We start from the raw sequence: 136367 nt of genomic DNA on the forward strand, positions 1-136367 counted from the left end.
TCCAAGCTATTATTACCATCTACGGATGCGGTCCGGCAAGGGAGTGTCCCCGCTCAAAGGACTCAAAGGAACCTCAGTTATAGGCCCCCCTTGTGTCCTGGCGAAACAGCAAATGCCCAAATCACTTTGATTCACTTCACCGTTGGCAGCAGTATGTGGAAGAAAAAGCTCTGCATGCAACATTTGTAGGGACGCATGATCGAAATTGTGGATTTAACCCTCCCCGTAAAAGGGAAAAAGCGGGGCTAGACCCTTTTTTCTTCGTGTGTGTGTGTGCACTCGTAGCCTCCAACGACAGACCCCCAGACTACCATATCTCACCTTGAGGCTTATTACCTGTAATAGCTACGGTACCACTTTTTCCAACTCTGCAGTTATCCTGACTGTGTTATCCCCTCCTTCTCAAAACGACGCTGCCGGCTTCGTCAATGCCGGCTTCAGCATCGTGACCGCCGAATATAGTTGTACCGGGTTTCCTCTCTTTGGCCATGGTGTCGCCTCCTAAACTCTCACTCGCCGCCATGCCCTTTTTTCTACCTCCAAACTCTCTCTTTTCCCCTATTAATTCTATTTATCTGGCTGCTTCTAGTGAATGGCGTGCTTGGATATAGCATCTCCATCATGCTTGCGAGTTGCCACCTGGGAGCCGATTTCTCAGGCTCCCCGCGTCAAGGCGCTCCATAATAATAGTTTCTTTCTATCCGCATTCTCCCCTGGTTTCTAGCACTGACTGACCAACCCATCGATTGTCCTCCCCGCACTTTGGCATTTCCCGTTTATTTATTTCTTTACTCCTTTCCTCTTTTGTTCCCTCTGGTCTTGCTGCCTAATTGGTCTTCCTCCGTCGTAGGAGTCGTCGTACTCTCCTTCCTTCCCCTCCTTCCCTCACACACCCAGTTGGTTTTCCCTCTCCCCTCACTCTTTGTAGTCACTCGTCACACACGCACATACACACCATTATCTATTTAGAATTCATGGACTTGGTCGAGACCAGATTTACCACCATGAAGCCAATATTGCATTCGAATGTTTACTCAATTGGTCACTAGTCAAGATGCTACTTCCCCTCCACTTTGTTGCTTCTCGTCATGTTACGGAACATAATATTATCATCATATTGATAATGAGAGCATCCGCCAACGGACAACCGTCAACTTTCGTATATAAAAAAAGCTACCATACCCATGGCTCCACACATCTAAAACATTGATCTACTAGCCTGACTCTGGTTTGTTCACACTGATACTGATCTGGCCCTCTATTAAACAGGTATACTATACAATTGTCCCCATAGTTATGTATGGTATTATAGTAAGGTATTGCAGGCCGGAAACTCCAATTTTGTCTCTCAATTTGTCAGCTCTTGGATAATGTTTTGAGTTTTCTTGATCTGACCTGGAACTATTAATATTTCAGTTGCTACCATCCGGCATAATACACTCGATAATAAACAATTGGCGTTGAATCATAGATACACACGTTCCGTCTCTTTCAAGCTGAACAAAAACTAAACGTTGACTAGTATTCATCACCTTGGTTATAGCATAATAACGTACCCTTAAGCACATAGACAATAAAATAGAATAACAACTACTGAATCGAAATAACAAAATCGAAATAAGAACGATAGTTGTTGGCACATCGATGTCAAGGAAGTCTAGGCCATTACTGTCACAAAATTTATCAGAAAGTCAATAGGCATAAATAAGGTGCAGGGTAGGCAAGCATGTTCACTTATAAGCTATATTTCACTTGCTGGGCTGAGGTGATGATTTTTGAAGGGTGGAGAGAAAAAGGAGCGTGTGAAGTATCTAATAGAGGAAAATATGAAGATACAGTAATCAAGACTTTTATTTTTCTTGCCGATTTTAGCAATCCTCGAAAGGTGGATTCGCGATTACGCAAAACAACCAGATAAGCTCACGTATAGTAGTCCGTCGTGTTGATATTGTCGTTATCCCTGCTGGAGGATTATGTCTAATGCTGCGGTTCCGAAGTAAGAAAACCGGTCACCCAAGAATTCCGCCATGCCTCTACCCATTAATCCACTGGAATATGGCCATGCCTGTTGTGTAGACCATGGCGATGATGCCAACCACCATGAGAATGAGGTCTAAAACCTTTATGGCACTGGTCTCCGCCACTCCCTTGTAGTGTAGATATGCAGGATAGATGTACACCAAGGGAACGCATGCAAAGCTTCCAATCAAAGATACAAACTTGTCGAGGTCCGTAGCACCGAGAATGCTGATTCCAATACAGGCGATCATGAGCAATGTCCTGAGGGCATTTTTCTTCCATTTGACGGCCGGATTCTTCGCGCCAGACATGCGTTCCTCAAACAGACTGGTCTCCATGATTCGAACGGCGGGAAAGAGCTGCACAGGCTCGCCTGCTAAGACTGCCATCGAATAGAGGAACTGCACCGCATTGACAACGGGAGAATCCTGTGGGAAATTGGAAATCACTTGGATCTTGGTCTTTTCTCCAAATGTTCCATAACAGAGCGCACCGACCGACGTGAAGATGATAGTAATGAGGAACATGACAAAGTAAAGAAGAGGCCCAAAATGGTGAGGCTTCTTCATACTCGACTGAATCGGAAGAATCAGACCAATTCCCTCAAAGGTGAAGATGGCTGACCCAATAGTCAAGGTCCAAGAAGAAGAATTGAACAGCTGAACACTGGGCTCGAGGCCTCGGGTGGCAAGAGTGGCAACATCATAATACCAGATATAGACAAGCCCAACGAGGATGAAGACGTCTGCAACAAGTGCTACAGGCCCCAACTTCGAGATGTGCCTGATTAAGGCAAGCGGAATGAGAGGCAGAAGCTGGAGAGCAATAAGGGCGGGGATTCCAAGCGCGACGTTATTGCGCCCTCCGGTGACGGCGTCTAGGACAGCAAAAAGATTCTCAGCAGTGAAGACAAGCCCTGCACAAACGAAACCAATTTGCGAAATAGCAATGGACGTGAGGATCAAACTACGAAAGCGAGGGCCAACGATAGAAGCACCAAGCTCTCCATAACCACCGCCGTACCTTTGCCGGCAGTCAAGAAGTAGCCGAAAACAGAGGCAGTTGACCAGGGACACGAAAATAAGCGTCAGCGAGGAGAAGAGAATTCCGCCATTGCGGAAGGCTTTGGGTAGAAACATGATTCCCGTGCCGATAAACGCTTTGAGCAGGGTGAAAAAGGTCTTAACCGTGCTTGCATCACCCTCCCTTGCGGTTCGACGGGTACTACGACGCCGAAGAATATGGCTGGGGCGCGTGATCAACGGTTGTGTTTCGTCGGACTCGTCTCTGTCATCAATGGCAGATTCATCTTCAGAGAGGTCGCTATCCTCCAAATCTTCACCAGCAAAGCTCCCGTAGAGGTCAAGGAAATCGACAAAGCTCTTGGCAATGATCAAGGGGCCACTGTTATGGCGCCCGCGGGCTTGACGTTGTATATAGTTACGCCTAAACCCCCCCGGCTCGGTTTGTTCTGGGTATGTGAGCCCGTCGTCCGGGTGGAGTGGAGCTGAAGGCTGGTGTGAAAAGGTGTTGGCTCGACGCAACGAGTTGGCTCGGGCCTTTATTCTGAACATGTCGCGATGTATATCGCCGCCCTGAAGCTTGAGTGATGACTCGACATTCTCCGGGATAGAGGCTTCGTCTGTTGTACCTCCATTGGTTCCATTGGCAACACTGTCCCTTGTTGGTGACGGCGAATATTTGTTTGTTGCATGCCGAACATTTGACACAGAATTGGACGATGAGGCTTCCGGTAGATTGGCATGAGGTAAAGCAATGAGCCGAGGAGAAAGCATAGGCGATTGGCGTGGAGAGCCGCCAGTAATTCCGGGTGACGTTGTAGATGCCGTTGTGCCTTGGATTCCGAGACTGACGTCAGGCTCAGCGGAATACCCTTCAGGCAGATGTCGCTCGAGAATAGCAGCTTGCCGCTTGCTCGAGTCGCTTTCTGTATTGTCTGAGAGGTCTGACATGACTGGTTCTTTTAAGGCAGCTCAATGACAACAAGAGGCGATGTCGAGTAGCATGATCGAACAGCTTGTTGATCGCGGTGTCGAGCTAGTACCTAAAAATGCCCGAAGGACGTCCACCAGATCAATGTGAATGGGCCGGCGTATCTATGATCCGAAAGCTGCTCATACTCATACATATTAACGTTACGCAAACAGTGTACAGTCTAACGCGATCGCTATGGCAATAAATGTGTGTACTCATAGAATACAAGTGGAAAAACATGACCTAGGTGCTGGTGGCTGATAGTCCTTGCGCGATCTAAGTTGGTACTGCAGTGCGAGCACGAAGTATAGATATCAATCATACGGCCACAACTATCGATGCCCGCGACATATACTCGTACAAGCAGCTGGCGCCTAGGACTCACAACACATGTTGAGCCTTGATGATACCCTCGAAAGCCATACCTCGTGCTGTATCATCCAAAAAGTCATAATAGACCAAACAAGAATTGTCACACAATCGGTTGACCTTGGCACATGAATATACACGAACATGTTGGTAGACAAAAGGGGACTTTTACGAGAATGCTTTAGATAGTATTGAAAACAGCAAGGGGGAGTAAATATCATTAATTGCGAGCCTCTTATTTGATTTTTCTTGTAAACGATAGTAAAAAGCATTATAAATCATACACGAATTAGCGTTAATGTGCCGAAAAGAGTACCAATAATATATTTTTACAAAAAAAAGGCATAAGAGCATCTGCAATAAATTCCAAATTCAATATATTTTGGCGGTTAGTACTCTTATAATGTACATTGACACTTGAAAGTGTTTGATTATGATCATGTTTTTCTTTTTGAATGTGAGTGATATCAACGTAGTCCTAATATTTCAAAAGAGCAGCGGAGTGTAGAGTAGTAACGAAGTATTCTCGATAAAAGGACTTGGTAATATAATTATTTCATAAAGTTTTCTTCAGAATAGAATACTGGAACAACACAGATAACGGTTTTAATGAACATTGTGCACCATCATTGTTTCAATTATTTATATCAAATCGCTTTGAATCACTATCCTGATATTTCGAATTTAACGCCAAAATTAAAAAATCATTCGAAGCATATAAGGCCATACGTGACTTTGAAATATCTTATCTCACTTGAAATAGAAAATTCATACGCGACATACATAGATGGAGGAATATTCTAAGCAGAAAATTCAATTTCTTGAGGAAAATTCGTCTAAGCGATAGAGAAAAAAGCGAAAATGACATCCTTTCCTTTAGGAAAACCAGCTATCTTTGGTAAGTATTGATTGTCTTTTACTATACATACATAATAATTCGTCAATATTTTTGTAACAATAACTCGTTCGTGGACTTTTATAATATTGATTAGAGAAAACCACCCTGTTTATAGCAATTATGCAACACCAACATTGGTTTTTGATATAAGAAACATATGTGTTGTTGCAACGTTGTTTAATTTCATTTCTTTTAATAAAAAAGCGTAATAAATGCTTGCTCAAGATAACTAGTTTTCTGTGAAACCTATTGTGGACAATTCAAATAAAATATCTTGGCAGGTACAGAACTTAGTTCCAGACGTAAATGATTGTGCATATTAGGGAATGAGTCATGAAGATTTTACCAGTAGTATGCAGACTCGGAATGATAAAATAAAGCTTGAATGAATGGCAAGCTAATGTACGACAAAAAGTGGACAGGGTATAGCAATACGTCCGAAGTAAGTTTTGGGGCTCTGAATAGCAAATACAACCATTGTAGAAGATAGAAATATATTGATTATAGTTGGTTCGACCTATACTTCGATATAATTTGATACTACCCAGCAGAATAAACGCTTATTTCTGCGGCCTAATAAACCACTTATAATGCAATATGCTACCTACCCCCCAAAAAAATGTTTTTAGGTCTCTTATATTTCGGATGTAGGGCACTTGAGGAATATTTACAATATGATATATGTTGTTCAATGATGCGGTCAGTGATGCTCTTGACTTAGAAGGTGATTTGTGTGTCAACGCGCCTTGACGGTTATATGGTGGGAAAGTAGCCCTTGTATCTACTTCTATTGGTTTTTTTATTATTAAAAAAACCAAGCTCTTAGGAAATATGTGGCATGCTGAGCATGAAAAGATGGTGTGATGCCGTGGGAAGCAATGAAGTAATCATTAAGAGGATGTTCGTATGTATCCGGCGACGAAGAAATGGTATCTACGCCGATAATTGCGACGAGTCTATGTTATAATATTGTATACATCTAGAGTCCATTACGGGATCGGGGGGGCTAGAGGGGATAGCTTCATAAAACCTTTGGTGGCCGGCACAATGACTATGAAAATAGAAGATGGCGTGAGCTAGTAGTGCTGAATAAAACGGTAGTGTTGGGTCCGACCTTAGGTCATAATGTACTCGTAGAAATACAAAGTGAACCAGCCAATTGATCCATGACATAGTGCGTGCTCTTGTTGGGACAAGAGAGCTCTTATGGCTTATGGACTTGTTGAACGTATAGGAGCCCGTAATCGCCACGCACCATTCAACATGAAGAGTTTAGTGACCAGCTGTAGTGGTAACGTGTACTGGCCAGATTTGCGCTCTGTTGGGTTTGTAATCTCTTCAACAAGAATGGGAAATCCCTAGGTCAAGTCAGTATTGCCAGAACTGATACTGAAGTTTATAGATCTTGATGTGTCGTTTCTTTTGCACCAAAGCACTCACATACAACAGGCACTAGGAGAAAGCAGAAGGTGGGCCCCATCACGTGCTAACACGGCAGTAGCCAGCTGTCCACTTTCAGTCATAGCTCAAGCACCGCTATTTGGGACTGGACGACTGGTTAACGTCTCCTAATATCTACCACGAATCCTTCCCCGAGACTTCCTACAGCTCGATTCAACTGGCTGTGATGCTAGCGAGGCTTCCTGACTACACATCACGTTGAATCCAATCCGAAAACACAGCACATCTCCGGCTTTCGCGCCTACTCATATCGACACCATGGACTACGAAGTTCTCAAGGAACAATGGAGCGAAGTGGAAGATCGCGATGGCGTGCGCTTGAGCTGGAATGTCTTTCCTAGCTCCCGGATGGTTTGTAAAGTACGAAGGCTTTCTCGGGGTATGGCTATTGACACCTTGGCTAGGAAGCATCGAGACTGGTAGCACCGATTGGCGCGCTTTACACACCACTGAAGGAGAAGCCAGATACTCCTCTGCTGCAATTCGAGCCAGTGACATGTAAACAGCCTTGTCGCTCTGTTCTGAACCCCTTCTGGTAAGCTTGACAAATACTAGAAATTGAATACTCTGGCTAACCTAGTTAATAGTCAGGTTGATGTTCGCGCGCGCGTGTGGATCTGCCCGTTCTGTCTATCGAGGAACCCGCTGCCTCCTCATTACAAGGACATCACCGCCAATGCCATCCCCCCGGAGCTTCACCCCACGAATACGACGATCGAATACCGCTTGTCCCGTCCCGCCCCCGCACCGCCTATCTTTTTCTATGTGGTCGACATGTGTCAAGAGGAGGATAGTTTGTCCTCGTTGAAGGACTCGCTAGTGATGAGTCTCAGCCTTTTGCCCGAAAATGCCCTGGTGGGCCTGATCACATATGGAACGATGGTAAGACTACATCCCTTCAGCCACCTAGGGCATTGCTAACCTTGAGACAGGCTCACGTTCACGAAATCGGCTATGAGGAATGCGCGAAGTCCTATGTTTTCCGGGGAAGCAAAGATTATTCTTCTAAGCAGGTTCAGGAGATGTTAGGCTTGACTTCCTCTGGGGCGCGACCTGGCATGCAGCCGCAGCCGGGGCGCCCTATGCCCATGGGCCCGGCTTCTCGCTTCCTTCTTCCTGTGCAGCAGGCTGAGTTTCAGCTCACCAAGGCTTTGGAGGCTCTGCAGAAGGACCCCTGGCCAGTAGCCAATGACAGGAGGAATCTTCGCTGCACTGGTGTCGCACTTAGCGTCGCGGTAGGGCTGCTTGAATCCTCCTTCCAGAACTCTGGAGCTCGAATCATGCTCTTTGCCGGTGGCCCGGCTACCGAAGGACCTGGAATGGTTGTTGGCCCTGAGTTGCGTGAACCCATTCGGTCTCACCATGATATCGACCGTGATAACATCAAGTACTTCAAGAAGGCCCTGAAGGTATGGATGCGCGATATTTTTCTCTCCTTAGTAAACTTATATTGACTTTTGTTTCTAGTTCTACGACAATCTGGCTAAGCGTACGGCCCACAATGGCCACGTCATCGATATCTTTGCAGGGTGTCTGGACCAAGTCGGTCTTCTCGAGATGAAGGGTCTCTGCAATTCTACCGGGGGGCACATGATTCTGACGGACAGCTTCACGTCGTCCATGTTCAAGCAATCCTTTGTGCGCATCTTCGAGAAGGATGGCGACGACAACCTTCTCATGGGTTTCAATGGTGTCCTGGAGGTTCTAACGACAAAAGAACTCAAGGTAACAGGCCTTATTGGGCATGCCGTTTCCCTAAACAAGAAGTCAGTCTCCGTTGGAGAAACAGAGTGTGGTATCGGCAACACCTGTTCCTGGAAGATGTGTGGAGTCGACCCGAAGGCCAGCTACGGTATCTACTTCGAAATTGCAAGCCAAGGGGCGCCTGCCCATCAGCAAGCCCCGCAAAAAGGCATGATGCAGTTTTTGACATACTATCAGCACTCGTCTGGCCAGTTTCACCTTCGGGTGACCACAATCGCACGAAACTTGAGTGGGCCTGCTGGTGATCCAGCGATTGCACAATCGTTCGACCAGGAGGCTGCTGCTGTTCTCATGTCGCGCATTGCGGTCTTCAAGGCGGAAGTCGACGACGGACCTGATGTTCTTCGATGGGTCGACCGTATGCTGATCCGACTCTGCTCGAGATTTGCGGATTACCGTAAGGATGACCCGTCATCTTTCAGGCTGGAGAAGAACTTTACGCTATACCCGCAGTTCATGTTCCATTTGCGCAGAAGCCAGTTCTTACAAGTATTCAACAACTCCCCCGACGAGACTGCTTTCTATCGGCATGTCCTCCTCCACGAAGATGTCAGCAACTCTTTGGTTATGATTCAACCGACGTTAGATTCTTACACCTTTGACCAAGACGGCGGACAGCCTGTTCTCCTGGATTCAGCCTCCATTCAGCCAACCCACATCCTGCTCCTAGACACCTTCTTCCACATTCTAATCTTCCATGGCGAGACCATTGCAGAGTGGCGGAAAGCAGGCTACCAGGACCAGGAAGGCTATGAGAATTTTGCCGCTCTGCTTGAGCAACCGAAAGAGGATGCCAGAGTAATACTCCCAGCATGATTTGATTTACGAGACATAAGACTGATTGACGTTTAGGATCTCATCACTGATCGTTTCCCCCTGCCTCGTTTCATTGTTTGCGATGCCGGAGGCTCTCAAGCTCGTTTCTTGCTGTCCAAGCTGAATCCCTCAACAACCCATACTACTGGTGCCTATGGTGGTGTTGGTGCTACGACAGCTCAGACAATTTTTACCGATGACGTCTCGTTACATACCTTTATGGAACACTTGATGAAGTACGTACTTTTTTTACGTAAAAATGGAAATGGCGACTAACTGGAGACCAGGCTGGCCGTGAGTGGGACTACATAAATGGAGCAACCCTGCCATTGTTGAAATACATCAAATCATCCACTGCAAAAGATACGACAACGAGGGCACGCTGTGTCGGGGCGTACGGTCTTGGTCGATCAAAGAGAGGCCTTAGTTGGAGTTTAGGTATGAACAAATCGATAATAGAACGAGCTCCTGTTTGTCTTTGGTGATCACGTGCTTAAAATGGGAAGACAGACGCAGAATACCTGGAAAGATGCCTATGTCATACTCTAATGACTGATGTATGCCACCCTCGATTAGATACCAATATGATATTACTAAGAGAAAAGCATATGAGTCAATGATTGAAACCAGCGAGGTTATAGTAATACGCATGGCTACTGGTATTAGTATTCATCGTCTGGAGAACATTCGGTGTTATGTGGCGCGCCAAACGTGGCGTCGACCCTTAGCCGCTTTTATTATATAAGCTTGGGTATCCACTCGATGTCGCACTGGCTTAGGGCAGGTTGGTGGGGCGCACACATTGTATTTCCACGCTACGGTCAGCTTTTTTTTTCTCTCCTTCAAGTTTTCTCTTCCGTTCCCACGACCAACTCTTAACTTCCGGCACGCAAACCACGAGCCTCTGCCGTTCCCTCACGACCGCCAAGATGCGTAGGTTTTTGATCGGCTACCTGTTCGCATAAAATCACTGACTTCTAGCAGCTCCCAAGCTCGACCCTAACGAGATCAAGATCATCCACCTCCGGGCCACCGGTGGTGAGGTCGGTGCCTCGTCTGCCCTGGCTCCCAAGATTGGTCCTCTCGGTCTGTCCCCCAAAAAGATTGGTGAAGACATTGCCAAGGCGACTGGTGACTGGGTATGTTCAATGCATTCAAGCTGGCGTGTGAACTTTGCTTACAATTACAACAGAAAGGTTTGAGGGTCACTGTCAAGCTCACGATCCAGAACCGTCAGGCCGCCGTCTCTGTTGTCCCGACTGCCTCCTCTCTCATCATCAGGGCCCTGAAGGAGCCTCCGCGTGACCGCAAGAAGGAGAAGAACATCAAGCACAACAAGTCGGTCAGCCTCGACGAGATCATTGAGATCGCCCGCACTATGCGCTACAAGTCCTTCTCCAAGGACCTCAAGGGTGGAGTCAAGGAGATCCTTGGTACTGCCAGCAGTGTCGGCTGCCAGGTTGACGGCAAGTCACCTAGGGTTATCACGGAGGCCATCGACAACGGCGAGATTGACAGTCAGTTTACCCACTAAGTGCAAATCGCAGTTGGACAGCAAAACTAACAACTAGCAGTTCCTGAGGAATAAATGCATCTTTAATCGAAATGATTCAGAGGTGAATAGATGCCTGTTAACGGGTTTATGGCACATGAATTGAATGGTATCTCCCACTTGTAGGCCGGCGTGACGTGAGAATGATGATCCAACACAGCACCTTGACTTCACTCTGAAATCTACCTCTCTGCTCAATGGTTTATTTCAATTTTTGTACAAGGAAGATTGAACCCTGTCCACATACTCACCGCCACCTCTAGGCTTTCGTGGCCGTATGGGGGTGATGGTCCATTGATTTGGCCTACATGCTTTCTTGGTCGTGATCCATATACAGATACTATCCCATTCGTAGGTTATGTTATATTGGTTGGTAGTTTTTTTATCTACTTCTTCTCAGCCATGAAATACAGTTACTTTCAGAATATACTCATTCTGTCTCGATGTTGTTACTCTTTGAAGCTGCTTCAGTAGTATTGTCTCGTGATGTATCAACTGTTCGGTTTGTTTGAAGCATAGAAGGATTTGTAGCAATTGCGATGAAATTTGTCAAAGCTGCATACGAAGGCAACGTCGCTAATTACACAGGGCACCGTCATTAGCATGTCATCAATGGCAAGAAAGCTGTTAATAATAATACGTCAAGTACTACTATTAGTGTTAGGTGATTTCATTTTAGGAGGTTCCATACTCTCTTGTCCATAACCCTACCTCGACATTTTTTTATGATTTCTCGTTCTTTTCGCATAACATCACAGCGCTGTCGTTACCAGACTGTGAGTAGTATCGCGGTCTCCTTTTCCCTGAACGCGTCCGCCACCATGCATTACGCCGACATGATTTAGTACTGGTAAGCAGTCGACCCTGGAGATATATGAGTTCACTGAAGTATCGCAATACATGAAGAGTAGACCCCTTACGTCTTGATATACAGAAACCACGCTGGACATCGCCCATTTGGGGTGAGAGTTCATCCTGGTGGAACAACAATCAGTGCCGAGGTACAGCCGGTGTCAACAATCACTTCGAGGCGTCACTGTACAAATAATACTAGCAGTACGTACCTCGCTTTGTCTTGGCAGCGGTGGTGTGTCACTGTTGTGTCCACGTCCTCCTCCACCCTAACCAAGGGCTCTGAGATGTTGAAGCCTGTCTTATCGCATCACTCCTCAGCTCTGGTCCTCTTCTTCAGCTATATAACTAGCTGTCTACATATCACATAACATTGACGCCGTCTCCGAATAAATAATTGCAAACAACCACCACCTAGTGTCTGAAATAGCTGGGCGAGTTTGCCTTTGTTGATACCACTTCGTTGGCCATATGGTTGCCGACGCCCTCAGCCCCAAATGCATCGCAGCGATTCTGCCGGCCTTGCTTTGAGGGGCAAGGTGTGAATTTTTGTTGATAGTGTCTTGATTGTTTCTTCGATATTTACCGGCTGACCGGGCACCTACGAGCTACACAAACTACGCGCAAAGCCATGTTGCCGTTGCTCGGAACGCAGCCTCGCGGCATGCCGCAATCCACCAACGCCAGCCCTTACGCACCATCACGCTACCATCCCAGGGCCTTGGACCATCATCAACAGCACCACGGGCCCGCTTCTCAGTTTCCGCGGGCATTCCCAATCAGAACATCTCAATCACACCGGCGAGCCACCCAGTACCCGAGCTCTCCGTACCCCACCCGTTCCGAGCATCGTCGTCGAAAACTCCTTAGCGAATATACCAATGCGCACTACTATGGGTCATCTGTCCGTCCAGTTGTAGGCCCACAGGCCCCGAGAATTCTTATAAACTCTGGCGTCTCAGACTCCGGCTACTATGTTCCTTTCGAGCCGCATTTCAATCCATCGCGAGGAAGCTGGGATTCCGGAACTGGAGGCTCGGCTCATCAAGCGCAGCCAAACTACAATCCTGGCCCGTGGATCTCTGACGATGAGTCCTCAGGAGGCTATGGGCTTCATCAAAGCATTTTCTCCGGAATGCCTTCGTACCAAGCTTCACAACTCGGGCACTTCAATTCGATTACAAACATCTATCAGCCCTTTCTTCGAGCCAACGAATACAATGTCCGTGCCTTCTGCCCACCACCAATACCAACATCCGAGAGTTTGCTATTCGGGTCAAATGGCTGGCAACCAACTCCATTACCTTGGCATCAAGAACCAACCGGCTTGCAGAGTAATCCCCCAAATATGTCGGCCCCTGGAAGGCCACTGGTGGGGTTTGATCACAACCTCCGGTCTACGGATTACACTGGAATCCCAGAATATGCATATGGACCCAGCAACTCCACGTACCCCAATATGGAACGCTTAACTCTAGATCCCGGGTCAGGTTTTAACGGGATCCCACAGCAAGTAGTGACTCATGTTCCGATGGGTTTCAAGGAGAAAGCGATTGCTCAGGCCCATAGATCGTATATGGGCTTGTTGGCATATATGCAAAGCTCCCGGAGACCACCTCAAGGAAAATTTGGTGACCATTCCCAAGGTCCAACACGACGATTCGTGTATCCGAAACCACCCAACCCTATATCGTCTGCAGGTCTAAATGGTAGTTCAGACCAACGCTACTACCCAGAAAGTAAGCCGTTCCGTAAGGACAGTCAAGCGCATCTCGCCCACACGGAATGGCTCAGACGATATCCAGCCGGATACCCTGCACAGCAGACTGACACATCCAACTTCGCCTCACACCCTTCCGACATGCCTGGAGCCCATAACAATCATGACCTGGAGTCTGGGTCACATTTTGGTCCGTTGAATTCAAACAACGTCAGGGACATACATTCTTTTGGCCCTTTGTCGCCTATTGACAGCGCTAAGTCAAGCCTCGAAGTGCTCGGTGCCCTATGTGAACAAAGTGGGTGGCAATGGATAGACGGGATATTGCTTGGCGGCTGCCTCCATTACGCTCTCGAAGACTATCAATCAGCTTTGCACTGGTTTACGAGAATAACGGCCATAAACCCGAGGTAAGTGTGCCACGAGGTAATCAGCCACGGACTGCCGAAACCAATATGCATCTCTAATATTTTATTCAGCCATGTCGTTGCCATCACGGATATCGCCGCAACATTATACTGCCTAGGAAGACAGGATGAGGCCGAGAGGAACTGGCTTAAGGCAGTTAAACTCCAACCCGGGTATTTAGAAGCCGTTGAAAACCTTGTGGGCCTTTTGTATCGCAAACGTAGCCAAGAAGCCGTCGAGATTATTACGTTTGTACAACAATCTCTACGGCTGTTAGCAGATGAATCATCGCACTCTAAACCGGCAAAGGAACGATTGAACCAAAATTCTACTCAAATTTCGGTAAGAGCTCTTGCACCGGCTGAAATAATAATTCACTAATAGGTCTCAGGGCTCTCAAGAGACATTTGGTGCCTTGCCTCCGGCTGGTTTCGGAGCTAATGGCTTTGGCTCGAGTGGTTATGCCCTCCCTGGTAGCGAGAATGGAAGAATTCTTGCTCTATCACATGCTAAGGGGACAATGCTCTATGGGTTGAAGGATATTGACCGCGCTTCAGAAGCTTTCGAGGAAGCTGTGCTTATCAGTATTGGCCGTCGTGCAGATGGGATCCGCCATTTAGTTCGCCGCGTTCAGACAGTTCTCTCGCCACCAATGCAATCGAATAACACGCCACAATCACTGCAGCCCCTTTTACTGGAACCTGAAAGGGCTCGACAAACTGCTCGCCTCGTGTTTCCGGATACTGGAGAGCTACCTGGGTTGGCCTTCGTGGCAGATGGTGCTCCAAAGCGAGCCGCCAGGCAGACGACAAGCAACTCACTCTTGTCCTTGGCCAAAATTTTCCAAGATGCAATGTCGAGCGGCTCATCTGGACTCAGCGTGTTGCAACGTCCGTCGGGTGTGGGTGACATCCTGGCCCTATACTATCTTTCCCTTTCCTTACAGGAAAGCCCGTCCACGGCAAACAATGTTGGGATTCTTCTAGCAGGAGTTCCCCAAACCGCCTCTCACCCAGTATCTATGGGTGGAAATATGGGATTGCATCCCGAAATCTTAGGAGTACCACGCGGAAGTGGCCTTGCTCTGGCTCTAGCATACTACCAATATGGGCTGCGCCTCGATCCCAAGCACGTTCATCTTTATACTAACCTTGGCAGCCTCCTTAAGGATATTGGACAGCTGGATTTTGCAATACAGATGTATGAGCAAGCAGTCTCATGCGATGGAACGTTTGACATTGCTTTGACGAATCTAGCAAATGCCGTCAAAGACAGGGGTCGTGTGAAGGATGCCATCATGTACTACAGGCGTGCTGTGAAATCAAACCCGGACTTTGCCGAGGCCGTCTGTGGATTGTTGACGGCTCTGAACTCCGTCTGCGACTGGAGAGGGCGAGGTGGAGTGATTCTGGATTCTGGACGGCTCGACAGGTGGCATGTTGATGATGATGGAGCATTGGTCGATGCCCAAGGTTCGCGTACCGGGCGCGGCCTAACGCAGCGCGTTGTCAACATTGTTCACCACCAGCTACAAGAAGCTTCGCGCTGGGGTTTCAATATCCTGCAGGAGGATTTCATCTACGCCGTGGCTCAACAACTCTCGGAATCCTGCGACGTTTCTGCCGACAACATTGCTGAGCAGTTACGTCGCTGGAAAGGGAAACCCTGGGAAGGGTCACGCTTCGTCCGTCTAGCAGAACGGGCTACACGAGTGATGTTATGGAAGTGGTATCGCTGCACTCGTTCGGATAGTGCACATTCCCAGTATCGCCGGTTACAGCTGCCAGCAAGTCTTACGATGCCTTCAGCCCCGACGGTCCTCCCGTTTCATACATTCACTTGCCCCTTGGGCCCTAAGGATATCCGGGCCATCTCACAGCGAAACGCGCTCAGAATCACATGCTCGACATTAAGGTCACCTTGGGTTCCGGCAACGTTGTACCGACCGCCCAGGCCTCCTAGGCCTCAGTTAAATGTTGGTTATGTGTCATCGGACTTTAACAACCACCCTTTAGCCCATCTGTAAGTTGCCGCACAGGCCTTGTTGATGGCAATTCCTGCAAAGTTTGACATGCTCACAACCTTATAGCATGCAGTCTGTGTTTGGGCTACACGACCCTGCGCGTGTACATGCTATTTGTTATGCTACGGCCGCCAGCGACAACTCCATCTACCGGCAAAAGATCGAAAGAGAGGCTCCAGTATTTCGTGATGTGAGCACCTGGTCTCCGGACAGATTGGTTCAGCAGATTGTAGAAGATGATATTCACATACTTGTGAATCTCAACGGCTACACTCGAGGGGCTCGGAATGAAATATTTGCTGCTAGGCCTTCACCGCTTCAAGTATCTTTCATGGGGTTTGCTGGGAGTTTGGGCGCCGAATGGTGTGACTATATCCTGGCAGATACGACTGCCATACCGCCAGACACATTACGCCCTTGGCGAAAAAACGTTGGCATCGACGATGTCTTTCGTGATGAGGATGACACTGACGGTGATAGATGGGTGTATTCTGAGAACATAATATTCTGCAGAGATACATTTTTCTGTTGTGATCATGCTCAGTCTGCTGATCCCGACGAACGCGGTATCACCTGGGCTGAGGAACAGAGGCGACGATGGAAGATGCGCAAAGAGCTGTTCCCCCATCTGTCAGACGATACAGTCATCATGGGGAATTTCAATCAACTTTACAAGGTGAGAGGCTCCATTCAGGTACAACATTAGTCGTTGCATTACAATCGAAGCTAACCGCTAGAATGCTCGGGCTAGATTGAACCCACAACGTTTCGGTCGTGGCTGCGTATATTAGCCCAGGTGCCCCAGGCAGTTCTGTGGCTCTTACGGTTCCCTGAACTAGGAGAGACAAACCTTCGCGAAACAGCGAAACTGTGGGCTGGACCAGAAGTCGCTGGTCGACTCATCTTCACCGATGTAGCCCCAAAAAGTCAGCACATCTCGAGAGCGCGAGTGTGCGACCTGTTTCTGGATACACCAGAATGCAATGCCCATACGACTGCAGCCGACGTTTTGTGGTCAAGTACTCCTCTTCTTACGTACCCTAGGTACTCTTACAAGATGTGCTCGCGTATGGCTTCATCCATCCTCAAAGGAGCATTGCCAAAAACGGATGAAGGGAGAGCTGCTGCCTCGGAGCTCATTGGAGACAGTGACTCCGAGTACGAGAGGAAGGCCATTACCCTGGCCGGTGGCTTGGCCTACTCAATTACTCAGTCTGGTTACGGGGAGGGGCGGGGACGGTTGGCGGACATCAGGAAGCTACTGTGGGAGAGCAAGTGGCAATGCGCTTTGTTTGACACTCGGCGTTGGGTACGTGATGTTGAGACAGCGTATGAGGAAATATGGAGGAGATGGGTCGCAGCAGAAGGCGGAGACGTCTATCTATGATTGATCGGGGTAGATTCATGATCTCAGACCGTATGCTACCAAGGGCTGGGCCGACGCGGCGTTTGGATATGGTACTGCATGACGTTACCGCGAACTTGAAATGATGCTAATAACTGCACACATGCCTCCTTATTCACTTTTTTCAAATCTTTTGCTTTCTTATCTCTTATTCCATACGGAAACACAATACCCATCTCACATGCCATAATATATTTATTTTCATTACGTCTTACTTGATCCAAAGTGAGAGCAACATTATTGTTGTAATGGTCGGTGTGTCGCATTGCTGGTGAGCATCCCAAAAGTATTTTTGCATACCCTACACCAATTGTGCTGGTCAACAACGGTCACTCTTCAACTTTTTTTTTTACCCGTGCTTGAGTTGAGGCCTTTTTTGCTGATTGAAGGTTTTGTTTGATGCCCCTGATGGTCGTTCGATGGATCAAGAGGTTTTTCCCACAACGTTGATGGAAACAAGGGTGATTGGTAGCCATGAAGACTTTGTTCATATATAAGAATAGTCATTTCCCTAGATTGAACGAGTAGACTGAGAGCAGTTGCAACAATGATACATCGAGATGCCTATACCTATCTTGACAATTTGCTTCCATCTACCCTCTGTGACCCAGACTGAGTAGTATTGCTTGGGAACGGCAGTGCAACTGATGATATCGCATGCCTAAGGCCCGCCGATTTATTATCTGACCCCCGCGCTCTCTCTTTCTAAAAGCATACAGAATCGCTATGGAATCTCTCCTAGCAGCGTTAGGAATCTGACCGGTACAAAATACAAAGGAGAGGTCTCCCAGGGCGCAGGCTGCCTTTGAAAACGCCATTCGGCGTCTATGACCTGCCCCCATTGCCAGCCGTGTCTCAGTTGAGATGCAGTGATGTAGATCAGAGCACTGAGAGCTGCTAAGGGATGGAAGAAGCAATCTCCTCAATCCTACAGAAGGGCGGGGGCGGGACCCACAAGATGTTGAGGCTGTCACACTCGCAGCCGGTGATGGATTTTAGAAACATGAATACTGAGTTACCGTAAGGTCAGTGGCAAGTGTGGATGTTCTCTGGCGCGTACGTGGGCGTAGTGAGCTAGTTTGTGAACCAGCGTGCATTACATCCTCGCCTTCACCGTCAAAATTTCTCAGATGATTTGCGAGGTTTCCTGTTATCCCGATATCGGGCTCGCCTGCCACATATAGCCCAAACATTGGACTGAAGGAAGCGATGAGAGTTGACGGCGTTCGTTTCTATGGCAGGAAACAATCAATTTGCCAGAGAACAACGAGAGCTCTACGACGGAAACTGGGTTCGGCTAGAAGCCTAAACGTCTGACATGATCGGTGGCTGTCGTAAGCTTCAGCAAGAGCGGGATCTCGGCTAATTAACCGAATAGACTCTGGATCCTTAAAACTCGGAGCACTCTATGGCAAGCCACCGGGGAAAGGACTTGGCTTATCCGGAAGACTTGGGATTCCTGCTATAGCTCGAAGTTTGTAATATACACTAGAGGCTGTTACGCTTGAAGCGCTCACCGTATGTGTCGTTCTTGAGGATAGTGCTACCGCTGCCGTTGCAACTGATGTGTGCTCGTACGACCAAGTTCTCCTTAACCCAACGTAGATGTGCGCACATACTCGTCGAGTAAGACAGCAACATACGCACAAGAGCAAACCGCCAAGACTTGGGACATGAGATGAACTTGGCCCTGTCTTTTGCTACTTACTTGGCTCGAGTTGGGCGGCAGTGTGCGGGAGTGTGCGCGAACCTTGCCACATCGTCACCTCTTCTCTTCCCTCCCTTTCCGAGTACCTCAAGGTACTCTTTGTTCTACCGGGGAACGCCAGCTTTCTTCTAGGTTCCATTGATATATATATATTGTTAGGAAAAAGTAAACGCAATCAATAGGTAAGCGGCACATCCCATGATCGCTACCTGCAGTCAGGAGAAGAGGCATAAGTCGCGCGAGAGTCGCAACCGCTGCAGGTAGCCACATGTATGTTGTCGACGTGGCTCGTGAGGCTGTTCCAATAACAAGGTGGAGATGAATCATCTGGCCTTGGGCATGCTCTCAACTATGTTCTATCTTGTACCCTCTCAGCTGTAGACGGGACAAAGGAGGATGGGGCTACCGCAAGAGTGAGCCCATCTCATGTACCTCGAGCTGGGCTCAAAACCTACGAGTATATGTACCTGAGAGCACTACTTCATATTCGAATCTTCGAGTACGCTGTACTTCCGCTAGTACAAGTACAGTAGTATGCTAGTAGTAAGTCGCGCTACCAAGGGCGATGACTCCGGTCGGCACTAGATGGCGCCGAGACGAGGTGGACAGACGCATCAATACACACCCCTCTACCCCTGTATCCGTAGCGCGGATCAGATCAGATCTCTGCGACGCAGTGAACGACCCAGGTCTCGCCGCCCGCGAAAGGACCCAGGTCGACCATCCCATATTTGTTCAAGTCCTACAGGGATAGTGCGGAGAATCAATGTCCTCGCTGCCCAACGGCCATACCGATTCTGCGCCGGCGCGTTGAACGGATTCAAATCGGCGTCCTACTAGAAAAAAAAAGTATAAGTACATGTAGTGTCTCGGGAGTAGGGACGTTTGAACAGAATGCCATACAATCTCAGCGTCTGTAACCAACCCTCTCCCAAGGAAACAAAAGCATACGTCGCCCTAGCTGGGCCAAGAGCATATTGGAATCAAGAAGCAATAGAAACAGGGGAACCACAAGGTGATGGGAACAGACGCCCGTTTTCATAAAGCGAATTGTCTGCACAATGCTAACTGTAAGTACAACGCCGAGTTCAATTGGACGACAGATTAGTAGACATATGTCAATAGAAAATCCATGCCTTTTGGCTTAGACGCATGACGGAGAAAAAGGGAGAAGGGCGTCAAGGCTAAGAATACAAGCATCCTATATAGGATGATTTGTGTGGGAGCAATACGCTGTAACTTACGAAGAGCCAGACACTCAGAGTTATCTCACCAAGCATGCTGGGGTTGGGTGCGTTGACAGCGACACTACGGCGTCACCGTCCAAGCTAGGTTGGCTGAGATACATAGCAGTACTAATCATTAGTACGGGTACTTAGATACAGCGAGTACGTCGTAGATGTACTCGCACATATGCAGCAGTAAGGAATATATGCAGTCGTCGGTACGTGTCATGGCATGCGACTACTTTTGGCAACGAGGGGGGATGCATCTGGGAGGTTCCCGGATCCAGCAAGGTTGGTGGGAAGCTAAACTCACCGCAGCCATGAGAGAGCGCTCATATTACTGAGACTAAGACGTGTTAATAGAACCTGAACGTACCTACCGAGTCACTACTAGTAATACTACTGAGTAGTAGTATCCCTAGTAGTGCTCTATAAAAGATTAGACACCCCCCCTGCCCTATACGCAGCCGTACGTAGACTGTATACAAGCACACACCCTACTCTCCCCATACACGCCCCCCTCGCACACCTGGTAATATCCCACGAACATAAGTACAGAGGTATAACCTACTCACTTGGAGATCGCTGCACCCCTGTCCTGGTCACGCATTCTCCTCATCATTCGTCTTGCACGTAAACTTTTTTTTTATTAATTTTTTTATTAATTTTTTATTTATTTGCCCTCTCTACCCTCGGCCTTTTCAGGACACATTCATCCCGTTACTTCTTTTGGTTTTCCCTAACCCTTTACCCTCCTGCCGTATTCTAGAGTCCACAGTTCTTTGGGGCTAGACAATCATCCAGCGACCTCTCTTGTCTCGACCTCCCATACTACCGACATTATTTCTTCAAACCATGGCGGCAGTTCACAAACGAGGACCATGGGGTCACCAAGAGGACACGGCTTTGCTCAACCTCGTTAACGAACACGGAGCTTTCAACTGGGTTCAGGTCTCGGCGTCGCTGGGCACACGGACACCGAAACAGTGCAGAGAGCGCTACCACCAGAACCTGAAGAGTTCACTCAGACACGAGCCTATTACCCCGGCCGAAGGTGAAATGATCGAAGAACTCGTCAAGACAATCGGAAAGCGTTGGGCAGAGATTGCACGACGGTTGTCGAATCGAAGTGACAATGCTGTCAAGAACTGGTGGAATGGGAATCAGAATCGCCGGAGGAAACGCAGGGAGGGACAGCGTTCTATGAATGATGGCCGTTGGCATCCTGGTGCATCAACGGGTGACATTATTACCCCTTCGCCAAGGAGTCAGATCGCGACCATGCCTCCCCCATTCTATCATTCTGCTTATACCCACGAGGAACCTCGCCGCAGCTCGTGGGTTGGTCACTCGATGCCATCGCCATCGTCAATTGTGTCGACGGATTCCGAGTTACCTCCCAACTACATTGCTACCCCGGCCCAGTTCCCTTTTGGGGAACTCAGGGAGTCCCTTGAGCTTCCACCGCTGCGATATACCCATAATTCCGAAAAAATCCGGCTTCCTAGTCTCAACGAGTTCCAAGGACAACACCAACTGCAGCCGATCCACGAGTTTCGATCTGCACCACCAATGAATCCCATCCCTCGGGCCGCGTTCTACACACAAGATAGGCCAGTTTCGCACGGATCTATCACCATGGGAGATCTACCAACTGCGCCAACTACCCCGGAGAATCAGCAGCAATGGCAGCAGCCAGCTCAGGCAAACCAGCCAGCGAGCTTTTCCTATTACGCCCCGACAACCCGAAAGCCAACTGAGCCAGCAAAGAGAGACTCCAGATTGAGCTTGTCCTCACTGGTTCACTGATGGGGAAAAGTGTCTTATGCGACACACTTCAGGAAACTTATCATTAATGGGCTTGGGACCCACGAGCGATAGACTTGGTATTAACAGCGATAGTCAGCGATGGTCTCTCTCTTTTTTCTTTTTCTTTTCTCTTTTCTCCTATTTTCTCTTCATCTCTTTCAAGCGATAGGTGTACAAAACTTGCACTGGGAGGTTTATGCCCCGTTAAGGGGCTGGTATTCGGCGTTTGGCGAAATGGACGGAAGTCGACGAATTCGACATGGGATCACTTCTTAGCCACGGGGAAACTACAATTCGATAATTTGAATAAGATGCCACTGTGGTATTGCAACGATTCATGATATTGAGGCGACGTGATGTTGTCTGTTAGCTCAAGTTGCCTGGTGCCAGGTAATGTGGGCTGATGCGCCGAAACTACGCGTAGGTACGTACAACACATGCTCGTAGATGGCACAGCCCAGCGAGAACAGTAATAGTATTACAGAAACTACTACCCCGACGAGGGCCAAGAAAATGAACAAGCTACCGGCTTATAGAGCCAACTAACAATGCTAGCCGGGGTTCGACAAACTACACAGTACACTTACAGTCTACCGCTGCTGTCGCAGCACTGATCTACAGGCTATCATTGCTCGGTACTAAGGTATAGGACAGACAAGACCCCTTGGAAGAAAAAGAAAAGGAAAAGCAATAACAAGACAACATCGGCTGAGGAGATCCTGCAGTGTCCAGCAGACTCTCCAGCTCCGTGGGTCGGTAATGTGTTGAAAAATCAGCGCAACCTGCCGGAAGCGGTAGGGGGCTGAGCTTTACTCGCGTACTGCCCTCCTACGAAGTCGCACAGCGTACAACGAGATAGAACTTGTACGACTAATTCTCTCTAGTAGGCAAGAGGAACTGCGTTACTTTATTTCTTTTATTTCTTTCATTTTCTTCCCTTCCTTATCATCTTCGGTGCGCCAGCTTGTGGGATGCTGTTGCAGCTGCGATCGCCGGCGATCTGCACCACCGTTTTCATGCAATAGTATCACATTTCTCATGTCGTACCCCTACTAATACGAGTAGCGACCACGGAGTATATCCACCATTTGCTCTGCTTGTGGGACAAACCCAATCACAGATAGGGGTGACACAACTCCAAAGGACCGGATGGGGCGGTATTCAGTTGGATTGAAGACATCATGTATTGCCTGTTGAACCAGACAAGAATGGATTAAAATACTCGGTCAAGACAAAACTAAAAAGGACAAGGGAAGAGGGAGAGGGAGTGCAAGTATTGCGGAGTATTACTCGTTACGTTGTATTACTACGGGATAGGGGGCCGTTGCTTGTCAGTTAGGTGGCAAAGACATTGCCCGAGAGGAGGGGCCTACACTCTGCAGGTGCTATAACCTACGAATCTCTCCCAGAAGGCCAGTAAATATCCGTGGCAGGTAATATTGTACAGGCACTACTGTACAGGTAGGTGTGTGATGAAAAGAAAGAAAGAAAAGAAGAAAAGCACATATAGTTCTGTGCTGGCCTTCAATGTATTGCGTCGCACCCATACCCTGGTCCAACCAAACTGGTGGTAATGAGCCCCACCCAGGACCTGGCCAGCTGGAAGCAGGGTTGGAGCAAATAGCCCAGATGATTGGTAAAGGACGGCGTTAGTGGAGGCGGTCGAGCCGGGTTTGATGGGCTGCGGGCTACCCGGCGCTAGCGAAATTTTTGTCGATGGGTAGAGTTCCAACGGTCCGTCTTCTTTTGGACCTTGGCTGAGCCGTCCTGATCTCGGGCCAAGGACGCTCCCAATATTATTACTAGGGTGCGATTGTCTTTCCTGGCGGAGCAGGCTACTGACGGACGGGGTACATGAACAGTACTAGAATGTTAGTGTCGTTGGCAGCTGAGACAATTAGTCCGATGAGCAGCCCCCGACCCCTGCACCGCTGCCGCATCTAGTAAATTTGTTCGCCTCAACTCTTCTCAGCAGACGGTGAGCCTTTCCAAATCCATCAAAGGACCCAAGAGGGGAGGGGGCATCGATCCAGGCGGTGCGTCATGGTAGTGGATGGCTTTAGGATCTTGATGTGATTCTTACGGAAATGGGTGCAATCCAAAGTTGCCTAGTCTAGAAGATCTTATAATGTGGTCCGGTATGTTAGTTACGTTCTGGGAAATAACGAAATAATTATTATATCGTACGTCGTCATCACTGGTGTGCCAGGCCCTGGGCCATCCCGCGTCGGGATTTTTTCCAACCCTCCAAGGGTTACAGGGAGGTACGTGTACCCTCGTATGTTGGTCGTAATCGTGACCGCTTCCAGCTAGAGTACTAAGCCTACCGGGGAAAACCAGATGACACCCACCTGGAAAAAGGAAAGAGGGCAAGAAAAAGAAAGGAAAGAAAGACCAGAGAGAATGTGAGAGGGAGGGGTGAGACAAGACAATGAAAAAGAAAAGAGCAGCTCTAATGGTCGTAGCGGGCAGCACTGGAACAGAACAGGGTTCGGTATTATCTTACCAAATAGCCACTGTGACTGTAGTTTTCTGGAGTATTACTCGTAGTGATAGTGTGTGGTGCGAAAAGTGCACGAAAAAAAGGATCATATTTCACAGCGTTGCAAAAGTACGCGGCCATATGTATATGTACGACGTAGGAGCAGCACAAGCGTTACGTCGGTCGCCCGCGATCTCCAACGGCTGACGATGTTTGCGGTAATCAGAGCTAAGCTAGCGCGAGAGAGTGCTGATCGCTGTATGCACACTCCCCCCCTCCCCCTTCTCCACAGGGAATGGGATTGCATCCTTACCTACGGACCCCCTGTCGACAGCTGGACATGACCACGACCCCTGCTAGTGTGACCGTTGAGATTACTCAACCCCGTGCTCGGATAGAGTACAAGGCACTCACAGGGAACACATTCTCCGTTCTCGAGTTATTGCACCGTACGAGACTACGAGTAATACAACGCATAGCCTTGCTTCAGCCGCTGCGAGGCCAGGGCCACAGGGGGAGAAGCGGGTGATCGGATGAAGGGGGGCTGTAGTTCACCATCATCGGACGAGTTCGAGATACCCACCACCAGCAGTAATACTGAAGTAATGGCAATGAACACCATGATGGATTGTTGGTACATACACTGCCACTAGTTTGGAAGGCATGGTTTGTACAAGAGCCGCACGCTCGACAACGCTGCAGGCTGCATGAGTAATACCACCTCAATACCACGTCATCCTACTGCGACGTAGCCTAGCCATACTCTGTATTCTGTAAATAATTTCAAGACGTGCTTCTTCGACCTCGAAAGAGGAGAAGGGGGGGGGGGGGGCGGCAGGTCCAAAGAAATATCAAAAGTTAATGGAGAATGATGGAGGATATCGTGGCTGATCGTCGTCATCTCCTTTTGTCGGCAGAAATGCGGTAGGGCAAGTAGGTTTTAGCGCAACATGACGAATCCGGACCCATTACAACGGTATTATACGAGATTATAGCCGTGTCGGCTCACAATGACGGGGGGATACTCTATAACACGTCGGTCGTATCGACTTGGATCGGTGGTTGTGGGGGCGTCATGTCTGTCGGTTCTAGGTATACTCATACGGCAAAATCTTTTACTAGGTGGTACCTGCTCCCTGTTCCGCTTGACTCTGCACTTTGCCTGACTGGCACTTGACCCAGGGCGTCGACCGTTGCGACCGTATGTACGAGTACAACCAGCCAAAGATCCTCTCCGCCCTAAAGCCCTTAGCAGGGAGGGTGCAAGGGGGGGGGGTGTGAACTGGTGGAAGTGACTGATCCCCAGTAATGCCAACCGTTCCAGCCTCTGCATATTATTGTCATTATTACAACGTATTGCCAGCAACACCCCCGTCGCATCGCCATTCTCAAATACTATAACGACTAATCTGTAGTATTTACAGAGTACGTCGTAGATACTAGTACGACGTAAAGTCCATACGTCGCAGTATGATATGTGCACACCACTAGAGAAGCTAGGCTGTCTAGGTACTAGTAGCTGGCCACTAGGTGATGAGCCTGTTCAGGAGTCTCTATTCGCACTGGTGATTTCAAATTCCACTAAAACGTCACGGAATGTAACGCTGACGCTTGTGGTAGGTGAAAGAAGTCACAGCTTCGAGTATGCCTCAAATCCGCGCCCACCTACATCTTGACGCTGTTTCCCTCCTTTTTCCGGGACACTACTTACTGGTACATGCCACGGTCAAGTAGGGATATGTGGCGTTTGGGAAAGCGTTGGCGTGCGGTGCTTTTGAACAACGATCGGCCACCCCTGATGGCGTCCTCTCTTCCGTCTTCTACTCTGCGTCATACATGTTACTGATGTTCGTCGGACCTGTCAGAGCTCAAGGCCCCCCCTTCCCCCCTCCGCAGAAGTGCGAACCCAAATACTCGTCAGCAGTGTGTTTGTGGCATTCCTAAGAAAGAAGAGAAATAAACGAAAGGAAGGAAGGCCGCCGTCATTGTGTCGCAAGGGTGTCTACGTACCGGTCAGCGGCGGCAAGAAACCCCAGGGATAGGCAGTATTGCGGGGCTTGCTGGTCAATACTGATTATTGACCATGCTGTGGAGCACTCCACGAAGTCAGTCGGCTTGGACTACGGGAGTCCTAGGCTGAATACGGCCAGTGTGGGCGAAACGTCGAAACCGTGCATGGTGTATCATATCACTAGGACGAAACTTGTCCCGCTCCGTTATGTCGATTTGAACCTACAGAGCACGACGTAATGTAGGTCCTACATACTCAGAAAACGATATTGGCCTTGAGCAATCGCCTCGAGATTGGCACAGTCGAACGTACTCGAAGACTATCCTCAGTCACACACTCCGTTGGCGGCTTCTTTGTTTGCGTTGTTGACTGGCTCTATGCATCTCAGCCCATGTTGATATTGCTGCATACATATCCTCGCAGGATTACTACTCCCTGGTAGTAGCACAGCGTAGTACTCGTAGTACCTACGTACTTGTGCAATAATACGTACTCGTTCCTGCTCGAGGGGCCGCTGCCGCTGTCTCGCCAAGGGTTCAGGTCGCCGAAGTGACCTGCATGCTGCACTGAACTTCACTCCGTGGTCACTTTCTTTTTTGCTTGGACTAATTGGGCCAGATAGTGAATGCATTCTATACGCATCGAGCAGTCTTTTGGCCTGTATCCCGGCCCGCTAGCCGGTCCTAGATACCTGTGTTCATGGTGAATCATGTCTTGCCTGTAACTTGTCGCTGTAATCGCCTGCCTGGCATAGATTAATAACATGGACACCCGTACTAACAACATTGCTTTTTTTTGGGTGATTAGCTGGGATACTTCGGTCGATCTTGGGCTGGCTGTCATAATCCCCCCCCCCCTCTTGTTGGGACTGGACTACATCTGGCTGGTATTGTCGAGTCTTTTCGGTATTCCGGCTTTGCGGTTGAGAAGAGTTAAGCCCAACAGGTGTACGCACGGATTACGGAGTAGTCGTGGCATGCAGCTGGACCCTGTTACCCCCCTTCCTTTTTTCTCTTCTTTTCTTCTTTCTTTTTAGTAGAAAATATACTCCTATTACTAAACCGTATACTTCACACATTGTAAGCATTATACAGCTAAATCTTGTACATATATGCGCGTGTACGAAGCAATGTTGATGAATCTGTTGCATTGATTGCCTCACCTCATTGTTTTGTTTCCAACTCCAGGACTGACTACCAACCTTCTAAACCATTATTCTAGCAAATACTAACAGTACAAGTCTAAGAGAATATTTTTGTGTGGTCACTACAATGGCTCTTTCGACTCCTGTCAGCGTGCTGTCAATCGATATTATCCATATAACCCGGTGGCTAAAAAGAATGTCATATCATCCGGGCCGTGCACACCATCACCTAAGGCCTTTTCTTCATTTTTGCGACGGAAGCTTAATTCATAGAACACAATGTGACAGAAAACGACATACCCTTGACCAGGAAAGGGAACGCGAAGAGAAAATAGTGCTGCCGCGACTGGAAGACAAGAGTGGCCGGAGCTTTGTTCCCATCAAAACGCATACGAGTACAAGACGACAAGTAGTATCGGGCATCTTACACCGTGACGACATGGCTCATCGAGGAGAGTGAGGGCACGCACACAGACTAGGGTAGAACAGCGCAGGCCCTTAATTCGTCTCGTAATAATGCTTTTATCGTAGGTTTGCGAGTCAGTGGCTCAGAACCAGCACAAGCCAAAAAGATGCCTCTACCTGCTCCATAGGGCTATTGGTGGCGGCGCTGGAGACATTTCTTCATCTCTAGCGACTGCATTATTGGAGGTTATCTGATTCACATTCATGGCGGAAACCGAATAGATTCAACTGACCGTCAATATCAAACTCGTCCAAGTGGCCACCTCCGAATGCTGATGCTGATTTTCCCCCGGCAGATGACGAGCTCGGGGAAGGGTAAAAGGGGCTAGCGGACGTTGCCCCACGAGATACCTAAAGCTCAAGGCTCATCAAAACTAACCTGGGAGGACAATGTACATGTATGCCGTTGTAAATCATTATCTGCCTACTAGTGATTGTGGTCGTGTCCCCCCGATTTCCCATCAATCCAGGCAACTCCACGAGCCTATCCTCTGCTCCCGCCACTTTACACATATATTGATGTCGAATGGACCTGTTATGGCCCACAGTTAAGCTAAATGTATTCCCGCCTCTGAATGCCTTTGCCCCGGCCACCGCCGAGGAGGAGCCGGTCATCGAGAGTGCAGATTGTGGAAACTGGCTTGGTAACTTATTTTTTTCGAGTCACACCAACGTCGCAATGACGAGGAGGTCACACAGAGCTTTTGCAGTATACAAGTAATAGGGGGGCTATCAGATGGAATATAGAGAGGCTTAGCCAATCATTCAGGCCATTTGAAGCCAAGCGACCCATACCTTCTCGTACATGGATATATCTTGCTCATGTGAGTATACGCCTTTTGGACAGCTTTGCCAGTGTGGGTTAACCTTTGATAAAACAACGTTTCCGCAACAAATCCCTTGTGGTATTTCAACGAGGTTAACGACAACTTAACTCTTACACAGGTTCTTTTGCTAGAATCATCACGCCCTTTGACTTGACTGTACTTCATAGCTTTCGATAACGGGATCCCCCCTGGGATATGCTCGGGTACTTTTGTAGTCATAATTCAACCGAAAGGGAGGGGGTAGCGATGTCGCAAACAAGACGTTAGAAAAGTCTGAGAACCCTATATGACATCTGGCTGAATATATATGCAATGAGTCACCGTGTCTACATGTCTATGTGCGTCAAGCCATCAGTGAGTGGGCAAACTTCGAGTAATTGGAGCTGCCTACCCTGGCCCAAAGACTCAGTGTCTGAGGCAGACTTCAATACCCAGAAAGATCCCGGGTATGGGTTTTCTCCCCCAGGTTTCTTGTTGGAATTGGTACAGATTAAAGGTAAAAATCAGATCACGTTGCTGTTGAAAATCTGAAGACTGCCTTCTCCAAACGTTCATGGCCTACTTTCATTCCCTGTGTCCTGTCGCCCATCTGTCAAGGAATGTTGTTAATCATCATAGGAAGTAGCCTCGTATTGCATCAATGAATCCATTGAATAGACAGGGACGTATATTTCGGAGCCTCTCTGTGAAGATAGTAATATGTAGTAGACGGACAAGGAAGACGTGCAACCTGTCCGGTGACATTTGTGGTCTGGTTGCGGGACGATGGAGAGCAACAAAGGTGTGAGGTGTCTGGGAATAACTCTCTTGTATTTTTTTAATCTTCTTTCTCTTGTTCAGAGTACGTAGTCAAACAGATGACGGCGGCTTTCTTCCTTCCTCTTGCTTTTTTGTCCATTCGTGCGAACTGGTATCATGAGATGTTAACAAGCCTGTAGGGTGTGGCATGTGGACAGCTAGTGATCAGCCATATCCGACGACATCAAAGTACTCGGACGCTTGACTTATATCGAAGCTTATCCATGAATGATCTCGTGATGTTAATCCTCTCTAGAAACCGTGCACTATCTGGTGGCCATCTTTCTTATTTTAGAAATCAGCGATGGCCCCGGTGTAGAAACTGGGTCCGCGGAGAACGGTAATCGGCCCGTTTCTGGATACTTAGACTTCAAACGTGCGGGAATAGAAGTTATTGAGACCATGAGCTCATTTTGGGAATATTGAAGATAATACATGGGCTCTTCTGAATGCCCATGTGCAAACGCCAACTGTCTAACGGAAGAGAGTGAAGTGATGATTCATGTCGTGGCTGAAGGACTAATGTATCCGGTTATATACAGATACGCAATTATTTGCTGATCCAGCTCGTTCTTCTGGAGTCGCCCCTCTTCTGGTGACAGAGACACATCAAAGACTGCCAACTCCCGTAGACTTACATGAGTATATCTTGAGTATGGAGCGATGTTGGCGTAGATGGACACTCATGGTCTACATGGGGGCGACACTCGTAGATACATTCTTTCCTGTTCAAGGAAGAGCACGGGTATCTAGCAAGGACATGTCACTTCCTGGAAGGCAAAACACATGCAGTGTCTCCCTGCTGATTTTATTTCAATAGACAAAAGCAAGCCTTCAAAACATTTGTGCCACTTAGCAAATTGTTCGGGGATGCGCATCAGGCGTCCTTCATAAGAGATGCAATAATCACGCAGAGAACACATGGTAAGAACTGGTGTTCCGCTTGCATAGTCTCCGATATATAACAATAAAGCAACTGGTCGATATGACTGTGCCAGCTTAGGAGCTTCCAAGCACCTTTTTCGTGTCATCCTCCTTACCCAATAACCCCAGGTTTCGTATCTGGCTCACGCTCGGGGCATTTTCTTGTGCGGCCGTGTTGCCGCGATGGTTGTAGGCGGATTGAATTGCGACAGCTCGAGCATGCTATAGTTTCGATGTCAGCTTCCCGAAGGTCATGGTTTGGGGACTTGGAGCAGCGCGTCAACGACGCGAGATGGAGGAACGGACCTCCTTCTTGTGGTGCAAGCACTCATAGTAGTCCTCGAGGGCCAAAGAACACTTCTTTTTTCCGGAGTCGTCTTCGGCCGAGGTGTTTACGACGTAACACCCCAGAACCTCCTGCCAGAAGGGAAAGCAGCGGCCAACGCCTGGTGCCATCGTTAGTACGTCCCCATCCACGATCTGACTATTCTGCGACTAGTTCAGAGCCAATTGTTCGGTATAATGAAACTCACCGCCATTCATGCCATAACCAGACGCCATGATGCAACAGAAGATAATGCGTCCTGCAATGCTTCAGTTCGCTAAGTAGATGATGATGGGTCGCGAGCGGGTAGTCGTCGGCTATCATCAATCATGAGCTGGCAATTACTAACGATAAGCACACGGTCAAACTTCGGCTAATACTCGGCATACTACCAGTTATGGGGCAGCATGGTCCCATAATTGGGGCAGATTGAACCCCGCTTGTTTCATATCTCTGTTAAGCGATGGGACCACCATATGACGACCTGTGATGCTTGTTGTGCGGCGCGCAAGGTGGCGACGATAGCTTTGGGACAAATCCATGACAGCTGCAACTGCACGTTCCTTCGACCTTCGACAAACTGTACACCCTCCATGCTGATTTGCCCGCTCGTTGAAGCCGCGCTGGCTCCCTGCGCATACTTCTGGCATTGAATGCCAAAATAGTTCGTCTAACCCGTCATCTGGTGTTAATCAAGCCAACAGCAGCTAAGCAACGTGTCCAGCTATAAGTCGCAGGACAAGGGACCAGCCCAGTCCAACGCACGGCCTTTTGCCGTTTGATCCTCGACGGATTCGAAAACACTCTACAACAACAATGAGCTTGTCTCTTCCGCCTAGTAAGGCGGTGCTGCTTGCAGCGCACTATGCTTCGCGGGCCGACATCGCTGCACTACAACATCTCGTATCGCAGCACAGGTCTGTCCTCAGCACAGAGCTTGTGTTGCGTATCCTGCTCACTTATCTTCCTGAGACGACCCCGCCGCACTCCTACACCGATTTTTTACAACAATTGGCTAGCGGTAATGTCTCGGCGGACGAGCAACCAGAGTATTCTCTTGACACCTCCGCTGTTGAAGATATCACAGACGCCCAAGCATCCAAGAGGGCACGAAAGCTTCACCTTCTCAAACTCTCCCAATCTGTCTCTCTTACTAGCGATACAGAAGATCTTTTTGTGCTTTTCCTTCATTCTCGTGCTTTGCGGATGGACGAAGAGGCTGGTATGCTTAACCATGTTGCCGACCTACTTCTTCCTTTTGTCGACTACGCCCCCAGTATCAAAATATGGATGGCCTCTACGTTTCTTCCGCTTTCTAGGAGAAACTCCGAGTACTACACTCAGGGCTCCCATTCCCTGGCCTCGTTCGAGGGCCTTTCTGACCGCTCTGCTGTCCAATACCTCTTGTCACAGACAGGACTTTCAGAAGACAGATATGATTCTATTGGTAGAGATCTCAGAGGCCTCCTGAGCCCGTGGCTTTACAACAGCGCGAGATGGTTGGAAGAGGGTACTGGAGAACCTGGTTTTAAGTGTGCTGGATGGGAACAGGTCTTGGAATGGCTGACCCTCCAGGCTTCTCGGTCATGGCCTGTTGCAGTTCAGGCCATCATACAGTGGAATGGACCTCGAGACGTTGATTTCGAAGATGAAGCCAGGCTAGAGTTGGAGGAAGACAAACTACATTATCTCGACCAAACGTATACCAAGGCTGCTCTAGCTTCGGTATATTCCCTGTCGGAATCTACTATGGAATCGCTTGAAGGTGCTTACGCTATTGTGAGAAAGGCAAGGTTCATTCTGGGGTTGCCTTCGTCATCGTCAGCCCAAGAAGAAGCCGAAGACCTCCCCAACCTTTCTGAAGCGGGAATACGCAATCTCAAGGCAACACAACTGGCACCTTCGTTCCTGAGAAACAACCTCCTCCAACCAAATAACCCATTTACAGAACCGACACCGCAAGCTGTCGACTTCTTGACTGGCCTCGTTCTGAGCGCATTCATACTTACTAAACTCGGCATCCCTTGTTCGGTGAAGAAGGCTGGTGACTTAGCTCTTCTTGGTGACAAAAGAGACCAGAAATCCCAGCTCGTGAGGCTTGTTCGTTTCGCATGCAACCAGGCACTAAGCCAAGGAGATGACTACTGGATTCGCATTCGCCGCGATGTCCTTTGGCTTCATCACTGGGGCGTACATGCCGATAGCATCCAATCCCACTCTGCTGGGAAAGGGGTGTTCGGTGCCGTACCCGAACACGACATCGAAGTAGAACTTCTCAAGGCTATACTTTCTCAATCACGTATGTACCAATTACCTATAGCGAGGCCTACCAAAATTGACAAGGATCAGGTTATTTTTTGGCCCAGTCACTGTATGAGGATGTGACAGATCTGCCACTTCCGGACGAGAGTGTCCAGGATGCCGTCTACCACGCAGCCTTGGACGCATTTGACCATGCATCTAACCCGAACAGAACAAAGGGTGGCCTTCGAAAATGCAATGACATGTGAGATTGTCCGAACCCACGACTTTGAGCCTGACAGTAACTAACGCTAGACAGCATGCATGCTCTCCCGAGGATGGTGCCACGGACACTTCCGGCAGTCAAGCGAATTGAGTCTCTGATGAGCGCTGCGCATTCCCTCAGTGGTTACAGGCTAGTTCTGAAGAAGGGCGAACCATTCCGGCCCGTCGTTCTTCGGGTACATTCAGACCCAATCTCAATTATCGACAAAGTTCTCGAACAGAACGCCGGTGCCTACACTCGACTACAAGAGTTCCTAGAAATCGGCATGAACATGATCATCGCTGGGTTTTTCAACGACGATAAGAAGCAGTTGGGGGTCTCTCCTGATCCCCAAAAGCAAGATGCGGCAATGGAACAGGCAGAGAAGCGAATTGTGGCTGCGTGCATTTTTGCTGCATTAAGAGAAGACGACTTCGAGACCGCATACTCCTACGTGGCTAGTCGCCTAGGAGATTTGGACCAGACGGCAGATGAGTGGTCGTGGAAAGCCGCGCTTAAGGCTGGCGAGTATATTCGCACGTCGAATACAAGGCAGCCCACGCACCTGGGTACATCAAGCGCAAACCCCGAGATTCGTCATTTGGAGCAGCGCCTCGACTGTTTGGCGACAGCTCTACGCGTTGCCCCTGCATCCCAACTCCAACCCATTCTTGAGGTTTTCCGACGGTGCGAGGAGCAGCTCGACTCCGCCATTGCAGATGAAGCTGAGAGGGAAGCGGCATGGGATACAGCCGGTGACATGCAAAATTTACCCGGATCTTACGATATGCCCACTTCTACCAAGGCCTACCCGTCACGTAACAAGCCTGTATCAGCCGCCGCCCGTCAGGCAGAGGAAGCACCAATGTCGCTTTTCGACTTGTCGCGAGCCACGGCGAGGATAGCGCAGAGGAATTTGACATCGTTGTCTAGCCTTAAAGGGTTGGCTCATGGAAGCACACAAAGCAAGACCCTTGAGCCTTTGGGCCAAGAAAGGGAGGAGCGTGTGAGGAGGAGAGACCAGTTTCGAGAAGCGGCAACGGGAACACTGGTATCTGGGGTTGGGTGGCTGATTGGGGCCAACGTCAGCCGCAACGATGGGGCGGAGTCGGGTTGAAATGGACATATAAACAAGTGCAAGCGAGACAGTATAAGCGATTCTACGTAGGCCTCTATTGTCCACCTGATTAAACCCAGGTTCATGTTATGCTTGTGACATCCTGCAGAAAGTTAATAGAACGAGGGGACTAGACCACCAGGGAGATGAAGGGTGGATAAACACTCCTTTGAATGAAGCAAGTACCAAAACGTGAAACTGAAAGAAACCCAGGCTCAGGCTGGCGTTCCCTGCTCTCGAGGATCCCCTCGAACCCTCTGTCTCTTGATGAAGACAACAGCCACTTGTCGCCGCCGTTCTATATTAATACTATTGTCACGCCATAAGAGCTTACCGGGAAAGGGCCGAACGAATCACTCTTGCCGGGGCTGTATCTTGGACGACACTCTCCTTCCAAGATGGCCAATTTCGGAAAACTGAACATGAAGAGCACTGAAGAAAAAGATAGTCTCGTATGAACTCGGCTCTGTCGTGTCCAACCGTTCCGACAATACGCTTCGTAGACTTCCCAAGAAACCTAATAAGAGTCTAGAAAAGAAGGGTTAGGCTGTTCTGAGGTAGGCGTGACGTTCGGCAGTAGCGGGAAACGGTGTTTCAGAAGAGATGGTGCTACGGCGGCAGGAAGAGAAGGCGACAAATTTACTGGCGTGGTGGTGACGTATCAAGGCGGCTTGCAAGAGGAATGTTGAAGGCGTAACTAGTAAGGAGACAAGGACGTGCTTAAGTCGCAAAGTTGCGTGTCCAGCTGTAGGTGTTGCAAAGGCTGTCTGCTTTGTACGCCCAGACAATTGGTTGAAGCCGTGGGGTGTGCAGAGAAGGGGGGCGAGGAACGTCCGAGAAGGTCGTCCTCGTTTATAAGGGAAGGAAATGGAAATTCGAAAGGGGAGGCGTCACTCGGGTTAAAGGCGAAATTTTCTGGAGGGGTGTGTAGTGTGTGTGTGCTGAAGCGGGCTGATGATGATGGTAGCGGTTCCTCCATATACGGGGCTGTCGCAAAATTTGACGAGTTTGATGGATGTTGTTTTTTGATTCTGCAAAGACCCGAAAGGCTGTCATACTTGTGGTCCATATGAAACCCTTCGTTTCTTTTTTTCGTTGTCGTAAATGCCGACCTCCAAAACGATGCAAATCGGCGATGAAACGAAACCCTAGTTTTTTATCCTTTCCCTAAAAACTCAAGACAAATCGCAACTCAACTCCGGAAGTATTTCGACCCTAGATAGAATGGTTGCGAGGCCCGGAGAACCCTCCTTGAAAGACACGAGACATAAGAAACAGAAAAAAGGAGGGTTCTGATTTTAATACAGAACAAAGTCGGGGGGGCCTCTTTGACGCGAGTGCGAATGGGGGAGGTCATCGACTCATCCCATCGCCTGATCGGGAGCTCCTACAAAAATTAGCGGGAACGGTAGGCGGATCAATCAGTAGTAGCCCGAACCTCCGTATGACTCACGGGCCTGCGGAGCAGAGTCACCGTAGCCTGAGCCTCCGGCAGGAGGCTCACGAGACCGGGGGGCATCACGCTCGGGGGCACGGTCATAGCGGTCGCGGTCGTATCCACCTCGACCACCGCCAGCGTAGCGGTCACGGTCCTCGCGTCCAGCGTAGCGGTCACGGCCGCCGCCGCCACTGTAGCCATCATCGCGGTCCCTGCGGTCGTAGCCTCGATCGTAGTCGCGGCCGTAGCCACCACGGTCCTCGTAGCGCCTGTCGTCGCGGTATCCTCGGTCCATTCCACGTTCGTAGCCACCGCGCTCGTAGCTCCTGTCTTCGTAGCGGCGCTCGTGGCCACGGTCGTAGTTACGATCATAGCCGCGGTAGCGGTAGGAATCGTCACGACCGTACCCACTGCCGCCGCCGCGGCGGCGGTCATCAGAGCGAGGACGGGGGTCTTACCAACAATGTTAACGGAGTGCTTGTGGCATAGGCTGTGGTGGTTTGAAAGACTTACCTCGCTTGGGAGGGCCAAAGTACTTGCCAGGCGTAGGTGTACGCGGGCGAGCACGGCGGGCCTTCTCAATACTCAAAGTACGGCCCTCGAACTGCTCACCTTGAAGTCCCTCCTTGGCAGCCTCGGCCTGATCAGGAGTGACCATCTTGACAAAACCAAAGCCGCGGGATTCCTTGGAGTGAGGATCGCGCATTATCTGGCACTTCTCGACATCTCCGTACTTCTCGAACATCTTGATGATTTCCTCCTCAACCAGGCGCGGGTGAATGCCAGTCACGAACAGGTTCGACCCAGGGTTAATGGCTCCGTCATCATCTTCGTCCTTGGGGCCAGACTCCTTGGGAGCGCTATTGGGGAACAGTGTTTCAAACGTCAGTCATATCGAACTAAGTCGTATGCATTGTCCGGTAAACAAGTCGTGAACTTACCTGTCACCGCGGCCGTTGGGGGAAGCAGAGCGACGACGGGGGCCATCACCCTCGTCACGAGCGGGACGAGGAGACGCACTCCTGTTATCGCGCTCGTATCGGGGAGCGTCGTCTGCAAGGAAAAGGATGTTGTCAGTTTGATGGAAGGTCAAGGGAACGCGTCACGGTGCTCATAGCCCGTCGCCATTGTCGTGAAGAGTCAGGATGCTGGTGCAATGGCGTACCTTCGTAGCGATCGCCGTTAGCGTCTTCGTAGTCCATAGCCGTAGTCGCCATATTGGCAGCTTCGTTTCGTACTGTTGCGGTAGTCTCAGACGGTGATGAAAGATTCCAATGCCAAGCTGAGGTTGATGGGAAGAAGCTTTGAGAAGGGGTGAGAAAATCAAGGCGACGCAGCCTTGCAGAGTGCATTTGCGGCTAAAGGACATGAGTAATAAAGCCGAAGATTAGGCGGATTGCGTGAATCTTGACTGATCCACCTAACAGGACCTCGTGGAGCAATAACGGTACACGTATTATTGGAAATAAGCCTGCCTTTGTTGAGCTGAAACACAACATCTTTCTCCCGCAAGTGGTATTAATTAGCAAGGGTATCCAAGCGATTGCATCCAATCTCAATCACTGTAAAATGCGATTTCAATTACGACTTTGGATAAATTCCATTGCGTTAGCTGGGCGGAGAACTTTACACTTTACACTAAACATTGCATGCATTCTTGACAATCCAAATGTATGATAGTTATGTTCGCATGAGGTTTGCAGTGCAGTGGGTACGAAGACTTCATGCATCTATTCCCTGGGGACTGAATACATGTATAGAACCCAAGAGCATTGCAAGTAGTAGCACTGTTCTATACACGCTGTATCCCACCCCAATGTCCTTTTCCACATGTTATCTACTGGCCTTGTGAATGCCAACATCTTTCCAAGATGCTTTCTAATATTGCGCGCAGAAACAAAGAATTGAAGAAAAAGAAAAGCAGAGCTTGTGTTGAGTGATGGGCTCCACTACAAGTCAGCGTACTCAAAGCTCCCCAGATGCTGATTTCTCCCCCACGGGTTTTCCTTCGGTCGAGGTCTCCTCTATACGCTGTTCTACATCCAAGAAACGAAGTCCCTTCAGGGCCCTGCCATTGCACGCTCGCTGCAGGGATAGGGGGGCAAAGTGGCCACCTACAACGGGTCTGGCCTTGAACGGCACTGGGTCAAAGTTTCCCTCGCCTTCAGTGTCATACAAGTCGGTCAAAGGTCGATCTACAGCGGAATTAGTCCGTGCCTTTTTGGTTGCCTCTGGTGTTGTAAGTATGAAAACCGGCTTACCTGTAATTGTTTCGTTTATCCATAGACCAACCCTTTCAATGATCTCTTCCCTGGTTTTGGTGCTCGCGACGGAAGCGGCAAAGAGTTCCCAATCACTCTTGGCGTAGAGATGGCGGCTGTCTAGGGGCAGTCCATACTTTTGCATGACGTTGGGATACCACTGGCTGGACATGGAATAGATCTTGTCCGGGATGAAGTGCTCAGGTTGTGGTTTAGCTCCAATAGGCGACTGTGTAGTATCCTCTCCGTCCTCCAGATCATTGGCAGGGTTATGGAAACAGAGAAGAGTGTCGGCAAAGAGATTGTACAGAGTTGTCCAGGAGCCAAACCACTCGTAGCCCAATTTGGCATGTGTACCGTCACGCGAGATCCCGTACTCTTGCCACTTATTGATGTAAGACACGGATATGTTCTTATAGTGTTCCGCATCTTGTTCGTTTCCCACAATGGCTGCGATGTCACTCATTGCCCGAAGCCCGATAATACCCTTGAGTGCCAGATTCGTCTGATTCGGGAGCAGCCCGGCAAAATCGTCGGTGCACAGCTGGTTTTCGGGGATGAGAGTTTCTCGAACCAGGTAGTCGGCCCACAACTTCCACAGACTGTACGACTTCTTGGCCCACTTGCGCGCGAACCTGGGTCCCGATTGACCTGTTTATAGTCTTGTTAGCTATTCCTTGACCACAAACGCGGATATAGAAAACGCATACCCGCTAGAAGTGGCTGATGAAAGACTGCTTCTGAGCTAGCAGAAGGAGTAAGCTCCATGAGCACAGGTTCTTCCCCGATGGCATTAACAACCGCCAACGCCATGATAAGCATGTTTCCACACTCCTCGAGAGGCATGTATTCATCGTTTCCGTCTGAGTGTCCAGTTCCGTTGGGAAAGTGAGTTCCAATGTCATGAATGCTGTAATTTCTGGGGTATTGTCCACTCAGTTGGTACTCGAGAAGGGGCTCTAGTAAATACGTCAACCATGTCGGATTCGTATACAGGAAAAATGGGAAAGCTGGGTAGATGACGTCGACAGTTTGGAAGTTCCCATTTGAGGATATTTCCTTTAGAAACAGGATCGGGTCTTGTGGTGTTCCTGAGAAAGTAGTAGCCCCGAGGACCTGGCGTGCCGACAAGGCGACGAGATCAGGGTAGCTCTCGGATCCCACCAAGCGTGCGTCGAAATCTAGCCGAGCCGAGTAATTGGAAGCAAGAAACGAAGCTTTGCCAAAATCATGGTAGTGGAAGTTAATCATATCAGCTTCGTCAGGTATAAGCGACTTCCAGAACGGCCTCATCTCTGTAAGGCCGCGCGCTGCAGCGAATTGCGCTACAGGGTCCTGGACTAAGCCAACGGTAAACGTGACAGAGTTTTTCTCGCTGGCTTCGTAATATCCTGGCTCCAGGGATGTCGAGAAGGCAAAGACTGGTTCACGATCCATGATCTGGCGATAGTCCTCGTCGGTCGTGTTGCTCAACTGTTTAAGTCGAGCAAACGTTTGGCGAAGGAGATCTGAGGGTCCAGATTGATGAGCAGCAGTTTCTGGACCGCTGAAGTACAATGTTCCCCATTCGGCCCGGTCATTCGTTTCGGTGAATAACTGCTCTGTCTCTCGGGAGACCTTCCAGGATTTGATGGCCGAGGAGGCTTGAGATTGGCCTCGTTGATCGAAATTCCATATAATGGCACTGTCATCCTTTCCGCTGATCCATTTTCCATTGAGGTCTGCATACACATTAACTCTGGCCGGACCCTCGACATAGATGGTAACATATGCTGCGGGAAGAGACTGGCGGAAAACCGAAGTAGGCGTAACTGGCGATAAGAAGGACAAGGTGACATAGGCAAACGCGCTGGCGTCAAAACCCAGTTGCAGATGGTAAGTAATGTTCGTCGTGGATGCATCGAACGAGATGTCGTGATGTTTAGGTTCGGACAGCCTGAATTGTCATATCATGTTAGTCTTGCCGCAGCGATGATAGATATTGCAGCTGGAGGATACGTACGGCAGGTCGGACGGGAGCGAGTCTTGTGGTCTGCCGAGGAGTGGGAACACTTGGCCACTGTCGGGGATCGAGACCATCACAGACAATCCAACCTGGTGGTAAATAGAAGTAGTTAGCCTTGATGACCCGTAGACGACCCCACTGGAGGTTATAACTACTTACCTGTTCACCTGTCCAGAAAATAGGCCAAGATTCCCATGGAGGGCTGCGCGCATTCGGAAGCCATGTGCTGAGGTACGGGGTGCGAACGAGGAGCGGCAAGACTGGTGGGCGCAGGGTAGAAGCGCTCGTGCCCATTGCCATGACGGCGAGAAGCAAATATGTGATCCCCATTGAGGGCTATCCAACCTGTCCGACAGGAAAGCACCTAGTAAAAATATGAATGATATCGTTTTGATAGATTGTGTATGTGTATGGCGTCTTCGAGCGAAGGGGCGATGTAAACCACGTCAAGCTCGAAGGCATTAAGCTACGGAAAGACGGTCCAGAGCTATGATGTCAACCGAAGACAAGAATTACGTTCTCGCATTGGGGTTGTCCCCTTCCCACCACCTCGCATTACGTGACAAAACCAAGGGCAATTCGCTTGCACCCAGAGAGTGTACTCATACAAAAGTACGTCGTACCTGATAGGATTACCCCACACAGTCCTGAAACCTTAGAACTGATTCTGCTAATTCCACCCAAAAAAAGACAAGATGGTCGATGATAATGGTCGGGAGGCAGAGAGCCTTTTTCGTACCCCATGCCACCATGATCAATCAAACTAATCGAACGATACGGCCGTATAGGAATGTGAAAGGCATCGAGCTAAGGGAGAAAGTATTGCCAAATATCCACTAGAGCTCCAATATTTTGGGGAAAGCTAGCTTTTGCTGTCCGGGACAGTATACGGAGTATTTGGATGCGTCGGCCGTGAGAGGGAGCTAGTCAACGCGCTTCCATTGCATGATTATGCAGCGGTAGCTCCATATTGGTTGCAACAAAGCTTCATATTACCTGCCATCTAACATATGCCCGACTTTTGCCCAGCGCGTTGTGAGAGGTCGAGTGGGACGAAGCCGAATTAACCGGCACAGCATGCATGATTGAATAAGAGTCCACGACTTGTCAGTCCATTGAGGGACATGTGAATGTGACCCGCTGTTGTAGTTGTATTAATTGCTGGGCTCTTTACTCGCCGCTCGTTTGCCCCTTGCCTATCGCAGATTTCCAGTAATTCAGATACAGAAACATGCATATGGGGACATGACCTTTATTTTTATTATTTAACGCAGAGCAATGTCGCGCCGATATTGTCAGAAGCAGACCCCTCTCATCACTTCCGTGGCCTAGAGTGCGGGCTTCTTGCTCACCACACGTCCTCGGGGCTGACTTCGTGGTTCTCGCCGTCATCCCTGATATGCTGTAGCTTCTTGTCCCTTTTCATGGGCTTCCGCATGTCGAAGGCATCCTCGCCGCCTTTGCTCGGGTCCAGAGCATTATCACCGTAGTAATCTTTTACCACGCGAAAAACGCTGTAGCCCATGCTCTTGTAAAATGTAATCGCTCGTTCGTTGCTCCGTCGGACGAACAAGTCGACGAACCAGGAGTCGTTGGCATCGGCGGCGGTTTCGAGTTGTTCGCTAAGGATCTTTCCGATACCCAACCTCCGCGCTTCGGGAGCTACCGTCAGGGCGGTAATGTGTGTGTGCCATGGTAGGTAGTGCTCTGAGAATTTATACGCATCGGGGGATGACTCGACTTTGCCCATGACTGCAAGGGCAAACACATATAATTAGCCAAGAAACAAAACACACGCCGCGAGGGGGGGCGGCTGATCGCATGCCAAACACACTGTAACCGATGATGTTACCATCCTTGTCCTCGCAGACCTGGAACAGTGACGGCCATTTGGCATAGTACTGGAGGTAGAAACCCAACTCGTAAGTTTCCGTCAACGGGTCAAGATTGCATTTGGAGAACTTGTCGACATCGTGAGGGTGGAATCGTCTAAAGGTCGCCATGATTGCTCTTCCCTCCCCTAGAAGGGAAAGATAAAAGGAATCAAAGGCAAGGGAATCAGATAAACTTTTTCCCTTATATCCAAATGTCGCGGGGGAGGTTCTTGTGTGCGTTATGCATTTGTGCAACACAACAGTAATAGAAGGGGCACCATCGGGTTGCGCCAAGGAAATGCACACACATGATTTTCAACGACTCGGCAGATATGTGTAGGCCCACCCACTATTATTACGGAACTACGGAGACCGGACCAGACAGGCATGAATAACCTTGCAGAGCGACACGCCAGAAGGCTTCACCTCCAACTTTCATAATAAACACTTTGACTGACCCTGCAAAGCTTGGGGATCTGGAAAAGGCGTTTAATTCTGATTGCAGCCAATCCAGCACCCGACTTTCCTTTCTTCCAGGTCCATCCGACAACTGGTCACTAAACAAAGGACCGTTCCCCCCGCCGCCGGTTGCCCACCGACCAATCATCCCCTGACTCACTGCTACGTTCCACGACGATGTCCTCACCGCAAACCCCGCGAGGCTCGCGACACTCATCTACTGTCGACGCATATAATGACTCACCCCAAGAGAGGCGACCGTACAACGACGCCAGCATGGGCCACCGCAGCAGCAGCTTCAACCAGCAAGGCACTCTCGATATGAATGAGCTCGGGAGCGGTGGTGCAGAGGGAGGAAATGGCATGGGTAACCTGGCCGACGAGCTTGCTGATGCCTTTTCAGACTCTGGGGACGACGGTGCTGAGGACGATGAGGACAATGGGAACGTTTCTGAAGGATCCGATGGCCAGAACTCGGGACAAGATGGCGTCCCGTCACCTAACAAGATATCGAGAGACCGCGAGGACAGCTTGTCGGTCCCACCGACCCGGCGGAAAGGCCATCAGTATAAGAAGAGTGCATACGATGGCAGTGACTATGGCTCAGAGTCCGATCTGGACTCTTCCGGCATGGCACCCAGCTTTGTGGCCAAGGTGGATGCCATCGAGTCTCTAGCAAGGCGGGGCACAGAGAACTACGGCGGGGAGACAGATGATGTCGTCAAACGCGTTACGGAGGCACTCAGACACCTCGGGTCTCAGTCTACTGTCGAGGGCAGCGCCTCAAGGTATGCTTTCTTTTTTCTCTTTCTTTTCTTTTTCGTCCACCCCACAGCTGCATCTATTACTTGGCAATGACTGACACATACCTTTTTTTTTCTAGATTGATCACGGCGCACTCTGCCCTCACGACGCACCTCACTCACCAGACCAGGCAAATGCACGGTCTCACTTTCCCCATATTGTCGCATATGACGGCGGCGCCGGACCCAAAGGCTATTGAAGAGCTGGTTCCCCTGTTGGTCTCTTTGTCCGACGAAATGGCACGTCCATCAACAGCAGCGTTGGACTCACTGTCGGGCCTGCACGCAATTACCGCAGACCTGGTACAGACTCTGAATTACCTGTCCGACACGCTGCACATGTCTCGCCAGACTACCGCTACGGCGACGCGGCGTCTGAAGAGCGCTAAGGAACTGGTGGCAGAGGTGAGGAGAGATGACGAGCTGCGTGAAGAAGGTGAGCTGTGGCTCACCCGGGGCAACTGGGGAGAGCGTCTGCAGAAGAGGGAATGCGCTGGTGTTTGCGGAGAGGTGATCGGAGGCTTCGAGGAGGTCTGCAACAGTTGGCGGGAGCGCCTTCTTGCCCAAGCCGAGTCTCAGGCATAAGATAGGAAAAGGTGATATTACGAGTACCACCAAGGATTATTATCAAGGACCCCCGCACATCCCCCGCATGCATACGGTCTGAGCCGCAAAAACATGTATTTTTTTTTATACCGATGCCAGTGGGTCGGGAACCACGATGAGGGACCAATATCGCTTTTATGACAGCCCAAGCGTTATTCTTTTATGTATTATCTGTTTCTTTCCATATAATACCACGCGCGGCGAGAGATGACACAAATTGACGAGTTGACGACGACCTGATCCCTGATTACCAAACATGCTAAGTAAACAACATGTAACACGGATGGGAGATGAGGACTTGAGTAAGCCATCTAGGATGTACTCTAATATCGCAACATTGAAATAACACTGCCCGAGAGCAACTCCATCTCAAACCGGACTTTCCCCAAGCGCCAATACTCGCAACCGAACCTGCTCGGGGTTGAGAACGCCGATATTCAGGGAAAATCACCTGTAGGACTCCTTCCCAGATAATGTTTGGCTGCGATGTGCAGAATGCTGACGATCCAGCAAGTCAAGATTACCCCTGAGTGCCTGGAGCCTGGAGCCCCTCCCCCAGTCGAGTATTCCTGATGGACCTGCGAGAAAACTGGTAGTTCTCAGGCTTCTAAATGAGGAACTCGTCTACACAGCTGGTCTAACACTTGTCGTCGGCCTTCCGCGGGAGGTAGAGGCAGGCCTTAACATTATTGATTGCCAGGGACCAGGTGTCGTTCCCTACTTGTGGGTAGCTGGGTGACAACCCGTCAGCATCCTACCACTCCCCCTTGACACTGGTTTGTGGCGGCATGAATGTCGCTCTCCGACCCGGCCCGGGCGTTGGACTTGCATTGGACTATGAAGAAAGGAAAGTATAGGCCGTCGTTGGTGGTTAATCATATAGGCCTGGAGGGTACGCGCTCTAGAGCCATTGACTAGGGCATTCATCTCATCAGAATAGCCCAAGATCATGTCTGTGGCGGGGCTGCTGATTCTTATGGCCTGGTCTTTGGTTGGCACGTAGGCTCTCGAAAACTGGACACGATCGCTTTTGGTAACCATGTTGCGCTCCCCATGCCGGATATTTGAGGATGGATTAGTAGTGTCTAACGATGGAGTTGCATGGGATCCATTAGGCCAGGAGCCTATCTTCTAGGATGCTTCTGTACATCTGTCAGTGCTGCCACTCTTTCAGAAACTGGGTCCCTAGGGAGGAACCACCGCTATTGCTACAGGCTCGGCCAGATGGCCAAGCTCACGGTGTTGCATTGGCCCTTGCCGACGTGCGGTGGATGGTTGATGGTAATGAGACCAAGTGGCAGGGCCTGGTAGGAGCTGGGGGAGAATTTTTGTATAATACTTGTATGTTAGAATTTGCCGCAGCTTTTATATGAGTGTGAGGTTTCACGCTCTGGAAGTATTGTAGGACACGTAGACTCGAATCAAGCTCTCTCATCCCCAGACCCTAGGGAAAGTTTGCGGTGCGATTTCTTGACACCCATTGCCATCTTACACCATCACCTCCAGCAACACAAAATACGCCATCTTTCCCCAATCCATTCCCCGCGGTTCCACAGCGTATTTCACATACTCACAGCTTCCAGATGACGCCTGTGGATGTTGTCGTCAGTAGATCAGTCGATCAGTTCACATTGAAAGAATGAGTGCCGATGTACAATGGTTACACAGACGAGGCGTTGACTTCCTCTGGTCGGTCTATCATGAGGCGGAGCAACGCTTGTGAAGCGAATTAAAGTTGCAACAACTGGATGAGATCTAGGAAAAGGAGACTGGATAGTGACGGAGAGAGAAAGAGAGCAAGTAATAATAGATGAGTACTTTGATAGATATGCGTAGCGAGCTATGGGCCACCGCTACTTGTATTACCAAGAACATGAGCTAATGTTATGTATGCCGCGAAAAGCACAAGCGAGTAGCGCTGTGGATCCCGTGACCCACGGGTCCGGCGGAACAATCCGCCGGACACACACCTTCTCATAATAGCTAGATCATCGCAGGAAGCCTCACCTTCCAGCGACTACAGGACATCAAGTTATCCTTCCGCTTTCGGGTTGTACGAAGCCTCACACTGACAGGTGTGTTCTGCGTAGTGACCCTACTAGGAAGGTAACGCCGACGCACAGCGCAACTTTAGGCAGGCATATCAACTCCATGTCATAACATCCATTCGCATGCCTTCTATTACCTATTGCGTCAAGAGCCAACATGTCGAGTGGCCACAATCTGCACATTGCAATGATACTTCACAGGCTTTTAATAGCTGTTGTACGTGTTGATTGGTATGTTTTCTTTCACAGGGGGTTTGACAGTTTTACTAAAAGAACTGCTGTTGTACATAATAAGTACAGTTCATGTGTGTGTGTGCAATTGATGTTAGTACAGTAATACTACAGGTTGCATATTGTTACAACTCGCGGACCTGGGGTTAAAGCTGTCATATGTACCAGACATTTGGGTCGCTGGTTGCAAGACCATATCCGGTCGCCTGAATCGCAGCCCTGCGATTCTAGTACCGAGTAGCTGATGTCAGTCGTTGTGGTATTATAAGTAGATAATCGGGGAAGGGCTAAATGGGTCCTTGCTTTGCCCGTATAACATATCACGGTGCATTGCTAGATCACCATAATAAAGGGTGCATTGCCCCATTCGTAACTAGGGAGAGCATAGCGTGGCTTGCATGTAAGGAAGGCCTGGGGTTTTCGCCAATGAATTGTTGAGTCGGCTGGGCCCGAGCAAGGGTAGTTGAGTTGACGACGCCAGTCTGACGCGTCTGTTTCGCGCCATGAGGGGCTGGGAGTTCCGGAGGAGGTTTTACACACTGTGCGAATCTCACCAATATCAGGCAATGACTAATAAAACATGCAACTAATATTAATACTGTGCAAAGCATAGAATGACTAGGAGGTCATTTACGCGCTCCTGACAGCCAACCAATTCGGCCACTTCTCCAACACACGTCCCACAAAGGCGGCCTTGGTGGTTTGACCCTCTTGACATAACAAAAAAACAACAACAAAAAAGCAAGCAATCTTGCCGTAAGGGGGCAATAACATTATCGTGTTGTTTTCCATTCGCGAACGCGACAGGAAACCAACCCATGGGCCCAGAAAGGACGCGAGGGAAGAGAGGGATAATTCTTAGGATGTCTACTGGACAAGACTGGCTCCCATGGCGTAAACATAAGAAGAAGCTGGCGTAGCCTCTTTGCCGTTCGGCAGCTCAAGTCGACTCTATGGGAGCAAAGTAGAGAGATCAATGATACTGCACAATCGCTGGTAATATTACGTAGTGCCACTCTACACTCGGCATCTAGGTGGTAATATGCGGCAGTGTGCCAGTGTTAAACGGTCAAGGATCGGGGTACTGGGGACTCATAGTCGGTGGGAACTAGCAAGCATCATCCCATCTCCCAGCTGGCCAGTTGGCTACTATTTGCTGCGAGCTATCGACGTACGGGTATGTGTAGAGGACTACTATATGTAGTCTGTACATGCAGTGGTAAGACATGTAGCTTGTATTATAAGTAAACAGGCGCGGTACTCGTATTGATATCTTTGATAAACAAAACGGCTTTCCCGTCAAGATGCGCGGGTCTTGTAGTCGTACCGCGTTTATTGGTTCTCTGGGTTGGCGTCGTAGTGGGCCATCAGAGCCCAAAATGGTATGGACTGGGGGGTGAGTCGCCAGAGGTTCCCCAGGGCTCCTTGTCCCCTGTATTGGTGGGCACTTCGGTGGGTAGCCTGCTCAAGTAGAGTCCATGTGTGGGTATTATGCTCATCCCGGGTCGCCTCCAGCGCTGGGAGGTAGGTACCTCAGCCCCCCGGCCACCTGCACTCATGCTTTGCCTTCACCTCACCAACGTACTACTCGTACTATTATCCTCATACTGCTAATCTAGGAGTAAGGGCAACATCAACAATAACAACGCTAGCATCACTAACCGCCTCGCTTGTCCTCTTTGCCACCACGTCGCCCGAACCAATACGTCCTGTATTCTCCCGTAACCTTAATTATATCGACATCATTTCTGGGGTCGGACAGTTCAAAGCGAAGCATCTCGACGACCTGCGGATTCTGCCTTCGCCATCCTCGATCTCGATCTCGATCACCCTCCTCTTTTCCAGCGAGAGCCTGCGATAGACGACGTCGAGCACCCAAGCGCGGGCACAAGACTGCCATCCTTCCAGTTTCTGGAGAAAGCTTTCGTCTTCTCAATCGCCATCATTGTTACGTTTACAGCCATATTGGACCCTCCACTCTTTGTTCTCGGTTACCTTACTGCGAAACCCCCTCCTCTATTCCAGTTCAACCCCAACCACCCGACGCACTGTTCAAAAGTGTCATCTCGCCTGCGAAGCCGAGCGACCGAACCAGAGGCATCTTGTCTTTCCACTAAGGGCTGACGACTCTGCCCCCTCTCTGCTACCCTCAGAGCTGTGACCAGCCATGGATGAGGCAAAGCAGACTCCTCTCGGAGATACCCCTCGAGACTCAACTCCACCGCCCCGGTCCGACCGTGGGAGGCTTGAGGCCAAGAAAAACCCCGCTACCAACATGCACCGTCGAACAAGGAGCTCCGCAAGGATGAGTGAGGGCCCCACGCGACCGAGTCCCTTCGACCCTGAGGCTGTCGATAGTGCTTTGCTGCGAGAGTTTAGCCGCCCGCATCGTGAGAGCACGCCAAGCGCAAGCCCTCATAGGAAGCGTCAACGCATAAACGGCGATCGGTTAGTGCAACAAAGTCTTCGTACCATCCATCCTGCCTTCTCAAAACTGATCGAAGTACCTAGATTCATCCCCACGCGATCTGGCCAGGATCTGCAGGCTAGCTTCAGCTTGCTCCATGACGACGGCTCACCGGCCACACCATCAAAACAGAAGAAGCGAACTCCTCAAGGGGAGCTTCACTTTCAGAAGAGTGCGACTGTCCCATCTCCATGCCGCCCCGCGAGCTCCTAATACTGACCTTTGAATAGCGGAGGAAGCAAACCGTACATTCTCAACTCTGCTTCGTGCCGAGCTGTTCGAGGACTCAGTACCTCAAGTAACACCTCCTACGCTATCCCCCGACCACACACTCCACTCAGTCTCTCATTACGACGAACATGATGGGACGAGGTCAAGAACACCCCCGCCCCAGGGCTCCAACAACGCTGCTCGGTCTTCGTTGACACCTTCAACACCTCACAAGAATCTCTTCTCCTACCTCTCACCACGTCACCACAACCACATCGCTGGCCACCCTACACCAACAAAGACACCACAGAGCCGTCATGGTCCGAACCTGGACACGCGGGCAGAGATCTACAGCCTATCACCCGTAAGGCTGAATAGCCAACAAATACTTCTAAGCCCACGTCGTCAGCCTCGAGCAGTCAGCAAGGTCCCTTACAAGGTCCTCGATGCCCCAGAGCTGGCCGATGACTTTTACCTTAACCTGGTGGATTGGGGGAGCGCAAATGTACTTGGCGTCGGCCTCGGCTCTAGTGTTTATATGTGGAACGCTCAGACGAGTAAGGTTAACAAGCTCTGCACACTGGAAGACGATACCGTGACGAGTGTCTCTTGGATTCAGAAAGGAACACATCTGGCTATCGGTACAGGCAAGGGGCTTGTTCAGATCTGGGACGCGGAAAAGACGAGGAGGTTACGAACCATGACTGGCCACACGGCCCGTGTTGGGTCCCTCGCATGGAACACACACATTCTCACTTCTGGATCACGAGACCGACTCATTTATCACCGTGATGTGCGGGCACCGGACCAGTGGATGAGGAAGCTTGTCGGGCACAAGCAGGAAGTGTGTGGACTGAAATGGAACTGCGAAGACGGTCAGCTGGCGAGCGGTGGTAATGACAACAAGCTCATGGTCTGGGACAAGCTATCAGAGACGCCCCTGTGGAAGTTCTCCGACCACACTGCCGCCGTTAAGGCCATGGCCTGGTCGCCGCATCAGCGAGGCCTGTTGGCATCGGGCGGCGGCACGGCTGACAGACGCATCATCTTCCACGACACGGTCAAGGGAACTGTCATCAACGAGATCGACACTGGCAGCCAAGTTTGCAACCTCGCCTGGTCCAAGAACTCGAATGAGATTGTGTCGACACACGGATACAGCCAGAACCAAATTGTGGTTTGGAAGTACCCGTCTATGACTCAGGTTGCCAGCCTCACCGGACACACCTACCGTGTATTGTATCTGGCAATGAGCCCTGACGGCCGCGTCGTCGTCACAGGTGCTGGGGACGAAACACTGAGGTTCTGGTCGTTGTTTGGTCGTCGACCAGGTGCGCGAGAAGAAGGTGACGCGGGCGGTCGTTTCGGAAACTGGGGTGTGATCCGGTGATTTTCCCATATTGCACACGACGCGATGCAACAATACACGGCATACCGTTTCGCCTACGTCATCTCTTCCTCCTAATGATGCCCATCCTATTTCTGCTTTACTAGGTCTGCTGAATTTTCCATCGGATGCGGTGCAGGACCTATCAACAGACGAGAGCAAGGCATCCGGTCTAACCCACCACAATACTGAAGGCTTTTCTTTTTCTTTCTCTTTCCATGTTGGCAGCATAATGGCAAAGGGGGATGAGGCGGTTTCTTTCTTTATTTCTTTTTTTCAACGGATGGATTTTGTTTTCTAAAATATTTTCTCAGATATCTTCTTTCACACGGTTGCATTTGGGAGCTGGGAGGTTTGGCTTGGGAGGAATGGAAAACATAGGATGGCATAAGTGCCCTCTGTTTTTATTTTCTGGACTGGGACTCGGTATTATAATGTCTCTGGGGCACTCGAACTGAGAAAGGCGGGCAGGTTATGAGACAAAGCGTATCAAGCGTTGATTATTCTTCGGCTATTCAATGCACATATTACAACATAGCAACAATATAAGGTCTGCGAAAATACATCGTCTCACCATTGAGATGTATTCAACGTCGCTGCTCGCATCAATAACCATAGGGCACGTGCCGTCATAGCACGGGCAAAAGAAGGAAAAATATATATCACATTGTTGCAATTTGTACTATTTAGCCCCAAATAGGAGGGCAAGAAATAAGTAATAATAACCAACCTGACTGACTCCTTTCCATCCTAGTTGCTACCTGGATCGCTCTCGGTAAATAACGTATAGTAGTAGTAGTAATAGTAGTAGTAGTAGTAGTAGTAGTAGTAGTAGTAGTAGTAATAGTAGTAGTAGTAATAGTAGTAGTAGAAGAATTAACAACGAAATCCAACGAGAAAATGATCACTGACTAAAAAACAAAAAAACAAAAAACAAAGGGGCTTCAAATGTGGCAAACTGGTAACCATGTGTGAATGTGTGTTCTGTCTATAGGAGGCAAACAAAGGGGAGAACCGTGAACTATGTAGAGCCAATGCCAGTCTTACCGGCCTTCCTTTCCTCTAGGGTCTGAGTCCCCTGGGCTTCGATACTAGTAGATGTGCCTTTGACCTCCTCGTCAAGCATGGGTATAGAAGCCGAGTCGATGCTAGGTACCGAATTCCCATTGACTCTGGGATGGGACTCGTCTACAGCAGTAGCGGCAGCAGCAGCAGCCTGGCGTTCCTGGTTGAGAGTGGTGGCCGAGGCACCGACGGCCATTTCGTGGGAAGCTCCCGCGTCGTTGTGGATATCATCGGACTGGGGCCCCATGGTGGGGGACTGGGCGTCAATGTCTGTCTCAGCGAGGCTCTGCCACTTAGACACCTCTGCTTTCATGGCCTCGAGCTCCTTCTGGAAGCGTTTGCCAAAGACATCAATATAATAGGTCGAGCCGTTGTAGATGCTCCAGGTGAAGACGACGACCATGAAGGCGGTCGAAGCCCAGCGGTACTTGAGCCACAGTGGGCAGGGCAGCATGGTTAGGCAGGCATACAGGTACTGGATGACCATGTAGGCGGGCTCCTGGAGGGCGTCGGGTAGGGCCAGGACGATGCGGCCGATCCACGACTTGGCATAGGACCGGCGCAGCCAGGTGAAGGAGGTGGGACGACCGGCCGCAATCTTCTCCCTGCGGCGGACGGTGATCAAGAGGTAGTAGGCCATCTGCCAAAAGGCATAGGGGAGGGAACTCCACAGAACCATGGCAAGGGAGGAGGTGTAGGAGGTGTATGAGCCGGATTCGGGGTTGCGGATGTGCCAGATGGCGGGGAACCTGGCCTTCTGCTCATCCGCATCGATGAGGTGAACGATGCAGTGCAGTGTCGCGCAGGGCATTATGTGGATAAAGAGGGAGACGACCTTATCGAAGCTGTGGAAGACGAGAGAATTACGCCACAGTATGATGGCGACAGCGTTGTTGCCAAATGCAAGGCAGTAGGCGGCGGTGAAGATCTTCTTGGAGCTGGGGAAGACCCACAAACTGAGCATGACGAGGAAGTTGGTGAAGTAGCAGAGGTCGGCGAGGAAGTAGTGGTAGCCGCGCTTGTGGTAGGTGTACAGGCGAGCAGGCATGAAGACGAGAAGCTGCGACGTGTACCACAGATGGAAGTGCTGGGGGTAGCCGCCGATAAGGTAGCCGCTGATAAAGAGGTTCATGACGCCAAATATGAAGGAGATCTTCTCGCGCAGCGTAATGACTTTTGTGTCGTTCCACCGGCCCGCCAGCTTGTCGACACGGCGGCGCATACGAGTCTTGTACCGTTCCAGCTGTTCGTCGGCGTCGGGTAGGCGGCGCTTCCACTCCTCGACGACGCGCTCCCGGGCCCCCTGCGTCCTAGTCTTGAAGGCATCCCGGGACCGCCGAACCTTTTCTGTCTGTGCCGACAGGCCCCTCTGCAGCTTCTCCAACTGTTGCGGCAGCGCAAAGTTGTCCAGTATGTCCAGCACCGTCAGCCTGTCCAGCGGCGGGAAGGCATCCCAGTTGTCATGGCTGCTGCCGGAGAAGGATGGGTTTCTTGAGAGCCCCGGAGTCGTCGGCCCTAGGGAGGGCGTGTCGGGAAGAGCCTCGTCTGGCGGCGACGCGCTCAGCAGCGGCGAGGCTTCGAGTCCGGGTGTCGTGGCTAAGAGGTCGGGGCTCACCGCATCAAGGGAGCCGCCGTCGCCTGGCGTAGGCATGGAGGAATCGTCGTCTTGTACCATGATCGGTAGAGTCGAGAGTATTGCCAGATTTCCCGCGCGGGCTGCTGAAGTTGAGGGGTCCAACGGTACACGTGGAATGCCAGAGAGGGAAGGAAACAGAGGAGGGAAACACAGAAAGAGGGCTTTAGGCGCGAAACCCTGATAACGGCCAGCTGGTCATCCACCACCCGAGACACACACGTTGTGATCAGGTTGCGTCTGGGCTGCAAGTCGACTTGCACTTTATTGTGGGTACATGACGTGAAGGACTGGCACTGTGTATAATTCGAAGATGCAGTGTTGAGTACTAAGGTTACTAGCCGCTACTGATACCTTCCAGAGGGCACTACAGTACGAGCAAGTTGGTACAGTGGTAAAAATAGTATCTCTTTTGTTGCCATAAGGCGGCCCCAGGTTGTAGTGCCCATTCTTCAGGTCCAAGCCGAGTAACATTCAAATACATTACAAGTAGGGATATCCACACCATGAAGTAGGTGGCGATGTAGTAATGTGTACTTAGCTAGATTTTGGTACCTCTATACCGACTAAATCTGCAGTACTAGTAGTATAGGACTCACCTCTATGGATTATTGGCTCAACCATAGAAAAGTTACCTAGGAGTCGCTTTATGGGCGATCAAAGGGACATGCGTGTATGAAGTCCTTCATTGACCTGAGTTGGTATTGCCCTTCACGGCATTAGATATAAGAATTGCTCAACTAATATGGCAGTGGATCCCTCGCGTTTGAGCTGAACTGTGCCTCCTTTTGTGCAGAGTTAGCAGGTCAGGCGCGCAGTCACTATAATACTACCCCTTGGCATTCGCCATCTCTTGCCGTTGAATCAGATGCCATCATCAGGCCATGTGGGCGCGCCAAAGCCATCAGATACGATGCACCAGGTGATGGGGTAGATGGTTGGTACTGCCCATTGCTCTAGTATGATCGACACATCCTGAGCTCACTTACGGACCCCTTGAGCTACGCTGCACATGTAATACTCGTACTTTACAGGCTCGGGGTGCTACGGTATCCATATATGGAGTGCTCTAGCCACAGCTGTGGCTTGGAGGGCCACTGCGAGGTGGAGCCTCCCATGGAAACACAGGTTCGGATCTGAAGGTACATTGCTCACTGAGGCAGCCTGACACGGGGTAGCTCCCCTCCTCCACAAGGTACTTCATGGAGCACACTCAGTCTCCACTCCTCAGTGCCACTCAATGTACCTGTGCTTCCATAGGTACATATTGCACATCTCCCTCTCCGTTATCGAGACCACCGCCGTTTTAGACGGTACTGCACTGGGTACACAATTGTAGTACCGAGCCATTCGCGCGTCGCGTTCTCCCACTCCCCAGGCACGCGAGGACCGCTACTTGTACTTACCAGTGCACGCCCATCATCACCATCCACCTCAAGTTCGACCCTGGTACGCTGTGGTAGCCACGACCCCCCCGAGCGTACATCCCGCATCCAACCTCGTGTGCTCGTCCGAGTCGATCACTGCCTCACACACGTGGGCATTCGATGCTCTACTGGCTGTGCGACCGCATCGCTCTCTCAACAGCGATTTGTTGAATTGCAAGAACCGCACCCGTTATGCCCCGCCATCCACGCGACTACATTTGACCACCATATGCGACCGCACCCACCGGGCACCTTGAATAACACGCGGCGCTGAATCTATTCGCATACCCAATATCAGATTTGTCTCCCCTCCTCTGAGCTTCGGAGGAGCAGACACACGTTTCCTTTGTCGCACAGCTGGCACAGGGACCACCGCCCTTAAAACAACCAGGCTCGCGTCTAGGCGCCCGATCAGCGCATAGCGCTCAGGACAACCGTCACCATGGGAAAGCTCATACGCCTCGAGCTCTTTAGTAGGAATCTACCCTTCCTCCGACGTGAAAGGAAGAGAGGATGCTAACGATGTTCAAAGACTTCAAGTCTTACAAGGGCCACCACACACTCTTGTTTGGCGATTCTTACTTTACCTCAATCATTGGACCCAATGGATCGGGAAAGTCCAACTCGTAAGTCGCCCATTCTGCGTCACTGTGTCGCAGCCGGATTTCTGACCAGGCATTCCTCGCAGTATGGATGCCATCTCCTTCGTCCTCGGTATCAAGTCCTCACACCTCCGCTCTGCTCACCTGAAAGACCTTGTGTACCGCGGCCGCGTCTTGAAGACGTCCAAGATAAACGACGATGGTTCAGTCGACCCTTCCGAACATGCAAATGACGGCGGCGATGGCGAAGAAAAAGCTTCTCGGGGTGACCCCAAGACCGCCTGGGTCATGGCCGTCTACGAGGACGATGCCGGAGATGAGCAGCGCTGGAAGCGCTCTATCACGAACCAGGGCGCCAGCGAGTACCGCATCAATGACCGCATTGTCACTGCCCAGCAGTACAACGAAGCTCTCGAGGCCGAGAATATCCTCATGAAGGCCAGAAACTTCCTCGTGTTCCAGGGTGATGTCGAGGCTATCGCGTCGCAATCTCCACAAGACTTGACCCGTCTCGTGGAGCAGATCTCTGGCAGTCTGGACTATAAGGCTGAATATGAAAAGTTGCAGTCTCTAGCCGAACAGGCTGTGGAGAATCAAAACTTCCAGCTCCACCGTCGCCGCGGAATCAACTCTGAGATCAAGCAGTACCGCGAGCAGAAGAAGGAAGCGGACAATTTCCAGAAGAAGATGGAAGAGAGAGACGCCGCCATTGTCACCCAGACTATGTGGAAGCTATACCACTCTCAAAAGGCCATTGACGAATCCAAGGCCGCTATTCAGAACCATCAGGAGGACTTGAAGGATATGAAACGTGATATCGAAACCTTTGAGAAGCGCCTGGAAGCTGCCCGCAAAGAACAGAGCACTACATTACGACAGGTCTCGCAGATTGAACGGGAAATCAAGAACAAGGAGAGGAGCATCGAGGACAAGGAAAACTCCATCATCCCCCTGGACGAGAAGATCAACGAGACAACACGCCGTAAGGAGCAGCTCAATTCACAAATCGAGAGGATAACTCGGGAGCGAGATGAGCAAGTTTCTGTCATCGAAAAAGTCAACAAGGACATTGAGAGTGTTGACAAGGCTGAGAAGGTGTTTGAAAAGGATATCAAGGAGCAGATGAAGCAGCAGGGCCGTGAGATCAGTGATTCCGACCGAAAGGAGTACAACTCGCTCCATGCCCAAGTCATGGCTGAGGCCTCCTCCAACCAGGCCGAGCTGGAGCATCTCGAGCGCTCCAGGAAGGCCGACGAGGTTACGGTCAACAACCTCAGGGGAAAGGTGGAGAGCGTTTCTGCTGCCATTGAGAAGAGCGAGGCCGAGCTTTCAACTATCAACGAGAGGAAAGAAACGGCACAGTCCGTTGCCTCCGAGCTGTCTAGCAGTATCGCCTCTAAGAAGAAGGAATTCAACCGCCTGCAGTCTGAGCGCGTGGAGGCTAACCAGAAGCGTACCGAGCTGGAGGAAAAGCTTGAGGATGTTGCCCGAAAGCTACGTGAGGCTGATGACGGCCGTCGCCAGAACGACAAGGAGACAAGGATCAAGGAGATGGTGACTTCGCTAAAACGCATCTTCCCCGGTATCCACGGTCGCGTCGGAGACCTCTGTAAGCCGAAACAGAAAAAGTACGAGGAAGCCGTTCTCGTGGCCCTGGGCAGGAACTTTGACTCGGTTGTTGTCGATACGGAAAAGGTTGGCAGCGATTGTATTGCCTACCTCAGGGAGCAGAGGTTCCCGACTATGAGCTTCATTCCCCTGGACAACATCAAGGTCCCTACGGTCAATACAGTCATCAAGAGCTTCAGCGGCGCGAGACTGACGATTGACACCATTAACTTCGACTCCTCCGTTGAGCGTGCCATCGCCTACGCTTGCGGAAACTCCGTGGTCTGCGACTCTCTGGACGTTGCCAAGCACATCTGCTACGACAAGAAGACTCCTGTCGAGGCCGTGACCCTGGATGGATTTGTCATTCACGAAAGTGGAACAATGACTGGAGGTCGTGGCCCGGAGAACAAGAATGGCAAGAGGAGATTCGAGGAAGCAGACGTTCAGAATCTCCAGCGTATCGCCAACAAGCTCACTGAAGACATCGATCGTCTCCCCCGCGCTGACAGGCGCGGAGCCGTTGAAGAAGGGCTGCAAACCGAATTAAGCGGTCTCGAACGACGCCTAGTCATCGTCAAAGATGAGCTGGTAGCCCTGAATAAGAACTACGCTAGCAAGAAGCGTGAGCTCGACAGTCAGAAAAAGGAGCTCAAGGAGCTGCGTCCTAAGTACGACAAGAGCGCCTCGGCGCTGGAGAAGCTGGTAAAGAATGTTCAGAAGCACAAGGACGCCATTGCGCGCGTCGAGGATGCCGTCTTTGCTGGCTTCTGCTCCAGGCTAGGCTACAGCGACATTCGAGCGTACGAGGCGTCCCAAGGCGAATTTGAGCAGGAGGTATCGGAGAAGCGCAGCCAGTACTCGGTTCAGAAGCAGAGACTTGAGAGCCGACTGAACTGGGAGATGACGCGGCACAAGGAGACGGAAGCCCGTATTAAGAAGGTCCAAAACCTGATTCGCAGTCTGAGCCGTGACATCAAGTCGTTCGCCCAGCAGAAGACTGAGATCGAGGAAGAGCTCAACCAGGTGCAGGCTGAGCTGGAGGCACTCCGCGAAACTCTGGAGGAGTATAAGGAGGAGCTCACAGAGCGCGCCCAAAGGGTGACCGAGGCCAAAGCTGAGCTGCAACGGAGGAGCAAAGGCATCGATAGTCGCCTGCGGGAGATTACGCAGCTGGAGTCAGAAGTCCAGAAGAGTAATTCGGCCAAGCTAGGTCTCCTGCGAAGGTGTCGGCTCGAGCAGATCCAGATCCCTCTGCTCAACGGCAACCTCGACAACTTGCCTGTGGAAGACGACATGCTGCGGCCAGATGTTGACGCCATGGATGTCGATGGCGAGGACGATGATGAGGCCATGATGGATTTCACACCGGACGACCATGGCATTGAAATCGACTACTCGGGGCTCGACGACGAGCTTAAAGAGGTAAGGATGGATGGTGCATACGTCAATTGCCAACTCGCGCTAATGTTTCATCGATGCAGTCAAACGGAAACGAGGTAGAGGAGACGCTCTCGGAGAAGATTATGGCCTTGGGCATAGAGCTGGAGAAGCTGAACCCCAACATGCGTGCCATGGAGCGCCTGGAAGGTGTGGAGACGCGCCTTCGACAGACAGACCAGGAGTACGAGGACTCGAAGAAGGCGGCCTTTGACGCCAAGGAGAGCTTCCGTGAGATAAAGGAGAAGCGGTACGAGCTGTTCAGCAAGGCTTTCTCACACATCCAAGAGCAGATCACGCACGTGTACCGAGACCTTACGCGGTCTGAGGCGTACCCACTCGGTGGGCAGGCGTACCTCGACATCGAAGAGGATACGGACATGCCGTACCTGTCGGGCATAAAGTACCACGCCATGCCGCCGCTCAAGCGCTTCCGCGACATGGAGCATCTGTCCGGTGGAGAGAAGACCATGGCCGCCCTGGCTCTCCTCTTCGCCATCCACAGCTACCAGCCCAGCCCCTTCTTCGTTCTCGACGAGGTCGACGCCGCCCTGGACAACGCCAACGTCGACAAGATCAAGAAGTATATCCGAGAGCATGCGGGGCCAGGCATGCAGTTTGTCGTCATCAGTCTCAAGGCTGGTCTGTTCCAGGACAGTGAGAGCTTGGTCGGCGTGTACCGTGACCAGGAGGTCAATAGCTCGAGGACTTTGACACTGGATGTAAGATGACCACCCCCCTTTGCCTCCTCCCCTCCCATTGAACACTTTTGCGGAATGCTGACAGTCTTCTAGCTGAGGAAATATGCGTAGTTTGAAATGCTTGAGATGAGAAACGGAGGGAAAAAAAAGGATAGATGAGTAGCAGGGTTTGCTCTTCTTTTTTTTCATCAGTGTGGAAAGTTCTTTCTGTTTGACGCTACTAGTTAGCATCATTGTACCCTTTTTTCTTTCTTTTTTTACGAGGGTGATATTGTTCTTCCTTCTTTTCCTTCGAGTGCCTGAAGTGGAAGGAGTATGGGATTTGAATTTAATACCTTTATTATTCACTTGGTGGCTTACTCGTAGCTTTCATTGAGTTCGGGATTAGCATACGGCGTCGGAGCTCCTCAAGGGAGGAAGGCAAAGACGCTATTCAATAATACGTGGAATCAATTAACATTATGGCCACAACCAAAATCGTGGTTTTATTCCAAAGAGCATTTCGGGCCGCGCCTGGAACTCATCCCTCATGGTGGACAACGTTAAAGATGCTTCGAGCTAGCGATTATCCAGAGAGACTACCAGCTAGAGCAGATAGCAGTCCCGGGAGAATACTGGACGCTTGTGTTGTATGAATAGAAATTTAAACAACGTCAAAGATGAACTCGTGATATTTGTAGCGAGAAAGAGGCGTTGAAAGCAAGAGCGTGTGGGGCTTGGAAGTGCTAATACTCGTAGATACTGCGAGCCTTACGCGCAAGGAAGCCTCAGGCACGATATTCACAACGTGAGAAAAAGCGGAGGTGAACAGAAGGGTAGTCCCTCTCAAGGTCCTGATATATCGCCACTATACGATACTTCTTTATCCCTCTGGACAATACTCTATAAGATACGATGCCCTGTTATATATATTCGTAGGTGTCTACTACTACTACTACTAATAACTCTTGCAGAGTATTATGGGTACCTACAAGTAGTCAGTCTAGTGACCAGCACGGGCCCACCGAACTGTGGCTAACGTCCCATCAGCCTCAGCTCAAGGCAAAAGAAGCTTTCAGCCTTGCGCGCATCACTACCAACGAGAAACTTGCCGCCTTCAACCCAGCGTCCACATCTCTCGAGGGCTGACAAGAAATTGCGAACCAGAGACGGAGTGACATCTTCCGGTAGGGCCGGTTGCCGGTTCTTTTTTCTTCTTTTTCATTATCAAGGTTGCCTGCACCTCTCCCGGCTTATGATCCCCTGGAGTGATGAAGGCATCCTAACCTACCAACGAACGATGCTCGACTACCTTCGTCTTCGATCACCGACTCTCGTTTCGTCCTCGCTGTGACAGCCTCTAGTCTTCGAATCCCGAAGCGCGCCTTGCACAAGATCCCTTTCGAATACAACTCCCGTGCGCGAGCAAGGAGTGTCTACGTGCAGGCTCCCCAGATCTACGAAGCGCGAACACATCATCTCGAGCGACTTGTCGACTCCTCCAGACACGAGCCTCTAGATTCTTCCTACCCCTTGCATAATTTTTCAAGAGGCCAACAACAATATGGATCTTGCAGTGACTCTGGTCAAGTCTGTGATGCGCGCATTCTACCAGACGCGCGAGATCCTGGTCATCGATGCCCTGATACTGCACGAGACGTAAGTTTCAACTGCCAAGAGTGTCGCAACCGCATGGGGAGACACGTATACTCACAAATACAATAGCCTCAGAGATGATGATCTGGCATACCTGATGGCTATCAACACCAAGGATCTACACAAGATCTGCGGCAAGCTCAGAGAGGACCGCTTCCTCACAGTGTGCGTTTCTACACCGGGATCTTGAGGGGAGGAGGCAGCAGCGCATGCTAACCTGAAGGGAAGACACACGAGGCCAGAATATCGAGAAGGGAATCCTCGGCCCAGTAACAGAACATGGTACTATATCAACTACCGACACACCATTGATGCGATCAAGTGGAGGGTGTATACTATAGACAAGGAGGTGCAGGGAACTACCGTGCAGACGGACGAGAAGAAGGAGTACTTCTGCTCTCACTGCGAGGCCGAATGGACGATGATGGAGGTGCTGGATCACTCCGACGATGGGGGCTTCAGATGCCACCGCTGTAACCACCATCTCACATTCGAGGCGAACCGGAACCCTACGGGGCACGAGCAGTCCACGCGTCTCAACGACCAGTTCAAGTTTATCACGGAGCTGTTGCCCAAGATCGACGCCGTCTTCATACCCGAATGCGACTTTGACAAGGCCCTCGCCAAGGCCCGTCCCGTGGTGCGTGATGCCACACACCAGCGCGCCGCCACGATTGCTGTCGACCCGAACGCAAACCGCCCCATGGCAGTCAAGGGTTTGACCAACACAGGACCACAGTCAATTGCGGTCAATATATCAACATCAGAGGGGCCATCCGAGGCGGAGAAGGAGGCAGAGCGTGCTCGCAAAGAACAAATCGCGAAGCAAAACGCCCTGCCATCTTGGATGTCTAACAGCACAGTCACGGGAGAGTCGTTCGCTGGTGCCGCACCAGGCAAGACAGAAGCAGTTTCGACTGTTAAGAAGGAACCCGGTGCCAAAGAGACGTCTCAGCCCAAGACAGCGAACGGTAATTCGAGCACGCAGATTGACGATATTTTCGAGAAACTCAAGGCCGAGCAAGCCGCCGAGAGAGCCCGTGAAGCAATGGGCGACGATTCTGGGTCCGAGGAAGAAGAGGAGGAGGAGGAGGAGGAGGATGAGTTCGAGGATGTCCCGGCAACGGGCGGTGGTGGCTCCGGCGCGGGCACGACGGGAACCCCGAGTATAAAGCGAGAGGCTTCGGGCGACCCATCGAGGGACGGCGATAGCTCAGACGACAGGTCAGCCAAGAGGGTCAAGATTGAATCCGAGGTGAAGACTGAGCCAGGTGTGAAAGAAGAACCTTCAAAAACTTCTGGCGATGCCAGCGAGGAGGATGAAGATGATGAAGAACTCGAATTTGAGGATGTCTGAGGGCCTGTTAACAATGGCTTCAGAGTAATATTGTACTAGATACATCGAAAAACTACTCGCATCATTACAACAGTAGATAAACGCATGCATATGCATACACATACACACCACCTCGCAACGGTGCAATAGGAGTTGATTGGTGCAGCGATATACACAGCATACGTACATATTTACGCCCGCGTACGGCTGAATTCATTGACGGTGGCCGTGGGGTTCACAGGAAGAACGGAGAAGGCAGTAAAGACTACTAATTAAAGAAGCAGCTGTCGGCTGTCGGTTCTGTCTAGTAGTAGCACATAACTTATTTTCCACTTTACATCTAGTATTTGTATGTATTGGAAGCAAGAGGGCGGGGAAACGCCTTGGAACCCTCGGAACTTGTCAAGAACTCATACTTTTCAATGGCTCTCGGCGTATCGCGTGACAACAACCATCGATGACGACTCACCACCACCACCACTACCCTCCTCATCACTGATACACCATAGTCCCTCTCTCTCCCCTCACTGTGCTGGCCATGAGCCTCAACCTCCCACATATATACTTGCTCCCTACCAACCTCAAACCCGAGGAGCTCCACTCTCTGGAGAGCAAAGTCCCATCTCTCACATCGGACACGCACGAGGCAGAAGTGATTGTGGGGAGGATCACGCGCCGAGAGCGTGCACTGTTCGAGCTTCGACGGCTGAAGCTGTCGACTAAAGAGAAGACTTCAGCTGCTACACCGAAGCAACAAGAACAGAGCAATGATGGCACACCTCCGACTAAGCGCCGAAGAGTCTCGGCATCGGGGGCGGCATCGGGGAGTGATGATGATGCCACGGTCAAGGTCGTCAAGCTGCAGTGGCTGACGGACTCTCTCGAGCAAGGTGTCGTCCTCCCTGTGGCTGAATATCTCCTCTTTGAAGGGAAGAGGCAGAAGAAACCACAGCCCCAGGCCCTTGCCGTTTCCTTGGCATCGGATCACCCTGCAAGCCCCAGCAGCCCCGTGACTGGACGTCGAGAAACGGAGTTGGCGCCCTCGTCATCCGAGGCATGCCCATCGTCCCATCCCCGTGTATCTGGACACCAGGAAAGAGCTCTGGTGGTCTCATCATCTCCCCGGACAAGCCGTCCACCGCCGTCTCTTGTCCATGAGACAACATCAGAGCATGACACTCCGCTCCCGCCGGTGCCAGACTACCTGCATACGACTTACTCGTGTCAGCGGCCAACGCCGGTCGACACGCCTAATGCGGCCTTCATAGAGCAAATGAAGAAGCTGCGGACGATTCGCGTCCTGGAGGGTGATGGGATTGGGGTGAGGGCGTACTCCACGTCGATTGCCACGGTTGCAGCGTACCCTCACCACGTGCGTAGTTCTTTTGGTATTGCTACCGCCTTACACCGTTCGGATTCTGGAAGCTCAAGTACTGACACAGTGGACAGAGATCTTGAGGCTGCCGGGGTGCGGTCCCAAGATTGCCGATCTCTTCCAGCAGTGGAAAGAGACGGGAAGGCTCAGGGAGGTCGCAGAGGCTGAAGCCGACGCGAGGATGTCGACACTGAAGCTGTTCTATGGAATATGGGGCGTCGGAGATACGACAGCCCGCGACTTTTACAACAAAGGTAGAGAACATCCATTCTGGGAAGGCTGGAAGATTGATGTGCTGACATGGGGATGGCACTGCAGGGTGGCGGGACTTGGACGATCTCGTCGTAAACGCCTGGCGGACACTCAGCCGCGTGCAGCAGATTGGGGTCAAATACTACGACGAGCTGCAGCTCAAGATACCGCGGAGCGAGGTGGAGCGCATCGGCAACACCATACTATCCGAGGCGCACAAACTGGACAGCGGTTACCAGGCAACCATTGTCGGGAGTTATCGACGGGGCAAGGCACAAAGTGGTGACGTCGACATCATCATCAGCCACCAGGACGAGAGGCGGACATGGAGACTTGTCGAGAAGCTGGTTGCCGGCCTCGAGAAGTCAAAGCACATAACGCACACGCTGACGCTCAGCACGGCCAATAGCGAGAGAGGGCAGGTCCCCCTGCCGTGGAAGGGCGGCGGCGGTGGCGGAGCTTACGCTGGTACCACTGCTGATGGCACATCACCGTCCGGCCCAGGATTCGACACGCTCGACAAGGCGCTGGTGGTTTGGCAAGACCCAGACAGCTCCGACGACGCGCCAGCGCCGCACCGCAGGGTCGACATCATTGTCAGCCCGTGGAAGACGGTCGGGTGCACGGTGCTGGGTTGGACGGGAGGAACTACGTTTCAGAGGGATTTGAGACGGTACTGCAAGCGAAGGGGACTCAAGTTTGACAGCAGTGGGGTGCGGCGTCGCTCCAGTGGAGCGTGGGTAGATCTAGAAAAGGCACGACAGGATGCTTCTTCTGTTGCGCCGGACATGGAGTCAGCAGAGAAGCGTGTATTCCACGGTCTTGGACTCGCTTGGAGGGATCCACATGATCGCTGTACAGGCTGAAAAGAAGGGGAGGGAAGGATTGGAACGGGCGTCGTTGATGCGAACAGAGTCTGGTCCCCCCCAAATTGGTTAGATAGACGATCTGTGCCGCGGTTTGCGGACATTCTCTCTTCTTACATGTTCTTCACTGTCTGAGGTGCGGACTTTGTAGATGGTGATCTAGCGGTTTTTTTCAAGGGCTTCTCTGACCAATTACAGCATTTTGAGAGTCTATGGTCATCCGAGAATGACGGTAGGTCGATTTCCACTCTCTGGGTTGATGAGCAAGCATTGCGGGACAGGATAGTGAGGTTCAAATATTGACATGGTTTACAGGTACAAGAAACGAAGAAGAAAAAAGAGCACGGAGCAAGAGGAGTACATATCGTACTATGAGCGCCGCAGGTGTGTTTCGGATATTTATTTCCATGACTATTACATGGGAACCACAGGTATAAAACTTGCGTGGGAATCGAGAGTCAAGAATAAAGAAAAGAAGAGAAGGGAAAAGAGCTGAGGAGGTGGGATACGATGAGAGAGCAGAGGCCACACGTGGAGCTAAACTCTCTCTGACCTGGGGGCGGATCAAAAGAGAGAGGGAAGGAAGGACCCGCCACTCGCGCACCCTCGCCCTGTCTGTTCCGGATATAAAAAGGGAAAACCACATGGCTGCCAACACCGACTCCTTTTTTCTCGCCCTCTGTTATTTCCAGGCTCGCTCTCCCGTCACCACTCTAACTCTTCTATCAGCTCTCAGTTTCCTCACTACTTCTACACAAATCACACAATATATCTTACTTTCAAATCCTGATCCTTCCTTCACGATGGCCCTCACTATTGTAGTCCCCGACGAGTACGGGTAAGTATTATACGATGGGATACATGCATGTAGTCCGAGTCCCTCCATGATGTGTGGCAGCGCGCGCGCACAGCACCACATGGGAAGGCAGGGAGACAAGAGACAAGAAATGGAAAGGAGGCTGACCCTTTAGCAGCCACGTCCTTGTCGCTATTGCCTGTACCTTCTTCGTCAACATCTACCACGGTTTCGTCACCGGCCACCACCGCAAGGCCAGTGGTGTCCTGTACCCAAACGCCTATGCTAGCGATGAACTGGCCAAGAAGGACCCCAAGGTCTACAAGTTCAACTGCGGTAGGTTTTCTCTTCCTCCCTCCTTCGCCCTCTCTCTCTCTCCCTCGCTCTATCTACCTATTTATATCTTATCTCAAGCTGTTGCCATGACTCGATTGGCGCAAAGAGAGAAGGCAGTTCACATGCCACTATTCCAAAGACTGACACACGACTTCCTCCATCAAGCCCAGAGGTGTCACAGCAATTTCCTCGAGAACTACGTCAGCGTTCTCCCTGCTCTCCTCATCTCCGGACTCCGCTTCCCCATCACCTCGGCCATCCTCGGAGTCATCTGGTGTGTGGGACGTGTCATATACACCATGGGCTATACCAGCGACTCCGGTCCCAAGGGGAGGCTCACGTAAGTTTCTCAACACACTTCGCAAGACAACCGTTCCCAAACCTTCTTGGCTGACCTGGGACACGTTTATACAGCGGGGGCGGCATCTCTCACATCGGAGATGTTGGTTTGTACGTCCTCTGCACATACACTGCCGTCATGACCGCTCTGAGGATGTAGAAGAGACATCAATATGCTACCAGGAGTTGTCAGAGTGTGCGTATATGCAATATATTATGATAGTTCATCTCATCCAAAATTTCGTAAACCCTTTGAGAGGAAAACAGAGGCCAGCTCCTTTTTTTTGGTCCTAACAATAGTACTGTTAAACCATTGTCATTATGTCTCGTGAAAACCCGAATACTCCCCGATTCATAAAAGAAAGTCCCCTCCCTCTTGAATTGTCGTGTGTGGTTGTGCGTTGTCGTTCTTACCGACGGACCCTCCGTCGCCTGAGCTCCATGCTATCCAACAGCTCCGTCTCATCGTCGTTGCTGAACGGTGAAGAGTCGTCCTTGGCTGTCACATGTTCGTCCTCGTCCTCGTCTGAGAAGCGCTCGATGCCATTGTTTCCCAGGAGGTAATCGCCAAAGTACTTCATGGCGTCGAAGATCTCCTCGCCAGTGGGCACGATGTGTTCCTTGGGAAGGAGGAAGCCGTAGCTGCCCGTGTCGCGGAGCTTGATCTGGTAGCTGTAGTGGGCCTGGAGCTCATGGTAGAACCAGTCGATGGCGGAGCCGCCGCCGGTCTCGAGGTGCTGCCGGGAGTCGGTCGGCGACTCGGCGCTGTCGGCACCCGTGGCGGAGCCCCTGCAGGCCGAGGTGACGGAGTAGGTCTCACCGTTGGAAAGGCGGATCGTCTTGGCGAGTCCGGCGGCCAACTCCTCGAGGTTCTCGAGGTTAGGAGGGTCGACATCGCACGAGTAGGCAAAGGGAAAGAGGACCTGCTGGGAGTAGGAGTGAAGGTCGACGAGGGCGACGAACTTGGCGTGGGCCTGAGCCGAGTGGTTCCTGGCCCACTGGGCGAGGCGCATGGCCTCGACGGCCTGGAAGGGCCGCTCGCCGCCGTAGCGTTCTGAGCAAGGGTCGTCGTGGACATGGGCACTCTCCCACTCGTACGAGAAGGTGTGGTCGAGGTCCATGCCCGGGCAGTATCGGAGGCCCGTCAGCTGCCTCGTCTTGCGCCAGAGGCGGTCGACCTGCCAGGTGTACTCGACGCCATCCGGGTTAGTGGCGGGAATGAAGATGATGTCGAGCTGCTCCAGCAGCTTGGTGATGAGGGGCTCCTTGCCAAACGATGTGATGAACGACCAGGCCAGGTAGTTGACGGTGCTGGTCGAGATCCACTCGCGGCCGTGGAAGCCCCCCGTGATGACGATAGTCTTGCGGGGGTGCAGCGGGTCGGGCGCACCGGGGACGCCCACGCGCAGCGCGGGGATCTCGCGGCCCTGGAAGGACTGGCCGATGTCGAGGTACCTGACGTACGACGGGAACATGGCCTCGAGGAGGCGCATCCACCGGACCACGACGGGCAGCGGTTGGTAGTCCTGGAAGAAGAGGTTGTCCCCCCCGTTGTTGAGGTGGGCCGACAGGTCGGCGTGCACGCTCTCGGCCGTGCTGGCCTGCTGCTGATCGCGCACCCGGTCCGATGGCAGAGATTGGTACACGGCGGCCGCCAGGTCAGCGATCAAGGTCGACTGGGACCGGCGCAGCGACTCGGGCACCAGGCTGAGCAGCGGGCCGACCTCGTCCTTGTGCATGCGGATGTCAACGAAGTCGCTCGACACGGCCCACACGTCCAGAAACAGCTGGTCCGCCGCCCGGGACAGAGCCAGCTCCTCCTGCGCCGTTGTCAAGTTGAACCGCAGCACCACCTCATCTGCGTAACGTGACCGGATGCTGTCTGGTATCGGTAGTGGGCCACCAGAAGCGCTGTCATCGTCACCGGCACCCTCCCCATCTCCAGACGAGTGTCGTCCGAAGATGAATTCAACAACGTCGTCGCGCACCTTTGTTAAAAATGGGAAGAGACTGCTGCTGCCGCCGCCGCGGCGGTCGGACACGGCAGAACCCGCGTAGTGATGGTCATGCACAGGAGGCGGATGGGGACCGATGCCAACTCCGTTAACGACCGACACCAGCAGCGTCGAGACGATGACGAGGTTAGCCTTCATGTCAGGGCGCACGCCGTGCTGCTGCTGCTGCTGCTGTCGTTGTCGCTGTGCCGAGGTCGTAACTTAGGGGGGGGGTTGGGGTTTGGGGTTTGCCGGGCAGTAGCGGGGATACGCAATGCGTTACAAGGATTGAAAACACGTATTTGTGTTGCAGGAAAGCTGGGTTTGTAGAAGCTGTCGTCACACTCTCGAGCTGACGATTGGGGGGGATAATATCATGCCCTTGGGCGTTTTGAGAAGCTGGTGGGGAGACGACGGTGACTGGTGACGACGGGCTGTGCCTATAGCACAAGCATATTATAGGTTATCCTTAGGCTCTTCATATCTATAGTAACACCTCTTAGTGCAGCCATCCGGGTCTATTCAGGCTCCATGTTTCTCTTATCGATAAGCAGGTGATAAGAAAAGTCAGGAGGCGCACGTGCTGGTATTACTTTAGCACGTGGTAATGCTACTATTGTATGTGCGAATAAACTTCACGTTTGCGGAGATAGTACTATTACGATCAACACGAGTTTCGTGTTATGATAATATGTAGCATGCTCGCATTCTGCCGAATTACTCGCATTATTTTGAGTTGCGGCAGAGATTCCTCGTGTGATGATTGCTCAGCACCGCGTCCTACTCTTATTACGGCTACTAATACCAGTCGCAATACAGGGGGGTTAGTTATTTTTACAACGAAAATGCAGCAGGTTTCCCAGTGGATGCCAGCGTTTGACACGCACCGCGGCACTGGTCCTGCAGCACTGAGCTTGCTGTAGAAAACAGCTCGGACTTTCATGGCGGGATATAACAATTCCCCCTCATCGATGTCCCTTTTTCATGTGCTTCCAACCTTCCAAGTCCGTACTCGTACAGTGTTCATCAACGGTCGCTAATAGCACACGTATGACGACGTGATAATACCAGTATCAACCCCGTAAAAGTCGTAATTTATTTTAAAATGCGGTCTGGGATGGCGGGGGCCAGCTGTGAGGGCGGCTGTTTTAAAGACCCTGTTATTATTGCCCTTTTTTTTCCTGCTTCCTTACTACTGTCCAATCTGTAATACAGATAATAGTCTGCCTACAGCAGGCCCACTTGGGGGGGAGAGAAAGAATGGGGGGAGAAAGAAGAGTCCGAAGAGCCCCCCGCCCCACCAGCCACTTCTTTGCATGTACAGATTAATCTGTACGGAGTACGGAGTTACTCGTAGTAATAATACTTCTAAAATTGACCCTGACAAGCCCAGACTCCTTGAGAAGTGCTCCTAGTTCCAAGTATTGCTCCTACTTCTTGGGAAGTACCCGGCCGTAACCTCAATCCAACCCCTTGGTCGGGACTGGGACCAGCGCCCAGGCAGCCCAGCAATAAGCACTGGGATCCACTGACTAGTAGCACTACATGTACGAGTAGCTGCTGCTTCTGCTTTTGGTCCTGCTTCTGGTTCTGCCACTTCTGCTGCTGCTACTGCTAAGGCTACTAGTATTATACAGTAGTACCACCGTTCACTCACGCTCCCGTACTACAACTGGTCCAGAAGTTTAGTAACGACTCGCAGCCCATTCTGCAACGCCAACGTCTCAACCGACTCAACCAGCCACCCGCACCCCCCCACGGAAGAAGAAAAACGGCGTGACGACGAGCTGTGTACTCAATGTGTCCCGGAGATCCTGACATGCTTCGCTAGGCTGCATGCCCAGCGTCTGCAGCTCTATACCCCCCCCTCCTCTCTCTCATCTCAAATTCTCATCGTCATCCTGCACACGCACGCACACACGCCGGACCCCCCGGCGTAGCCTTCATCACCGAGGGTCCGCGTACGTGTATCATGCTCGGCTGTCACCATGCCACTCCTACGACGTCGCGGCAACACGCCCAGCGAGCCCAACATCCAAGAGTACGAAGACAGCGCCCAAGATCCTGTCGGATGCGAGGATGTCGGGTCCCCGCCACCACAAAGCGAGACTTCCGTCGACAATGATGATGCCGCTGCCGCTACCTCCACCGATCCCCAGAGCCGCGCGTCTACCGTCAACCTCCCCGAGACCCCGCCGGCTCAGGAAGATACCAACAGACACAAGCGCTTCTCCCTACTGAGGTTCCGTAATGCATCTGATCCCCAGCTTTCCCTGAGGGCCAAGCAACAGGCTGAGAAACCACCGCCTATTCCGCGTCGTAAGTACAGCAACTTCAAGGGAAAGGGGGGGTGGCAAGGAGGGGCTCCCGAGATACCCATCGTAACCCCCCCCCCCCCCCCCTCTCCCCTGCCCCTCGATTAGGGGATGGGCTCCAATGCTAATCAAATCTAAATCATGTTTAGCTCCGGAAATCATAACTACAGCCCCGACCGGCGAGCTTCAGGGCCCCAAGAAGAAGTCGTCGCGGATGAGCCTCGTCGCCGCCAGGCTGCGCGTCTCCAGCGAATTCTCACGCGAGCACATCGAGTCGCCCGACCTGTCTAACTCCCACAGGCAACCGAGAAAGTCGCTCGCAGAGCAGAGAGCCCGGCCGACCCTCGCCACCCTCGAGGAACCACTTCCCCTACCCTCGCTACAACCTACCGCTGGAACCAATGCCAATCCCTCGACGACCCCTGCGACACTGACGAATAGGCAGTCGGAGTCTTCCCGGTCCGATGCCAGCTCCAACGACCGTCTCTCTCATCAGAGTCCTGCCACAACTCCCAGGAAGTCCCCTAGCAGCAACCCATTCTTCAAGATGCGGAGGGCCAAAAAGTCTCCCGAACCCATGTTTCCCCTTTCGCACCTACCTCAAAAGGACAAGACTCCTTTCGCCTCCCAGGCGTCTCTGCCAGGAACATCGAACCAAACTACGACCCCACGACCGTCGTCTGTCCGCAGCAGCAACGTCTCGCGGACTCCTACAGATCGTGCCGGCCCCTCTCCGGCGGCTGCCCTGTTTAGCCATGGCGGTGGAGGGTCGCGATCTGGGCAATCGTCGCCCACGCGGCCGAGCTTCCTCAGGGGCCGGTCGTCTACTATGAGTTCGTTGGGCGGCGGCCGTGATTCCGCCGACGAGCATCATCTAGCACCCACCACCCGGACATCATCCTCGACGGGACGTAAGAGTTTTGGCGACCTCCTAGGCCTGACACGCTTGCGCCAAAATTCGGAGCTGAGCCGTCAAGGCACCATGACCCCCACAACCCCTGCCTCTGCCGCATCCCAGAGCAACTCGTTCCAAATCGCTAGGGATTCGATATCCCTTCCTGAGAAACGTGAGGACGAATCCGCCGCCAAGTATCTGAGTCGCGTCGAAGAGATCTTTAAAAGGGGCGTCATCGCGGCGGCCCTCTCCAAACATTCCGACCCCTTCTCTGCCGCTGTGCTGAGGAGTTACATGCGAAGCTTCAGCTTCTTCGAAGACCCTATGGACATGGCCATCCGCAAGCTCCTGATGGAGGCTGAGCTTCCCAAGGAGACACAGCAGATCGACAGGTATCTGCAGGCTTTTGCCAATCGATATCACGAGTGCAACCCGGGAATCTACACCAGTCCTGATCAGGCCTACTTCATTGCCTTCTCCCTCCTCATTCTCCACACCGATGTCTTCAACAAGAACAACAAATACAAGATGCAGAAGCCCGATTACCTAAAGAATACCCAGGGAGAGGGTGTATTTGACGATGTCCTGGAATGTTTTTACGATAATATTAGCTACACACCCTTCATACATGTTGAGGACGAGCTCGACGCTGCTGGTGAACGGGCCAGCATCAAGAACAAACGGAAGAACATACTGGCGGGAGCCAATGATCCCGCCAAAAGGGCCGTCAAGGAACCAATCGACCCATACACCCTGATCATCGACGGCAACCTCGATGCCCTCAGACCCAACCTCAAGGAAATATTGCCCCTCGAGGATCATTACAACTACCTAGGAACTGCCACCAGCCTTGACTTGAGGAACTTGCAGGAGACCTTCTTCAGGACGGGTGTCCTCCAGATTGTGTCGGCTCGCTCGCGCCCCGATGCCTTCATGACGGAAAAGACGGCTACCAATCCTGAAGATGCCGGACCCGGAATTGTTGATATAAAGATCACAAAGGTCGGCCTCTTGTGGAGGAAGGATCCAAAGAAGCGCAGAACGCGCTCGCCCTGGCAAGAGTGGGGCGCAATCCTCACCGGAGCGCAGCTCTACTTCTTCAGGAACACGGGCTGGGTCAAGAGCCTGATGCACCAACGTGAGAACCATGTCAAAGCTGGCAATGACGGCGTGCCCATCATCTTCAAACCACCCTTGGAACATTTCAAGCCAGACGCCCTCATGTCGACACACGGAGCGGTGGCACTGCATGACACATCGTACAAGAAGCACAAGAATGCTTTTGTTTACGTGCGACAGGGCGGACTTGACGAGGTCTTGCTCGCCGACGACGAGGACGAGCTCAACGACTGGCTGGCCAAACTCAATTACGCAGCGGCATTTAGAACGTCCGGTGTTCGAATGCGAGGTGTCTTAGGCGCAAACTACGACGGTCAGGGTCGGCGGGGGATGCGCCGTCTCGACGGTGCCGAGGCCGAGGCCCTCATCGACACGCCCTCGGGCCAGGTGTCAGTCGTCCGAGGTCGCATCAACCACCAGGAAGCCGAGGACATCCAGACGGCGAGGCGAGCTTTTATGTGCCAAAAGATTGAGGAGACGGAAGAGAATATCAAGGTGTCGCAGAAGAAGCTGGATGATCAGCTCCGGAATGCACGTCATCTTATGATTCTGGCTCCCATCCAGCCAAGGACGCGGGAGCAAGTCTTGGCATCGGCAGTCAACTTGTCTGCTCGGATCAAGTGGTCGCGGGTGGAGATTTGGAGAGAAAAGTGTCACCGTGATATCCTCAGCAAGGACCTGGATGAGGACAACCCCAGTCCTCTGTCCAGGGCGAGCCCGCTCATATCGGATCTGAATATGTCGTCTCGCGAGAGGCCATCGTCTCCGACAAGGTCTACCTCGCGGCACACCTCCAAGCTGGCAGCATCACGCAGCAGCGAGAAAGCGCCGGAGGTTCCCGGAGGGCTGCACATTGCTGTTCCCTCGGAACACGATGAGGCCTCTGCCGAGTCCCCCGGGGATGCCAAGTTTGAGACGCCACCGCAGAGTGCAGTTGAACCCAACGGCGATCGTCGCGAGTCCCGTGATGGATCGACCACGGAGGGAGATGGCTCAACGACGGCCGACACAACCACAGCCAGCGCGCCGGGCTCACCGCTGCCACTCCGTCGGGGATCGGTCGTGGCCGATGCTGGCCGACGCGCGTCCAAGTCCAGCGAGAACCAAGATGACGTAGATGCTGACGAACGCGAATTCCTGCAGCAGGCCGGCCTCGTCGAACACAGAGCCGACCTGGATTCCGAGAAGGGCACCGTGTCGACGTCGGTCGACGGCGGTGATTTCGGATCCCCGGTCGACAGGACCAAGATCCGGCGGAGTCTGCAGCGCACCCTTAGGGAAGGCGCTGGCCACCTGTCCCACCACCGCAGCAGCAGACGCGGCAGGGAAGGGCAGTCGATCGGGCCCACTGAGGATACTGTCAGCGAGAGCAGCGTCCTGCCCCGCAGCACGGGCAGCTTTGTCGTACACGGAAAGAAGGCCTCGGTCATCAACTTTGGCTCGGAGCTGCACTACGTACCCACGGAGGAGAAGATGCGCGGCCGCAAGTCGATGCCGTCGACAGAGCTCCACCAGCCCCTGTCGCCCGCTCTCAGTGCCGGCGACGACGACGACTTCTACTCGGCCACCGGCGACCCAGAGGAGGAAGAGCACTCACGACGTGAGTCTGCGGCGAGCGCCAGCACGGCCACGGCCCGCAGCTTCCGCGAGCTGCACAGGAAGTTCTCGGCCAACAATGCTAGGCGAAGCGTATCCAACAACGGCGCCGGGCGGCTGACCATCCCCTCTGACGGGGAGAGCGAAGCAGCCGTCAGCTTTTCCGAAGGACGCAGGTCGCCCCTACCTCCCATGCAGACGGAAGAAGATGAGGGTGGCGACGGAAACGAGGCGGCGGTGGGGGACGATGGCGAGACGAGCAGTACGACCCCACCGTCCAAGAAGGAGGTGAAGAAGAAGACGTCACTCCTGGCGGAGGGGGAGTCATCGGTGGAAGAGCTGCAGGTCCAACATTCGACGGATAGGCCACCATCTCAAGACACGGCGACGCTTGAAAGTCGTTCTCTACAACCAGTTAATGCATGAAGAGAAATAGGGGAGGGGAGGTCTTTCACCCTTTTTTTGATAAGCAAAAAAAAAGGGCGGATACGTCACTTACACACATATATATACTCCGACGAAGGCGTTCGTTTTGTTCATGAGAAAGGAAGGAAGGGGGAAGAGGAAAGGGGTTGCTTCATTTTTTTTATATAACTTACATGTCGTTACAATATTAGCGGTGGTTGCTGTATGTTTTTACTTTTTTCTCTACTTGATACATTAGTGGGAGGGCATAAAAAAAAGCTGGGATTTTTTTTTTCTTTTTTTCTTTGTCTGTGTATGGATCAGTACCTTTTTTCAGACATTCTTTTTCGCTGGTTTTTTGTTTTGTCTTGTTTCATATGTATACATATTTGGATTGTGGTGCCTACGCACAGGAACATTCACATTCACTCAGAGTCCATGGATAAACCAGCACAGCTTTTGTTTTTCAAATATTCGTGTTCAAGTGTAGTCCAGATGAATGAGGGGAAAAAATAAAACAGTCACAGCTCATTTCTTTCCCTTCTTCTTCTTCTTGTTGCTGTTGTTGTTGCCAGGGCCAGAACCGCCAGCCTTCTCAACCTTGACACCGCCGCCGCCTACCAGACCGAGCGTCTCCTCGTCCTTGACCGGGCCGCCCTGTGTGGATTCGGCAGCCTTCTTCCTGCCCTTCTTCCCCTTGGGACGGTACGACGAGCGGTCGCGCAGGGGCAGCCAGCGCTCCGGGTCGAGCTTCTTGCCCTCCTCGTAGTTCTTGGGTAGCTTGTTGGGCCTGCGCCTCTTGGCAGAGGGGGTGGCCCTGTTCCTGCCGTCCTGTTCGGCGGAGCGCTTGGTCCCGGCGGCGGTGGTGGTGGGGTTGATGGTGGCGACGCCGGCGTCCAGGAGTGTGCCGACGTCGACGTCGGCGATGAGGTCGTCCACCTCGGGGAGGGAGCCGACGTGCTCGTTCGCCTTGGCCAGGTCGAAGGGTGCCAGGGAGGCGACCAGCCCCGCCGAGGCGATGTGCGAGCCCTGGCTCTGGGAGAAGAGCTTCTCGAATGCGGAGCCGGCCAGCTTCAGGTCGCGTGGGTTGGAGGAGCGGAGGAGCTCGATGCCCGCCTCCTGCAGGAGCGCGCGCGACGACATGGCCGGCCTATCCTGGTCCTGCCAGTACCTGGCTGCCTTGGAGAGCTCGGACTTGGCGGCGGCGTGGCGGCCCTGGGACCGCATGAGCGAGACCACCAAAGCCACCAGGCCGGGACTGAAGCGGGCGTCGGTGACGTGGGCGGGCGTTGGAGAGGGAGCCTCGTCCTCGTCCGTGCCGACCGGCCTCTCGAGACGGCCGAGGAAAGCCTCGAGCGTCGACAGCGCGGCGCCCTGGTTCCCGGCGTCGAGGTACGTCTGCACCAACGTCAGGGCCAGACCCACGTTGTCGGGCCTCTTCTTGGTGAGCTCCTGCAGCGCACGCACGAGCTCCCTGCCCGACTTGCCGTGCGTCGAAGCCGCGGCGTGGAGCCCGGAGATGGCGTTGACGTCCGACTGCGTCGACGGGTGCTGCGCCGCCGAGATGACCTTGTCCGTGCGGTCGACCACACCGCGCACCTTGTTGGCCTGCAGGTCGATGATGAGCCCGTTGCGCCGCACCACGTCGTACTGGTGGCTGAACAGCTTGGCCGACTTGGCGCGCTGCGTCCACGACTCCGCCTGGCGCTGCACCAGGTACGGGTTCGCTGTGGCAGAGGTCAATGCCACGCGGTTGTTTTCGATGACCAGGTCCAGATCCGCATCGTTATCGCTGTGTCTAGATTAGCATACGCATATACATGTACACACGCACGCACGCACGCATGCACACACACACATATACATATATGTATATATATATATATATATGTGTGTGTGTGTGAGTGTGTGAAAGAAACAAGAGAAGACGTGACACCAAACTCACCCGGATTTGCCAAGAGTTTTGTAGAGGTTTAGCGACTCGTCAACCTTGCCGAGCCTAGCCTGAACATAGGCCTTCTGGGCGAGGATGGGCTGCATCTCGGCCTGCCTGTCCTCGTCCGTGAGATCGTCCGAGGCATCGCACAGGGTCTCTGCGCGTCGCAGGAGCAGCTCGGCCTGGTCGAGGATGCCGCGCGAGATGCAGGAACAGGCCTCATTGTAGCAGAGCTCAAAGGTGTCGAGCTGATGCACCTGGTCCTGGGCATCGTCTCCGTCGTGGGCGCTGCCGCCGAGCCACCCGGCCTGGGCGACGACGGCGCGCATGTTGATCTTGATATCGTTGTCCTCGGCTTCCGGGTCCTTCTCCAGAAGCCTCTGGTAGACGGCGTAGGCATCGTCGAACCTCTCGGCGCGGTAGGCTACCTGGGCTGCCAGGTGGCTGTGACCCCTATAGCTTGTGTCGGCGGCGGCGGCGGCATCGATGGACTTGAGAACCTCGGCGGCATCGTCAAGCTTGCCTAGCTTATAGAGCGCGTAGGCCTTCTCGAAGCGACAGGCGGCGTCGAGCTTGTCGCCTCCCTCGTCAATGGCGCGCAGAGCGTCGTCGAAGCGGTCGAGGTTGAGGAGGGCAACGGCGCGCGTGTGAAGGGCCGTCTGGTCGTCCTTCTTGGAACGGAGGGCCGCGTTGGCCGCCTTCAGGACCTCTTCGTGGTCGTCGATGGATACCCCGCGCAGGAGGGCGCCGAGCGCGGCGGCCGAGTCTTGTGGCATCGTTGTCTCGTCGTCGGTATTCTTATCTTGTATCTTCGCGCTTCCGTATTCTTCTCCCTATCCGTCTATCTCCGTCTTCCTTTCTTTGTCTTTTTTTTTTTTCTACTGCGAAGGAGGAGGAGGAAAGGTGACGGGGTAGGATTGGCGCATGACCAGACAGGTCGTGTGCACAGGAACTTGGGATGTCGGGTCTCTAGAAGGTCAAGCCTTTGTGCGTGCGTCGGATGGGAAAGAAGAGAGGGAGCGAAGGCGGGGTGATGCTCCCGGTCGTCTGGTGAGAGAAGCTCAGTCGATGGAGGTTGACGCTGTGGGAAACTCAACTGGTGATGCCGTGTCAGAGCACCGAGCCCCACCAATTCTTCTTTTTTTGGGCGTGCGCAGCGGGGCAATTTTGGCTTGTCTGGGTGTATCGCGGGGCTCGTGATCTTGTGCGGTGCCATGTGGGATCAATACAGGAAAGAAGCAATAAGTTGACGATGGGCCTCGAGAGTCCATTGTTTTCTTTCCCCGGTACAACTTGAGATCAATACGGAGATGCTATATTATTTATATTATTTAAAGCGACCCCCCCCCCCCCCCCCCCTCCCCCAAAAAGAATTGAGAAAGTTGTCAAATGAAATCTTAGTCTAGAGCTACTAGCACACACAAAAAGTTGGAAGAGCTACCGGGTAACCCACGAAGCAGTTGAGAATGTGTGTGTGTGACGCTTGAGATATCACGAATCTGATGCTGTACATGGCGTATCTTTTTTCATGAAAGGAGGAATAGGCAGGAAAGATGAATAAACACGTGTGAGTATGAATCAAAGCATTAGGGGGGGAAATAAGAAGAAAAAAAAGGAAGAAAGGAGTAACGAGCAGGTTAATCACCAAAGTATGCGGCTCAACACACGCATACACATACACAGACACACAGACACACAACGCACCCCCACGACATGACACGACATAGATAGTCAGCGGGCGGACAATTCAGCAAAGCGTGAACGGGCGCAGAAGAGAGATTAGAATGCTCGATCATCAACCTGTGGCGATGGCGCGCGCGCAGATCAGGCCAGGGTACTAGCAGGGCCCGTGTGGCTTTGCAGATTGCGGCAAAAAGACAGAGCATTGTGTGCTACGAGCCAACGAGCCTACGTGTGGTGGTGACTGGTAGATTTGCTTCGATGCCAAGAAGCCGGCGGTAAGACCGGATATGTGCACTTTCTTTCTCCCATGAGCCATGGCTATGGCTCCCAACCAGCTGTACGTATTGTTCTCTATCTGTACATCTGTACTTGCACCCCGTAGAGTCTGGGTGATGGAAGGGGGGGGGGGAGATACAGACCTCATGTTTTTTCTTTTTCATTGACAGCTCCCATTCATATTTCCACCGTACCGTGCACTACAATGATACCACACACGCACGTACGCAGCGACCGGAGGGGTGGTGGTGACCTCTCTCTCACCCTCACTCTCACATTCGAACGTGTGCGTAGCATCTACATCGGCGCGATGATGACAGCTCGTTACGACTCTGAAACTGAAACTGATCCTTTCTCTTCCAGGGATCGGATATCCATCACAGTGATGTATCGGAAAAAGATGTCGGCAACCGTTCGGGAGGGAGGGATGGGATGAGACGGGCTTCATCATTCGAATGTGGCATGCTACTCGTCATCACAGGCTGATATAATAGCATTCACGGTTCAATATTACTGCCCACGTATTAGCTCGGGTTAATGGCGACCGACGGTCGCCTCTTCTTCATTTCAATTCTTCTCCTTTCCTGTCTGACCATCCTTGGCGACGGCAAAATAGAGAGAGTAGAGGGAGTGGGAAGGCAAGGTGTGAGATGGTGGTATCGGAATATTGCGGTGACCGACGAGTGACAGTCTATTACTTGATAATTATCGAGGTACATGCAACATTTATGTCATGGCGTTATTGGAACGGAAAAGGGGGAGGGGGAGAGGGAGAGAGAGAGGGAGAGAGAGAGGGAGAGAGAGAGAGAGAGAGAATATGTCATGGCAAGGATCAAGGATGATGATATGGATGGATGGAGAGAGAGATTTTTAAAGTCGGCCCGTTAGGTTGTTAGATGGATGGACAGGATGGGGACGAGGTGCATAAGATGCATACGATACGGGGTATTACGGGGTATCAGTATTAGTAGCATTATACGATGCTTAGTATGATGGAATATGATGACGCTCGTAGTGGCAGAGTGCTCGTTCACATATTGCCGCCTGCAATACATGGTATGACGATAATGTGTGTTCTCTCGGGTTGGACAAGTTGGTGATGCTTAATCTGTACATGCTTGCTGCTGGATATTAATCGATACTCTCTGCAATGCTCGATATCAATACTATCTATCTACTATTAGTACTCACCAGGCAAGGAGCTGTCAATCACACGGCCCACGTCACGTACTATACTCGAACATGCGCATCTGCAGCTCAGCAGTCAGAGTGCAGAACCCATTGGGATTCTCTGTAGGAAGACTGTAGAGAGACTGTAGAGAGACCGCTTCGTCACTCTCGTATCAGCACATCGACCACAGGATCTGTATGGGAGGCCCGCGTCTTGACATGACTGAATAGAGAAACCCCCACGCTCTGGCGCGACTTGGCTCACGTCTTGGCCCACGTCTTGGCCCATCCCATGGGGCTTCCCTTTGCCCGCCCCATGAGCCCCATACCAAGGACCCGTTCCAGACCCCTGCACACCTCTTCTCCTCCTCCTCCTCCTCCTCCTCCTCTCTCCATCCTGATTTACCTGGCATTGTCCCCAGCCAACCCTTGCAGAGAGCCAGAGAGAGCCAGAGGGATCAACCCGCCAACCCAACCCAACTCACACCCCGGCAGAGGTCCAGAGAGCGTGGGATGACATGGCGTAATGAACCCATTGCCTGTCCGTCTTTCCTCTCCCTCTCTGCGCCCGCTGCTCTCGTGGCTGGTACATCATGACGACCTAGTCATGCTTTTGCAATGCCGTTCAAGTCGTCGGTACCCATCATGACATGAACCTTTGTAACCGTCAAGACACCAACCAGTACAGGCGTAGCAAGCCACCCCGGCACAAGTTGCCAAACCCTTACTCTGCCGCTCCCGGCTTCTCTCTCTCTCTCAGACTCTCTCTCTCTCTTCTCCTTTTCGAACTGTCGTGAAAGCCGGGAATGCTACTGGCACTACGATTGCTACCTCCTAGTATCAACTCCCAAGTAGTAATGATCGGTACTTGTAGCTCAACAATTTACATGCTGCCAAGTGAGAAGGGGGGGCTCTCCTCCTACATGCACAATATACGTATCTCGTGCCACACAAGAACAGAACCACTTACTTGTGTACATGTCATTTATCCACAGAGATAATATACAAAATGTTGGTACTGATAATACCGAGTGATATGGCAATAGCATTCAGTACATGTATGTAGATAGATGTATGACCCTTGTCCCTCTTCCCTCTCTACCTGTACGCATATATCCTTTCCCTCCCTCCCCTCATCCCTTCCACCCCACCCTTCATCCCTTTCACCTTCATGTAGAGCGGACCAGATTTCATAGAAAGAGACTGCCCATCATTTCCCCTCATGGACGCAGCATCGTGACAAGTCGCTGCCATGGCCACCATCACCTCCCCGACATCTCCAACATCGCTGACCCAGCAGCCATCGGCGCCACCTCCGCCACCTCAACGACTCGATGATACCGCCTCCCCCCAGCTGCCCCAGGGCCGGTGCCGCTACATCCTGATCGCTCCCGAGCTCAGAGGTCACCGATGCTCCTGCGTCAACTTCAGCCGCGACAGGGCCTTACCAGGAGCCATGTGCGATTGCGGTCACCTAGCCTGCTTCCACCTAGGCTCGGCCGACAGCACAACACCGTCGCCATCAGAAACGGCAGCAGCCACAGCAACAGCAAGAGCGACAGCAGAAGCAGCAACAGGAAAGGATAGCCCCAACCAGCAGCGCCGAAACATCAGCCAGGAAGACATGATGTGCATCATGGCGCGCAGGCTCTGGGTCCTAGAGCAGCAGCAGCAGCAGCAGCTACTCCCCCCGCAACAGGAGCAACAGCACGGCATGAACCATCTAGTCTCGCGCGTCAGCCAGCTCGAAGAGACGGTCGACAAGAACCGCTACGACGTCCAGGCCGAGCTCGAGGGGTCCTACCACCACATCTCGGCGGCCTGGCAGCTGATTGAGCAGCTCCGCCAGCGCATGGCGGCTGTCGAGGCCACGCACCGCATCCAGAGCGAGCAGCTCGCCCGCGCCGGCAAGGAGCTGCAGGACCTGCGGAACAGGCATCTCGAACTCCTGGAGACGGACGAGATGCTAGAGGAGAGGATCGAGAAGCTCGAGGAGGTTCCTCCCCCGGACGACGCCGTCACTTCCCCCTCACCCCCCATCGCCGCCGCCTCCGCCTCCGCCGCTGCCGCTGCCGCTGCCGCTGCCGCCACGAAGCCGTGCCTGCTCGACGGGCGTCATCGCACGCTGCTCCTCCCCTCGCAGCAGCCGCTCTCGGCACCGCCGTCGCTGTCATCGTCGCCAGTGGACGCCTGCAACCGTGACGGCCACACATCCGTCGTCGCCGGCCGGGAAGGGGACGGCGAGGCGTGGACCGTCCACGTGTCGCTCATGCCGTCCAGGGAGCGCCCCTTCCCCTACGAGAAGGACACGAACGCCTACAAGAGGTGCCTGTCGCGCGGCCTGCACCGCATGATTGCCATCCAGGGCACGTCGGGCGAGGCCTTTGCCGCCGCCGTGTCCCGCACCTTTGGCCACATCCTGGGCGACCAGGCCTGGGAGCCCCTGCGGGCCAAGACGTGCGACGCCCGCCGCCTCGAGGGCCAGACCATGCTCCGGCCGCTGGAGGCCGACGTCGTGGCCGCCGTCAGCGGGGACCGTCCCTCGCCGTACTCGCGCGCCTTCCTGCGCGATAACTGCGCCATCTGCGACGCCCACGGCAACCTGCAGGCCTTGTACCTCGCTCCGCGCCACGTTTCCTTCTCGTGGCCTACCATTCGAAACCTGCCCGTCTCGCTTGACGGCCTGGAGGCCAGCTGGGGGTATGACCAGTACCTCGATATCGACAGAGGTGACGCCGACGAGAAGGAGAACGCGCCTCCCCCATCTTCTTTTAACCGAGAGTCTCTACCCCCACCGTCGTCATGCTTCTCTCGCTCGCAGCCGCCGCAGCCGCAGCCGCCATCGGCGGCTAAGCGTGCAGCGTCGGAGATGCACACTGGTGGTGCCGTCATGAGCTACGGCGATGATGATGGTAGGATGGCCAAGAGTCGGAGAGTCATGCGCGGCATGATTGAGACCTTGTAGCCTCTTCTTAATTTTTTTTCCACCCACATTTATCTCTACTTTCAATGCTTGCTTGGGTTCTATGCAGAGGACCAGAAGAAGAAGAAAAAAGCTTGTACGGTTCATTTGGCCATCTTTTCTTTCATCTTTTATCGTGACGATTTTGTTTTCGGCCTTCTACTAGAATCCTGTTATACCCGTGAAGGAGGAATAAAGGAGAGGGGGAACAAAAAGAGAAGGGAAAATGTTGGACACTTCACACACATGAATAGACTAAAACCAATTGAGAAATGAAATGAAATATTCAATTGAAAAAGAAGAGAAGAAAGTAAAAGACCCATTGACGATCAGTATAACTAGTATTATTCCTTTTGCATGTCTGATACTTGGGGAGCTGCCAGAGCCGTTAATGTGGGGAGAGAGTGGAAGCACTTTCAGCCTGCTGAGGCAGCTCCACTCTCTTCTCTCTCCCCGAGAGCGCGTTTTCGGTCAGCCTCACTCTCTCTGCCTTTCTCTGACCGCGCATCCATCCTTTGTTCGTTTGTAACTCTCCTGCACCCCCACCACCCCCTCCCAACCACAGAACCGGGCTGTAAACAGCGCAGATCGCGCTCGTTACGGACAGACACCGACCGTCTTCTCTCCCGCTCCTACCAGTTCGTCTTTATTCTCCGACCTCGCACGGCAAGATGGATCTGGATATCGAGATGGACGATGCAGCGCAGCAGGCGCCGCTGGTAGAGGAGGAACCTTCGCACGCCGAAGACATTCTGGTACTTTTTCTTCCAACATCTAGGCTCTTGATAATGCAATGAAGACGAAATGAAGGAGAAGAAGACGAAAAGCTGACACGTTCTCTGCGCACCTAGCAACCTGACGAACCGGAAGAGCTAGGCGAAGTGATAGAGGAAGACGGCGGCGCCGGTGCGGCAGCCGCGATCGCAGACGAATCCAAGACCCTGGTCCCGACGAAAGTGCACATCCGCGGCCTCGACACCCTGAGCACCGACGACATACGCAACTACGTCAAGGCGCACTACGGCCCCGTGGACAGGGTGGAATGGATCGACGACACGTCGGCCAACCTGCTGTTTGGGGGGGAGTCGACGGCGCGGGAGGCGCTGGTCGCCCTGTCGGCCACCGAGATCGCCGACCCCACAGCCCTGGCGGTGGGTGAGATCCTCCCGGCCAAGCCCGTCGAGTCCAGGCCCGAAATCACCCTGCACGTGCGCACGGCCTTGCAGTCGGATAGGAAGCAGCCCGGCGCCGCGATGCGCAGCCGCTTCTACCTAATGAACCCAGAGTACGACCCGGAGGAGAGGCGCCGGCAGCGCAACAGCGGCAACGGCAACGGGTACCGTGACCGCGACCACCACCATCACCATCGTCGTCGTCGCGACTCGGACAGACGCCCCCCGCGCTTCGAGGCGAGCATGTACGACGACGCGCCCACTCGACCGTCCCGTTCGCGTTCGCGTTCGCGCTCCCGCGACCGTCGTCGCGACGGAGACCGCTCATACTCGCCCGACCAGCACCGTCGGCCGTACGCCCGCGAGAACAGGGGTAAAGAACTCTTCGGCGGCGGTGGCAGCGGCCGTCGTAGGGTGAGCAGCAGGTCTGCATCGCCCCGCGGAGACAGGGACATGGACGTCGACGCCGTCGACGATGACGCCCCGTCGAGCAGCAACAGCCGCGTCAGGGCACGCTCCCTGCGCGACGACAGGCATAGAAACGAGTCCAAGGAGTTGTTCCCGTCCAAGGCCAAGGCCGCGTCGGGACGCTCGGGGAGGCTGGACCGGCTCGAGACGGCGCTGGGAACCGCCCAGCTCAGGGATGAGGACATGCCCAGGATCGTGGACGGCGGGATCAAGATCCGTGGCGCGGCCGCAGGTGGTGCCGCTGCTGGACAACTGGGCTTCAACATCAAGGGCTCCGCGGCGAATGCCAGGGAGCTGTTTCCCGGGAGGTTGGGCGGGAATGGCAATGGGAGTAGCACTAATGCGGGCAAGGAGTTGCTGGATAAGAGGCCTAGCAGGCGGAAGGCCGAGGATCTTTTCGGATAGAACAAGATGCATTTGTTCTTCTCCCCTCTTTTTCTTCGTTCTGCCATGGGAAAAAAGAGGCGGGGGGGGAGGGAGCAGCAATATGAACAACAAACAACAATTGAAAAAAAAAAATTAGGACGGCATTTATCATGGTTCACGACCTCTTTTCAAATTTGGCTGTGTGCAGGGGGACACATTCTTACCACCACTTCTCCGTAATGACATTACTGGGATCCATCCTCAAATTGCCCGTCGTCAGGCCGTACGCAAACTCGTCCGTCATGGCGGGCGGACCGCAGATGTACACGAGTGTAGATGCCAGGTGGTCGTCGTCGTCCTCTCTGACCAGGCGCTCCACGTCGGCCACAGACAACCGTCTACGATGCACGTCGACCACATCCGGAAACGTGCCGTCGCCTCCCCCCGTAGCAAACAGGTCGACCGAACCCCTCACGCGGCCCTCGCGGAACAGCCCCGCTATCCTATCGAGGAAGACGACCTCCCCCTCGGACGGCAGCTTGGTCGCATACGCCAGACGCACCCGCGGCTTCCCGGGAACATCGCTGTGGCCGATATGGCTGAGCATGCTCATGAAGGGGTTCACGCCCACGCCCCCGGCGATGAGGACCAGCCTCTTCACCGTCGAGGCGAGAGGGCCGCCGACCGCGGGGGGGAACGTGAAGCTTCCCCCTATGCGCAGGTGCAGGGTCGACCCGATGATCTCGTGAGGAGGACGCCACAGCCACGCTGCGGGGGGGTTGTCGGGCGACTTCTGGACGGCCAGCTCGATGTGGGGGGTGTGCGTGGAAGTCGGGGAGGCGTCTCCCGGTGCGCTGGTGATGGTGAAGCCCCCTGCTTTCGGCGTGTCGGGGACGAAGGTGTCTACCCATTGACCTGGTAGGAAGCCGACGGGCCCCGACGTGAGGTCTAGCCGGAAGAGACGGACTCGGTCGTTGACTTGGCTGATATGGCTGAGTCTCACGCCGTGGAGTTTCTGATGGAAGCATGTTAGACGGAATGAGGAATGGGGGGGGGGGGGGGGTTGAGATGAGCGAGAGAGGGAAGTGGTAGTAGTGATAGTAGTAGCATTACCATTCCCCGCGGCTCCGCTGCCGTCCTCTCTAGATGACTTGTCTTGGGTGCTTGCTCTGACATGTTGGCTACGCCCTGTACTGACTTTTGACATCTGCTTTTGACTGAGGCAATTTGCAATCTGACGTATATGATGGTTGAGATGTTTACATGGCTCGTCAAATAAGGGAAAGGAAAGGAAAGGGACCTAACAACTAGTACCACGGTTCTATAGCTCTCAGTTGCCCATGTCTCCCCGCAGATCTGCAAGCTACACTTTTATTGCCCGGCAGAGCGACCTCACTTGTTGGTATCAATATTATGCCAAGCATTGGAAGGCACACTAATCACATTGAATGAATCACGTATACTATCCCTAGTCGGACGAACATGTGATTGAGATAGTCGATGGGAATGAGACCAGTAGCAGTGATAGTCACGATAATGTTCACGATGGCGTGGGAGTAAACAAAGCTCTGTTCAAAGGCCATTTCACTCTATAATCAACATTCCTCATCTCCTGTTATTGTCGTCCTAACCAAGGCGTCCTTGTACAATAATACCCTCTCGACTGGACAACAACCTTTTTTTCTCTCTAGTCACTCACTTTTCCACGTCCTGCCATTGTACGTGGTGAACAAAAAAAAATAAAAATAAAAAAACAAGCTTGATATACCATGTGTATTGAAAATCTAAGACGCCAAAACACCTACGATGACTCCGTCCAGTTGACCTGTTCCAGCACCGGTCCATCACTAGGGTGCGTAAACGAGATGCGCAGACGCAATCGGAGAGGCTAAAGCAGGCATAGATAGTTAGCATATGAAGAAGAGATATGAGATTTGGTTAGTCAAAACTTACCCCCTTGCATCCAGACACTCTCATAAGTTGTGTAGCCTCGGCTCCAGGTCCTACATCCGATGAAGATATGCTCTGGAGCTGCAGCTTCTGCGACTTGGGCACGGCAGCCTGGAGACCGACGTTGGTCAGGGACGCTCCAGTAGAGGTGTTCTGGAAGCGTGCCGTGGCCTGGATCATGCCCTCGGCGTTGCGTTGGGTGTGGAATGTCACGTTGAGATCGTGGCCGTTGTAGCAGGGCTGGCCACCGACGGTGGGAGCCGCGGGGGCCTGCTGCTGTTGGGGTGGCGGGGTAGAGACACTTCCCACGAGGTCAAAGTTGGACGTCTGAGGGGCCGGGGACGATGTCCCCGAGGCGCCACCACCCGATCCGAACAGGTCCATGATGTTGCTCGACGGCTGCTGCAGAGGCGGAGACACGGGACCGGGAGAGGCAGGGCCGCCGCCGAGAATGTCGGCCAGCAGATCCGAGTTGTTGGTTGAGGGTGCTGAGCTGGTAATCTCCATCGAAGGTGTGTCCATGAGGTCCAGGAGATCCTGCTCCGAGGGCTTGATGATCTTGGACTTGCGGTTGGCGGCCTTGGACTTCTTGGTCGTGGCCGGGCCCAGAACTCGGGATTCCTCCTTGATCTGGGGGGGCGGCATCTTCTCCAGCACACCCCGTCGGATCTGCTCAAAGGAAAACAGGTTGCCGTACTCGACCGCACGCTGCTGCACCTCGACATCGAGGCTGGTCTGGTGCTGCTCGAGCATGTTGCGGATGCGGCCAATCTGCCCGGGGTCCGAGAAGCGCGTCGTCAGTTTCATGAGGGCCGTTATGATGTACTCGCTAACCACCTGGGTCGCGTAGCTGCTGTTCATGATGAGGTTGAACAGGTCAACAATGTCGCTCTCCTTGACTTCCTTGACTAGCTCCTCCTCTTCGTACTGTCCGCCCCTCAAGAGCGCGTCGGCGTACTCTCCGATGCACCATGCTCCAGCCTGGGATAAACTCTCCTGGGTGATGTCCTTCTTAAGGTTCAAGTACAGCTTCTGCACAGCATATGTCTGCAGCTCAGGCGTCGTGGCAATGAGGCGCACAAATGACGAGAGGATCTGTTCCTTGACGTAGTTCCCAGCAAGAGACATGACCCGAAGCATCGTGTCAAAGTGCCAGCGTTTGTTGGGGGCAAACCTGTCGGCAGCAATGCCAATCTGGCTCGTCATGGTAGGCTTGAACTCGTTATCGGCCACCTCAAGGAAAGCCAGGAGCTCACGGATGAGCACGCGCACGTTGCTCTCATTGATGAGGGTGAAGCTCAGGTCCAAGGCCCGTCGCCTGATGCTGATATCAGGGTCCCGGAGACATTCCAAGATAGTGTTGCGGTGCCTCTGGACGGCGTTGGGCTCAATGGCTACGACTTTGATGAGCGTGTTGAGAGCGACGTAGCGGATGTTGTTGTCGCGGTTAGAGAGGAACTTGCCCAGGATATTGACACCCAAGACGCGCAGGCCCGAGTCGGCTTCGATATCGAGAATAGTTAGGACAGCCTCATACAGGATAGAGTTACCGACATTCTTGGACGAGTCCGTGTTGGTGGCAACTTGGGCCAGTATATCGTTGATCTGCTCGCTCGTCTCGGCATCGCCCACGGCCAGAACCCTCAGGAGGCGCAGGATCTTGACTTGGAGGAAGGGGTCGGTGATTCCAGTGACATCATGCTCCGGTGCATATCCCGAAGTAGAGAGGCTCTTAAGCGTCTTGACGAGGCCGGGGACGAATGCGCGGAACTTTTCCACCATGCCCTCCCCACCGCCTTCCTCCTCGTCGGCCTCGCAGAGGCTCGTCACCAGGGTCAGACCGCAGAGAAGGACACCGTGGTTTCTGTCGGACAGGAGCTGGATAGCCTTTTCAATAAAGTGCTCCTGGAGGTCAGGAACCTTGTGACATATGCGCATAGCGCAAAGGGCCGCCTTGCGTCGGATGTAAGGGTTGGACGTGGAGATGAGGTTTTCGATTTCCGGGAAGAGATCGCGCGACATTTCGACCGAGGCAATGTTTCCGAGAGTGCACAGGGCGAGCCCGACAACATATTGATTAGAGTGTCCAAGGTCACTGGCAAAGGTAGACAAGTGTCAGTGAATTTGCTACTCTCATATGAATTCGATAGGGGGGAAAGTAGCACACGAACTTACTTTTTCAAGGAATTGGTCACCAGCGTCAGCACCTCCTGGTTTTCATCGAGGAGCAAACTAGTTGCGAGGTGTCCCAGGCGCTTGTCGGCGAACCGTGGCGACGCCAGCAGTTTTAGACACTCGATCTGACCGAAATGCGTGCGCTCACCGAGCGTAAAGAGGTATAGTAGCTTGGCCACATTGTTGCGACTGTTGACCCATTATTAGTCCCTCGTTGGAAGAGGCATATGAATCGGGGCGGTCTGAAGATTCGTACCGGACATTGTGGTCATGCGTCTCTTCTCGGAAGCTGGTACGGATGGCGGCGCTCTCCTTTTGGATCACAGCTCGCTCGTCTGCGATCGTCTTGGCCGCACGAACGTTGCGGATAAACTGTTTGACTGGACACAGGGGGCAACGACAACAGTAAGCACATGCAACATCATAACAAGGGCGCTTATTCCGCTTCGGTCTTGGCCATACGGGAACTCATATCGCTCCGGGTCGACCCAACAGGATAGGATCGCCTGGTATCAATGCCGTGTGTGGCCCAGGGGGTCGGTGATCAAGAGGACGGATGGTCGTTGCAAGGATGCCACTCGGGGCGCAAGAAGAATGATAGGTGGAGGAGGAATCAGACCGGGCTCTATATCTGGGGATAAAGGCAAGAAAGAAGACAACACTCTCCAGAACCCAGGGACGTCGGTGGGAGAGAGTGTGAGCCGCGAATCTACCGTTCAAGATGGTTATGGACGGACAGAGCGCGAGCAAGCGGACACCTTGTACTGACGTGGGGCTCGTTCATACCAAATGCCCAACTGGCAACTGCCCACCACCAAGGAAGGAGCTCGTCCATTGACCATTGCAGCTTCCTAATGCTTTACTGGGAGGGTAAACCTCGGAAAAAAGTATACACCTAGCCCCGAGAGCCGCACGGCAACTTTCTCTGTGTGGCTTTGTCTGACTGGCACTATATGCACTTATCCGTAATGCCTTTAGTGTCGTATTATCGTATCATGATAATCCTGATATTATCACGTACCTGGAATGTGGCATTGGTGTTGTTCGAAGAATAGGGAAAATACGGTAATGAGTCTCCGTTTACTGGCAAATTAGAATAATATCCGGACATTGGTATCTAATTTCACCGACAAGGCCATCGACGTGGCAGTGAATACATCACGATATGGGGTAATGCAGACGCGTCCCAAGGACGAAGCCATGTATATATATATATATCGGACAAGACTCCTAGCACAACATAATTTCCTTTTTCATTTTTGCTTTTCATGAAGTTTAAACAGCTTGAGATAAGAAAGAAAGAAGAACATGCGCCCCCTCCATAGCCTAGACGCTGGAGCCCTACGGCCAAAGCACTCGAGCTTTGTGTCTCTTGGAAAGCCTCTCGATCCTTCACTTTGTCGCAACGGCCCGTGGCGCCGAGTTGGTCATCTTTGTTTATTTCTGCATCATGAGCTGCACAAACTCGTTGTCTATGTATCAAGGTGTATGATCAGTAAGGGTCCGGGGTGGAATCCAGAACGGACTTTGGGAGGGGTCGTCATACAGTCAATGCGGCCATCGCCGTCCTGGTCAGCCTCGCGAATCATCTCGTCAACCTCGTCATCGGTAAGCTTTTCGCCGATCGAGGTCATAACGTGACGCAGCTCAGCAGCCGAGATGAAGCCATTGTTGTCGCGGTCAAACACCTAGTTGTCTTGGTCAGCGCCCGCAGATGTAATACCGGCAAGGGGAGCTTCTCTGTACCTTGAAAGCCTCACGGATCTCCTCCTCAGAGTCAGTGTCCTTCATTTTCCGGGCCATCATGGTGAGGAACTCTGGACAGTATCGTTAGCAAATCTAGTGTCTCGCACCATGTATGGCGATCCAGACGGGTAAAACAAGACAACGTACCGGGGAAGTCGATGGTGCCGTTGTTGTCAGCGTCAACCTCGTTGATCATGTCCTGAAGCTCTGACTCGGAAGGGTTCTGGCCGAGGGACCGCATGACGGTACCCAGCTCCTTGGTAGTGATTTGGCCTGGTCATGACAAGTGTCAACACAGATCTCGTGCCGACTTCGTTTTCAATATACGTTGGGTTCAAGGAAAGGGACGAAAAGCGAACGCATTCAATGGAAAGGCTGTCCGAGGGGCGTGGGGACAGGGGCGCATCGTATCGAGCGGTGTGTGTGTGAGGGGCATGTGTCCGGGAAGCGATTGCAGGCAGCTACTCACCATCACCGTCCTTGTCCTATAGCGACAATGTCGAGTTAGCATTTGATCGCTAATGTGTATGCCGCCGACAAATACAAAGCCGTAGAAGAGTACTTACGAAGAGGGAGAAGGCCTCCTTGAACTCGGAGACTTGCTCCTCGGTAAGAGAATCAGCCTATAGAGAGCGTTGATTAGCACCAGCAAAACATCAAGGGGGAAGAGACAGCAACCCCTCCGACAAGACAACACGGTCAGCGGCGGCGGCGTCGATGCGATACGGTAGATGAGGACCAGAAAATGGACAACACTAAATACCAGGTCGATCGTCAGGGAAGGCCTACCATTGTTGCTAAAGTGTTGTAGCGACGGTGGTGAAAAAGTTGTAGAGAGGATTGCGCCGATGCTTGAAACGAAAGAAAGAGTCAGGAGGTTGGCGGGGTCTTTCCTGAAGATTCCCCAGAAGGGGCCAGCAGCACCAACCGGCAAATACAACAGGCAGTAGCAACCAGTGACCTCAGGGAGAGTCACAGCTAGCTGCCTTTGTTCCCGGAGGGTTGAGATGGCATCATGTATACAGTATTTTACTCGTCGCCACGTATCAACTATTAGCACTGTATTTAGTTCCTGGTGAGAGAACGTCCAATAGGGAACTAATCGTGAGGTCACAGTGCTACACATAGCGCTCATACACACTAACGTCGCGGGCCAGTTCACAGTGCACATGACCCGCTCAAGGTACCTTTCGCGTCTGGGGGTTCGACCTGCTGTCGTAACAGCTGCCAGCGGCTTACAGTAGCAAGCTCTCTGTAATTAAGCCCCGACGCTGGCCAACTTGGAACAATGATGGAATCTCGCCAACACGACGACACAGCTCCTAATATCACAACATCCCCATGACGTCTCGGCTCAAACAAACGGTAGCATTATAATCCAACCATTTCCGTCTCTCTTCCAGTTATTGGAATCTAGAGGCCTCCCCGCCGAACAACAACACAGCCAGATCAACCGCCATGTGGCGCGATCGTACAAACCTGTAACCTCTTGCCCTGTTCTCTCTCCTTGAACATTGTCCCCAACTTCAGCCAAAACTAACGGAGAGGTCCTGGGTTGTAGCTACATCTCCTATCGACAGTCGTATGCGCATCATCCGACTAAAAGAAACAAGTACGCTGTCGGTGCCTCCGGGCCCAGCAGTACGCCCTACACGGACCATGCATCCGAGGACAGCCGCGGGCTCCTGTCGGCCGGCGCATTTGACAGCGATGGCGACGCCGTCATAGAGATGGACCTCCTCCCGCCGCGGTGGGCCGACATCTCGGCCGAGATCACCGACTTGCTGGCCGATATTGCTCTCAAGGGCCAGAAGCTGGATAAGCTGCACCAGAAGCACGTCTTGCCCGGTTTCAACGATGATGACGCCAAGAGGGTCGAGGAGAGGCAGATTGAGCAGCTCACTCAAGAAATGACGAAGGGGTTCCACGAATGCCACCGGTGCATCCAGCGCATTGAGCAGATGGTCCGCGAGTCCAAACAGGCCGACACTATCTCCAGGGAAGAGGAGACCATGGCCAAAAACATACAGATATCGCTTGCCACACGGGTACAAGATTCCAGCGCAAACTTTCGGAAAAAGCAGAGTGCCTACCTGAAGAGTGAGTTTCCCTTTCTCGGCTTCCCTATTCTGTCCTCGCTCCCACCAATGTATATATATATATGTGCGTGCGTGCGTGCGTATGTGCATACATGCTAATCGAGGACAACAGAACTCCGCGGCATGAGCGGGATAGGGCCGCTATCGTCATTTTCTGGAGGGGAGCGCTCGACCACGCCGCAACCCGGCGGTTCTTCCTACCTAGATCCTTCAATAGTCGAGTCCGATGCCGACCGGTCCTTCTCTCAGTCAACGCTACAGGCCGCCTCGCAGCAAAAGATGATGCATCAGTCAAGCAACGATGCCGTCATCGCCCAGCGCGAGCGCGAGATTGAGGACATTGCCCAGGGCATCATTGAGCTGTCGGACCTGTTCCGCGACCTGCAGACCATGGTTATCGACCAGGGCACCATGCTCGACCGCATAGACTACAACGTCGAGCGCATGCACACCGACGTCAAGGGTGCCGAGAGGGAGGTCAAGATAGCTTCGGGGTATCAGCGCCGTACAACGAAGAGGAAGATTATACTCCTCCTTTTCCTCATCGTCGCCGGACTATTTATACTCCTCTTGATCAAGCCCAAGGGAGGTTAAAGACCGTTGGCGCAATGTATCAAAAGAAAACAAAAAGGAACGAAAAAGGAAAGGAAAAAAACACGTGTATAAACATGTCGGGTTTGATAAAAAATAAAGCCAGGGAGTAAACAGGTGTTAAAGGGGTTTTTTTATTTTTTATTTCTTCATACTGTCGTTTTATTCAAGAAGCCCATTTTTTTCGTGTATCTTGTATATATACAGATGTATCCATCATTTTTATTTTACATTTCTCTGGACAATAATGGTTGCCATTACTCCATGTTGCATTCCTCATATGCTGCCCCCATCACCTCCACCTCATCTTCCTCTGCCATCTCGCCTCCGTAACAAGACCTGAACAAAACTGGGTATCGTTTCCAAACGCGTGGTCGCAACCTCTCTAATTCTCTATACATCTCTTCAAGCGACGGCAATAGCGGCTTCTCCTTATCCTTGTTCTTGCTGTCGCTATTGTACTTGTCCTTTGGAGGCGCCCACGCCCTCTCAACCAGGGTCTTCACATACTTTGGCTCGACGTACTGCATATCTCGCGAGCGATGTCTTCGCCCGGGCAGTTCCCCGAGAATGATGCGAGTATAGAGTGTGTTTCTGACTGCGGCCTGATTGACAGGGACGCCGCGGTCGCGCAGCGCGGCAAGAATGCGCACGCCGCACGCGATGTCGTGCTCGGCTAGCTGGGAGGGACTGGTGCGTACCGCCACCGGCCGCTCGGCTAGTGTGTCGTCGAAACCCCATCGGACGATGTCTCGCTGGAATCCCGTGTCGAAGAGTATGCCGATGGGGTGGTGGATATGTGTGAAGCGTAGGTCACCGGGGATATAATGCGTGTCCTGCTGTTGCTGCGGCTGTTGTCTATGCGCTTCTTCCTGGCTGGGGTGACGAGGCCGCCATGTTCCGTCGTCGTCATCGTCGTCGTGTCTGTGGCGAGCGATACTATGATTCTTGGTGTCGAACCGACTGGGAGGCATATCGTTACGGTATACTGGGGCTAATCCGCCGCCTGGAGGGTGGTAAATATCCACCACCTCGAGACACAGCTGGAGGAGTTCGTCGAAGCGGCCGTGTCGACCCAGGCTGTAGAGGAGAAGCTCCCAGTACCGGATCGGTATGCCGATCTTGTGCGAAGCGATGCGACGGACGATGTCGATGGCCCTATCCAGCGCGACGTCGTCCTTTCCTCGATGGATATGCCGCTTCCACCGGGTGGGGTGCTTTGATACACCCAACAGGGCACTGTTGAGCAGAGTGGCCGCATTATGCTGGGACATGGTCACATTCAGGGCGTCCATGCGGTCCACGATCAGCTTGGCTTTGCCCAGCGGTCGTGTCTTGAGGACGTTTCGCAGCAGCATGTTCAGGCGTCGCGGGCTCTCGTCAGTCTCGAGGGCCAGTTCGACGGCCGCAAGGAGTTTCTGCCGTGCCATGTCCCGCGCACCAACGGCGTCATCCATGATTCTGCGGCGCGTTGCCGGGTCGTCAAACTCGTCTGGGTGTATGTCTGTGCGCAAGAGGCTCTGCAGAAGACCGTCTTTCCCGGTACGTGCGAAGAAGACGAGTACTCTGCAGTACGCATGCTGCGATACATGGATGCCGAGCGCATCGAGCCGAGCTATCTGCGCGGCAACGGCTCGAGCATCAGGTTCCCGGAGCGCTAGGGCCTGAAGCGACCGTGTGCCAATCACGGACACGCCGAACTTGTGCATCAGATTGATCGCGAATTCCGCAGACAGCCATGAGCTGGCGAGCCACTTAGCGACAAAGTCGTCGTGATAGATGCCCCGCAACAGGGAAGATGTGGACCGGTCGGTGGAGGCGTCTGTGGGGTTGTTGTTGTAATCGTAATGCTCGGTGTTGGCGCCGCTGGGGTTCATTGTGCCCTTAATGACTTCCTCTTCCTCTGGGGCTAGCATGATGCCGAACCGATCCATGTAGTTTATAAAGTGCCAAGCCCTCGACGAGGTCGGCTTGTCGTCGACCTGAACCATTGTCCGACGCCAGTAGCGCGTCAACCGTTCGTGGCCGGACTCGAACAGGAGCGGGACCAGACGGTCATAGAGGCTGCGCTCAGAGCTGAATATGTATATGGAGATTAAAGTCTGGCGCATTTCGGGCCTCGGATCGAAAACGAAGGCGGAGATGAGTCCGCTGAGCACGTCCGGTCCCGGTGGGAAGTGGCGCGACAGCCGCAGGTGCCATTTAACCGCCCTGTCAAACTCGTCTCTCTTTAGCAGGGCATGGACAACCTTGGCATATAACTCGGGCCACTCGCGCGAGAAGGGCTGCAGCCGTATGGCCAGCTCCAGCACAGTCTCCAGCCTGCTGTCGCTCTGCACCGCCGCATCGATAATGGCGTCGCGCATCCCGCTGCCGGCCGGAAGGAGAATAAGGTGTACCTGGTGTCGCTCGCGGACGAATCCGAAGCATGCCCAGGTCCCATCCTGCCCATGCTTCTCTTCCATCAAAGAAAATAGGCGCTTCCACGATCCAATGTCGCCCGGTATTAACTCAGTGTCAGCCATTTCGAGAGATGTCTGGATAGCCTTGCTAAACTTCCTCTCGGGCTCGCGGACCTTTTCGGTGCAAGAGAATCTCCTATGATGTCGTTCTGGGCACGAGATCGAGCGAAGCCCCGATGCCGTCACTGATCCTCGACCATCCCTCGTCTCCGCTGTGGCGGTCCATCGTGTGGTGGGCCGAGAGCCAGCTCTGGGCGGCCCATACGTAGTATTAGTGTCTGTGGGACCGGTGCATTTGAAGGAGCTGCACGCGAAATGTCGACATTGGTGTCGATGGCGGCATGCTGAAGTCGTCGTTGCCGTCGCGGTCTTTGAAGTTGACAGTCTGGCGGCAGTCAGCAGTAACCGGACGCCGGTTTGCTTCCGTTGCACACCATGGCAAGATGCCTGCATTCCTGTGGCTCACACAGGGGCAGTTGGCACATGAAGCCATAAAAGACATTCGTGAGGCTTCCAAATCTGTCATGAAACGAAGGGCAACATCTGGGGGGAAACAAGAAAACCAACAGCAAATGAAGAAGATAAATCAAATTGAGGAGAAGCCGAGTAGTAATTAACGTGGAGAGCTGGGGTTCCATGGGGAAACCAGGCTACTTTACCCCAGGACCCATATAATATTGGGGACGATTGGTGATGACCGACGCTTTGTATTTCCCTGGTATTTCATTGGCTGGCCTCGTCTCCCGGTGGTCCTCGACTCTCCTCGCAGCAATTCGCACGAAGCACCTAAGGCACCAAGGATAGAAAAATGAAAATTTGCTGACTCATCAACGGGACCTAATTCCCGAATCACATTATGGCCTCACTTTCCGCTCCCGAACCTCTCTCTTCCTACTGAACCCGGCCAGTACTTACCACCACCACCCCGACCGCAAACCTCTCCGAAGCTCTTTGCCAACAATTCGCCACAATGGGGTAAGTCGATCTATCCCTTGATTGATTCTACTGCAGAAGAGATGTTAGAGGGTTGCCGTCAATTGCGCACGCAATCTCCCCCCCCCCCCCTTCGTCGACGATCCTACTGCAAAGCAACCAAAATCGTCAAAACAAAGGGCCTGCCTACTGACCACGTCGACATGGCATGCAGTCTCATCAACGCCAAGAACAACGTTCCCTACCACCAGCGCGCCTACCAGGCCGCTTACAAGGCTCACACCCGCCTCTGGATGATCGTATGAATTTTTGGACCCATTCTCCGAATCTTTCCGTCGCTACCGGAGCAATCGATGTATAGCTGACAACGACGTCACCCACAACAGAACAGCCGCAGCCGCTTCTACATCGTCCCCTACACGGCCCTCATCTGGGGCACCTTCGCCGGTTCGTATATGCTTCATCACCGCTATGTTCTCTACAAGACGCGATCCTTGCTGACAAGCGTTTGTGACCCCCCCTTTTAGCTACCATGTACGCTGGCTGCCGCAAGGTCCTCGGCAAGAACACCTGGTTCAGCAGCTAAACAGATCGCCACGGAAAGCAATTTATGCATTGTACGGGAACGGCGTATCACCCAGAGGTGTTATTATTAGTACGAAGAAACTCAGTTACTATAGACAATCAAGTCCTCACAGATTTGCTTGACGGCCGATAGCACTCGTTCAAATGTGTTGTCCCCTTTGTCGCATCCTTCGTTTCCTCCCAACAACCCCCCTCGTCCCCGGTCCCGTAAAAAACACTATCTTCTGTAAAATACAATGTGACAAGGAGAAGGAACATGAGTACTGCACGAATAGTCGAAGTCTTAGATTATACACTTCATTTGCTTGCTCCTGATAACAGACCTTATCCTCGGAGAAATACAGATGTAAGAAGGAAAACTCTCTTCTGTTAGGGGGGACTCTGAAGCCTCCGAGGCCAAAATTCATCTCCAAAGTCACCGCAGCTCCATGTGCATGGATACCTCCCTTGGGCCCTTCTAATAGCCGGTCGCGCCAGGTGCTTTCTCGTCCTTTCGCAGGCTCATGAGGAGCTCGCGGAAGCGCTCTTTGCCAGAGCCGTTAGCTCCGCCCTTGGAACCCTTTCCGCTGACGTCGACAAGCTTGGCGATGCGGTCCCAGCTGGTGCCGCCTGAGACGGTGTCGTCCCGGTTGGCGAGGAACTCCTCGGCCTCCTTGCGCGTCTTCGCAATCTCCTTCTCCTTCTTACTGTTGTAGTTGTTGTAGAAGTCGTCGATGTTGGCCTGAGCCTCCTGTATCGTCTCTTCGCGTTGGGCGGCAAACTGCTGGGAGCGCTTCTCAATCTGCGCGTTGCGGCGCTCGCGCCACTCCTTGATGACAGCCGGCTCATCCTCGTCTTGGACGGTGGCCTGGAATCCAGAGTTGTACGTCACCGAGGGACCAGTCATCGTGGGGGCGCCGGGGAGGAGGCCAGAGCCCTGTGGGTATTGGCGGTCAGCATCATTTGATTTCTTTGTTTTTCCAATCCCCGTCATTTCTTCTGGTTTTAAAACTCACGACGGTGTGGCCAGCAAGGTCGGGGAACTGGGACTCAAACGTCGACTGTGTAGGCTCGTTCTCGCCGAGGAGGTCACCGCCTGATCCGTCGAGGACTGACACATCTTGCGCCGTCGCAAACTGGTCGGCGTCATCGCCAAGAGCAGCCTTCTCGCGGGCTAGGAAGTCATCGGTTGAAGGGTCCACCGAGGTATCCTTGACATCGGTTTGTGCTTCGGGAAGATAAATTCACGCGTTAGATTCCCTCTGTCGATAGATTAAAGTCATGTAACAAGGCAAGTACCTACCGCCCGAATCGAAGTCATCGAGAGAGGGGAATCTGTCGGCCATGTTGAATAAGGAGAGGGTGAGGTGCGGAGGCCAAAGGGTCGAAGACGATGAGGGGGTGCGGTATTTGAAACGATGCGACGCACTTTGATCGCTCGATCAACGCAAGACGGGTTGCCAGTGTGTGGTGGGCGTATGTACGATATGATCGATTGGGGCGAATAGCTTGGAAGTGTATGCTCTCCAAACGTATTCAACTAAAGCAGGTACGTGGTCGTGATCCTGATGAGGTGGAATCTGCCGGGCGGTGACTGACTACGGACAGGGGATGTGGGTCTAGCTCTGCTGTATATATTGCATAAAGCGTACTAGAGCATGGAGCCTCTATGCATTTATCATGGTTTATGCAATTATCGAGACGTATCAGGCTTGTTCAACAGATAATATATGTCAGTTGTTGCCTTCTCAATTCACAACGTAACGCTCCCCCGTGGACCATCGTTTCTATCATCATCACGGCCGTTTTCCGTCTTCTTCGATCGCTGGGACAGGCGGAGTCAGTTGGTCACTTTGAGTCCTTAGTTGCCTCAGCTCACAGTTCTTTTATTTCGCGACTTCTCGTACCTTAAGATTCCCTCTGTCTATTTGTCGTAGACGCGTTCATCGTCATAGCGACGGCGTACATCAGAGACTAAAAAAAAGAGAAAAAATCCATATGTACGAGTAGGCGCAAGCCCAGTCGAGCGGCCATCCAGAATTTTGGCGTCACAATCGCATCGAACCTTCTCATCTTCCTTTCTGGTCCAGCTTTCCAAAACTGGTTTCATTATCCGAACTCTGCAAGCATGGCCTACAACGACGACGCCGTCTTGGCCCGTCTTTCAGCCCTCAATGATAGCCATGATAGCATCGCCACGGCTGCCCAATGGATCATGTTTCACAGGTATGATCACCCAAGCTGATTTCTTACTTCCCGCCGTCTTCTCTGCGGCAGGGCAACTGATAAAATGCTGATACCACATCACAGGAGACATGCCGACAGGACAGTCCAGTTGTGGATGCAGCGGCTGAAAGACTCGTCCGCTTCACGTCGGCTAAGTCTAGTCTACTTGGTAAATGGTATGATCATCTTCCCCTTTTATCTGCTCGTAGGGACCATCTCTAACATTTGTGGACTCAATAGAGGTGGCCCAGCAATCCAGAATTCGGCACAAGGAGGACTTTATTATTGCCTTCTCCCCAGTCGTGGCTGAGGCGACGTCCATTGCGTACAAGGGAGCAGCCGCTGAAATCCAGGGTAAACTAAGGCGGGTTGTTGAAGTTTGGAAGGATCGGTCCATCTTTGAACCCCCGATCCAAGCAGCCATTGAATCTCGTCTTGACGGTATGCCTCTATGAATAATCGGTGCCTAGCGAGCGTTGGAACATGCAACTGACTTGACTGTGTAGAGCTCGACAAGGCCAGAGGCGCCTCCAAGCCCGGGTTCACCGGGTCTCCCTTTGGAAGTGCCCCCAGTATTCCCTCCGAGTTTGCACCGCTCGTGACGGCCCACCAGTCGGTGCAGAAGCTTAGCATCCCTCTCAAGGCCACCGTCTCCTCGGCGGACCAGGAATATGAGAAGCAGACGGACCCCTCCACGCTAGCGCCGTCTGCCCCGGTCTATGCGGCCCGTCTGAATGGCCTCCTCAACACGCTGGCCCACGCCGAGAGCGCGGTGGCGGACTGCGTCAAGGCCCGCGAGGGACTAGTCTCAGGGCTGGAGAAGCTCCTGGAGTCTAACCGTGCCGCCCTAGACAAGGATAGGGAGGACGCGGCGCGGTTCGCCGCCCGCAAGCAGGAGATCGAGGAAAAGAAGCAGCGGGTGGAGATGGCCATCATGCAGGCCCTTGGGTCGTCGGATAACAACAATGGCGGCCCAGCTGAGGGTGATTCTACTTCAGCGGCGGTTAACCCGGATGCTGCTGAGCCTGACCGGCCTGAGATGGAGGCTCTGACGCCGCCGTCCATGAATGGGGAGCCGGTCGAACTGCCTGCGAGTAACGATGAGTTTCAACAGCCCGAGGCCGAGACTGAAGAGCCGACGTACCAGACTTTGACGGTGACTTCCAACGGCTCCAATAAGAGACGACGTGTCGATGGCGGAGATGACTTCCCTGACCTTGGCGGCGACGATCTCGATGCCGACGTCGACGCTCTAATCAAGGATTCTTCCAAGTCTTGAGCGCAGACTCTCCGGTGTGTAATCATTTTGTCATGTTCGTTTCCTTCTGCCTTGGAGGAGTAGGGGGGGGCCTCGTTGTTCGTTTCATCGCTGTAGTACATGTATATTACCGGAATGGGAGTTGTATCACTGGAAGCTGCCGGAGGACGGGGGATTAGCTCAGATCTGTATGTGCGACGAGGAGGTGTTTCTGGCGCTGCAAACCAAAAGCGTCTTAGGGTATCAATAGCAATAGCCACAGAAAAAGACATATTTAAATTGATTACTGTTACTAAGTATTACAGAAAGGGAAACAGGGGGGGGGGGGAGGAAACATTGCCGGTAAAAGTGTCACATAATACTGTTCTCATGAAAGAAAGTGCAGCATTGACCGAAACGAGCGACTGCAAAAAATAAGCCGGAACTCCGACCGCGGCCGAGCAGCGAGGGAATTGGATTAGGAATTAGGACGGGGCGATACATGTACATGGGGGAGACGGAGGCAGGAAAGTCCTCTCCATTCAAGCTCCACCCAAAATTTCCACACCATTCTCAATCCTAACTTCGACTTCGGACCCATTTCATCATTGAGAAATCGCACCAGAAAACATCCTCCCCCTCATTCGTCAACAATCTACCACGCGGCTTGACCTCTCTGTTTTCCATCGACAATGCGCAGCTGAGCGCTCTCTGTGCGCTCTCCCGCTCCCACCCCCCCTTCCCTCTCGTCTCCTCGAAGTGGGAGATCGTGTGCGTCATGTTGTCGGGACCGGTGCGAAGAGCGCTGTTGCCGCGAGTGGCTGATGCCACGACGGTATCGGCGCCGCGGTCCATGCCGGCCTGGACCAGCAGAACCCTGCCTTCCGTCTCCAAGAGCGAAGGCCATCTTCCCTTATTGATTCGAACTCTCCATAATGCGCCGTCGTCTCCGCTGCCGGCCTTTTCCCTCTCGAAGACTGCCTACCGAAGCAGCAGGAGCAGCAAGCCAAGGGCAACATGGTCTACCCTGACGAGCACTGCTCGTCTGCCTACTGCTTCCCGTGCGTTTTCTGTCGGTCCGCGTCTCGGTGACGCAGTCAAGATGACAAAGGAAGAACAGTCCAAGACAGCATCCGAACAACAACAACAACAACACGAGGCGCCAAGCGACTTTGAAAAGAGCGAAAAGGCCGCCCGGGCGGCGCAGGTCAACCTCAGCGCCAAGCTTTCCAAGGAGGGCAAGGGCTCCGGAAGCTCGGGGTCGGGCGAGATCATACGCCTGCTCAAGGTGGCCAAGCCGGAGATTCGATGGTTGGGGCTGGCGTTTGTGTTCCTGGTCATCTCATCGAGTGTGACCATGTCGATTCCCTTCTCGGTCGGACGCATACTAGACATCTCTACCAAAGGCGACACTGAGGATATTCGGTTGTTTGGCCTGACACTCAACCAGTTCTTCGTGGGGCTGGGCACGATCCTGACGGTGGGGGCCATGGCTAACTTTGGCCGTGTGATCCTGCTGCGCATTGTGGGTGAGCGTGTCGTTGCGCGGCTCCGGTCGCAGCTGTACCGCCGCACGTACGTGCAGGACGCCGAGTTCTTCGACGCCAACCGCGTGGGCGACCTCATCTCGCGCCTGAGCTCCGACACGGTCATTGTGGGCAAGTCGGTGACGCAGAACCTTAGCGACGGTCTCCGGGCCCTGTTCAGCGGCGGCGCCGGATTCGCCATCATGGTGTGGACCAGCCCGCAACTCACTGGACTCCTGCTGCTCATGTTTCCACCCATCGCCGTGGGCGCCTTCTTCTACGGTCGGGCCATCCGAAACGTCAGCAGGTCGATCCAGAAGAACCTAGGTACCCTGACCAAGATTGCCGAGGAGCGCCTGGGTAACATCAAGACCAGCCAGGCCTTTGTCGGCGAGGTGCAGGAGGTGGGCCGGTACAACAAGCAGATCCGCCGCATCTTTGCCCTCGGCAAGAAGGAGTCGCTCATTGCCGCCACCTTCTTCGCCTCGACAGGTTGGGCCGGTAACATGACGGTCCTCTCTATGCTCGTCGTCGGAGGCAGCTTCGTCCGGTCGGGCAGCATGTCTCTGGGAGACCTGACGTCGTTTATGATGTACACGGCTTTTGCCGGGTCCAGCCTATTCGGTGTATCCGGGTTCTACTCGGAGCTGATGAAGGGCGTGGGAGCTGCGAGCCGGCTGTTTGAGCTGCAGGACCGTAAGCCCGGAATCCACCAGACCATAGGCGTGCCCGTCAAGTCGGCTCAAGGTCCCATCAAGTTCTCGGATGTGTCGTTTGCGTACCCCACTCGGCCGGCCGTCAAGATCTTCAACGGACTCGATTTTGAGATTCCCTCGGGCAGCAACGTATGCGTCGTGGGACCCTCCGGCGGCGGCAAGTCGACGGTAGCGTCGCTGCTGCTCCGGTTCTACAACCCTACTGCGGGCTCCATCAGTATCAACGGTGTGGATATCTCAACTATGAACGTCAAGTCGCTCCGTCGTCGCATCGGCATGGTATCCCAGGAGCCTGTCCTCTTCTCCGGCACGATTGCCGAGAACATTAGCTACGGACTTCCCAAGGCGTCGCGTGCGGATATCATCTCTGCGGCCCGCCGTGCCAACTGTAACTTCATCAGCGACCTCCCCGACGGCCTGGAGACGCAGGTCGGGGCACGCGGCTCGCAGCTGTCCGGTGGGCAGAAGCAGCGCATCGCCATCGCGCGCGCCCTCCTCAAGGACCCGGATATTCTGATCCTGGACGAGGCCACGTCGGCCCTGGACGCTGAGTCCGAGACGCTCGTCAACGAGGCCCTCGCCAAGCTCCTGCACGGGCACAACACCACCATCTCCATTGCCCACCGCCTCTCGACCATCAAGCGCTCCGACAAGATCATCGTTCTCAACAATGACGGCAAGGTGGCCGAGATTGGCAGCTACACCGAGCTCGCGGCCGATCCCGAGAGCGCCTTTAGCAAGCTCATGGAGTGGCAGATGAGCGGTGGCGACGTGCCATCTGACAAGAGGCCTACCGAGGCCCACGCTCATATCACTGAAGCTGAGGAGCTGGAGCAGGACCTCGAGACTCGTGAGCCGGATGAGGAGCTGGAGCGGGAAAGTGAGGAGGCTGAGAAGGAAGCTGGGGAGAAGAAGGACAGCCAATCCAAGCCGTAATTCAAGGCATCACAGTTATTTAGTTTTTTTTCTATATCTATGCATGCTTTTTCTTTGTCAAACACATGCCAAACAGAGAGGAAGACGGTGGTTTTGATTATTGTATATTTTTCTTTCATATGTCTGGCTGACGAGGCCAAGGGGGGGGGAGGGCAAAGGAAGAAAACCCGTGTGAATACGGCAGCTCTCTACTCTCTCAAAGATAGAGCATAGGACAAAAAAAAAAGGAGTACTCTAGGGGAAGCACGATGCCTTTTGTTTATATATTTGCCATGTTCTACTCTCAATAACATCTTGGGCTTTTTTTTTTTTTTTCAATCACCGGAGTTGTATGGTTGTATGATGGAAATCACACTGCCTACCACCATAGGCAGAGTATTGACAATTCCCGACAGGAGAAGCAGCCTTTAGCCAGAGTCCCACTTGCTCGGCGCCTTGTCACATGCTTATACGGAGAACCGAACGTTTCCTACAGACCGCTCGTACTCCCCACCAATTCACTCACCCGCTCACTAATTACGGCTACTGTGTCTCGTGATCGTTACATGGATTTCTACATGGCTCTTTCGGCATAAACGGGTTCATTAGCTCCTTCCTTCCAACTTTGCCTCCCTATCAATTGGTAAGCAGTCACGCTTCATTACTACCCGACGACAATTCGCTTCCTCCATCTCTGCCGTTCTCTTCTTCCATCTCACTTCCTCCTATCACCGACAGCCGTTCATCCCCTAGGAATATCAACCTCGGCGTACTTCATTCCTCTGGTACCATCCATACACACACTCGCATACACTCGCATACACATACCCTCGACATGTCGACCGACAGCGAGGGCCAGTTCGAAGTTGACGGCGTCAGGCTGTACTCGAAAACCTGGACGGTGAGGACGAGGCACGCTCGATTGAAAAAGAATGACAAGTCGGACTCTGGCTGACGAACTGCATATCAGCCCACCGGCCCCGTCAAGGCCAAGCTCATTCTCGTGCACGGATACAGCGAGCACGTCAACACCTACAATGACTTCATGCCTCTCCTGGCAGCGCGGGGCATCAAGGTCTTCAGCTGGGACCAGCGTGGATGGGGCCGGTCAGCCCGGGGGGCGTCCGAGTACGGGCTCACGGGTAACACGGACCGGGTGCTGGCCGACATTGCAGCCTTCGTGCAGGACAAGCTGAAGGCCGATCCGGTCAAGGTGCCGCTCTTCGTCATGGGACACTCGATGGGCGGCGGCGAGGTATGCACGCTCATGGGGGACACGCGCTACAGCGACCTCGTCAGCCAGGTGCGCGGCTGGGCCCTCGAGTGCCCGTTCATCGGCTTCACGCCCGATGCGGAGCCGAGCGTCCTCAAAGTCTTTCTCGGTCGCCTGGCCGGCCGCGTATTCCCCCGTCGGCAGATGAAGAATGTGATTCCGCCCGAGAACATCACGCGCGATCCCGCAGCCGTCGAGGCCATACGCAACGACCCCCTCTGCCACAACACGGGCACCCTCGAGGGCCTCGCGTCCATGCTCGACCGCACAAACCTGCTCGCCTCGGGTACGGTCCAGGTCGGCAGCAACGTCCAGAGCATCCTCCTGCAGCACGGCACCGGCGATCTTACGTGCAGCTACGATGCCGCGGTTCGTTGGGTGGATCAGCAGACCAAGGTCACGGACAGGGTCACCAAGAGCTACGAGGGGGGCTACCACCAGCTCCACACGGACCTCTGCAAGGCCGAGTTCACGGCCGACCTGGTGGCGTGGATTCTGGAGCGCAGTGAAAAGGTCGAGGCTAAGCTTTGAAGTTTTCCGTGATGAGCTTGTGTCGGCGTCTCGTCCATACCTTGTAGGTTCTCCCCCTCTGTCCATTCCTTCAGAGCATGTTTGCTAGCGATATATCGATGCTGCATTGTATGAGTAGTATGAAATGCGAAGTAGTGTATGATCTGCGCGCTGCCCCAGCAGTGTGTTGTATGTTACTATATAAGTTCCCTCTCCCTTCCCGCTGCAACTGTGAACTCTCGGACAAGGACGGGAATGAATGTTTCGTTTCGTCTTCATCCTCATCTCGCCTCGGCATACGCATCCCATTTTTCAGTGGCAGTTGTGGCAGCGAGTAAAGATGACCCCACGTCGGGGTATTCAGTGCTGGCCTTTACTATACAGCAGCAATACATGGTAGTTTTGCCAATGCTAGTCTTGCTTTACCCGCATCTAACTGCATCATGTGATGGCAGAGAGAGAGGGGGCTCACTATGGGGTGAAAATGGACATGAGAGTATCAATCAATACGTGTACAGCTTTCTGTACACGTAGCGTTGGTCACATAATACATGTATTACTCTGTAGCTCGTATAAGAATATTCCGTACTCCGTACTGGCGGGAGAATTGGGCACACGTGCTGGAATTGGCAGCAGATTATTGGTGGGATGGGGCTTTCGGTATTTATACCGCACCAACAACCACCTCTTTGGTCGATTCTAGGCAACTGCGATGGAGGGGAGGTGGGGATAATCCTCGGTATTTACGTGCACATATACGCATCATGCTCGTACTACGGAGGAGCATCAGTAAAACTCCTACTGATATCATGTCTGGGCCGTCTACGGAGTATTAGGCACGGAGTTATACTCGGTATTACCACCGGCAGTATAACGTGCAGATGCATCGATGGCGTTGGCGTGACTGGATAAGAGAGGATGTTGCAATGAACTAAAGCTCATAGAATGCAGATCATGCAAAGACAGCTGCCATGATCCATTGTCTCACTCACCCCCCCCCCCCAGTCGCGTGCTCGGCTGCCTCCCTATACTGGATGGATACGTTTTGGTCTGGCTGAACGCTACCAAAGCTTAGAGGTGAGGTGAGCTTACAGACCGCTGACAACACATGCACACACACAACTCCCCCCCACCCCTCCTCCTTCTTCTCTTCTCTCTCATCATCTCATCATCTCATCATCTCTTCTCTCTCTTTACTTTCCACATGATAGGAGAGAAGAAAGATAGAGAGAAGGTTCATATTAAATCTTGACAAACCAAAAATCCCCCAACCTCAAACCAAACCAAACCAAACCAAACAGACAAACCAAACAGACAAACCAAACAGACAAACCAAACAGACAAACCAAACAGACAAACCAAACAGACAATCAAAAAAAAAAAAATTTACCATACTACGCCATGACTCCGGACAGTTCCAACACCATAACACACCATCCAAACGTGTACAATCTACAGCACATGGATCGAGGAGGTCGCGACAGCTCAACACACTCGCCAATGGCCTTCACCTCTCACAGCACCAGCGTCGAGCACCATCACGTCGGGAATCTCCACGTCGGCGAGCACCAGCAGCAGCAAGATGCCGGCATCCCCATAGCAAGGCATCACTCCAACCCGGAGGCCACCGACGTGGAGAGCCAGGTGACGGCGGGACGACAGTCTCGTTTCCCCCACGTCAGCCTGGAGAATGATCCCTATGGTCTATCGTTAGCATACAAGACGGAATCGGATATTGCGCAGCTGAAGGCCAATACCTCGCGCAAGAGGGATGCCCTACCTTCACTCCTGTCGTCGTCATCACACAGGCAGCAGGGGCAGCAGGGGCAGCAGGGGCAGCAGCAGCAGACATCGGGGAAGAAGGGGGAGGCTGGGCCGATGGTGTCGCGACGCCAGATCCAGGGCTTCTACGAGAACCAAAACGCGATGATTGAACGGATGCTCAAGACGGTGGAGGAGCACCGCGCCGACGCGGCTCAGGAGGCGGGCGACGACCAGATGAAGGTGCGGATCGCGGTGTGGGGGTCGCTGGCGGCCAACGTCTTCCTGACGGCGCTGCAGCTGTACGCGGCCATCTCGTCCGGGTCTCTGTCGCTGTTCACGACCATGGCGGACGCGATATTCGACCCGCTGAGCAACGTGACGCTGATCCTGTCGAACCGGGCGATCGCGCGGGTGGACCCGCGTCGGTTCCCGGCGGGCAAGGCGCGGCTGGAGACGGTGGGCAACATCGTCTTCTGCTTCCTGATGACGGCCGTGTCGCTCATCATCATCGCCTTTGCGGCGCAGGAGCTGGCCGAGTCGGACGAGGCCAAGGACTTCCACCTCCCGTCCGTCATCGCCGTGTGCGTCGCCTTCGGCACCAAGCTGGCCCTCTTCCTGTACTGCTGGGCCATCAAGGACAGGTACAGCCACGTCAACATCCTGTGGCAGGACCACCGCAACGACCTCTTCATCAACGGCTTCGGCGTCCTCACCTCGGTGGGCGGCGCCAAGCTCGTCTGGTGGATCGACCCCATGGGAGCCATCCTGCTGTCCGTCCTCATCTCCGCCATCTGGCTGCGCACCGCCTTCGGCGAGTTCCTCCTGCTCGTCGGCGTCGCCGCCCCGGTCGAGAACCAGCAGCTCATCACCTACGTATGCCTGACCCACTCCGACGCTATACTGGGCATCGACACCGTGCGCGTCTATCACTCCGGGCCTCGGCTCATTGCCGAGGTGGACATTGTCATGGACCCCGAGGGTTCGCTCATCGAGGCCCACGACGTCGCCGAGGCCCTGCAGTTCAAGCTGGAGAGTCTGCCGGATATAGAGCGAGCCTATGTCCATATCGATTACGAGACTACGCATAAGCCTGAGCATGCTTTCAAGAAGGATATGTAGATGGGGTGGGGGAGGTGTTTGATGTATCATGATCTCTTCTTCCAAACTCTTTTTTTTTTTTTTCGATATTTCCTTTCTTCCCTCTCACTACTCTCACTACCGCAGTAATGGTGCTATAGATGTAGTCTTCCATTGTATGCACACAGTACCACCGTGACAGCACGCGCGCGAGCAGAGGATCATCATCGACAACAACGACAGCAGCAGCAGCAGCAGCAGCAGCAAGTCCACATTGTAAATAAATAAATAAAAGTCGGAGCCCTTGACGATCCCTTGCAAGGGTGGCGAGTCTGGGGATCCAGTGGAGCAACTCCAGGGCCTCTCTAGGGCCTCTCCAGGTCTCCATTCCTAGTGCGGGGTCCCCCCCCCCCCTTTTCCTCCCCTCTCCAATCAATCCTGACCAACAAGCTAGCGACAGGCATCAGACACTCAAGAAATGCTTTGTCCCCGTGAGCAATTGTCGATCGCGAGGGGGCGAAATTTCCAGCACCAAGGCCCAGGAGAATCTGGGGAAGCGTGAAAAAGGAAGAAGGAGACGAGGGCATGTGTGACGTGACGCTGTACTTTCTTGTCTATGATGACGTCGTGTTACGGGAGAGAGAAGCCTGAGATAGCAGCAGAGAGACAACAGCTCTTGGGTCTTGTATATATCATCTTCTCTACATGGATGGATACATGGGCAGGCTAAACAAGAGAGAGAGAAGAGTCCGTGATTCTCAACCGTTTCTCGATAGTGATAGTCAATGAATATTACGGAACACAATCAAGAGCAAGAGAAGGGGGGGGAAAAAGAAGAAGAAGAAAATACTCCTCTACTACCCTACCATGCGTGATGCAGTACTATTACATATACAAGCTGTATTCCCGCTTGTACTGTGTGTGTGTGTGTGTGTGTGTGTATGTGTGTGTGTGTGTGTGTGTATGTGTGTGTGTTGTAATTTGTAGCTAATAACTACCCGTCGTAGTAGTCAGCTGTTTTTGTTTATTGCCTCCTTCCTTCCTTCCTTCTGCCCTTTTACCTCCTTCTCTCCTCTCCTCCCTCGTTCCGACAACGTTACTCCCTTCACCCCTTACACACACACACTTGCTCGCACGTATTCTACCATCTTGATATCCTCCTCTCTTCACGCGCCCACCTCTCCTTGTCCTCTTCCGGGTCGGTCCTGGGACAGCTGTCAGTCGCTTCTTCGGCTTCCATTCTCCCGAGTATGCAACGCGCCACCTTCCAACGGCCGCAATGACGACGGTTCCCGCCCACGTCTACGCGACGGTAAATCCGTCTCCGAGTCCAATCGATACATTTCTCTTCTGACAACTGCTGCAGCTTCTACTGAACGATTCATATCTTCCCGGTAGGAATACCCGACTTCTTCACTCGTACGCCCGAACTCTCCGTCTGACTTGAACCCCCCCTAGGCGCCCTTGTTCTCGCTCACTCTCTGCGCGATGCGCACACGACGAAGCAGCTGGCCGTCCTGGTCACGCTCGACACCGTCTCGGCTGCTTCGGTAACCCAGCTCAAGGTAGATTCCCGACTCCAATTGCCTCTTTATCGCGTCCGATCCAGCTATGCTGACTGGTTTTGCCTTCCCAGACCGTCTACGACCATGTCATTCCCGTCCCGAGGATACAAAACGCCCACCCGGCAAACCTGCATCTCATGAACCGCGGTGATCTCCACTCGGCCTTCACGAAGATCAATCTGTGGAAGCAGCTTGAATTTTCCAAGATTGTCTACATCGACGCCGACGTCGTCGCTTACCGTGCCCCCGACGAGCTATTCGCCATCGAGGACCCCTTTGCCGCCGCTCCCGACATTGGATGGCCCGACCTGTTCAACACGGGCGTCATGGTCCTCACCCCCAACATGGGCGACTACTACGCCATGATGGCCATGGCCGACAGGGGGATCTCCTTTGACGGCGCCGATCAGGGCCTCCTCAACATGCATTTCCGCAACGACCACCGCCGCATTAGCTTCGCTTACAACGTCACTCCCTCGGCCCACTACCAGTATATACCCGCCTTCCGTCATTTTCAGTCTAGCATCAACATGGTTCACTTCATCGGCCCCGACAAGCCCTGGTTTTCTGGGAGGCACGCGCCCCATGGGAACTCGCCCTTTGATGAGATGGTTGGGAGGTGGTGGGCCGTGTATGATAGGCACTATCGAAAGGTACACGAGGCCATACCGCTCAGCATTCGGCACCGGCTAACAGATCATGCAACGTACAGGAATCCCCGGCAGCAGTGCCGCGAGGGCATCACGCACCGGCTACCGGCACCCACGAGCACCCAGGACATCACCCTCCAGGTGCGCCCCCTACGAGCGCAGCTCCCTCGGATCCCCCGCCGGAAACGGGCTCTTCTGTTTCTGATCCTCAGGCTGCTCTGTTCGCCTCGGAGCGCGGTCTTGCCGGAGTCGGCAAGCCTGAGCTTGAGGAGCACGCTTCCGAGCCTTCCGCCCCGTCGATACCGCCCCGTCAATATACTCATACTGAGCACCGTGCTGAGCAGCACCATGCTGAGCATCACGCTAAGTCTCCTCCCCGAGCACCAGTCATCATGGAGGAGACTTGGGATGCGCAACGGTTCGTCACAGCATTCCTTCAATGTTACCCGCCAAGTCATTACGGTGCTGATACACTCTCAAGACGGCCCCCGCCGGCCGGTTCGAAACCCGAGGCGATCGACCTCCCATCTGCGCACTACCCAATGTCGCGCGACGTTGCGCCCTTTGTCGCCCCGCCGAGGTATCCCAGCCCTCCCAAGGATATGTGGTACGAGGTTCCAAAGGAGCCGACCACGCCTGCCGAACCACCTAAACCGATGTTTCCGTGGGAGAACCGACGGCCGCCTCCCACACGGACATTTGCCGGCCAAGAAGAGCCGTCTTCTTCTTCTGCGGAACGAAGCGACCCCGTCTCGGAGCAGGGTGAGTACGGCCTTGTCACCTCATACTCGCAACTCCTTCAGCTAAATAATATCATTCCGTCACAGAGCACACTGCGTCTTCAGACAGATCCGGCAAAGCGCCGTCTACGCCGACAAAGGAGACACCCAAATCCCCGGAGCCCTCGGTTGGGCCCTGGTCATCCTTCCAGCTCAACAACGCGTGGGATCAGGTCCCCCAGATTGGCCGCTACGTCGACAGCCTGCAGAAGCACCGCCGTGTGAGGAGCCTGGGCCCGAACGCGGCGGATGTCTCTTCCCCTCAGCAGGGAGCCGCCTTCCCGTCGGGTGCCCCAAGCCTCCAACATCGACGGATAGGCGGCTTCAAGCTGACCGACTTTCCCACCGAGGCCGAACGCCCAAGCCTGCCCGTCACCCCAGCACCCATTGGCCGATCATACTTTTGGGGTCAAGATGATGACCACGGCGACAGTGGGGGTGGCGGCGAACGCAGCTTGAGCGGGCAGGGTCAGAGGCCGAGTGGTTTCGGTGCTGGAATGACGGTGCTTCCACCAGCCGAGGGGGTTCCAAACCAGTCCGACTGGGTATGTGTTCACGGGAGACGGTGGACACCCGCAGACTGCTTGTGCGCCCAAACTGACGAGGCCCACGCGCCACAAAAGGATCCAGAGCTGCAGCTCCAGAAGCTCGCCAAGCAGCAGCATGAACACATCCTCCGAAAGTTGAGTGGCGACTCTGCAGCTGCTCAAGCAGGGGGGAGAGAGATGGCGATTCCCAACCGTGAGATGCCATTCGGGTCCGAGGATGCCAGGTCACCGACGTATAGTTCTCAGATGGCGCCTAGGTCTGGTGCTTCCGGTGCTGCCGCCACCACTGCAGCGGCTGCGGGAGTGACGGAGACGACGCCCTTCTCTCCTTCCATGTCCTCTACTACCGCCGCTTCGCCTGCTGCGGATGCCGGTGCCGGTGCCGGTGCCGGTGCTGCGGATACCCAAGGCAAGGCTGTACAGTTTGGCTTCACGACGGAGGAACACGTAGCGGGGGAGAGGGGAAGAAGAGTCGGTAACCTGTACGGTTAGAGGGGAGGACTCGGGTGAGATGGCGACTCTTTCTAGAACCAAGGGGAAGGTCGCTCAAGTCTGCGATGGAGAAGGGTGCTGTCTATGTGTGTTTTTACTGTTTCTGGCCGTTTTTTTACTCTACATCTCTGTCTTGCTTTCTTTCTTTCTTTGCCAAAACGAAAATCTTTCGTGTTTTTTTTTTTTAATTCTGTCTTGTTTTTGTCGTTTTTTTTTTTTTTTGCTACAAGTATGCGAGTTATAAGCGTCTTTTATACTTTGTATGCATCCATTGTATCATCTCGTCCTTTCTTGTCATGTTGATTTTTTCTCATATAGTACTTACTCTCTATCTTGGACATCTGGTATTTTTATTCTATACACTTGCACAGACTCGTTGCCATCTAAACTGCACTTGCCCCATACCATGCCATGAGTGTAAGGGAAGCCTTTCGTAAGGAACTCTGGGACGGGTGATTTAGACGTCACTTCCCATGCACAGCCCAACACGGACAGGACAGCTTCGACAAAAAAACCTTTTTGTATCAACATATGCATGAAGTCATGATCGTGGATATCGAAAGTAGCACGTCTTGTGCGTGTGTGCTGCTACGTAGGAAGTTTGTGTTGGCATCCATCGATTGTTTTCCAAATTCACGTGCATGATATATTACTAGACGACAGTTGCAAGGTACCACCTAAACATGGAATACCTCCGAGTCGTAGCACTTACAAGGTCATGATAATATTACGCATACCTCCTCCCTCAGTGTTATGTAGGGTGAGACCAGTACCATGAGTTGGCAATGACGATGTGAAGAAGGAGAAAGTACAGGTAGATGAAATGAATACGGAGTAGTAGAAAGTAAGAGATTATGAAGGGATTGAAAAGAAGAAAGAAGAAGAAGAAGAAGAAGAAGAAGAAGAAGAAGAGAGAGAGAGTAGGAGAGAGTAGGAGAGAGTAGGAGAGAGGAAAAGACGAGAAAAAGAGAAAGGGAGGGAAGAGAAGGGGTAGAGAAAAAAAGAAAAAAAGACGAGGGATGAAGAATGAATCCAAAATTTCAATATAATAATATATATTATATTATATTATGAAATAAAATAAACCGAAAAAAAATTGATGAGAAGGAAATTGAAACCCCTTAAAAGGGAAAAAAAACCAATCGAAATTTTATAGGAAAAGCCCAACGCGGGGGTCGAACCCGCAACCTTGAGATGTGTGGAACCTTCTTGATTCAGCCGAAAAGCGTGAATAAGAGTCTCACGCTCTACCGATTGAGCTAGCCGGGCAGGCTATTGAACTGATGGACGTTTTCTGTCGTGTTTTGATCTATAGGGTGTCTCAGTCTTGTCAGGCTTCTTGGGCAGAGAGAAGAGAACGAAAAAAAAGAAGAAAATATTTATCTCCAACATTAACCAGTGCTGCACGATAACAGAGAGGGTGGAAAAAAAGGAGGGTTAAAAAAAAAGAGTTATTACATCACTTACGAGGGCTACATCATGACGGGTGAGGTGAGAGAAGAAAGAAGGACTAGTCATGATTTATTTACTTTTTTAAAAATCTCAAAGTAGAGAGGTGGACAATCTTTTTTTAGAAAAAAAAGGTTGAAAAAAAGGAAAGAATGATGGCAATAAGAACGATAAAATAAAAAAAAGCAAAAATTCGCTATAATAATGGAACAATTCTACACTACTACTCCATCCTCAATCATCCTCCTCAGACCCATCAGATGCATCCTCCACCGTGGCAGTCCTAGCCTGGGTGGTGGTGGTACTCCCCGACACCGAACCTGCCGACCCAGCCTGCGACGCGGTGTCGCCCGGGTCTAGACGGCTGGCACTGCTGCTCGCCGTGCCGAAAAGCTGCGTCGAGGCGCCCCAGTTGGGCGCCACGGGGCTCGGGCTGATCACTGGCGTCGGCTCCGCGCGGGGGGCCGAGGGGCGCGGCGAGCTGGGGCCGCCGTCAGTCCGGGACGCCGCCGTCATCTCCGCGGCTCGGGGTCTTCCCGCTCCGGCGGTGGAGGAGGTGGCGTCCTGCTGTTGCTCGGCCCCCGCTGCTGTCGCGGGGGAAGGTGGTACGGCGGCGGCGGCGGCGGCGGCGGCAGCAGCAGCGGCTGCTGGGGGTGGTGGGGGTACAGATGCGGGCGGTGCAGGTGAGAAGGCGTGGGTGTGTGATGGCTGGGGGGATGGCTGTCGGACATTGTCCAGACGCTGGAGGGGCATGAGTGACCACCCGGGCGGCAGGACCACTCCCTCGGGGAGGTCTGGGCTGCCCGCGGGGATGGACGTGGTGTACGCTGACGTCCCGTGACGTCCGAGGAAGGGGCTGCTCGCCCGGGCGGGGATGGCGCCGGCGAACCCGGGGGGGAATTGCGGGCCGAACGGCGCGTGGGGAAACGTCGCCGCGTTGGGCGGGATCAGAGGCGTCATGTTGGGAAGCTGGGGCTGGATCTGGTCGTGCTGCTGCTGGCGCTGGCGCAGTCGCTGTATCTCCGCCATGAGGAGCTGGCTGGTCTGGAGCTCATGCTGGCGGAGGTTGAGAGACTGCATCTCGCTCTGGAGAGCCTGCTCCGCCTGGAGGAGGAGAGATGCCGCCGTCTGCAGGTTGTCCCCGGGGACGGTGCCCGGCTGGGAGGTGGGGGTGGCCGCTCCTGCCGCTTGGGCGCCGTTGGTGGCGTGAGCCGCGGCTGGCGGCTGCGGCATGCCGAACTGGCGGGCCAGCTCGCGCACCTGAGCGCCGTTAGCACCGAAGCCCAGCCGCAGAGGGCCGAGGTTGAAGATGCGAGGACGGTCGCCCGGTGCGGGCTGCGGCGGGGCCTGGCCTAGCTGGGGGTTCTGGTGCTGCACGCCGCCGTGCTGGGGGTGACGGTCTGCAGGCCCGCCAGGACCCGGCTGCGGCCGCTGCTGTGGTTGCGCCGCCTGCGCCGCCTGCGCCGGACCACCGAGCTGTATGCGGAGGCCGAGGCGGCGGTTGCCGGCGGGGGCGGGGCGGTTGCGGTCCGAAGCGACCGGGCTCCTGCACGTGGGGCAGACCTGCTGCCTCTCCAGCCAGCTCTTGAGACAGCCGAGGTGCAGGGTGTGGCCGCAGGGAAGCTTCTTCGGTCGGACCCGGTCGACGGCACCCGGATTGGCGACGGGGTCCCAGGGGTGCATCTCCTCGCGGCAGATGATGCAGGTGTTCTCCTCGGCCAGCTCCTCGGCCGTGGCGTCGGGGTACTGGTTCATCTCCTGGATAGCCCGGCGGTAGCGCAGGAGGGTATTCAGCCTCTTGAGGAAGTCCCGGGATGTCATGAACAGGTCCCTTATGATGTGGATGGGCAGACCATAGAAGACGAGGAGCATGAAGAAGAAGGCACTGTAGATGGCCAACTTGATCATATCTGCCAGGGGAGTCAGCTTGGATCAGTCTGGAACGGAAGGAAGGAGCCATGGGTCTTTACCGGTAAAGAGGTCCAGCCACAGCACCCATTCACCCTTGGCAGCCCAGCCGGGCACCTCAATGTCCATCTCATCAACGTCATCCTCGTTGGGGAGGGGTTCCTGAGCGGCGGCGGCGGAGGGTTCCTCGCCTGCGGCGGCGGCTTGCTCCCTCTGACGCAGGATGGACTCCCTCTGGGCCCTGACCTCGCGCCTCCTCTCGGCTAGGCGGGAGTCGGTCTGGGACCTGATGATGCTCTGCTCGGTGACGGAGAGGAGATAGCGCAGGGCGGTGCGGGCCGAGGCGGTGGACAGGACGGCGAACTCGAAGAGGAACATGACCATCATGTTGGGGCGGGCCTGCTGGATGACGGTGTTGACGGCGTAGCGGAGGATGAGTATGTCGTAGGCGACGCTGAAGAGGACGGAGAAGCTGAGGCGCAGGTGGAAGAGGCGTGGGTTGGCGGGCGGCTGCTGCTCGAGTATGTCGACGCGGCCATCGGCGATCCAGCCCCAGATCTTGCCGCTCACCAGGGCGGTGAACATGATGAGGAACCAGGCGCCAATCTCCTCGCGGAATATCGTCATGGCCAGGCACGTTTCGGTGATGGCGAACCAGGCCCGCTCCGTCAGCTGCTCGACCTCGATGGCTCGAAGGTGGCCGAAGCACAGTCGCGTGAGGCCGTAGAGGAAGCTGCTGTAAAGGAATAATGTAAAGTTCACCAGGACCTTTTTTTTTTTTTTTGCGCCGCCAGTCAGTGTTTGCCCTCTCACCATGTCCTTCTCCTCCCCATTCTGTGCGGAGCACTCACCAGCAGGCAAAAGTTGCTCTGTGATAGATAGACCATAGCCGAGTAGAAGTTGGGTCTCTGGTGAAAGGCCGAGAGGACCACGGAGCCGGCAAGGGCGGTGGAGACCTATTATGCGGATCCAGTCAGTACTTCATATCCTCTCCGTTTCCCCTCGCATCTGGCCGTGTTGCATCGGCAGGTTCTCCGGTAGCAGGATGATTCCGGGTCGGCCGTGATATCCCCAGAGAGAGGGAGAGAGTTAGCTTAGCTGCTTACCCCGGCGTACCAGCCTAGCCGCATCTTAGGCATCGAGTATGGTGAGGGTCTGTTCGCGGAGGCAAAAGGTCGTTGGCAGCGGCTCTACACATCCATCTTTGTCGATGGGACGAGCGAGGGATTCTGAATGGAGTGCGCTCGAAGTGGTCGATGATCGTCTTGGTCAGCAGCAGCGGCGCTATCAGAACTCCTTGAAGCCACGTTCAATCGTCGCGGGACCCACTCTGGGGAATGACGCACGGCTTTGAGGCCGAGCACGTGATACGCATTTGGACTGGGGCCCATCTCGTACGTGCGATACGTGCCCGTAGGCCCATTTGGCTGCTGAAAAAAAGAAGGATTCACTATTCGTTCTTCTTGAATGAGAATGCATCTCACCATGTCTGTCTATTGACTGGAGCGGAGCTCTAGGCTTTCACAGCTGCATCTTCCCGGTGTGATTCCCTCACTCCATACTCTCGACAGTCCACTCCGTAAGATGTAATAAATCACGTAAGCTTCTTCGAATCGTGGCTACCCTGTACTTTTTGCTACGCAGAAACAAAGGGGAAGAGAGATCTGGGAATAAAGTAAGAGAGGTCTAATGAAAGAAAACAAAGACAGTGGAGGCGCTCATCATTCATCTACATGCCTTTCGGTAAACTCGATAGTGGCCAAAAACAATAGAATGTATCATCCGAAGCATGACTCGATCTTGCATCGTAACATCGAGGCTTGTCCGGGAAGGGAAGGGGTGTAAGCCAATACTACATATATATATTTCTATCATGACATCGTAGCATCTTTCTCGAGTGAAAAGAGACAGAAAAAAAAAACAAGAGAAAAAAGAAAAGAAAAAGGATGGTACATTGTAGCCACGACGGCCGAACCGTTTCCGCCATAAGCGACGGTAGCGTTGAGGGTTATACGGAGTACGGCAGTATCGAGTCTCACACAGGGCTTAGATATAATGGACGATAATGACACCTCCATTCCATCAAGCCCGACATGCCTATAATCATAATGCGTCGACAATACCGATAAGTTGAACTTTGCGGTGTACGGTTTCCCCCTCCCTCTCTGTGTGTCTTTCCCAACACCCAACACGAGAGAAGGGGGGAGCCTGACCGGCGTCCGGCCATGGTCTGTGCTTGCTGTAGGTCTTTCCTCCGCCTCACACACCCCTTCTCTCACCTCCTCCCCTTTAGATGACGAGAGAGAGAGAGGGAGAGAGAGAACGAGGCAGAGAGTCTGGAAGGGACCCTCTCTTGGCTACGGGGTGACCGGGACTGAATCAAGCTTCAACCTCGGGTGACTGTGCGGACTTTCGGCGACCGCGAGGGCTTGTTCGATGTCATCGTGTGCGTAGCAACGGTGCTGTTCTACCTCTGTCTACCGATACCAATCCATTCCTGTATCGGGGTTCCTGTGCACGGAGCAATGCATATGTATCACGTCGTATGCCAGTTGAGGTGTGCGTGATGCAGCAGTCTGTGGTGTGAGCGAAAGGCCAAGCATTTGAATGCATCGAACAAAGGAGGGGGGCATGTGCAGTACAGTACACGTTGGTAGGTCCCCCCCAACATTGAATTTTTTAAATGAGTTTTTTTTTATTTAAAAAAAAAAGAAAATATATATATATATATAAAGATGAAGGAGAGGAAAGAAAAAAAGGGAAAGAAAGAAACGCGCGGGTCTTATGTTGGGTAGTAATATTTGACAATGGGATGAAACACTGAAGGGCTGTTGTCCTTTTGTCCCGCGCGTGTTCCAGAAGGAGGATTTTTTTTTTTTTTTTAAAAAAAGAAAAATCATTTTCCATCCTTTCTCTTCTCTTCTCTTCTCTTCTTTCTCATCTGAATCCGAAAGAGAGAGGCGGTAAGCAAAGCGGCGAGTGAGATGTAATGCGTGTCGGTTGCTTCAGGCATGGCAATGACTCGTCTTCTCGATACAGTATTGCATGACGACTTCATACATGCAATGCAATACTCGTACTTACAACCAAAGCGTGGGACATGCATGTCGCAGACTCGTACATATCCGTACATGCATACATGCATGTATTACTCACTACTACGGGAAGTCATACTCGTACATGCATACCTACATGTACACATGGTGTCCGATGAGAAACACCCACCTCGAACCGGTACAGCGCCACAAAGTCTCACAGAGGCAGAGCTGCCTTCAATTCTGACGAGTCACGTCCCGCACTGTTGGATCAAAGTCGGGAACCGGGGGGGAAGAGTCTAGGCTTCGGCTGTCACCGTTGGTAGCATTGTCGCTAGAAAGACACGGGGTCTGACAAAAGGAGACATGGTATATTATCTGTACTTGGGGGATACGCACGGGGACATGGGTTCGAGGTCGAGGCTACTGCTTTGTATGTGCATATGATTGCCGCCTCTCAAGTGTGACTTTCCCTCTGGACTACCCTTGCCAGCCTTATGGGAAGAGGTGATGATAGTAATTGCATACCCGTACACGGTCAGTCTACATGGACTCTACATGGAGACAATCAACCAAACCCCGTCCCCCCCCTTCCCTCCCAACTCGACAAGGGAAGACTGCGTATACAATAATGAAGACGTAAGATAAAAGAAGAAGACAAAAAGCGAGAGAAAGAGAAAGGTTACTCCATCATACAACGGAAGAGACGGAAAGTATATCAATCTCGGGGACAGGTTCTTTTTTTGAGAAGAAGATTTAGAAAAAAAATTAAAAGGAAGAGTAAAAAAGTCCATCGCCCTCTCAGCTCGTATCGATGATGATCATGTAACACCATCATGGCTTCTCACCAACTAACCAGGAAGAAGCTCTCCCCCCTTTCCCAAGGTAAAGAGGAGGAATAAGACCCATGATATGAAAAAAAAAAAGAGGGAATGTATCCAAAAGAAGAATACCCGTCGTCCTCTCACCCTCCTCCGGACTACGGTAAGCCAGCGCGCCCGTGCCGCTTCAGTACTACTTGCTCTTTTTCGACTTTCTTGTCTGTGGTTGTTGGGAATATCTCTTGATGAAGACCACCACCACCCTATATGACACATTCAAGACGGGCGGACAGAAAGAAAGCAAGATACAACGGAATCTTTTGCCTTTGGCATCAACAAGGTCAATCCCCGTCGTAACCGTCCTGCGTTTGACGTTGCGGTTCACTTGTCTCCATGAGGATATATACCCGGGTGTAGGTTGCTGTCGCGGAAGAGAGAAAAAAGGAAAAGAAAAGAAGGAAGAAAAAAAAAAACACCCCCTCCTCTCTGTACTGTACGGGTATCGGAATGGTGTAATGGAGTGTGATGGAAAATAATAATAATAATAACCACAATCATGACGAGTATTGAGACCAGCTGGTTTACCTTTGGGGGGTTTGGGGAGAGTCAAACAGATAAGAAGTACTAGATGCGTCCTACCGTCTCGGGGGAGAGAAACAATAGCGCACAAGATATCCGTGGAATAATAATCAGATACTGTCACCTCTCGGGTGAAATCCCTATCCTACACTTGTCTATACTCCATCTTTGTGTGTGCGTGTGTGTGTGCGTGTTCCTTTTTCTTCTTTCTTGGCAGGTACCATCAAGAATGTAGGGGAAAATCGTACGATCGAAGGAGAGAGCTCCACGATTCGGTTAAGAGAATATCATGGGTAACAATCACACCATGACTTGCTAGATGGCCGACCGCGCTGTATCAGTGACATGCGAGCATGGATAGTGTAATGTCATTCTGTCTTTGGCTCATGGTGACTATGGTTTTATTTTATTTTCTTGAAAAAAAAAAAAGAAAGATGCAGGGAGACCGAGAGAGAGAGAGAGAGAGAGAGAGAGAGAGAGAGGAAGAATGAGGGAGAAGGGGAAAGGGAAGGGAAGAAGAAAAAAAGGCAGCAGTTATTGGAAAGATGATGTCATCAGGGTGTCAAGGACATCGCGCCGCACGAGCAATATGCAAGGCAAATCACCTCCCACCTCCCCCGTCTCTGCCGTTCCTCCTTCTCTTTCTCTGCCCGGAGTACAATCAGCCGGGGGGGGATGGATGCGAGAGAAAAACCGTCAGGGAACCATCTGATCGACGGCGTGGATTGACGGAGTAAGCAGTAAGTCCGGACGCCACGAGTTCTCATGGTATGTGATTATATCTGTAGAGAGTGGGGAGACACTAAACGGTACTATTAAATGGAGAGAGTTGCACCACCATCTGTCTTGAGAGCTTAGAGCGGCATATATACACATACATGTATGTACGCATATATATATACACACGCATATATGTGCATACACTCATTATATATATACACTCATATATATATATACATACCCACACCCACATATACATATACACACTCACAAGAGGAGGCGTCAAACGTAAACCTTGAAAGGACTTCGAGGTTGTTCATCGTACCTATTCTGACAAGCGCGGCCCGAAGCAATCGAGCTTCTGATCTAGTTCTCCATCTTCCGTGACTGAACGAATGAGAGAGAGGTCCGACAGAGTTTACAGGCTTATCATTAGCGTTCGCAATGTCACATAGCATCGATTGGATCGGGGGAGGGGGGAGGGGGTGCGGTCAGAGACCTCTGGCAGTCATGGATACGGAGCGACGCGGTTCTAGACACTTGAAAGAGGAAGAGGTAGTAGTAGAAGAAGAAGAAGAAACAAGGTTGGGAATGGAGGAATGGCGTAACGGCAGAGCAAAGAAGCTTTGACAGGAAGCCAGGTGAGGACGGCGGGTACGTGTCAGTGGCTGAGACACGCAGTGAGAGTGTATACGTCTCGTCGACATACTCGGGACGATGGTGATGACGATGTACTGAAGAAGAGAGAGCAGAGAGAGCAGAGAGAGCAGAGAGAGCAGAGAGAGAGAGAGAGAGAGTGTGTGTGTGTGTGTGCGTGCGTGCGTGCGTGTATGCATGTGTCTGCATCTTCTTGCGTAAAACGGAAGAAGGAAAAAAGGAAAGAGGAAAAGGAGCAGTGTCGTGTGGAATTTGTTTAATACAATGATGTCAACTGATGACGCTCACGATACTTGTTGATAGGCAACGAGTACGTACTCATTCACGGGGTTTACTACATTGCGGAGATGGTCCAACAAACCCCGGTGACGGAGAGGGAGGAAGGGAGGTAACACTCCGACACTCCGTATTCGTACAGACACAAACCTCCCCCCCCCTCCCCTTCTCCTCGGCGAGTCCGAGAAAGGGTTGGGTAGGGGGGCTGATACCGTATACCGTCATCCTCGGGAACCAATCGGGCAGCTTAGCAGGGGTTCTGGGGCGAGAGATGGTCCCTTACCGAAAGGATGGGGAGTCGACGAATCAGAGACATGTGTGCGACGGGCAGGGATTTTCTTACTCTGTATGGTAAATTATTTACTTTCGCGACGTATCATACCAAACGTTTCCGTTCAGGTGTAGTGGGCTACAGGGAATATGTATCTGGCGGGGAATCTACATGAAAAAAGAAAAAAAAATAAACGATAAAAATGGAAATGAAAGAGGCCACGTACAGATGATGATACTAGGGAAGGAAAACTAGGTCCGCCGCGATAGGAGTAGAGTCTAGGATTTCCAAGGAAAGATCCATGTCATCTCGAGCAACGGCGTGGAAATGTCATGGACAGAAAACAAAGACAAAAAAAAAAAAAGGACTCGAGAAGAGTCGTCGGCACATTGTAGCCAGTCATATTATATATACCGATTACTCCGCGACATGTACAGGATCACAGATTGCAGATTACGGCTCTGTGAGGGCGAGCAGCTCAGAAGACGGACGCCGACATGTTCTGCATGTGCTATGTGCTAGTCGCCAGGCCTGGAGTTGCGGAGTTTTTCTGCACCCTTACGAGTACAGAGATCAGCCGTCGGTCTCACCTAGGAGCTCCACGAACAGCGGCATTCCGATGTCTGCTGCATCTCGGTCTAGTACTCGTACTCGGTACAGGAATCGTACAGGTATTTACCAGTACCTGCCTTTATTTATTCCTATTCTGCCGTACGGCTACTCCGTACAGAATAGTACTAATCATGGTGCCGATGATACTGCTATATAATAAGTGATTGGTAATGCACATGATTAGATACCTAAGCACAACTTTTGCTTCTCCCTCTGTATCCTGACCATCTCCATCGTGAGTGACGATGCCCATCTTTTCACATCACGCAAGCATAAACTTTTGTCTTTGTTCTTTTTCTTTTCTCTCTCTTCTTTTCACATATACATCATGGAGAAGCGAAGCAAACCCGCCAGGATGGCAACGTCGCAGGAACGGTCAACAGAAAGTTCCACCCTGCCCCCCTGCCCCCCCTTCGACGCCCCGCGAGGCAGTGATCCGGAGAGTGTTGTTGTCATTACCTTGGGGTATCCATAGGCATGTGTTTTGCATCCCAAAAGACATGGTGCTTGCGAGGAGGCGGGGAAGATGCAGACAGATGCGTCTGCGTAATCTTGCCAATACGTCCCCTCGGTATCAACGTATCGGTATGTCTGGGGAGGGGGGGTTCGCTAGCAGTACGGGTACAGGTACGGAGGGAGCATTGATCAATGATATTAGGTTCCAGGGGATGAAGAGAGAGAGAGAGAGAGAGAGAGTACTAAATCCATGGAAATGGTTTGGCCGTTATCGCCGCCGCAGCGGAAGGGAGGAGCCGAGAGGAGGGATGAGAGCGGCTGGCCTCTCTCTGCCTCTCAGGCCTGCAGGGTGTGCTCAGGCCAGTTAATATATTAGAGTGCACGGGAGTAGTAGGGTTTTGCTTGGGGGGGGGGGGGTTTGATTTCTTCTCTTCTCTTCTCTTCAAATGTCAAATGTCGACGTTGCCAGATATAGATAATTACGAGGGTTTGTTTTTGGTTTTGATGGATAGGAGCAGATGTTTATACTCCTACTACAAGTATATTACCATGTACTGGTCGGTAGTTGATCATTAAAGATGGAGATGACTAAAGCACACACACACACACACCTATACACCCATATGCACACACACATACGTACACGTACAAGTACGTACCTACAAGATAACATCATCGACATCTCGCGCATTCAAGCTTGGGACGATACTAGCGATCCAGGGGTGGGGAGGTCAGGTTCTGGAGTCTCGGTAATGGGCATATGTACGAGTAAACAATACTCGTAGATCTACAGAGCAACGAGGCACCATCTACTGTTGAATGCCGGGGAATATTCTTTTTTAGGAAAAGAGTCTTGCCGTCCTGTCTCTCTTTATGTATTTATCTTCATGTATTTTTTTTTTCCTTTGCAGAACTGGGTCCCTCTCTCTCCCTCTCTCTCTCTCTCTGTCTCTCTCTGTCTGACCCATCGTCTGTACTAGACCAGGGAAGTTCGGACAAGGGGACTAAACTGAATGGAGTGAATCCTATCCTTGCAGTCACGTACGTACCGACTTTACGGAGGCACCCCCTGCTCTCTTCCATCGCATCCATTACCATAAATGGACTGGTGCAGCTCAAATTCTCCCCCCCCCTCCCCCCGTTTGATCTGCGGCACATACCGGGTCGCCGACTGGAAAATAAGAAACGGACAGGGGGTAGGGGTGTATGTGTGGGACATGGCGCAATTTTGCACCGCTTCATCGGATGCAGGACTTGGGTGATGATCTTATGTGTGTTTTTTTTTGGGTGGGGGGGACATATCGGTAGTAATTCTCATTTACGAGTACATGTATCCCGTAGTCCTGTAGGCTTGTCGCCCTTCCAAAGTGGTCGATGCGACTGGGGGGGATGATGTTTAGTCTGGATCGTACAGGTTTTTTCCTTCTTCTTTTTTATTTATTTATTCGGTGAATATGACAGACAGTACAGATTACTTGTATTTAAACAATTGACAGGACTAGTCTGCGTGTATGTGAGTACGGTACTAGTAGTATTATGTGCCTCCTTGTGCTCAGCCCTATGATGGGTTGTCCAAGGCATTAATCACATGTCAATGGAGAATCGAGTCCTTGCACGGAGTCATCAACCAAGGGACGGTGATGAAAAACAAGGAACAAGGCATACCGAGAGATGAGATGTGCGTGTGCAGCTGCGACGCGAGTCCTCTTCTCCTCCCCCCTCCTCCCCCCAATATTCGCACCTTCACTCGTCCGATTCTCCGGACTGGCGGGGAACGGGAACGGGGGTTTACTCTCGCATTCAAAAGGCACATGCTGTATCGTACACTCGAATAGATCCATCCCTCTCGATTGAGCCGAGGAGACTGCCGGGAACAGCACGTGCGCTGTTGCTCTCCAGGAAGTTTCCAAGCATTGGCACCAATGGTAGATGATGATGGCGGATGATGATGTGCTCAATCCATGTCTGATGACATCCATTACTCGTACAGACAGAGTAGGACAGACAGAGAGAAATCATCATCTTACAGATGCACGTCACAACTGCCCGGAACCAACCTTTTTACCACCACCATGGTTTTGCCTCGTTTCTTTTGTTTGGTCTTGCTTTTTTTTTTTTCTTTTTTTTTCTTTTTCCTCCTTCCCGAGTCACAGGGGACCACGAACAAGTTCGGTAATCACCAAGGGACACCCGAGCTGCTCATACCATACACTCGGCGACTTGGCACTTTTCTCTCTGTACCGAGTAGTCTGCTCCCCCATCCTGACATTTTAGCATCAAGCTAAAAGGAGGAGAGAAAAAAAGAAAAGAAAAGAGAGAGAGAGAGAGAAGAAAGAAGGAGACGGCAGGAAATAAATAAATACATAAATAAAAAAGCATCAAACCCCTGTCGCGCTGAGTCTGTGGATCTCCCAAGTCTGGCTAATGCAAGCAAACGACTAGGTCGGTACTCGTACGTTAGCTGCTACTATGAAAAAAGAAGAAAAAACACGCTCAACGTACAGTAGTCGATCCCCCCCCCCCCCCCCCCCAGAAGAAAAAAATTTATAGAAACAAATGAAACTAAAGGGGAGGGGGAAAAAAAGTGTCCGATGACATTTCGTCCCTGCGCAAGTCGCCCGTCCATGGTGGGGGGTTGTGGTTGGTTTTCTTTACCCTTCCTCACTCATTCTCTCTCAACGTGTGTATACGTGTGTGTGAGTGTGTAGTACCCTCTTCGCGCGTCCCCACACTATGTCTCGCTAGTAGGTAGTTGACTAGAGCTGTGGCGTCGCCTATCTTACGATAGCTTCGGATTCCGGTGCACGCAAGAGGGAGAGGAGATAGATAGGGCTGATGGCTTCAGCTTGGATGTCAGTTTCGCGATGCACCGTACCGTGGCGGTGCCATCGAGATGGACGGGATTCCAGAGGTTTGGGGGTTTGGTGGCTGTTCCCTGACGATGTGGACTTTTGATGTCGGAATGGCAGGGAACAGGTAAGCACGTAGTACTGCTGATGATGTTATCGTTGTAGATTGAAGAGAGAAAGGAGAAGGAGGAAGAAGATGATGGTGACATGTTACACCACCATGGGTGGATAAACGTCACGATCCGCGCAGCGGAATGTAATGGAGTGCACCATGATATTGTCTGCGCCTCTCGCCTACCCCGTACTGAGTACGACGAGACTTGATAGAGAGAGAGAGGAAGAGAGGAAGAGAGGGAGAGAAGGATGAATGTTTCGATGAGAATCACTGCTGCCTGGCTCTCTGCATGCTGCAACGTTGCTGCATACAGATATGTAATGCAGCGGAATGCCATCATGTAGCTTACGGGAAGGAAATACAATACGATTAGTAGACAGATTGGAACTTGGGAAGTTTGGGAGCCACCATCTCTTCCCCCTCATTTGCTTCACATGCCAGCTGAATTGTGGCGAATTGAGGCTTCATCTTGCATTTGCACCGCCTCAGGCCCAAAAATATGATGTGGCGGTGTGTTCTGTGACTTGTGGCTTATAGGCCTCTCTTAGAATGTTTCACCTGTGCAGGTACACACGTACACACACACACACACACGCACACGCACGCACGCACTTATGCATATGTATGTGTGCTTGTACGTTAGTGTATATGTATAGTAATATCCCGGCGCGGTTGACCACCTTCTTTCTTTTCTTTTTCTTTTCTTTCTTTTCTTTTCTGGCCACTCAAGATTTCGGAATCGAAGGAGGGGGGGCGTGCATCGGTGAGGCCGAGAAGTAGAAACCAATCAAGTACGAGCACTCCCAAGCTGATGGGGGGTCATCGTTGAGACTCTGCCACAGTCTCACCAACCCACACTGACTGGCACACGCAGAGAAGGAAAAAGAAAAGAAAAAAAGAAAAAAAATATCGATTACGCTAGTCCATTATTGGAGTCATGTCTCGAGATGAAGACTCGTCGAAAAGCATAATATGCATCAGGATGTGTCATGTGTGTGTGTGCGTGCGTTTGTACGTGTTCTGTTGTACGTGGCCAGAGAGAGGGAGAGAGAGGGAATATTATTATTATCCCATAGAGATTTGAGGGGAGGATTTTTTTTTTCATTCGGGAAATGAGAGGGAGAAAGGAGATAGACATATTCCCGAGACAGTTGTCTCTCTTTTTTGAGACACGAGGAAGAAAAGAGAAGGTCAAGAAGAAAACAAGAAGAATAAACAAAGTTTTTTTTTCCTGTCTCTATCCCCCCCCCCTGAGACATGGGAAAGATGGACGCAGAGAAGAAGAAGAAGAAGAAGAAGAAAAGAAGAGAAACCAACCCCCCCCCTCCCGAGGGATGTACACTACGATGCGACTACTGTAGGGATGACGGCGGGTTAGATCCTCACAAGCCTATCGGTCCCGAATGTGGTAGCATTACGTCGTACGTGCAGTTGAGTAGAGAAAGGGGGGGTTGGGTTCGGTGACGACGTCTTTCTTTTCCTTTTCTGCCCCTTTCTTTGAGAGTACGAGTACAATTCTGCTTCTTCCTTCTCCAATAGCTGCCGTTCATGCTCTGTTCAGTTGTGTGTCGTCGCAGCTGGGGGGAGGGAGTCATTTTACCCGTACGGGCCAATATTTATTTACCTTGATCTGTCACAGAGTCCTCGTAATAAAAAAAGATATTAAAAGATAAAATAAAAAGGTCCTGACCCCGTCTCCGTTGGATCCCACCCTGGCGCAAGATACAGCACCAGCACCACCCCCCCCCGCCTTACCAAATGCTCCGTAATAGCCAGTCGCGATGCTCCCAGTTTTGCGGGAGAGGGGCGAGGACGGAAGGAGAGCGTCTGGGAGGGTCAGAGACCTCACATACCACTGGGCTGGGTTGGGATCGAGGAAGCGGGTCGGTGTTTAGGGAATGGTCGGTAGTGGTGGTACTAGTGGTAGAGTACAGTGGTCGGTACAGATGTATCGTGACAGATTGTACATTGTATTACAAGGTACGGCGCGCCCGTGAGGCTTTGCGGATAGAAGAGAGCTGAGACCCTGAAAAGAAAAAAGAGGAGGAAGAAGAAGAAAAAAGAAGGTCCCGGACTTGTTCATCATACCACGACATACGAGTAATACTTCGAGTATGCTACCTTACCTGTCTTGATTTCTGGCAAGGTCGTGTATGATACTGAAACCCTGGTGATTTGGACCCTGGAAATTTTACTATGGTGAGCCTATATATAATAATACCCATCATCCATGGATCACCGTATACGTACGTCGCTAGTGATGTTCGCGTGCAGCTGTGAAAGGAACATGACAGGTAACACTCGTCACCACGTGCTCTGACAATTTATTGTATTCACATAATATCATATGTATATACATATATATTTATATGTATATATATATATATATATGTGTGTGTGTGTGTGTGTGCGTTCATATACCATGTTCATACTGAGAAATCTAGAATATATACTACTCGAATAATGACACATGATGAATCAGAAAGACATGGTGATCGCAAGGCAATACCCAAATAAGCACCTTGTAATCTGTACGTACACGGGGTAATAATCCATGGCATGTGAGGAAAAGCTCACGGTACCGCCAGCCATAGCAACTTCACTGCATTGCATCCGTAATAACATTACGGGGTATTGCTCGTACTAGCAGCCGCTACTATCACTGCTAGTGAATCTGTACTGATACCTGTAACGGCACTCAATGTATTACGCAAGCATCGATAACCCGGGCAGCCAAGGAGTCGAGGTCCAAGACCCATCATGCGGGGGCCGCAATGGGCAGCTGGCAACGGCAGCGGGAGGTGAGGCCATGGGCACGGACGCAACGGGTCGGGGATCATCTTGGGGCTCTGCTTATTATTTTTTCTTTTTCGCTCCTCTGTTCCGTCCAAGCTTGTTCCGTTTAAGGAGAGGAGAGGGGAGGGGAGGGGGAAGAGTAAGCGTATTGCTGCTATTGCTATTGCTACGCCAGGTAATAACAGAGAATTCGCAAGGGTATTAAGTTGATGGCGTACTTTCACATAATAATAAAAGTAATAACAACAACAGCAACAACAACAACAACAACAACAACAATAATAATAATAATAATAATAATAATAATAATACAAGATATAAATCAAGTGGTTTATTATATTCATAACATTTTGTGGTGTGTGTGTGTGTGTGTGTGTGCTCGGTTAGGCCTTGACTATACTCGTACTCGTACACGTAGATATCCGCCCCCCTCTTCCCCCCCCCCTGGCACCGGTCATAGTCGGCCGACCTGAAATGTCAGTCATCAGGGGTATCGGATGGTCAGAACTTAGCATCAAAGAGGAACAAGGGAAGGTGACATCAGTGAAATATGAAAGAAGAGGTCAAAAAGGGAAAAGGAAGCGAAGGGACACAGAGGCATAAAGTTAAATTGGACATTTTGAAATGTGCCATTTTACATATAACGGTGATGGAGAGTTTTTTCCCTACTTTCTGGTCTGAATTTTTTTTTTTGTTCAGGATCTATTATAAAAAGAAGAAGAAAGAAAGAAAAAAAGAAAAAGAAAAAAGAAAGGAAAAGGGATTGTGTTTTGGGCTTGGGCAGATATATGAGCCCGTACTCTGTTTTCATTTATTTTTTTACGTCGTGATACATGTACGTTTTTTCGACTCCCATCATGACCTGTACTTGGGGCGTACCTGCATTGTATGATGGATGATACATGTAGACGCGGTAGTTTCAAGTCAAGGGATGAGGAGGAGGAGGAGACTATCAGAGTACATTCTACTCAAGGTGGGAAGTGTGCACCGTAGTAATCATGATACCTATATGATAGATAGTACGATTATAATATATATATGTACGGAGCATTACCATGTAATACTATGTAATACTATGTAATACTCCATACTCCGTGGTAGCAAAAGAAGCAAGAGGAAGATGGAGATTCGAGACGAGTGTGATGGAGAAGGAAGAACGGGGACTTACCAATTCAGGTAGAGCGTCATCTGATTTCAGAAGAGAAAAAGAAAAAGAGACTAACAAAAAAAGGAATTTATAAAAAAAAAAAAAAAGAAAGAAAAAAAAGAGATCCCCATCTTATCCGTAGACGAAAACCCCCCCAGGTAAAGAAGATCCTCTCAAGAGAGGGAACCAACTTGACGGGCTAGACTGATGCTCACTGGTGGTTGGTCATTGAAAATTAGAGAGGTAAATAAGGATGGAGTACGGCGAGGTATCGTAAGTCTTACCAAAGCAGACGGGGCCGGCCACTGAACAGCTACTATTGGTGCGTGTCCGAACCGACCATCACCAATCTGGCTCCGGCATTCCTATCTGATTTGTCGCGTCCATAGCGTCGTCGCCTTTTACGTACGAGTACTCCTCGGTACATGTGCCTGTCTTTCCCTGTTAGAGGGCCAACGACCGCAGGACAATCTTGACTCTCTCGTCAACTTTTCTTTCTGATCTAACTACTGGTACGGGCAAGGCTCTCCATGTTGCCAACTATTGACCGATTAGGTGTCTGCTCCTTTCCCTTTCTTCTTCCTCCACGTCACTCGTCTATGTCTTACCTGGATATTCTCCAATACCAAGAACGAGAAGAAGAAGAAGAAGAAGAAGAAAAGTCTCCATCAGTGCCGTTGTGTTACGTGTGCTGCCAGTCACCACGCTGCGCTGCTCTCGCGGTACTGATATACTACCACTCCTACCGTGACCAGACAGGTATAAGTCTATTACGCACATGCTACGTACGTAATACTACGTCTTGTGTGTATTTTAATCAACGACACCATGTCCCCCCCACCTCCCCCCTCACTCTCCTCACCATCAAACCTCCCTGTCCCACATCAACTTTTCTCTTCTTCTTCTTCTTTTCCTGTCGTTGGTCCCCGGCAGGACGGATGCGAATGCGGATGCGTATATGCAATGCACAGTAATCTGACGTTTTTTTTTGGGGGGGGGAGGGAGGATTCCTCTTCTTCTCTCGTCCTATTCTTCTGCTTCTCTCTCCCGAGTTGCATGAGATCAATATTGATTATTAGTACCTCTACTAGTACTCTTTTTATTCTCGTGTAGCAGTACGAGTATCACCTGGCGAGTACTTGTAGATGTCATCTCCCTCTTCCCACCAAATTGTCTGATAAGAGACATTGGTGTCAGAGAGTTCAAGACAAATACAACAACAACAACAACAACAACAACAGAAGGTGGATTGAGACATTGAGAGTGTACGAGAACGTGATATTGAAAGTGGCACCTTTCCTTCCTTCTTTTTTTTCTCCTCTTTTTTTTTTCTTTTTTTCTTTTTCTTTTTCTTTTCTTCCATTGACAAGAGAACAGCTCTTCTGTGTACCGAAATAGTATGAAATAAAGTACGTGCATGGAATGATGATGAACAACCGGATCCTTATCCCTCAGTCGGGTCGGCCATAAGTCCAAAACGTCAGGCCGGGTCGAAACGTACACAGGTACGACCTGGACAGACGACAGGGGAGTCCCAAGATCGCGACGATAGTCCCGGGACTCGTTGTACGTCATGACTATGTACTCCGAGATTTGACGGTATATTAGAGAGCGGACTTGCTGCGGTTGTCGTGTGCAGGGTCTGTACGGTACGGTACGGTACGGTACGGTATGGAATAATACCGTAAAGCTCGTGGGGGATTGGACCCTCTCGTCGTTTATTATTACTATTATTGCTGTCGCCATTTACGAGAGTATACCAGAGTATACCAGCAGCTAGCACTAGGAATGAGTACGAGTATCTGTAATACTCTATTGCATCTGTACAGATTACATGCAGTACGTATCCTTTGTACATGCTATGCGAGTACCACGTAGCAGTAGGACTAATCTGTACAATCTACCAAGTATTACTATTACTCTACGTCCCCATCGCATCTAAACAACTGCCCCCCCCGACTAAGAGAAGAGAAAAGAAAAGAAAAATACGTAGATACATGTATCCGTACTCTGACCTTGAGATTTCCCTTCCCTTTCCCTCAATGAAGCCCGCCACCCCCAGCAAGCTCCGCCGATCCGACCTCCCGACAGCCATGTCTGAACAGCTCAGTATATGTGAGGTGGGTAATATTACACCACCCTTGCTTGTCCTTGTACAGACAGGCACACACATACTCTCTCCCCCTCTCTCTCCCTCCCTCCCTCTCTCTCTCTCTCTCTCTCTCTCTGATCGACTTCTGTTACCTTTTTGGAGTGAGGAGCGCGAGAGCGGATATACAAGGGGTATTGTATGGGGCATCTTCTTCTCCTTCTTTCCTTTCACGGTGTTCTGCTGTGATCCCCAGTATCAATCAACGTATGCACTCGACCACTACGTCAGGATTAAGGGGAGAGAGAGAGTGTGTGAGTGTGTGTGTGTGCAGAGTTCAGAGAGGTTCAGCATGATGATGAACATAGGATATAACTAATACGATATGATATGATATCTATGAACACGTACGTGTATGCAGTGCACAGTGACAGAAACAAAGAAAAAAAGAGAACCCATCGCCAACTTGCATCCTGGCTTTTCTCTGCCCAACCCCTGCCGACCTGTAAAGTGAGGCTTGGTTTAGGGCGGATACGATGGACGTCGCCGTCCTCAACCCTGTAGCCCTCGCACACACCCACACCACCATCTTTTTTCTTTTCTTTTCTTTTTTTTTCTATCCACACTCCTGTCCGCCCACAGCAACATACCCCCCCTCCCCCCCAATCTACTTTACCCCCCCAACCCCTGCTCTTCACATTCACACACACCCCTCCAAGTAGCAATCGTTCTGGCGGAGAGAGAGAGAGTATGTGTGTACTTTTTTTCCTCTCTTCTCCTTCCCCTACTCCGCCTTATTGTCTCCATGCCTGCTAACACTGGAGCCGTTTTTTTTTTGCTTGCTGCATAGCTCGGTCCTGCTTAGCCCCAACCTACTGGTGTAAATATATCATCGTTGGCATCTGCTCCTCTTCTCGACTTCTCTTCATTTGGTTCCTCCTCGTCTCTCATCATCTAACTCTCTCCTACCTCTATCTTTCCCCTCACATCCATATATATATATATACATATATATATCGTTTGTTTACTTCACCCCTCTCTCTATCCTACATTCGTTGTTATATATCCTCTCTCTCTCTCTCTCTCTCTTCTTTATAATACCTCTCCCTCTCTTTACCTTGGTATCTTCTGCATTCAAGGTGATTTGTTTCACAAGCTCAACATCCCGAACACACACACACACATACACACACACACACACACACGCGCGCGCGCGCACACATATCTATATACATATATTCCGAACTTGTGTATTATCGGACAACACTACTGGGGGAAAACTCGTCTCCTCACAACACTTCATCGTCATCACAATGGTTTCCTTGGCGGATCAGTCCATGACGCACGCCATCTTCACCCACCACGACACAATGTACACGGAAAACTACGATTCGAATCACAGCGAAGACACGGCTTCGCCCCCCATAGAGATGAACGGCCTCTACGACTATTCGTCCCTGACGCCCTCACAAATGACGTTTGATCACCACCTCCAGCACATCTACGCCGCCGACCCGTCTGCACAGTACGCCGAGTACGCACCGTTCGCAGCGGCACCCTCGCCCGGAGGCCTGAGCCTGTACGGAGCAGACGACGTGAACGGCATGCCCTCGTCTGGCCTGTCCACAGCCTCGGCCGACTCGTCCGCAGCGGGATCGCCGCAGTCGAACCCCGTGGGTATGACGCAGGACTGGTCGGGCCAGGGCCAGCAGCAGCAGCAGCAGATGCACCACAACCAGCACCCCGGCATCGTGGGAAACGACTACGTCTCCCCCGCCGATTTTGGCGGTGCTCCCGCTTATGCCACCCTCGACGAGTCCATGGCCGTCACCTTTGATTTCGGACAGCATCAGCCCAAGGGATTTGTCGGTACGTGTTGACCATTCTCCTCTAATTCTCCTACCCTTTTACCTTGTCCGACAGTATTGCGACCTTTCTCCGTCTTGTTTCCCTTGTTTCCCTTCCCTTCCCACCATCTTTCTCTCACCGCAGACCCACTAGGCTTTGACGTGACAAGTCATCTGCCCCTCCTTCTCAGCTGCAACACCCCTGTCTCTCCCCTCCCCCATGTTCGTCTGATTTTGTCCTGGCCATTGCATATGCTCAACGTCACTGTCTTTTTTTCTTCTTTGTACTTTCTCTCTTCTTCTTCAACCACGGTGCTGTTTTCTATGGTGATTCCTTTCCCCTTTCTCTCTTTCCTCCTGCCTCCTTTTCCACTCCACAAGGCAAGACCGTCACATTCCTTATCTGAGACATTTTGGTGCGGCTGTACGGGTCCAGTGGCTCTGTCTCTGCAATCTGGTTGGTTGGCTGGCCACTGGCAGGTCACCAGCCGTCCACTGGCTGGCGGTTGGCCATAGCATTAAGGCACCTCTTTTTCTTTTCTATTTTTTTTTTTTTTTTTACGAAAAAGTGCCCAGCACGCCATTACCGACTCGATCAACCGCTGGAGGAGAGCCGGTGTTTTACCACTGCCACTGCCACCGCTGCACCACAATGCCACTATTTTTTATTTACTACTTAACTCCATACTACGGAGTACCTTGGTGCTAGTAGCACCTTGGTAGTAAGTAGGATTACTATTCAACACACTCCATCCCCTTTCCCCCCCCCCCCCCCCCCCCCCCCCCCCCCCCCCCCCCCCCCCCCCCCCCCCCTTTCTACCTGTACTCTCTCTCTTCTCCCTCCCTTTCATTCTTTACTACTCTGGATCTTGAAGCGTCATCGTTGCATTACCCCTTCTTCAATTTATTACTGTTCCTTCTCGAAAATGGTCGACACATTTCCTTCCATCAACATGGATGCTAACTTTATCATAGCAGACCCCTCCCTCATCCATCCTGAGATCGGCGGCCCACCCATGGCTATCCCCCAGTTCAGTGCACCCTTCCAGCAGCAGCAGCAGCAACCCCACCAACCTACAAACTTCCCAGCCTCACCCTCCGTCTCTTCCTCCTCCCCCATGCTGCGAACCGACAGCGCCTCTCCCTTCTTCCAGAATGGCGCCAGCTACCACCACACGCACACTCCCTACTCCCACAGCCCTTATGCCACCCCCATCGACCCCAACGCCCGCCGTCCGAGCATGAGCAGCTTCGTCTCCCCCGGCTCGGCCGAGTACCACAGCGGCGACGAGGGCAAGGAGAAGCAGAGATGCACATACCCCGACTGCGGCAAGGTCTTCAAGGATCTCAAGGCCCACATGCTCACTCACCAGAATGAGCGGCCCGAGAAGTGCCCCATCCAGACCTGCGAGTATCACACCAAGGGCTTCGCCCGCAAGTACGACAAGAACCGCCACACCCTGACCCACTACAAGGGAACCATGGTCTGCGGCTTCTGCCCGGGATCGGGCTCGCCTGCCGAGAAGTCGTTCAACCGCGCCGACGTCTTCAAGAGGCACCTCACCACCGTCCACGCCGTCGAGCAGACGCCCCCCAACAGCCGCAAGAAGACGCCCAGCGGATCCTCGGACGGTGAGCAGAAGCTGACGGGATACGCCCCCGACGCCACCGGCAAGTGCAGCACCTGCACCCAGACCTTTGCCAACGCTCAGGACTTCTACGAGCACCTCGACGACTGCGTCCTGCGCATCGTCCAGCAGGAGGACCCCGCCGAGGCCGTCAACGCCCAGCACCTAGCCGAGGTCGAGAACGACAAGGCCGTGCTCAAGACGCTGGCCAGGCACAAGATCACCAATGTCAACCCCGCCGCCAACGACATGGACCAGCCCTCTCCCGTCGACGTGGCCGACGACGACGACGAGTCGGTGGCCGAAGAGATTGACGACGCCGACATGGCCGACCCCCAGTCTCACGACGAAGACCCCAAGGTCTTTGGCGACCAGAGGGTCAACCCGCCCAACGGCGTGCAAAAGTCGCGCGGCCTCACCCACTCGAGGGGGGGCGTGCCCATCAAGGTCAGGAGCAAGGACCGCAAGCCCAAGAGGTATCCCGCCTCGTGGGGTGACAATTCGCCCCACGCCGCCAACATGAAGAAGCGCGTCCTCGCCTGCTTCGACGGCCCCCGCCGCCTGGTCAAGGATGACATGCTCCTCTGCGTCGACCACGAGATGCGTCTCAAGCTTGGCGACGGCAAGCACTACGTCACCGACCTCGACGTCCAGACCGTCAAGCGCGCTGAGGGCTTCCTCGGTGCCACGGACGAGGAGAAGGGACCCTGGATCTCGGATGACCCCACCAAAGACCAGCTCAGGGAGATGCAGGAGATTCAGGACATGCTCACTATCGAGGGTAGTGCTTCTTCATAGCATGGGTACTCGGGTCTCTTATTTTATCTTGATTTCTTCTCCTACCCTGCTCCCTCTCCCTCCATTCCTCTCTCTCTCTCTCTCTCCCCCTCTCCCTCTCTCTGTCTTATTTGATACCCTCTTGACATCTTATCTCTCGTGACATGTTCCGAGATTGAAGAAACCTTTTTCACCCCGTCTCGGTCTTGCTGAAAGAGCTTGGCCATGGATTCTTTGTCTATATCATGTATCAGATTTGATACAATAATGTACATATATATATATATATATATATACATATATATATATACCCTTGTGTCTTTGCATCAAGGGTTGACGGATGGATGAATATTCCT

General features: G+C 52.3%; 36 protein-coding genes across 36 annotated transcripts; 22 read left to right on the forward strand and 14 right to left on the reverse strand.

Moving 5' to 3' along the window:
- Nucleotides 1–2033: 2033 nt before the first annotated feature.
- GMORB2_1605 (solute carrier family 36 (proton-coupled amino acid transporter)) lies at nucleotides 2034–3992 on the reverse strand (the record flags this gene model as incomplete). The annotated part of the gene is made up of 1 exon (XM_035463587.1): nucleotides 2034–3992. One exon carries the CDS (start codon nucleotides 3990–3992, stop codon nucleotides 2034–2036), a length of 1959 nt encoding a protein of 652 aa, XP_035320418.1.
- Nucleotides 3993–7000: 3008 nt separating this feature from the next.
- Nucleotides 7001–9598, forward strand: GMORB2_1606 (protein transport protein SEC23; the record flags this gene model as incomplete). Its single annotated transcript, XM_035463588.1, has 6 exons — nucleotides 7001–7093; nucleotides 7147–7277; nucleotides 7330–7624; nucleotides 7675–8151; nucleotides 8210–9304; nucleotides 9359–9598. The coding sequence occupies 6 exons, from the start codon at nucleotides 7001–7003 to the stop codon at nucleotides 9596–9598; spliced, it is 2331 nt and encodes a 776-aa protein (XP_035320419.1).
- Nucleotides 9599–10251: 653 nt separating this feature from the next.
- On the forward strand, nucleotides 10252–10910 carry GMORB2_1607 (large subunit ribosomal protein L12e; the record flags this gene model as incomplete). Its single annotated transcript, XM_035463589.1, has 4 exons — nucleotides 10252–10255; nucleotides 10304–10461; nucleotides 10515–10839; nucleotides 10897–10910. The coding sequence occupies 4 exons, from the start codon at nucleotides 10252–10254 to the stop codon at nucleotides 10908–10910; spliced, it is 501 nt and encodes a 166-aa protein (XP_035320420.1).
- Nucleotides 10911–12357: 1447 nt separating this feature from the next.
- GMORB2_1608 (UDP-N-acetylglucosaminyltransferase) lies at nucleotides 12358–17264 on the forward strand (the record flags this gene model as incomplete). The annotated part of the gene is made up of 5 exons (XM_035463590.1): nucleotides 12358–13856; nucleotides 13926–14196; nucleotides 14246–15876; nucleotides 15944–16571; nucleotides 16629–17264. 5 exons carry the CDS (start codon nucleotides 12358–12360, stop codon nucleotides 17262–17264), a joined length of 4665 nt encoding a protein of 1554 aa, XP_035320421.1.
- A 13487-nt stretch (nucleotides 17265–30751) lies between these two features.
- Nucleotides 30752–31237, reverse strand: GMORB2_1609 (NADH dehydrogenase (ubiquinone) Fe-S protein 5; the record flags this gene model as incomplete). The annotated part of the gene is made up of 3 exons (XM_035463591.1): nucleotides 30752–30898; nucleotides 30983–31122; nucleotides 31210–31237. 3 exons carry the CDS (start codon nucleotides 31235–31237, stop codon nucleotides 30752–30754), a joined length of 315 nt encoding a protein of 104 aa, XP_035320422.1.
- A 580-nt stretch (nucleotides 31238–31817) lies between these two features.
- On the forward strand, nucleotides 31818–34624 carry GMORB2_1610 (protein transport protein SEC39; the record flags this gene model as incomplete). Its single annotated transcript, XM_035463592.1, has 3 exons — nucleotides 31818–33300; nucleotides 33351–33507; nucleotides 33562–34624. The coding sequence occupies 3 exons, from the start codon at nucleotides 31818–31820 to the stop codon at nucleotides 34622–34624; spliced, it is 2703 nt and encodes a 900-aa protein (XP_035320423.1).
- Nucleotides 34625–35985: 1361 nt separating this feature from the next.
- On the reverse strand, nucleotides 35986–37279 carry GMORB2_1611 (transformer-SR ribonucleoprotein; the record flags this gene model as incomplete). Its single annotated transcript, XM_035463593.1, has 4 exons — nucleotides 35986–36011; nucleotides 36576–36922; nucleotides 37004–37115; nucleotides 37228–37279. The coding sequence occupies 4 exons, from the start codon at nucleotides 37277–37279 to the stop codon at nucleotides 35986–35988; spliced, it is 537 nt and encodes a 178-aa protein (XP_035320424.1).
- Nucleotides 37280–38027: 748 nt separating this feature from the next.
- GMORB2_1612 (protein of unknown function (DUF1793)) lies at nucleotides 38028–40628 on the reverse strand (the record flags this gene model as incomplete). Its single annotated transcript, XM_035463594.1, has 4 exons — nucleotides 38028–38974; nucleotides 39034–40259; nucleotides 40326–40417; nucleotides 40488–40628. The coding sequence occupies 4 exons, from the start codon at nucleotides 40626–40628 to the stop codon at nucleotides 38028–38030; spliced, it is 2406 nt and encodes an 801-aa protein (XP_035320425.1).
- Nucleotides 40629–41676: 1048 nt separating this feature from the next.
- GMORB2_1613 (N-terminal acetyltransferase B complex catalytic subunit) lies at nucleotides 41677–42331 on the reverse strand (the record flags this gene model as incomplete). The annotated part of the gene is made up of 2 exons (XM_035463595.1): nucleotides 41677–42080; nucleotides 42163–42331. 2 exons carry the CDS (start codon nucleotides 42329–42331, stop codon nucleotides 41677–41679), a joined length of 573 nt encoding a protein of 190 aa, XP_035320426.1.
- A 507-nt stretch (nucleotides 42332–42838) lies between these two features.
- GMORB2_1614 (Conserved hypothetical, protein) lies at nucleotides 42839–44049 on the forward strand (the record flags this gene model as incomplete). Its single annotated transcript, XM_035463596.1, has 2 exons — nucleotides 42839–43449; nucleotides 43545–44049. 2 exons carry the CDS (start codon nucleotides 42839–42841, stop codon nucleotides 44047–44049), a joined length of 1116 nt encoding a protein of 371 aa, XP_035320427.1.
- Nucleotides 44050–48516: 4467 nt separating this feature from the next.
- GMORB2_1615 (cell division cycle 20-like protein 1, cofactor of APC complex) lies at nucleotides 48517–50416 on the forward strand (the record flags this gene model as incomplete). Its single annotated transcript, XM_035463597.1, has 2 exons — nucleotides 48517–48988; nucleotides 49047–50416. 2 exons carry the CDS (start codon nucleotides 48517–48519, stop codon nucleotides 50414–50416), a joined length of 1842 nt encoding a protein of 613 aa, XP_035320428.1.
- Nucleotides 50417–51434: 1018 nt separating this feature from the next.
- GMORB2_1616 (Protein of unknown function (DUF2838)) lies at nucleotides 51435–53153 on the reverse strand (the record flags this gene model as incomplete). Its single annotated transcript, XM_035463598.1, has 1 exon — nucleotides 51435–53153. One exon carries the CDS (start codon nucleotides 53151–53153, stop codon nucleotides 51435–51437), a length of 1719 nt encoding a protein of 572 aa, XP_035320429.1.
- A 1827-nt stretch (nucleotides 53154–54980) lies between these two features.
- On the forward strand, nucleotides 54981–59000 carry GMORB2_1617 (structural maintenance of chromosome 1; the record flags this gene model as incomplete). Its single annotated transcript, XM_035463599.1, has 6 exons — nucleotides 54981–55011; nucleotides 55071–55164; nucleotides 55227–56694; nucleotides 56764–58173; nucleotides 58233–58910; nucleotides 58983–59000. 6 exons carry the CDS (start codon nucleotides 54981–54983, stop codon nucleotides 58998–59000), a joined length of 3699 nt encoding a protein of 1232 aa, XP_035320430.1.
- A 1432-nt stretch (nucleotides 59001–60432) lies between these two features.
- On the forward strand, nucleotides 60433–61881 carry GMORB2_1618 (uncharacterized protein; the record flags this gene model as incomplete). The annotated part of the gene is made up of 3 exons (XM_035463600.1): nucleotides 60433–60527; nucleotides 60594–60689; nucleotides 60801–61881. The coding sequence occupies 3 exons, from the start codon at nucleotides 60433–60435 to the stop codon at nucleotides 61879–61881; spliced, it is 1272 nt and encodes a 423-aa protein (XP_035320431.1).
- A 517-nt stretch (nucleotides 61882–62398) lies between these two features.
- GMORB2_1619 (DNA polymerase IV) lies at nucleotides 62399–64353 on the forward strand (the record flags this gene model as incomplete). The annotated part of the gene is made up of 3 exons (XM_035463601.1): nucleotides 62399–63248; nucleotides 63310–63489; nucleotides 63554–64353. 3 exons carry the CDS (start codon nucleotides 62399–62401, stop codon nucleotides 64351–64353), a joined length of 1830 nt encoding a protein of 609 aa, XP_035320432.1.
- A 644-nt stretch (nucleotides 64354–64997) lies between these two features.
- GMORB2_1620 (glutathione S-transferase) lies at nucleotides 64998–65984 on the forward strand (the record flags this gene model as incomplete). The annotated part of the gene is made up of 4 exons (XM_035463602.1): nucleotides 64998–65191; nucleotides 65328–65485; nucleotides 65651–65825; nucleotides 65900–65984. The coding sequence occupies 4 exons, from the start codon at nucleotides 64998–65000 to the stop codon at nucleotides 65982–65984; spliced, it is 612 nt and encodes a 203-aa protein (XP_035320433.1).
- A 250-nt stretch (nucleotides 65985–66234) lies between these two features.
- Nucleotides 66235–67977, reverse strand: GMORB2_1621 (uncharacterized protein; the record flags this gene model as incomplete). The annotated part of the gene is made up of 1 exon (XM_035463603.1): nucleotides 66235–67977. The coding sequence occupies one exon, from the start codon at nucleotides 67975–67977 to the stop codon at nucleotides 66235–66237; it is 1743 nt and encodes a 580-aa protein (XP_035320434.1).
- Nucleotides 67978–69806: 1829 nt separating this feature from the next.
- Nucleotides 69807–74169, forward strand: GMORB2_1622 (Sec7; the record flags this gene model as incomplete). Its single annotated transcript, XM_035463604.1, has 2 exons — nucleotides 69807–70137; nucleotides 70283–74169. 2 exons carry the CDS (start codon nucleotides 69807–69809, stop codon nucleotides 74167–74169), a joined length of 4218 nt encoding a protein of 1405 aa, XP_035320435.1.
- A 507-nt stretch (nucleotides 74170–74676) lies between these two features.
- GMORB2_1623 (signal recognition particle subunit SRP72) lies at nucleotides 74677–76860 on the reverse strand (the record flags this gene model as incomplete). The annotated part of the gene is made up of 2 exons (XM_035463605.1): nucleotides 74677–75855; nucleotides 76138–76860. The coding sequence occupies 2 exons, from the start codon at nucleotides 76858–76860 to the stop codon at nucleotides 74677–74679; spliced, it is 1902 nt and encodes a 633-aa protein (XP_035320436.1).
- Nucleotides 76861–80465: 3605 nt separating this feature from the next.
- Nucleotides 80466–82178, forward strand: GMORB2_1624 (uncharacterized protein; the record flags this gene model as incomplete). Its single annotated transcript, XM_035463606.1, has 2 exons — nucleotides 80466–80682; nucleotides 80941–82178. The coding sequence occupies 2 exons, from the start codon at nucleotides 80466–80468 to the stop codon at nucleotides 82176–82178; spliced, it is 1455 nt and encodes a 484-aa protein (XP_035320437.1).
- Nucleotides 82179–82846: 668 nt separating this feature from the next.
- Nucleotides 82847–84220, forward strand: GMORB2_1625 (Protein of unknown function (DUF2414); the record flags this gene model as incomplete). The annotated part of the gene is made up of 2 exons (XM_035463607.1): nucleotides 82847–82930; nucleotides 83027–84220. The coding sequence occupies 2 exons, from the start codon at nucleotides 82847–82849 to the stop codon at nucleotides 84218–84220; spliced, it is 1278 nt and encodes a 425-aa protein (XP_035320438.1).
- GMORB2_1626 (Oxidoreductase NAD-binding domain) lies at nucleotides 83536–85357 on the reverse strand (the record flags this gene model as incomplete). The annotated part of the gene is made up of 3 exons (XM_035463608.1): nucleotides 83536–84109; nucleotides 84406–85196; nucleotides 85295–85357. The coding sequence occupies 3 exons, from the start codon at nucleotides 85355–85357 to the stop codon at nucleotides 83536–83538; spliced, it is 1428 nt and encodes a 475-aa protein (XP_035320439.1).
- A 631-nt stretch (nucleotides 85358–85988) lies between these two features.
- Nucleotides 85989–88684, reverse strand: GMORB2_1627 (AP-1 complex subunit gamma-1; the record flags this gene model as incomplete). The annotated part of the gene is made up of 4 exons (XM_035463609.1): nucleotides 85989–86069; nucleotides 86135–88226; nucleotides 88307–88495; nucleotides 88563–88684. Coding segments are annotated over 4 exons (2484 nt in total), but the record flags the coding sequence as incomplete, so codon positions are not given.
- A 1059-nt stretch (nucleotides 88685–89743) lies between these two features.
- On the reverse strand, nucleotides 89744–90675 carry GMORB2_1628 (calmodulin; the record flags this gene model as incomplete). Its single annotated transcript, XM_035463610.1, has 6 exons — nucleotides 89744–89778; nucleotides 89853–89994; nucleotides 90053–90123; nucleotides 90200–90325; nucleotides 90522–90537; nucleotides 90619–90675. Coding segments are annotated over 6 exons (447 nt in total), but the record flags the coding sequence as incomplete, so codon positions are not given.
- Nucleotides 90676–91510: 835 nt separating this feature from the next.
- Nucleotides 91511–92745, forward strand: GMORB2_1629 (syntaxin 16; the record flags this gene model as incomplete). Its single annotated transcript, XM_035463611.1, has 3 exons — nucleotides 91511–91533; nucleotides 91659–92016; nucleotides 92374–92745. The coding sequence occupies 3 exons, from the start codon at nucleotides 91511–91513 to the stop codon at nucleotides 92743–92745; spliced, it is 753 nt and encodes a 250-aa protein (XP_035320442.1).
- Nucleotides 92746–92999: 254 nt separating this feature from the next.
- GMORB2_1630 (uncharacterized protein) lies at nucleotides 93000–95657 on the reverse strand (the record flags this gene model as incomplete). Its single annotated transcript, XM_035463612.1, has 2 exons — nucleotides 93000–94262; nucleotides 94332–95657. 2 exons carry the CDS (start codon nucleotides 95655–95657, stop codon nucleotides 93000–93002), a joined length of 2589 nt encoding a protein of 862 aa, XP_035320443.1.
- A 683-nt stretch (nucleotides 95658–96340) lies between these two features.
- GMORB2_1631 (cytochrome c oxidase subunit 7) lies at nucleotides 96341–96723 on the forward strand (the record flags this gene model as incomplete). Its single annotated transcript, XM_035463613.1, has 3 exons — nucleotides 96341–96436; nucleotides 96524–96584; nucleotides 96665–96723. The coding sequence occupies 3 exons, from the start codon at nucleotides 96341–96343 to the stop codon at nucleotides 96721–96723; spliced, it is 216 nt and encodes a 71-aa protein (XP_035320444.1).
- A 456-nt stretch (nucleotides 96724–97179) lies between these two features.
- GMORB2_1632 (Clathrin light chain) lies at nucleotides 97180–98047 on the reverse strand (the record flags this gene model as incomplete). Its single annotated transcript, XM_035463614.1, has 3 exons — nucleotides 97180–97638; nucleotides 97718–97929; nucleotides 98005–98047. 3 exons carry the CDS (start codon nucleotides 98045–98047, stop codon nucleotides 97180–97182), a joined length of 714 nt encoding a protein of 237 aa, XP_035320445.1.
- A 782-nt stretch (nucleotides 98048–98829) lies between these two features.
- Nucleotides 98830–100206, forward strand: GMORB2_1633 (uncharacterized protein; the record flags this gene model as incomplete). The annotated part of the gene is made up of 4 exons (XM_035463615.1): nucleotides 98830–98927; nucleotides 99012–99103; nucleotides 99168–99368; nucleotides 99434–100206. The coding sequence occupies 4 exons, from the start codon at nucleotides 98830–98832 to the stop codon at nucleotides 100204–100206; spliced, it is 1164 nt and encodes a 387-aa protein (XP_035320446.1).
- Nucleotides 100207–100942: 736 nt separating this feature from the next.
- On the forward strand, nucleotides 100943–103342 carry GMORB2_1634 (putative ABC transport system ATP-binding protein; the record flags this gene model as incomplete). Its single annotated transcript, XM_035463616.1, has 1 exon — nucleotides 100943–103342. One exon carries the CDS (start codon nucleotides 100943–100945, stop codon nucleotides 103340–103342), a length of 2400 nt encoding a protein of 799 aa, XP_035320447.1.
- An 814-nt stretch (nucleotides 103343–104156) lies between these two features.
- GMORB2_1635 (acylglycerol lipase) lies at nucleotides 104157–105125 on the forward strand (the record flags this gene model as incomplete). Its single annotated transcript, XM_035463617.1, has 2 exons — nucleotides 104157–104222; nucleotides 104292–105125. The coding sequence occupies 2 exons, from the start codon at nucleotides 104157–104159 to the stop codon at nucleotides 105123–105125; spliced, it is 900 nt and encodes a 299-aa protein (XP_035320448.1).
- Nucleotides 105126–106505: 1380 nt separating this feature from the next.
- On the forward strand, nucleotides 106506–107987 carry GMORB2_1636 (Divalent metal cation (Fe/Co/Zn/Cd) transporter; the record flags this gene model as incomplete). The annotated part of the gene is made up of 1 exon (XM_035463618.1): nucleotides 106506–107987. The coding sequence occupies one exon, from the start codon at nucleotides 106506–106508 to the stop codon at nucleotides 107985–107987; it is 1482 nt and encodes a 493-aa protein (XP_035320449.1).
- Nucleotides 107988–108819: 832 nt separating this feature from the next.
- Nucleotides 108820–111979, forward strand: GMORB2_1637 (glycogenin; the record flags this gene model as incomplete). The annotated part of the gene is made up of 7 exons (XM_035463619.1): nucleotides 108820–108862; nucleotides 109404–109510; nucleotides 109582–110301; nucleotides 110373–110578; nucleotides 110642–110922; nucleotides 110988–111484; nucleotides 111563–111979. The coding sequence occupies 7 exons, from the start codon at nucleotides 108820–108822 to the stop codon at nucleotides 111977–111979; spliced, it is 2271 nt and encodes a 756-aa protein (XP_035320450.1).
- A 1683-nt stretch (nucleotides 111980–113662) lies between these two features.
- GMORB2_1638 (E3 ubiquitin-protein ligase synoviolin) lies at nucleotides 113663–116466 on the reverse strand (the record flags this gene model as incomplete). The annotated part of the gene is made up of 4 exons (XM_035463620.1): nucleotides 113663–115338; nucleotides 115399–116104; nucleotides 116188–116292; nucleotides 116443–116466. 4 exons carry the CDS (start codon nucleotides 116464–116466, stop codon nucleotides 113663–113665), a joined length of 2511 nt encoding a protein of 836 aa, XP_035320451.1.
- Nucleotides 116467–131712: 15246 nt separating this feature from the next.
- GMORB2_1639 (uncharacterized protein) lies at nucleotides 131713–134013 on the forward strand (the record flags this gene model as incomplete). The annotated part of the gene is made up of 3 exons (XM_035463621.1): nucleotides 131713–131794; nucleotides 133188–133628; nucleotides 133988–134013. 3 exons carry the CDS (start codon nucleotides 131713–131715, stop codon nucleotides 134011–134013), a joined length of 549 nt encoding a protein of 182 aa, XP_035320452.1.
- A 546-nt stretch (nucleotides 134014–134559) lies between these two features.
- Nucleotides 134560–136032, forward strand: GMORB2_1640 (ZnF C2H2; the record flags this gene model as incomplete). The annotated part of the gene is made up of 1 exon (XM_035463622.1): nucleotides 134560–136032. The coding sequence occupies one exon, from the start codon at nucleotides 134560–134562 to the stop codon at nucleotides 136030–136032; it is 1473 nt and encodes a 490-aa protein (XP_035320453.1).
- Between the last annotated feature and the right edge of the window lie 335 nt (nucleotides 136033–136367).

Source organism: Geosmithia morbida (assembly GCF_012550715.1).
Source record: "Geosmithia morbida isolate 1262 chromosome Unknown scaffold_10, whole genome shotgun sequence".
In the NCBI taxonomy this organism is placed as follows: Eukaryota; Fungi; Ascomycota; class Sordariomycetes; order Hypocreales; family Bionectriaceae; genus Geosmithia; species Geosmithia morbida.